The sequence below is a fragment of the Gopherus evgoodei genome, chromosome 1, assembly GCF_007399415.2.
Source record: "Gopherus evgoodei ecotype Sinaloan lineage chromosome 1, rGopEvg1_v1.p, whole genome shotgun sequence".
In the NCBI taxonomy this organism is placed as follows: domain Eukaryota; kingdom Metazoa; phylum Chordata; order Testudines; family Testudinidae; genus Gopherus; species Gopherus evgoodei.
Genome location: NC_044322.1, coordinates 247,751,869 through 247,896,047, shown reverse-complemented (window position 1 = coordinate 247,896,047; position 144,179 = coordinate 247,751,869). Strand labels below are relative to the sequence as shown.

At 42.6% G+C, this 144,179-nt stretch overlaps 1 protein-coding gene and 1 long non-coding RNA gene across 3 annotated transcripts; both read left to right on the top strand.

Annotated features, from left to right (window-relative positions):
- The first annotated feature begins 41,808 nt into the window (after positions 1 to 41,808).
- On the top strand, positions 41,809 to 58,122 carry MGST1 (microsomal glutathione S-transferase 1). Of its 2 annotated transcripts, none has more exons than XM_030542067.1 (4): positions 41,809 to 42,141; positions 52,431 to 52,578; positions 53,756 to 53,850; positions 57,474 to 58,122. In XM_030542067.1, exons 2-4 carry the CDS (start codon positions 52,453 to 52,455, stop codon positions 57,718 to 57,720), a joined length of 468 nt encoding a protein of 155 aa, XP_030397927.1. In that variant the 5' UTR covers positions 41,809 to 42,141; positions 52,431 to 52,452; the 3' UTR covers positions 57,721 to 58,122. The 2 variants fall into 2 exon arrangements, with proteins under 2 accessions (XP_030397927.1, XP_030397920.1); XM_030542060.1 differs by lacking the exon at positions 41,809 to 42,141 and adding an exon at positions 42,220 to 42,416.
- A 10,340-nt stretch (positions 58,123 to 68,462) lies between these two features.
- LOC115639365 lies at positions 68,463 to 75,541 on the top strand. Its single transcript, XR_003997650.1, has 3 exons — positions 68,463 to 68,639; positions 68,714 to 68,792; positions 73,804 to 75,541. It is a non-coding gene; the product is annotated as an uncharacterized LOC115639365 (long non-coding RNA).
- The last annotated feature ends 68,638 nt before the right edge of the window (positions 75,542 to 144,179 follow it).

Genomic DNA, 144,179 nt, shown 5'->3' with positions numbered 1-144,179 from the left:
TGACATTGGCAGACTTCAAGCCAAATTTTTAGTGAGCGTGGTTCATAAGAAACTATTCTTGAAAGGGACACTGGGCTGTATTCTCTGCAGCCATTCATTGGGTGCAGCAGGGAAGGGGCCACAAAGAAGCTGGTGGCTTCTCCTTGATCTAGAGGTAGGTTCTATGTCCAGTCTGGTTCCAGAGTTGGTTAGGGGAGCCTCTGCCAACAGACCATCTGTTGGGGATTGGTAAAGTATGATAGGCTCTGGTCATACTCCTATGTTGGAAGCTTCACAGGATCATGTAGGGGTCTTCTGAAAATCCAACCTTTTTGTGGAATTTGGCCATTCTCTGGATATTTTAATTATCCAACAGATCAGTTATTATTTAGGCTTAAGAAAATAGAGACAGGACTAAATTTTGCCCTCTGTGTGCACATGTGACTCCCACTTGAATCAGTGACAGACAGCATGTCCATCTAACAGCCAAATTTTCTCCATCACAGGTTTAGATTAAATATGGATATTGCATTATGTGATCATTCTCTTGTGAGGTAGGTAATGTCTGTTTCTCTTTAGCCTTTTCCGCGGAGGGGATTATGGTTGTGTTAGGGAACATTATTATTTCATTGTGTTTGTGTTGTGATTATTTCTAAAAACCTAAATCAGACTTGAACCCCACTGGGATGTATCTGTACAAAAAGATGGCCCCTGTCCTAAAGATTTTATAATCTAATTTCTGTATTGATCATCAGCATATATTATCCAACATCTTTTCATATTCATTCATGCTCATTTAAAAAATAACTTTTAGAAGGGTTAGAGTTGGTTCCCTCCCTTTCAATATATGCAAAAAATGTTACAGAAATAAATATAAAAATCTTTATACTGGTTTGTGTGAGATACCAGTAAAGACCTCTAACCTAAAGCAGTCAAAGTGCTGTGACACAAAATACAGCTTTGAAAGACCTCTCATAAAAATGTCTGTTTTACTCTCAAGCACAAGTTGAACAACCTAATAATAGTAAAGCAGAAACTCTAGTGACTTGGCATGTATTAAGGACCTAATTCAATATGATACTTAAACTCGTGCTTAACTTTAACAACCTGATTAACCCTATTGACTTCAGTGATTCAAATGCTTAAAATACACATACTTAGGTATCTTGTTGAATTGGGGGGGCAGGAGGAGGGACTTTGAGTAACTTTGTTGAATTATATGGAGCTACTTGGATTTGCACCAGGGTAACTGAGAGTAGAGTTTGGTCCAGGATGTTTTTAAAAGAACACAGTGGACCAAACTCTATTCTTGGCACACCAGGGCAAACTGCAGTGGTGCTTCACTGGCATAACAACAGAATTTGGCCTGATCGCTAGAATCTCCCTTTTTAAAACTCTGTCTCCGGCCCTCCTAAGATTTATTTTGGAGGAGGGGGCCAGCACTGAATACATGAGTTTCATGAAAGACCAGCGGAATGTTTCATAGATTCTTCCAAGCTTCCAGAGGAGGCCAATGAAATAGTTTTTACTAGCCTAGTGCTTTGACATAGGGTGCATCCTTAGAAAAATCAGACTAATAGCTATATATTATTTAGTACAAACTATTTTAAAACTGTTACGTTTATTTTCCACACACTAGATAGTTTCTAAGACAGCTGATGGTGAAGATTTAGTGCCACTCTTAGCCTTGGGACACAAAAAAAGTCAGACCAACAGTAAAAAGCTATCAACCTCAGCAAACCTGCAGATACCATGGTTCACTGAATACCTAAATTACATTCATACAGTTCAGCATAGCTCTGATCAGGAGAAATGTGTCATCTAAGTTCAGGGGCAGGTTAACCTGCTATTGATTTATAAACTTTACTAGTAATGTTCTTCCTGCCTGAAACTTTTCCTGGAAAAGATTTTTTAAATTATTACTATTTATTGAAAGCATTTCTGAAATGAGTTAACTGCTAGTGAAAGCAGCTGGATGGCTAGCAATAAAGTCCTTTGTTTTTTAACTGAACAAGAAGCAACAATACAAACTCTCTCTTGCAGCCCTGGCCAGTGCACCTCAACCCTAGGTAGGAGAGACTCTTCTCTAGGAGTATGTCTACACTGCAATTAAAAACCTGCGTCTGGCCTGTGCCAGCTGGCTCAGGCTTGCGGGGCTTGGGCTGTTTATTTGCAGTGTAGACATTCAGGCTTGGGATGCTGTGAGGTGGGAGATTCCCAGAACTCAGACTCCAGCCTAAGCCCAAACCTTTACACCACAATCACACACCTCTCAGCCTGAGTCTCGAGAGCTTGAGTCAACTGGCACAGGCCAGCTATGGTCTAATTGCAGCATAGTTATACTTTAAGATAGTGTTACTCAGGGCTTGTCTACACTACCGCTTAAATCCATGTAACTTATCTCACTCGGGGTGTGAAAAAGCCACCCCCTGAGTGATGGAAGTTACGTTGACCTAAGCACTGTCCACACCATCACTAAGGCCTGGTCCACACTACACAGTTAAATCGATTTAAACAGCGTTAAATCGATTTAACTCTGTACCCGTCCACACTACAAGGCACTTTAAATCGATTTTAAGGGCTCTTAAAATCGATTTCTGTACTCCTCCCCAATGAGAGGAGTAACCCTAAAATCGATATTACTATATCGATTTAGGGTTAGTGTGGACGGAAATCGAAGTTATTGGTCTCATTCCTTTAATGTAGCTACCCAGAGTGCACCGCTCCGGAAATCGATGGTAGCCTAGGACCATGGACGCACACCACCGAATTAATGTGCCCTAGTGTGGTTGCATAAAATCAATTTTATAATATGGGTTTTATAAAACCGGTTTTAGTAATTTCGATTTTATGCTGTAGTGTAGACGTAGCCTAAGTCAGCAGGAGATGCTCTCCCACCAACATAGCTTCTGCCTCGCGTTGAGGTGGAGTAATTATGCCAATGGGAGAGCGCTCTCCCATCAGCATAGCGTGACTTCACCAGAGGCGCTACAGCGGCGCAGCTGCACCAATGCTGCACCGATGTAGCACAGTAGTGTAGACTAGCCCTCAGCCATTCAGGAATGAAATTAGTGATCAACATTATCCAAAAGAGCCACCATAGTGTGAAGTCGTTGTTTCATTTACAATTCTGATATTATTCTCCCAGCAAAATGATTGACCAATTATTATTATTTTATTAGCTACAATTGGTTAATAACATAGTAAAACATCCTGATTGGTTAATAATTAAATCATAGTGTTTAAATTTTGTGCTGCAAAGAGCCACAGGTGATACATTAAAGGGCCACTTGCCTCAGTTTGAGTATTACTGCCTTAAGAGGTAAAGGGTAGTTTAATTTCCATAGCCCATTCAGTCTTTGGCCTCTTGGCTGAAACTGCCAACAAGGGGTCAATTAGCACCAATTGTGATAGTGTATTCCATAATGCTGAAGGACTTCAGGGCACAAAAAGTGGGCTAGGAAAAATGCCTACTTATCCCACTCAGGGTTGCACAAGGAATGCAGAAGCAAACTCTAATGTTGTGAAATATCTATCTGCTGAAAATTAAGAAATACTATACAACTCCTTGGGGAAAATTAAGTTTTTGTCTCTTTCTCTTGTTTTATATAGAGTCCAGACAATGAACACACACACTGTAGTAGTCCTATTTTAAGGGTTCTGTTTTTTTCAGTCTCTCTACCTCAGACTTGAACTTTAAACTTATGACAGCACTGTGTTCATTAGAATAAGAACTAGCTATTTCCATTACAAAGCATCTTTTTTCCCCCCAGAGGTTATCTTAGCTGTTTTATGAACCACATCAGGAGGAAAGCTGGCACAATAGTTGACAGCCCACCATAGTTATTCATTTCCCCCCTTAAGTGCCTTAAAAAAGGAGAAAGGAATTTGTAGTCTGGGGGGGGATAGGTGTCTCTGGTGGTTAGGTGTCCACATCCACAACATCAATTCAGCAATGAGTAATGAGGGCTTCATTCTACTCCCACTGAAGTTAATGGCTTGGCTCCCATTGACTTCAGCTGTGCCAGATCAAGCCCTAATTTAGCACTTTTTTGGCAGTGGCAAAGCCTCAATGAGCCATAAAGGTAAGTTAATCCATCTTCTCCCCCTTAGAGAAGAGTAGTCACTGCTGTACTTATTCTGTTGACAAAGAGAATGTGTTTAGTGTCTAGGATGTGGAGGCCCCAGTCAAGGACAATAATACAAACCGTAACAAATTGAAGAGTTGTTGCAGAGGCTATAGTGTGTGTGAGTGCTTTTAGTCTGTTTCTATTAGTGAATTTATTTGAAATATTTACTTGAGTCAGATTCAGTAGCTAATTTCCCCCAATTGTATATTCATGAAGATCAACATAGAGAACACGGTGGCTTTCCTGTTGATTTCCATGATGTGTGTGCTGGATCCAGACTTGTGAATCTCATTGCATGTCAGTGGAAGTACCTCACGTTTACAAGGGCATGGACTGTTGCAATTCCATTGACACTGTAGCAAATTCTACGGTCTTCCAGAGATACTTCCAGGAGGAAGGAGTCATTTACAGTACCAATGGGTGTCCTGTGATAGGCTCTGCTTTGCTTAATTGTGGCAAAAGATCCAGTTTGGAGACAAAATGGTGAAAGTGTTTTTTATTTAGATGCAGATAATGCTTCACTAGCAGTTGTCAGTTCACAACATTGAATATAAACAATGTATTAAAATTGTTCTTATTCACAAAATGCTGGGTATAAAAGGAGGGAGTGCCTCAGTCAAATCCTCTGTCCCAAGCGCAACCATTAACTACCTAGCCTCACATATCCCTTCCACAAGCATCTACCAATTGAGCTTCACAATGTCCCTGTGAGGTAGGGATTATCTTCATTTTAGAGACAGGGGTGGGTAAAAGCCAACATTTCAAAAAGCTTCACCTGATTTGAGTGCTTCTATTTTTACTGTGTGTGTGTGTGTGTGTGTGTGTGTGTGTGTGTGTGTGTGTGTGTGTGTGTGTGTGTGCGCGCGCGCGCGCACCCATACTGGGATGCTACTTGAGCATGATTATTTTTTCACCAGGTGCTGAGTGCTGGTAGCTGCCACGGAGTCCATCTGGGACCAATACAGCTACAGCACTGCAAACATCAGGTATGTACTGACAGTTAAATCACACTTCCTATGTCTCCCTAGTGTGGAAGTTGCTAAGGGGAACACAACTTATTCCTGACCCCTTAATGGTGCATGTCCACCAGGGCCTGATTCAAAGCTTAGTGGAGTCAATGGGAGTCTTTCCATTGACTTCCTGGGCTTTGGGGTGAGGTCTCAATAGAGATGAAGTGAGGCCATGCCAAGGTCATAGATGGCAATCATGTAGTGATGTCTTACTGCTACTTAGAGGGAGAAAAATAGGTGATATCAATACAAAATTGGGGGCAGCTGATCTAGTAACCACTTCATCCGGTGCAGAAATGGTCTTGGATAAGGATAATAAGACTGTCTTAAAGAAAATGGATAGTCTTGAAAGTGTGGATGTAGAGATTTCTTCTCCCTGATTCCTACCAGAACAAAAGGGAGATTCAATGAACTTAAGAGGTGGTAAATTCAAAATCGATGAAAGGAAATACTTTTTCACACAACACATAAATAGACTGTGTAGCTCATTGCCACAAGAAGACATTGAGGCCAACAACTTAGCAAGACTCAAAAAGGGATTGGATTTTTATATGGCTATATCCAGAGTTATCAGAGTGATTGTTAACAAAAATGTCTGCAAGGGATGTAGACCTCATGCTTTAGGCCTTAGGCCAATATCTGTTAGAGATTAGATGCAGTCTAGGTTGTAGAGGCAAATTGTCTCATTTCTGCTTATTGCATAGTGGGGATCTTATAACTTCCTCTGAAGCAACTTGTATGGGTCACTGCCAGATACTGGGTTAGACTGACTTGGAGTCTCATCTAGCATGGCAATTCTTATGTTCCTATGCACCCATTTACTGGGAGGCCAAGGATTAAATGAGCCTGTAGATTGAAGTGCCCAGCTTCCTCAAGAGGAGGCTCACTCAGATCAGGTTGAAGACACAGTAGCAAACTGGCAGGGTGACTGGGAAGCTTTTGCTGCCACTCCCTGTTCCATGGATAACAGAGGTCTCCAGTCCCTGGGTCTGCCAGGCTACCTCTCAGGAACACTAAATCCACATGAAAATATGCCTGAAATGAATTTTAAGACAATGATTCCTAGGCTGGTGAGACCCAAGGGAAAAAAAGACACTGAAGAGTGTCTGCCAATACTTTTCCTTTGCTAAATGACATGAGGAAGGTGTTATTCCCAGCTAGCACAATTGCCCTCTCACTGGGTTAAATGTTAAAAACAGATTACGGGGTAAATACAAAATCAATATTGAGTTTTCTGTAAAGTGACAAAACCAAAGAAATTCAGAGCTAAAGGTGCTACTATGTCTTCAAGAGAGCCCATTGTTCCTAGGTGGTGTAATACACATGGGGTAAAATCCTGGCCCCATTGAAGTTAGTGAGATTTTTGCCATTGACATCAATGAGGCCAGGATTTCACCCACAGTGTGTATCACACACTGTTCTGACAATCATGAGTTAGTTAAAGACCATGACCTTGCATTTATGTAGTTCCTTTTATTCCAAAGTTTTGCACTAACTGTTAAACTATATGTTCCAGGATCCACTAAATGCAGCCACATATGGAATAAAACATGGTGACTGCTAAACAGCAACCAAGTCTAGGACAGGAAGTGATTAATGTAATGGCCATGAAACTGAAGAAAGAATGTAAGTAGGTAGAATTGGCTGAGGACTTCAGAAGGGGGAGGGATAGCTCAGTGGTTTAAGCATTAGCCTGCTTAACCCAGGGTTGTGAGTTCAATCCTGGAGGGGGCCATTTGGGGCAAAAATCTGCCTGGGGATTGGTCCTCCTTTGAGCAGGGGGTTGGACTAGATGACCTCCTGAGGTCCCTTCTAACCCTGGTATTCTATAATTCACTTAGGCAGAGCTCCTGTGACTTCAGTGGGAATCTGCCTGAATGAGAGCTAAATAAATACTAATTGAAACAAAACCACAGGCTAGGGCCTAAGGTAGTTACCATGGATTGAACTGAACTGTGCTCTTAAGACATTGATATTGCTTCAGGGCAGCTTCTGGATGCACTGTCTTCCAGACAGTTATGATGGGACCAATTCACTATTTGCCTGTAATGTGTGTAGTCCATATACCTCCATGCAGAGGGCATGCAAAATGCTTCCTATCCAAATGGTAGCATTGTACATCCACTTTGCACTGAGGTAGATGACTGTGCAAGGGACAGAGTGACAATGAACCTGGCCCAGTGTCTCCAGGAGCACAAGTAAAGCAGAGCATCAGCATCACTCTTGGACAGATCGTAGTGTCCCCACTGGACTATATTTGTGCTAACCTTTGCTCAGAAGTCTGAGGGTTGGGGTATATTCCCACTCTCTTGTACACCTCGCTATGGATTGATTTAGCCTACTTAATTTCTGCCTGCAGCATCATTTGGAAAATATATTTGTCACTTCCTATCTTAAATTGTTGTTTGGGACAGAAAGTGTACAAGGGGATGAAAGGAGACAAGCTCTTGCCCATTTCTCTTATAGGCAAAATAGCAACAGATTGTTATGAGCAGGGTTAAACCTTGTTATGAGTCAAAAAGTTAAACCTCCTTAAAACTGACCCTTCACTTAAGAAGGCTGAGAGACAGTCAAGGGGCCACCACTAAAACAAAGCCTAATAAAGCCTACCCAGAAACTAGCACCATGAGGCGGATAGTTCCACTATAATCTTCTGACCACATGCGTGTCTGCAATCTAAGAAACTGTTGTTTCTGTTTCCTCCAGCATTCGGAGCAGCAAAACCTTGTACATTCTTTGTGAATAAGACTGCACCAAAGAAAATGCTAGATTCCATCATCCATTTCTACCCCCAACTGCAACATTCCAGATGCCAAACTTTGACTAGCCACTCGGGTTGAAAAAAGGCAATGATACCATGCTCAAGGCCAGATACACTTGAGGTCTTAGACTTGATCTACAACCACCGCACTACAGCCATTACTCTTACAAAGAGAACCACAGATTACACAGAACACACCATATGGCTGAGACCCTGATTGAACCTTTCAGCATTTCGAGCACAAGGGAATGAGGTGAAAATACTGCTTTGCTTCTCCAGGGTTACACTAAACTCTTAATGCTAGGTTCACCTCGTCTTTTTGCATTTCACTGCTAGACTTCTTGCAGCTATAAGTACCCTTTCCTCATTGTATTAGCCTGAATTTAATAAAATAAATGAAACTTTATTAGTTGATATTATATTGAATTTCATTGTTTCTCAAATATGGACAGTTCAGTAACATTTCCTACCTGCATATTCTCTGCCTGAGGGCTGTGAGTCATGTTTGTTTTGAAAGAGGCAGCACTTAAGGGCTGTCAGTCAACTCAGTTGTTAGACACACAGAGCACTTAAGAATTACTCTGCCTCCTCCTCATCCCTAAATATAGCTAACTGGTGCGTGGGTCTAAGTGAGTTAGTGAACCTGGGAAAAGGTCTCTTTCCAAATAATTAAAAATCCATCATATTTAAATTATATGGGCCTTGGGCCAAATCCATCCCTGATGTAACACCACTGACTGTTGGATATTACTATTAATTATTTGTATTACAACGGCACTGAAAGGCTACAGCTGAGATCAGGGCCCCAGGGTGCTAAGAGGTGTACAGTCACACAGTTACATGCCCTGCCCCAAAGAGTCTAAGTAGACAAGAGACTAAAAGCCTGGGAGAAAGGAAATAACATTATCTCCATTTTACAGATGGGCGCATTTTACAGTGAGGTACAGAGAGATTAAATGACTTGCCTAGGGTCACATAGGAAAAGTGTGGCAGAGCTGAGACTCAAACTCAGCTCATGAGTCCCAGTCCAATGCCTTCACCAGAAGATTGTCCATCATTTAACACATAATAAAATGCCCTAGAAGTCGTATGTTGTTGAAAGCTATGAATTGCTCCAAAGGACCATAGGCCTGAACCTGAGGTGCTTAGCACCCTCAACTTCCAATGTTACTGCTAATGTTCTTTGAAGGCAGTCAGCCCTGCCCGGAGACATTCCGCACTTTCCAGGATCTGGCGCCATATGACTGGCGGTTTTTTAATACTCTTTTAAATCACTAATCTAGAACTTAGGATGGTCCATTTAGTTCAAATAAAATAAAAACAAGTCCAGACATTTACCAAACCCGTTACCCACCCCCAAAGCAAAGTGATTTTGTTTCAGAAAAGAATGGTTATTTTAAAAAATCATGGACCAGGCCACAGGATCCTGAGATTGCTTATAAATCACGATTTTTTTTTTTTAAGCAAAAAATAAATTGGGATTCTTTTTTTGCCATCTAGCTCTGAGCCTTTAGGCTGCACTTGGGTCATGTTTTCAAATTTTTCTCCACAGTCTCGAGGATTAGAAATTTTACTTTTTAATGGAAGCTGAGATTTATGTAATCACCTGACTTTCAGGGTGGGGCTTTAAGATTAACACCAAATATCATGAGACTCATGACAACTGCAAGAACTGGCAACTCTTAATGTTTCTTTACCTTCTATAAATTATTAAAGCTACCTACTATGGAAAAAATGCCCCCTGCACTGTGGCCATAAGACCTCTTCAGAGAATGCTCCTTGCTTGTCTGGCAGGTACACAGCCAGTTTGGCTCCCCTAAACTAAGCCAAGGAAGGGAAGGGTGTAGCTGGGGAGTTCCTATGCCCCAGTTGTCACTGGGTGCCAGAACAGTCAGTAGTGGCTGTAGCAGTGGGGGTGAAGGTTAGGGTGAGCCCCTGAGCGGTCCTAACTTGTACCAGGGGTCACACTGGCCCCTGGCAAACCCAGGACCCTCTCAGCCCCTATAGTCCTGTAATTGTGTAAAAATAGATTAAAGATGAGTCTTGACTGAATCCTGATAACCGAATACCCCCAGAGTTTGTGAGAACTTCTGATCTTAACTGTTCAACTCAGGCCCATCTCTACTACAGGTAAAGTGTCAGCCTAGTGTTATTTATTGCAATAATTCTCAAAGGTTCCAGTCAGGATTGCGATTGCTTTGTGCTAGATGCTGTACAAACATATGTGAAGGTGTAGGGTGACATCTTCAAAAGGCCCTAAGTGACATAGGAGCCTAATTCCATTTTCAAATTGAAAGCCAGTGAACTTTAGCTCCTAAGTCACTTAGAGTGCTTTTGAAAATTTTACCTGTGGCACCTACTCTGAAAAGCTAGATGTCTGTCAAACGTCTCGTATCCAAAGGTCTAATACCTTGGAAATGTCTCACAAAAAAGTCTTTAAAAAGTCTATATGTACATATAAAACCCCGTCCTTTTAATGCAATCTGAAAGTGTGCTGTGTATTATATATCCTGTGCATCAGCATGTTCTTATCCCCATGACCCTTGTCCCATTCCCTCCTCTCCACTCATCTTTTTTTTTGTTAAATGCACTCATTGCCTCTTGCAGTTAATTTAGGCCCAAATCCTGCAAAGACTTATATGTGTGCCTAATTTCATGCACAGCAAGCAGGTCCATTGACATAAACGGTGCAAATATTAAGCATGTGTGTAAATCTTAGGAAGATCAGGGTCTTAGATTTTAAGCTGTGTGTGGCAAGTGATTGTCTTTTATTTTGTTTGTATAGAACCTAGCACAATCCTTAACTGGGGCCTCTGGGTGTTATGCCAATTAAAATAGCAAATAATAATATCCATGTGGTTCTTATTACAGCCTGCTATTTTTACAGCATTGATACAGAACCAAAGGTCCAGAAATGAAGCACCTTTTACTGAAAAATCCAGGCTTGATCTTGCAGTATCTTACAAAAGAGTAGTCCTTACTCACGTTCCTAATACGTAATCAGATAGATAAGAGAAACAAATATTATGAGATATTAGTTGGAAGGACTCTAATAAGCTTGTTTGTTCTTAATACATTTTATATCTTTCATGCCACTCGTTCTCCTGTAAAACAATAGGTTGCTTTTTATCTTTAGTGTTATAATGAACTTTAGTTGCCCAGGGCATTCACACATACAGCTGACCAGTCTTTCTTCACTACAGCAGAGGCTCTTACACACAGGTGCAAAAGCTGAACATAAGTTTGCTGTTTTGAATGACAGGCCGTGGTGAACTCAGTCTTTGACTGGCATGAGTTGACTAACTAGAACTTTGTCCCTCTAGTGTTTATTCTGATAACTTATCTCTGACTATTGCAGGGTAAAGTTATCTGAGCTAATGTACGTAACTGTTGTCATTGCTCTGCAGTTGTGTAAGTAATACCACAGAAAGGCCTGTAATGCACCTGAGTTGCAATCCCATGCGTGAATTCTCTTGAACCTGGGGAAAGTTCAGAGCTAAAGGCCACTCATTGGCTGTGGTCAGCCCTGTAGAGCATGTGTGTAACTTCCATTGAAATCAATGGGACTTACATTGGGTATGATCCAAAGCCCACTGAAGTCCGTGGAAAGACTTCCATTGACTTCAATGGGCTTTGGATTCAGTCCATTTGTAGGGGGGAGAATTGGGCCCAATGTGTGACTGAGATGCCTGTTGTCATCAAAGGAAGATGCTGACATGGATCACAGACAGTGTATAGCTTCATCTATACCTCTGGGAAGCTATGCATTGTTCTGCACTTCCTCTTGAAAGATTCACCTGACAGAACGTGCTGCATGCAGTGTGGTAGGGAAGCGAGGCTGATACCATTGGCACTAGGTTGGAGACTGTAGAGGTAAGATAAGACTATTTCTGGTAGCTGCCCACCACTTTAAAAACAGAATAGCTGTAGAAGGTGAAAACCAGGCATGGTGCTGATCCATGGGAGAATATTTTACCCCACCCCTTTCTCCCAAGATACCCTTGATAACAATAGCAATAATACTAACAGCAACTTTCTCTCCCACTGATCCAACACATTTTACAGAATGTTCAGGGTTCACTAACCCTTCACTGTAATTCAGCCTCCTTGGGAGTGGAGTGCAGTTCAAACCACACAATTCAGATTTGGACCCAGAGTTAGAATCCCACCACCTTAACATCTGACAACATTAGGATCCAGGGTTTTGTTCTGGCCCTTTGTAGAAACAGAAATCAGACACAAAATCCAGACACAACACTGGATTTGGATTCCAAATGTCCATAAAGTTCCAGGGGATTGGCAGGGCTGGGGGGCTGGTGGTGGTGGTGGTGGTGATAGAATTGGCTGTGTCTAGGGTTTCTAGTTGAACATAACACTAAACGGTGCAGAGAAGGAAGTTCTTTGGATGGGGACTGTTTTTTGGTCTTTGTTCAATACCCAACACAATAGAGTCCTTGTTCATGATGGGATCTTCTAGGTGCTACTACAATACAAACAATAATTAATAATAAAATGGTAACATTTCTGATTGAACCTATATGTGGAATTTAACCAAAGTAGCTACAGCAAAATATTTTCTACTAAAAAAGTTCTCCTATGCTGGAATATATGACTACATTGTCATCTTATTCACAGGAATAACTTCTTGTCAAAGAATTAAGAACAGTAAAATACAGGCTGCATTTCATCTTTTTCCATGATTTGAAGTGCTGGAAAAAAATGGATTCTCTGGGGAAATTTGCTTCAGTTTACATGATTCCACTATCACCAGTCAAAATATTTTTTGCTAACATTCTCAAGCTACTGTTGTTAATGGGCTGCTACAATCACCATTCAGAAAGCATTACTCATGCTAAACTTAGTGTACAAGGTTGTTTAACATTCAAGGATAGTTCAATGGTTTGACCATTGCCCTACTAAACCAAGGGTTGTGAGTTCAGTCCTTAAGGGGGCCGCTTAGGGATTTGGGGCAAAATCAGTACTTGGTCCTGCTAGTGAAGGCAGGGGGATGAACTCAATGACCAACTCTATGAGATAGGTATATCTCCATATATTACACCTTTTCTAGGAGGAGGAGATTTGGTTAATGCTCAAGAATGTTGGAGACTGGTAACATAGGTAAAATAAGAAGACACCTGAAATTCAAAACAAACCTTTTTTAAGGTTTAGAAAAGTTCTGTCAACTTACTTATTTTTGTTGTTGTGAGCATCTGTACTTCTCAGTTCAGATTTGAAAATGGAAGTGTTGAATTACCAAACAAGAAGATGATCCCAAGCTATAGAATTCACGTCCAGATCTGAACATCCCTGGGTGTTCAGATCTATGTTTTCAGTTCAAATTGTTCAAGAGTTGTCTACACAGGGAAGTAGTTCAGAATAGCTATTGTAGGCTATGTCTACACTACAGGATAATTTTGAATTAACATAAACCGGTTTTATAAAACAGATATTATAAAGTCGATTGCACGCGGCCACATTAGTCACATTAATTCGGCGGTGTGCATCAATGGTCTGAGGCTAGCATCGATTTCCGGAGCGTTGCACTGTGGGTAGCTATTCCGTAGCTATCCCATAGTTCCCGCAGTCTCCCCTGCCCCTTGGAATTCTGGGTTGAGATCCCAGTTCCTGATGGGGCAAAAATCATTGTCGCGGGTGGTTCTGGGTACAGCCTCACCCCTCCCTTCCTGAAAGCAGCAGACAACCATTTCGCGCCTTTTTTCCTGGATGAACTGAGCAAAAGCCATAGCACAGCAAGCATGGACCCTGCTCAGATCAATAGCACAATCGTGGATGTTGTAAACACCTCGAGCATTCTCGTGCTGTCTATGGTGAACCATGGACTGCAAAGGCAGGCAAGGATGAGGCAGCTATGGCAGCGCGGTGACAAGAGTGATTAGGACATGGACACTGAATTCTCCCTAACCACAGACCCCCGCGCTTTGGAGCTCCTGCTGGTAATGGGGGAGGTTCTACCCATTGAACGCCGATTTTGGGCCCGGAAAACAAGCACAGACTGATGGGACCACATAGTTTTGCAGGTATGGGATGATACGCAGTGGTTGCGAAACTTTCGCATGTGTAAGAACACTTTCTTTGAACTTTGTGACTTGCTTTCCCCTGCCCTGAAACGCCATAATACCAAGATGAGAGCAGCCCTCACAGTGGAGAAGCGAGTGGCAATAGGCCTCTGGAAACTTGCAACGCCAGACAGCTACCGGTCAGTCGGGAATCAATTTGGAGTGGGAAAATTTACTGTGGAGGCTGCTGTGATGCAAGTAGCCAAAGCAATCATTAAGCTGCTGCTATGAAAGGTTGTGACTCTGGGAAACGTGCAGGTCATAGTGGATGGCTTTGCTGCAATGGGATTCCCTAACTGTGGTGGGGCAATAGATAGAACCCATATTCCTATCTTGGCACCAGAGCACCAGGGCACCCAGTACATAAACCGCAAGGGGTACTTTTCAATGGTGCTGCAAGCACTGGTGGATCACAAGGGACGTTTCACCAACATCCACGTGGGATGGCCAGGAAGGGTTCATGACGCTTGCGTCTTCAGAAGCACTACTCTGTTTAAACGGCTGCAGCAAGGGACTTACTTCCCGGACCAGAAAATAACAGTTGGGGATGATGAAATGCCTGTCGTTATCCTGGGTGACCCAGCCTACCCCTTGATGCCATGGCTCATGAAGCCATACACAGGCAGCCTGGACAGTGGTCAGTAGCTGTTCAACTACAGGCTGAGCAAATGCAGGATGGTGGTAGAATGTTCATTTGGCCGTTTAAAGGCGCGCTGGTGCACATTACTCACTCGCTCAGACCTCAGCCAAATCAATGTCCCCTTTGTTATTGTTGCTTGCTGTGTGCTCCACAATCTCTGTGAAAGTAAGGGGGAGACCTTTATGGCTGGGTTGGAGGCTGAGGCAAATCACCTGGCTGCTGATTACGCGCAGACAGACACCAGGGCGATTAGAAGAGCTCACCAGGAAGCGGTGCGCATCAGAGAAGCCTTGAAAACGAGTTTCATCACGGGCCAGGGTACAGTGTGACTGCTGTGTTTGTTTCCCCTTCATGAACCTCCGCCCCCTTTATTGACTCCTTCCCTGTAAGCAACCCACCGTCCCTCTTCGATTACAACTTGCTTAAGGAAATAAAGTCACTATCGTTTAAAAAGCATGCATTCTTTATTAAAAGTCATTCCCTGTAAGCAACCCACCCTCTCCCTTCGATTACAGCTTGCTTAAGGAAATAAAGTCACTATCGTTTAAAAAGCATGTAATTATAAAAAGAGGAAGCGAATTAACAAGGTATTCCGGGTGTGGTTTGGGAGGAGGATAGGAGGGAAGGAAAAGGCCATTAAGCACATTTCAATGTAATAACAGCCTTTTGGTTGGACTGTCCATGGGGGTGGAGTGGGCGGGTGCACAAAGCCTTCCCCCACGCGTTCTTACACATCTGGGTGAGGAAGATATGGAACATAGTGAGTACTGAGGGTGGTTAAACATGGGCTGCAGCAGCACTCTGTGACCCCGCTGCTCCTCCTGAAGATCCACCAGACGTCGGAGGATATCAGTTTGATCACGCAGCAGCTCCAGCGTTGCATCCCGCCAGTGCTGATCTTCCTGCCTACACCTCTCATCTCGAGCGTCTCTCCTGTCCTCACGTTCACTGGCATCTTTCCTGTACTTTGCTGCCACATCCTTCCACTCCTTCAGATGAGCTCTTTCATTGCGGGTTACTTCTGTGATTTCAGAGAACATTTTATCTCGTGTCCTCTTCTTCCTCCGCCTTATCTGAGCTAGCCTTCGGGATGGAGTAGGGAGGCTTGAAAAATGTGCAGCTGCATGAAGGAGGGAAAATAGGGAGAGAAGTATTTAAAAAGATACATTTTACAGAACAATGGTTATACTCTTTCACAGTGAACAACACTATTCACCTTACATAGCACGTATGATTTCACTACAAGGTCGCATTTGGAAACTTTTAATATTGAGTGCCTGCGGCTCTGGTGTTACAGATCTCACAGACGCAGGTCCGGGCATCACAATTCAGCTTGCATGTGGTCATGGTAAGCCACAGCTTCTCCAGCCTTCATATACACAGTGCCCTCTGGTGCTTCTTTCCTGTTAACAAGCAGCAGCAGACGCCAACCCCTCCCCTCCCCACTCCAATTCTCAAGGATTGCTTTACCCCTCCCCCCACCGCATGGCTGGTATCATGGAAGATCACTGCTAATCACTCCCCTTTCCGCTCCCCCCCACCCCCGCCCCACAGCGTGGCTGGTAGCTGGGAAGATTCCTGCTGGCCAAACGCTAAAAAGCTCAGAGCTATCCTTCCTCCCCTCCCCTCACTTTGCTACGTGCAAGGAAGGCTTTCTTTTAAGCAACAGCCCAATAGGAAAATGGCCATCTCTGTCCCCTTAATTAAATTTCTTAATTTCAACCAGGTTACCATGAACGATATCACTCTGCTGAGGATAACAGAGCGAGATAAAGAACGGATGTTTCTTGAATGCCAGCAATCACCGGGACCATATGCAGCTATGCTTTGTCATGCAATGATACCCGATTACTTGCTACATGCATGGCGTGGTAAAGTGTCCTACCATGGTGGACAGAACAAGGCTGCCTTGCCCAGAAACCTTCTGCAAAGGCTTTTGGAGTACCTCCAGGAGCACTTCATGGAGATGTCCCTGGAGGATTTCCGCTCCATCCCTAGACATGTTAAACTTCTGCAGTAACTTTATTGGCTGTGAATGCATCCCAAGCCCTCATGGCAAATCAATCATTAAAAAACGCTTGCCTTTAAACCCTGTTTTATATTTACAAAGGTACACTCACCAGAGGTCGCTTCCATGGCTTCACTGTCTGGGCTAGTGGCTTGGGAGGGCTGGGAGGGCAATTCCTTCTGGGTCACAAAAAGCTCCTGGCTGTTGGGGCTAACAGAGTGCTGTGTGCTCGCTGCAAGGTTGTCCTCCTCTTCCTCATCCTCCTCCTCATCTTCCCCCTCCGCTGAATCCTTAGCCATGGTTGAGATTATAACCCCCACCTTGGAATCCACGGACAAGGGGGGGCTAGTGGTGGCGCAGCCCCCTAAAATTGCATGCAGCTCAGTGTAGAAGCGGCATGTTTTCGGCCCTGACCCGGATCTTCCGTTTGCTGCTTTGGTTTTCTGGTATGCTTGTCTGATCTCCTTAACTTTCACTCTGCACTGCATTGAGTCCCTGGTGTGGCCTTTTCCCATCATAGCCTTGGAAATTTTTTCAAATATTTTTTCATTTCGTCTTTTGGAACGGAGTTTTGTTAGCACTGAATCCTCTCCCCATATAGCAATAAGATCCTGTACCTCTCATGCGGTCCATGCTGGTGCTCTTTTTCTGTTCTCAGGAGACTGCATTGTTACCTGTGCTGATGAGCTCTGCGTGGTCACCTGTGCTGATGAGAGCTCCATGCTGACCAAACAGGAAATGCAATTCAAAAGTTCGCGGGGCTTTTCCTGTATACCTGGCCAGTGCATCCGAGTTCAGATACCTGTCCAGAGCGGTCAGTGGTGCACTGTGGGATACCGCCCGGAGGCCAATAACTTCGATTTGCGGCCACACTAACCCTAAACCAATATGTTAATATCGATTTTAGCGTTACTCCTCTCGGGGAGGAGTACAGAAATTGATTTAAAGAGCCCTTTAAATCTATATAAAGTGCATTGTAGTGTGGACGGGTACAGCGTTAAATCGATTTAACGCTGTTAAAATCGGTTTAACTGCGTCTTGTGGACCAGGCCGTAGACTAGTTCTTCCACACTAGCTCCCCATGTGGACACTCTTATTTCACACCCAGGACTTGTGTACACAGTGAGTTAGAGTGTGGCAAGCCAGGGTGTGAATCTACCTCACAGTAGCTTGCCACACACTAACTCGGTATGTGGGCCCTGTTACTGTGCACTAAAAGTTCTGTGCTGCACTTTGACCTACTGCTGTTTGAAATGAGACTACCTCAAAATACTCCATGGAATTTTTAGGACACTGGGAATGTCCACATGGGACTCTACTGCACAGCAAGCCCTATAGATTCACACCCTGGCTTTCTGTGCACTAACATCTGTGTAGATAAGCCCAAAGAATCTTTACATGTGGAGTTAGTGTGTAATAGCCATTGGTCTTTAAATTCACACCCTAACTTATTTTTTCATTAACTTCCCTGTGTAGACAAGCTCATAGAGTTTAGACAGCAGCAGTGAAATCCTGATTCCATGAGAGTGAGTGGAAGTTTTGCCCTTGATTTCACTGGGGTCACAATTTCACCCCAGTGCCAAATTCACATCTGAACCCAAATTCAGATTGCAAAGCCTTTGGGGTTATGTAGTTCAAGCCTATCTCTGATCACCCCATTTTAAGCAATGTTTGATTAGACTGGATTATTTGTCATTAGATATGGTATCTCTGACCAGGTTACCTACATGCTCTGAAGGTAGAAAGGTTTAATTCCAGAAGTTATATAGGACACCTTTATATAATTTACTGTATATAAATATGATTTAAAATATTAACCAACATGATAAATAAATAAAAGATTAAAAAAGCCAAGTGGTGCCCACAAGTGTGTGCATATACATTACATATTCATTATGAAAAACTTCCATTATGAATTTAGCACCAAAATTGGATAGCAATTTGTTCACACACATCAGACTGATCATTAATTTCATCAAAGTATTTATTATCTTATTATCTTATTTAACTGTCTTCATTCCATACAACCTGCCTCAGAAAAATCCTCTGTATCTTTTGGCCCAGAACAATCTCAAACCAAGATCTATTGACATAGTGCAGCCAAGAGGATCTGAGCACCATCATTGCCAGGAGATGTTGGAGTTGGATTGGCCATGTGATTTGGATGGAAACTGATTCTATCACTAGAGTAGCAATGAGATGGAAACCTGAAGGCAAGCGAAAACGAGGCCACCCAAAAACAACATGGCAAAGAGCTGTGGAAGCCAAACTGAAAAACCTGAGGCACAGCTGGGGAACCATTGAAAGACTTGCCAGAAACAGACAGGAGTGGAGGAGCTTTGTTACTGCTCTAAACACCAGAGGTGTAATAGGAACATGATGATGATTTATTATTGGTAAGTACTTACGTGAAGTTAAATTCATCCCTGCCGAGGGCTTGCCCAATGCTTTTTAAATCTGAGCTAAACGTTATAGTTTATGAATAATAGATAAATAATACCTAGCTTGTGCGTTGTTCATTGATAACTTACCTTATTCAGGTATAATTTCTGAAGAGAATCATCTGTGCTCAAATTTGAGAAACATCCAGGATCTGTGAATATTTTCATGACTTCCAAGCAGTGGCATGAAAATTCACAAATAAAATTTATAATTCCACAAAACATAACAAACTGAGGTTGATGCTTCTATACTGGGATTTTCAAAAGTACTTTATCACCTGGGGTAAACATTTCAAAAGTAACCAAGTGACTTAGGAGCCTAATTCCTATTTTCAAAAGTGACTTAGGCTCTTAGGAGTAGACCTGTACAGGAACCAGAATTTCTATTTCACAGGATATTACATGATTTTGAAATTTGTTTTTGTTTTGAGTCAGAAGGAAAACAAAGAATTTTGAATTTTCCCACTAAATAAAATTTTACAAAAAAATAGAGTCCATTGAAATGTTTTCTGTATAGGGCTGGTCTACACTACAAAGTTAGGTCATCTTAACTACATCGCTCAGAGCTGTGAAAAATATCATGCCCTGTGTGATGTAATTAGGCCACCCTAGGTCAACGCAAGAATTCTTCTGTTGACCTAGCTACCGGCTAATGACATGGTGGATTTACTACAGCAGTGGAAGATCTCCTTCCATTGCTGTAGAAAGTGTTTACTACAGTGGTGCCACCGTAGTGTTTCTGGTGTAGATATATCCTTAGATTAAGAGGCTGATTCTCATTTAAACAAAGGCCACTTTACACCACTCTAGCAGTGCAAGAAGGCTTTAAGGTGGGTGTAAATGTAATTTATTTTCACATGAAGACTGCTCTATGTTGTGAGAATGGTGTATAGTGGCCTTAGCATAATAATGCTCAGGCTCCAAAAATCCAAGTCACTACTGATTGAGGTTTTGTCTACATGGGAAAGTTTTACCAGTATAATTATACCTGTATAATAAAATCAATGTAATTATACAGTAACTTCTCACTTGATGTTGTAGTTATGTTCCTGAAAAATGCGACTTTAAGCGAAACAGTGTTAAGTGAATCCAATTTCCCCATAAGAATTAATTTAAGTAAGGAGGATTGGGTTCCAGGGATCCTTTTTCACCAAACAAAAGACTAATATATACTCACACACACTCACACAGTATAAGTTTTAAACAAACAATTTAATACTGTACGCAGCAATTTAATACTGTACTGTGAAGCTTGATTGAGGTGAAGTCAGAGGGTGGGATATTTCCCAGGGAATGCCTTACTTCTAAGTGATGAACTAGCAATTGGGTGAGCCCTCAAGGGTTAACTCGTTGTTAATGTAGCCTCACACTCTACGAGGTAGCACGAATGGAGGAAGGGGAGACAGCATGGCAGACAGAGACAGACACACCATGTGTGTGAGAGAGATGCACTTTGCCCCTTTAAGTATGCTGACCCCACTCTAAGTACATTGCCTTTCTAAGTATCTCAGCAAGTTGAGACGGCAGCTGCTGTCAGGAAGCTCCCTCCGTCCTGAGCCCTGTCGTGTTCCCCCTTCCCCTTCTGGCTCTATGGAAGATGGGGTAAGCAGGGTGCAGGAGCAGGGGGGAAGGGGACACTCTGATATTAGCCCCCCCCGTTACCAACCCCACCCTACGCAGCAAGCAGGAGGCTCTGGGGAGCAGCTCCAAGGCAGAGGGCAGTTGATAACCTTCCGACAACTGCCGCACAGGGAACTTAGGGGAGTGGGGAGCTGATAAGGGGGCTGCCGGTCCACCCTGGTTCCAAGCCCCCATCAGCTAGCTCCAACGGGCCGCTCTTTCTGCAAGCAGTGGACAAAGCAGGTGGCTGCCAAATGACGTTATAAGACAGCATTGCGCAACTTTAAACAAGCATGTTCTCTAATTGATCAGCAACGTAACAACAAAGCAAAGTTAACCAGGATGACTTTAAGTGAGGAGTTACTGTACTGGTAAAACTCACCATATGGACACACTTATTTCAATACATGGGCTTATCTACTGGTAAAATGATATCAATATAAGCTAAAGTGTGAATTCAATCCAATATAGTTATACTGGTATAATCCTCCATATGTGCGTGCTTATTCTGGTATAAACTAAACCAAAAAAGAGCCAGTTTATGTTGCTTGGGAAAGGGTTTAAGCTAAACTGAGAAGAGCCATTCTCACTCTAGAATGAGTGTGTCCATTTGGGAAATTACACAGATATCATTATAACAGTGTAACTATACTGGTATAATTGGTGAGTTTCCCATGCAGACAGGCCCTAAGTGGTTCCCCCACTCTCAGTTTAGCTTAGCCTTTTCCCTAAGTGACAGACTAAATTGAAGAAATCACTCTTATACTGAAATAAGAGTGTCAACGTTGTGAGTTATACCAATAGAACTATAACAGTTTAAATTCACAGCTTATGCACACAGCTATGACTTTTCTATGTAGACAAGCCCTGAAACTAGCTACAATCTGATAGCTGTTCTGTGGTCTTTGTGAAGTGACATGGTGGCCTGAATTCAGATCCTATTAGACATGTTTCCACGTAGAAAACTATAGGCAAAAAGATAAACTGTATCAGTCTATGTCAAGACTCCCATCCTCTGAATACTGCATCAGGACTGAAGCACCTTTTGGGGCCCATGTGGATTAAATTGAACTGTTGCTGTAGTCGCTGTAACTCCTCTGTAGATAAACAGAGGAATTCACTCTCCAGCACTCTCCTTCCAGGACCTTTGACAAACTGCAAGTTCATTTAAAATTGAAAATAAAGGCAAGGAGATCTCAGGAGACAACTAGTTTTTCAGACACATTTAGATCTTGTCATTTAAATGCACAAATGACTTCAGCATTTGTGTGAGTTGGAAAGATTTAGTATGCCCATCCTTAAAAGATTTGTCTACACATGGAGTTGTTCCTGATTAACTCCATGAATGGATACTCTTATTAGGGGACAAAAATGCCTTGCTTCTTGTTAGTTTAATGAACTTTGATTCATTCAGTTTTACTAAAATAAAGACTTAGGGCCTAATTCTCATTTACCCTAAGGGCCATTTTCACAGCTCCAGCAATGTGATGGGGCCTTGAAATGGGTTTAATTTGTAGCTGAAGTTACACTTAGGGTACGTAGATTCATAGATTCTAGGGTCAGAAGGGACCAATGTGATCATCTAGTCCGACCCCCTGCACAAAGCAGGCCACAGAACCCTACCCATCCACTTCTATAACAAACCCCTAACCTATATCTGAGTTATTGAAGTCTTCAAATTGTGGTTTGAAGACCTCAAGCTGCAGAGAATCTGCCAGCAAGTGACCCATGCCCCATGCTGCAGGGGAAGGTGAAAAACCTCTAGGGCCTTTGCCAATCTGCCCCAGAGGAAAATTCCTTCCCGACCCCAAATATGGCGATCAGCTAAACCCTGAGCATGTGGGCAAGACTCACCAGCCAGCACTCAGAAAAGAATTCTCTGCAGTAACTCAGATCCCATCCCATCCAACATCCCATCACCAACCACTGGGCATACTTATCTGGCGATAGTCAAAGATCAATTGCCAAAATTAGGCTCTCCTGTCATACCATCCCTTCCATAAACTTATCAAGCTTAATCTTAAAGCCAGATATGTCTTTTCCCCCCACTACTCCCCTTGAAAGGCTGTTCCAGAACTTCACTCCTCTAACAGTTAGAAACCTTCGTCTAATTTCAAGTCTAAACTTCCTAGTGTCCAGTTTGTACTCATTCGTTCTTGTATCTACATTGGTACTAAGCTTAAATAATTCCTCTCCCTCTCTAATATTAATCCCTCTGATATATTTATAAAGAGCAAGCATATCCCCCCTCAGCCTTCTTTTGGCTAGGCTAAACAAGCCAAGCTCTTGAGTCTCCTTTCATAAGGCAGGTTTTCCATTCCTCGGATCATCCTAGTAGCCCGTCTCTGAACCTGTTCCAGTTTGAATTCATCCTTCTTAAACATGGGAGACCAGAACTGCACACAGTATTCCAGGTGGGGTCTCACTAGCGCCTTATATAACGGTACTAACACCTCCTTATCTTTGCTGGAAATACCTCGCCTGATGCATCCTAAAACCGCATTAGCTTTTTTAACGGCCATATCACATTGGCGGCTCATAGTCATCCTGTGATCTACCAATACCCCAAGGTCCTTCTCCTCCTCTGTTGCTTCCAACTGATGCATCCCCAATCTATATCTAAAGTTCTTATTATTAATCCCTAAGTGCATGACCTTGCACTTTTCACTATTAAATTTCATCCTATTACTATTGCTGCAGTTTACAAGGTCGTCCAGATCTTCCTGTATGATATCCCGGTCCTTCTCCGTGTTAGCAATACGCCCCAGCTTCGTGTCATCTGCGAACTTTATTAGCACATTCCCGCTTTTTGTGCCAAGGTTGGTAATAAAAAAGTTAAATAAGATTGGTCCCAGAACCGATCCTTGAGGAACTCCACTAGTAACCTCCTTCCAGCCTGACAGTTCACCCTTCAGTACGACCCGTTGTAGTCTCCCCTTTAACCAGTTCCTTATCCACCTTTCAATTTTCATATTGATCCCCATCTTTTCCAATCTGACTAATAATTCCGTATGTGGAACCGTGTCAAATGCCTTACTGAAATAGAGGTAAATTAGGTCTACCACATTTCCTTTGTCTAAATAGTCTGTCACCTTCTCAAAGAAGGAGATCAGGTTGGTGTGGCACGATCTACCTTTAGTAAAGCCATGTTGTACTTTGTCCCAATTACCATTGACCTCAATGTCCTTAACTACTTTCTCCTTCAAAATTTTTTCCAAGACCTTACATACTACAGATGTCAAACTAACAGGCCTATAGTTACTTGGATCACTCTTTCTCCCTTTCTTAAAGATCAGAACTATGTTAGCAATTCTCCAGTCGTACGGTACAACCCCTGAGTTTACTGATTCATTAAAAATTTTCGCTAACGGGCTTGCAATTTCATGCGCCAGTTCCTTTAATATTCTCGGATGAAGATTGTCCAGGCCCTCCGATTTTGTCCCATTAAGCTGTTCAAGTATGGCTTCTACCTCAGATGTGGTAATGTCCACCTCCATATCCTCATTCCTGTTTGTCATCCTTCCATTACCCCTAAGCTCCCCATTAGCCTTATTAAAGACTGAGGCAAAGTACTTATTTAGATATTGGGCCATGCCTAGGTTGTCCTTAACCTCCTTTCCATCCTCAGTGTGTAGCAGTCCCACTTCTTCTTTCTTTGTTTTCTTCTTATTTATATGGCTATAGAACCTTTTACTATTGGTTTTAATTCCCTTTGCAAGGTTCAACTCTACTTGGCTTTTAGCCTTTTTCACTTTATACCTACATGTTCTGACCTCACTAAGATAGCTTTTTTTGCTAATTCCACCCTTCTTCCACTCCTTGTAGGCTTTCTGCTTTTTCTTAATCACCTCCCTGAGATGCTTGCTCATCCAGCTTGGTCGACAACTCCTGCCTATGGTTTTTTTCCCCTTTCTTGGGATGCAGGCTTCCGATAGTTTCTGCAGCTGCGACTTAAAGTAATTCCATGCCTCTTCCGCATTTAGATCCACAAGTTCTTCAGCCCAATCCACTTCCCTAACTAATTTCCTTAATTCTTTAAAGTTAGCCCTTTTGAAATCAAAAACCCTAGTCTCAGATCTATTTTTGTTTATCCTTCCATCTAGTTTGAACTGAATTAGCTCATGATCACTCGAGCCAAGGTTGTCCCCTACAACCATTTCTTCTATGAGGTCCTCACTGCTCACCAAAACCAAATCTAAAATGGCATCCCCTCTTGTGGGTTCTTCAACTACTTGATGAAGGAATCCATCAGCTATCACATCCAGAAAAATCTGAGCCCTACTATTCTTGCGAGCACTTGTCCTCCAGTATATCTGGGAAGTTAAAGTCTCCCATGATCACACATTTCCCATTAGTGTTTACTTCCTTAAAAACATTAAAGAGGTCTCTATCCATCTCCAAATCAGATCCCGGCGGTCTGTAGCACACCACAAGCATTATCTCAGGGGAGTCTCTAGTAGCTTTCTTTCCCAGTGTGATTTTTGCCCAGACAGACTCTGTCTTGTCCATTCCATCACTTCTTATTTCTTTACAGTTAACTTCCTCATTGACGTACAATGCTACTCCACCACCTTTGCCTTTATTTCTATCTTTCCTAAACAGCACAAAGCCTTCAATACCCATACTCCAGTCATGACTACTATTCCACCACGTTTCTGTTATCCCTATAATATCCGGTTTCACTTCCTGCACCAGTAGCTCTAGTTCCTCCATTTTGTTCCCTAGGCTCCTCGCATTAGTGTACAGACATCTTAATTTTTGCCGTTTGGCTTCACTCACATTCTGTACCCTGTTAGGCACAGACATTCTACCACCAACATCACCTGTTAGTCTGTTATCTACACTACCCTTCCTCCTTATGCCAATTCTTCTGTCCACGGCTGTATCCCCTCTTACGTTGTTTACTTCCCTCTCAAGGTTACATTCCAGCCTGGAGATCTCCCAAACATCTCCCAACCATCTCCCCCAAATTTCTAGTTTAAAGCTCTCTTAATCAGGTCAGCGAGCCTCCATCCTAGAAGTCTATTTCCCTCCTTACTCAGGTGAAGTCCATCCCGAGAAAACAGTCTTCTGTCCGTAAATGTTTCCCAATGGCCGTACATCCCAAAGCCCTCCTTATAGCACCACTGCCTGAGCCATCTGTTGATCGCCATAATATTGTCACACCTTTGTCACCCTTCTCTAGGAACTGGCAGAATCCCACTGAAGATCGCCTGAGCCTCGATTTCCTTAAGCGTCTTCCCCAGTCTGGCATAGTCTCCCTTGATACATTCCAGAGAGTATCTAGCCGTATCATTCGTTCCCACATGAAGGACAATCAACGGATTCTTCCCCGCTCCTGCTAGGATCCTTTTCAGCCTCACCTCCACATCCTGTATCTTAGCACCCGGCATATAACACACCCTTCTGTTCTCCTGATCAGCTCTAGTCACAGGCCTGTCTACTCTTCTCAGTAAGGAGTCTCCAATCACGTAGACCTGCCTTTTCCTGGTGACAGTGCGCTTCTCCGGGCTATCCCCCACACCCACTGGCTGCAAGTCCTCTCGATTCCTATTCCCCCTTGCAATCCTCCTGGGGCTCACATTTGGTGTTGCCTCCATTGACTCCTCCACTCCTTTTGTAGGACTATCAGCTCTTCTCTTTTTCCTTGCCCTCTCACCTTCAGTGGCCACCTGCTATGCCCTTTCTTCATTTTCCAACTCTGCAAACCTGTTCCTGAGTTCTATTTCTCCTTCACTGGCCCATCTTTTCCTCTGCCTGGTTCTCTTAGTCACATGCTTCCACCATCCACTTTCCTCCCCCAGCAGTCTCTCCTCAGAATTCTTTGGTCCTGCTTCAATCTGCACATCTGAGCTTATCCCTTCAGCCCCCTCGTGTCTGTGCTCCATTGTCTGCCCAAACCCCCTTCTGAACTCAACCAGAGTTTGCACCTGCATCTCCAGTCCTCGGATCTTCTCTTCCATCAGCTCTATCAGGCGGCACTTCATGCAGACAAAGCTCTTTTCAGGCGCCCCCTCCAGGATCATGTACATGCCGCAGCTTCCACATCCAGTCATCCTCAGTGTGTCTTTCACTGCTGCCTCTGTATCAGTCATGGCCTGCCCACCTGCCGCCTGGTAGTCAACACAACACAAGCCCCCAGCAGGCACCAGACCACCACCCTATCCCTTGACTTGCTTGTCGGTTCCTCTGTCTTAGTCTCCCCTGCAACCTCCCCCCTGGAAACTCCCACTGAAACTCCCCTGTTTACAGCTCTGTTTGCTGGCTCCTGTGCCGCTGCAGCTGTCTGAGTAGCGATCAATCTATCAGAGATCAATTTATGGCGTGTAGTGTAGATGTAATAAATCAATTCCTGATTGCTCTCCCATCCACTGCTGAACTCCAGCTCGGCAAGAGGCAGAAGCAAAGTCGACGGGCGAGTCCCGGCAATCGACCCCATGCCGTGAGGACACGAGGTAAGTCAAACTAACATACATCGACTTCAGCTAGGCTATTCTCCCCCAGTGTGGATGAGGCCTACCATTCACTAAAAGGCCCCTTTGCCCTCCCAGATTAGTATAAAAGGGCCTTGCCTATTTAGCATTAGCTATCTTAAATATTTCTGAATTTCTAGTTTCTTACAGGCTCCTGAAGATTTCTAAGTCAATAAAACTTTCATTGGTGTTTATGGTCAAATGGACTGTCCAGAGTGCTTTATAAGATATTTGATGGCAGATCAGTAGCAGAGGGATTGTATACAGGCAAATCAGGCAACCAAAATGTGCCCTTGACCTCCCTTATATAGCATTAATATCAATTTATCTGCAGTGTCATTGGAGAAGCAGAGGGAATACAGAATGGGACACAAGGGTGATATCATCCCTGAACTGCCTTAAAACCAGTGGGGGTATAATTTCAGGGAGGCTTTTTAGAGTCTATAAATCAAACACAGTGCAACTGAAAATTCAGTATTAAATGACTGAGGTAACTCCATGAAAGATTTTTTTTAAATAAACAGGCAAAGTAAAGGTAAATATATAAATATAGAGGGCTAGATTGTGCCCTTGATTTAAGGGGATTTGCAGGGGTATAAGGGTGCCCATTACACTGCTGAGCTGCCACATTAGCCTTGACCGAGAGAGAGCAGTGACCAAGTGCATCATACTCCCACTTTATGAGCAAGTGGGCAGGGAATGGTGGTAAACAAGGGGCAAGAAATTGGCTATTCTTGGGGAAATTCTGCACTACTGAACAATGCAGAATTTTGCAGAAATTAATGTTGTGTGCACAGAATTTCCTTTCCTACTGAGAAATTGGCTGCAGAGCTGTTTGCCATCACTAGGGGGCACTAGACCTGGCACTAGACCTGGCAGAGCCCAGCTCATAAATAGAAAACACTGCCTGGGGGAGCGAGAAGAGAGCTAGACAGTTCTCAGCAGCTTCAGTTTCCTGCATGCCCTGAGGGAAGGAGATGGCAGCAAGCAGGAAACTCCATGCAAGCCTGGGACTGAGCATTAGGCTCTGGGTGCCTGGGCTCTGGAGGCAGGTGTCTGGGTTGGGCGGGGGCATGGCTGGGCTCTAGAGTGGGAGCGAGGGTGTCCAGGCTGGGAGGACCCTGCAGCTTGGCTCTGGGCTGGGAAGGAGGTGCGGGTATGTAAGCAAGGGGCAGGCCTGTGGCTGGGCTGTGGCAGGGGAGGGGTTGTGTGTGTCTGGCCCCCAGATGGGCTCTGGAGAAGGGGGTAGAGAAACAGGAACTGGGTTGTCATAGGGGTTTCTTTAACTCTCTACTCCTGGTGGGGGGGGGAGAGAGAGAGAGAGAGAGTGTGTGTTATTACAGACATACTTGCTGAAAGGTGTTTTGAAATAAATTACCAAAATAATTGTAATTGGTGTAATTATGCTAGTGTTATTTTGACAAATAAAATTTGCAGAATTTTTAAATTGTGCACAGAATTTTTTATTTTTGGCACAGAATTCCCCCAGGAGTGAATGCTTTCATCCACAGGTTAATTCCTTCTAGATTCCTGTCAGAATAATTTAAGGAGACAGTAGGTGTGGGGGGACTAGGGTTACTCCACACCAACAAAAGGATGAGTTAACTTACTTCCTTTGTTAGTCAGAAAAGTGAGGGGCAAATCCTGAAGTCCTTTCTCAGTCAAAACAATCATCAGCTTCAATGAAAGTAGTGCCTGATCGAGGGCTGTGGGATTTGTCCCAATGCTTTTTGGCTCAAATCAAGTGTAGTATCATTATCTATGTCCTTTGCAAGAGACTGCACTTGCAGTGGAATGGGCTTGATGATCTAATAAGATTTTCCATCTTAAAGTCTTTGAACATATAGATCTCTGCAAGGTCTAGTGTGAAATAATATAATATGTTTCAAAAGAGTAGCACAACTGAAACAGTTGGGAGTTTTAACCTGATTTGTAAGTCACTGAACATCAGACTACACATTGTGTGTTGATGAGAAGAAACTGGATGAATAATGGATTTCAAATTTAGTTGGTCTATTGAGATGCTGAGCTTTTGGAGAAGAGGCAAATAGATGCTTAAGCTTTGTTATTGTGCAAGTGCTAACTTAACCAGTCTTTCTATTGACTCATTGGACTTTGGGATCAGAATCTTAAAGAATATGGATTATTCTGTGTAGCCGGACTAGGTGGTTTGTGGGATTGGAAATAAGTCTCTTTCACTTCTACGTCACAAGGTCAAACCTGGTCTACACTGTTAGTGACCAAAAGTCATTGTGTGGTGACTGTTTGTGGTCTTTGTGAAGTGAGTGGATGGTCTCAGTCCAGTTCATAGTGGAGAAGAATCTATCCCAAAACACTCTATCACAGTTGGCACAAATTGATACGTTTGTTACGCATCAGAGGAGAGGCCAAGAACTGAACAGTGCTGGGAGACTGACCAATCCATCCTTTGGAGTGGTTCCTCCAAATCAGGGCTGAGAGTAATTTATGAGGTGGGGAAAACATGTACTACAGGGGAGTCTCATCTTACGCTGGGATTACGTTCTGCTGTCAGCGCATAAAGCGAAAAACACGTATAGTCAAAATTACTTTGAGTGTAATGGCGGGCGGAATTGCCCACACTACAGGAACAGTATTTAAATTGTTATTTTTCTCTTTTTTTTGTTTTTGTTTTTGCCGACTGCGCAAAGCTCAATTCGCGCATGTTAAATGCACATAAGATGAGACTCGCCTCTACTGCTCATGCCATACTTGTTGTGTGTGTAAAAAGAAGAGGAAATAATTTAAATAACCTCTGCATTTTTAGAGAGAGTGCCCCCTCCCCCAACATCATCCCATTAATTTGAGCAGAATTTATGGCAAAAGACAATGGATTAGCTCCTTATCTGACGTAAATCAGTGTCACAGAACAATGGAGCAAGGTTATTTACATGAGCTGAGAATCTGGCCTTCTTCCTAAATCAAATATTTCTTAATTTGAGTCTTATGAGCTCATGTGCTTGCTATAAGTATGTGTATAGTGGCTTTGTGCTGGGCATAACTGAGCAAAATAATTATTATGCATGGTCTCTGACTAGATCTGAACAGTACTGTACAAAACATAAGACTGCACACTGCTACAAATGCAAAATCAAAACAGATAAAGGAGACTTTTTGAAAAGTTCTGTCAAGAAAGTTCTATTTGCCGGGTGACTTCTCTGAGCCCATAGCCAGCAATAAAGATTCAGGGAGAAAACGTGTAAAAGGAATTAACATAAGTGACACCAAAGAAGTGTTTGATAATTGTTCTCAGTAAGCTGATCTGAGGCAAAATGAACAAATGAGATTCTTTGACAAAGCATTAGCACATGCAGTTGCACACATGCCTACTTGCTTTTTGTTGCTAAAAGCACTATGTGTTTTCCATTATGCTTCCACCAATGTTAAGGGCACACACACACAGATTGTTTTACCTGGCCAGAAAATGGAAAATTAAACACACCCCAAATAAATAACCCCTTTAGAGGGAATATTAAGGGTGGGATTAAAAAAACCCTCACAAAACCAAAGGATTTAATTCTGAGTTCAGACTGCATAGATATCCTTGTCTCTGTCTACTTCCACACTCCATTGTGTTGTGTTTGTGCATTACAATATATATTGGTCCAAATATTGTTCAGTAGCAATTGTGTAATCCCATTGATGTCAATAGGCAACATTTATTTCTTCTCCTTCTTTCAGCCCCAGAGCCCAAAAGATATATTCTTGGTAATAATATTTGGAAGGTAGAATATTTTGTGTACAGACACCCCTCAGTAAATGTATATTCAGCAGCTTAAGCCTGGGGCCCTGAACAACTTAGCTTCACGATGACCCATGTGACATGGGCCCTAGGCAATTGCCCTGATTACTACCTCTTAAACCCAGTTCTGGCTTTTATATGTAGAAAACCAGTTGCAGAGGTGGGCTGTGGAGTTTTTATAGCATGTTTGGGGGGGCTCAGAAAGAAAAAGGTTGGGAACCCCTGCTGCAGAGTATCATCCCCCTTAGCAGAGAGCTGCTGCAAGCCAGCAGAAGGGTCTGAATTACAGGAAGAAAGGTGAGACCTTGCAGTTAAACTGTTTCTGTCTTTGTTACCTAAGCAACATCTGCTGATTGTAAAGCCAAGAGAGTTACTCCAGGGACAACTTCAGCCCATTATGTATGTCTGAAATGTTTCTTCTCCCTTTTTCTCTTTCTTCAAAGGTCCATATGTAACCCACGCACCTCCTGAGTGTGGTGTTCTGTCCCATCTAGAGGCACTGAGCATAGGCAGATTTAGTTAGTGGGGCCCTGTGCTCAGCTTCATTTTTTCCCCCATCCCTCTCCTCCCCCCGTTTTTTTTCCCTGCATTCTCCTCCTTGGGTTCAGGGCTCGGGATGCAGGGTTTGGGGAGTTAGGGTGCAGGAGGAGGGTCTGGGTGGGAGTTAGGGTGTGGGAGTGGGCTGGGGTTGGAGGTGCAGGTTCTGGGTGGGAGTTAGGGTGCAGGAACAGGCTGGTGATGGGGAGTCTGGCCAGGAATTAGGGTGTGGGAGAGGACTCAGGGCTGGGGCAGGTTGTGAGGTTCAGAACACTTACCTGGGGCAGTGCCCCTTTGGTGTGGTGGGTGCAGGTGGGCCGAGTTTAGGTGGCTCTGTGCAGCCCTGTGCTTGTCCCGCAGGCACAGCCCCCGCAGATCCTATTGGCTGGGATTCTTGGAGCCACTTCCCCCCCCCCCTCCAGGCAGGGCGAGAACACAAGGCTTTAGGGACTGCAGCCCAGGGCTAAGTGGGTCCCGAAGCCCTGCCCCCTTTCTGAATCCGGCCCTGCGAGCATGGGCTGGAGGTCTCAGGAGGAGCACAGGGCAGCCACGCAGCCAGAGAGAAGTGGTGGTTTCCTCTTCATAGGGCAGTTTCCCCTCCAGCCCACGTTCACAGCCCGCACCTCCTGCCTCCTCCTCTGAGGCTGCAGGTGAGCCTCCTTCCCTGCTCTCCACAGCTTCTATCCCTGTAGCCACCTCCCATGGAGCAGTTCCTCCACAGGGGGTGAGGTGGTGCTGAGCTACCCAAGTGCTTGGCCCTGGGTCCCCCTGTTGTTTGGAGGGTCCTATGCCAGGGCACTGTGAGTTTCATGGTAAATCTGCCCCTGACACAGAGACCACTTAGAGAGAGAGAGTTAAATGAGTCTACTCTACAGCCTTAGCTAACAGCCAGTTGGCTTTTAGCTCATGTGCTAGAGGCTCATGCACTGAGGTTCCTGGTTTGATCCTGATGACCAGGGTCTGTCAGTGTTACACATACACACTGTGTTAGAGGAGCTCCTTTAAAATGCTAATCATGGTTTGTTGGGCTGTTGAGGACAAGAGGTAATATTTCCAAGTCCTAATTCATTGCTGCACCCAAGCTCTGCTCAGCACAAAGAGTTTGGGGGCAGAGGTGGCTTTCTGCAAGCTGTGTGTTACCTGGGAAATTTCCCTATGCCAGGGTATTCCCTGATGGCTGGAGTCACCAGTGCCAAGGGGCTGTATGATTCTGATCAAGCAGGCCCTATATTTATAAATTATGTTCTAGAATAGAACAGGATTTCTAAACAGCTATGATTGGTCCATAATGGCCATACACATTCTGTTTTAACCTTTATAGTGGACACTGGATTTGTATTGTTTATTTGCCAGGGTAGATGGGACTTTTGGGATCTGTTGCTCCCAGAAGGGAACTTGCTGCACTTGTCTTGTGAAATTCCTTTTAGATGTGGTGTAGGAAGGGGCTGGATGGTTTAAGGGATTAATAATGAGAGACAAAGCCTTTCACCACTAGATCACTGATGTGAATCCAGGTCAGATCTGTAGTAACCAAAGATCATTGCTGCCAGGATGCTCTTTGGTTGCATATGTGAAATGAGCTCAAAAGTCTCAAACTAATTGACAGTTGACAAATCTTGCACTCCACTGTCTTGCATTATCACTTACACCTGTGCAAAATAGATGTCAAAAACTAACAGACTTACTTGAGAGCATTTTAAACTTCCTTTGCACAGGTGCTAATCACTACACAAGATATAAGGCAGTGGAGAATCAGCTCCATTGTCACAGCAGTCACTAATTAGCATCTTTGTTGCATCAGCTGAGAGGCCAAGGACTGAATGGGTCATGGAAATTGAAACCAGCCTTTCACCGCTGAAGTGCAAATTCAAGACAGAGATACATCAACTGCAACATTGCCACCCATCATGGTAATTCTGCTTTTGTCATGTATTAACCGTGTGCTTCTGAATCTTGGAAATGCTGGTTATAGAACATTCACGAGTCCTGAAATAATTTGTGTCTTTTGACACAACATAGTGGTGTTTTGACACAGCATTCATTTATACCATAACAACCTATTGAGACATAACATATTGTGACAGTTGAGTTTATCCTATTGGGCAATGAGAAAAAAGTGTCAATTTTAGCTGGTAGGAAGCAGTTTATAGGAAGTTGTACTTGTGCTGACCTATTCTGGGGATAAACTGAGGACTTCAATTTTCTAGAAGTATCTATTGCAAGCATTCAAAATTCACTTTAACCCCACCCAAGCATCCAAAAATACCCCAAGGTATTCATGTTTCAGTTTTCTACACAGTTGGTACTATGAAAAACAGCAGTCATATATTCAGAAATCTAATATCCCTGGCAAAATTCCAACTTTGGTAATTACATTCTGCCTACCTAAAATTCTACTTATTATTCATCTGGAGACATTAGAATATTCTTAATTTCTCCATCTAGAAACTATGTTATAATGTTAGAGGGGCAGAATGATGTTTTCTCAACCCTCCATTGACTTGATTTCAGTGATGCAATAGAGAAGTATCAGAGGGGTAGCCGTGTTAGTCTGGATCTGTAAAAGCAGCAAAGAATCCTGACGCATCTGAGAAAGTAGGTATTCACCTGCGAAAGCTCATGCTCCAAAACCTCTGTTAGTCTATAAGGTGCCACAGGATTCTTTGCTGCTCCAATAGAGAAGTGATATTTTTGATATAATGTAGAAAGTGTTTTGGGGTCTGTAGACATATGTTTGTAGAAGATTATAATTTAGAGACACTCCTTCATAAGTGACAGCATTATGAACATACAAATTTGGAGATGTGCCCTGTAGGTGGGGATTAGGAATACAGCATGGCTGTGTGCAGCAAATCATGACAGAAGCTCTCCAGTTTGTTTTATTAAAAGTTGTGTTCCTTTCTCATTCAAATGGTGGGTTATTTAATGAATCCCAAGATCGTTACATGGTGTCAGAAGTGCTGACTGAAAAGGAAAGTGCAGTCATTCTGAGGTTAACTCCTGTGTTTGCAACTGAACGGCAGACACTAAGGTAAACCCCTTAAAAGCACATGGAGCACCAAGCACAGAGGCTTTTGCATGTATTTGGTGAGCACAATAGTAGCTTGACTACCTTAAGGGGGATGGAGGTGGGGCAGGAACTGGTGTGTTGCAACCTCCTTCCAGTCTGCAATTGTCAGCCAATGTTGCAGAGAATTAAAAAAATTCAGACAGGGATTTGAATTGTATTTAGCAGCCATAGGGGCAGAAGAAAAAAAATTATAAAATGAAATCATCAATCTTTTTGCATGTTGTTGGAGAGGAAGCTCTGGATGCTTATAACAACCTAAAGTTTGAAGAAGGTGAAAGCATGAAGTTAAATAAAATACTGACTACATGTGAGGAACATTGCATGTCAAAAAGGAATTACGCCTTTGAGAGACACACTTTTTTTAAATGCATGCAAAAAACTGATGATCCCATAGAGTAATATGTCACAGAATTAAGGAAACTCAGTAAAACCTGTGACTTTGGTGAGTTGACAGAATCTCTGGTCAGAGATAGAATCAGTTGTGGTATTGAAGACAATGTGGTAAGAAAGAGATTGCTTCCTGAAGGAGACTTAACTTTAGAAAAAGTTCTCCAAATATGCAGGGCAGCAGAAACTGTGAAAACTCAAGCCAAAGAGCTGAATTCAGAAACCGGAAGCTGTTAGCCATGTAATAAGTATTAAAGAATATAGCCAGAATAGGTCAAATCAGAAAGTGGAACCACTCGGTATGAAAACCACTGCTAGGAGGAAAATTGGGTACAAATGGTTATGTGGAAGGTGTGGATCACAGCATGGACCCAAACATGGTGTTGACTTTGGAGACTCTGTCATAAATGTGGGGGAAATAATCATGTTGCAAAATGCTACAGATCTCAAATGCAGCAAGCAAAGTCAAGTGCATTCAGTTAAAGACAATCTGGTTTCATAGCTGTACTGGGGTCTACCAAGCCTGATGAGAGGGACTGGATACTGCCTCTGGCAGTGAATGGAACAATTGCTCCACTGAACTGGACACAGGAGCTCAGGTTAATATTCTGCTTGTACAAGATTATGAGAGACTGAAAATAGGACCAAAACTGGGACCAACAAAAATAAAGGTAACTGGTTATTCTGGAACAAATATATCAGTGAAGGGGAGGTGCATTTCTAGCATCAACCAGGAAAACACCCTGTACAGGCTCCAGTTCATTGTAGTGCCAAAGGAGGTGACCCCTTTTTTGGCCTGGACAGTAGTGGGCCAGCCTTAGTGGGCCATTGGGGGAAAAGACAATGAGAAGATGTGGATCCCGCATCTTCTGGGAGTTCCTTCCTGTAAACATTGCAAGTAAACCTGGTTTCATGGTTGGTTTGACACTGCAAGAGCAGGTGATAATGTCACCTGGTAAAAAGTACTGCCTTGGACACTGCTGGTACTTTTCCACTGGAAACAAAGGAGTCTAGTCTATAAAAAGAAATAACTGGAACTCTAAGCTACACACACTCTGCAACTTGCCTAAAACAACATTTAGGGTGAGAAATTACATTTTGTAATCTGTTTTTTGAGTGTATTAGGCCTAGTTTGCATGTTTTGTTTTATTTGCTCAGTAACCTGCTTTGTTCTGTTTGCTATCCCTTATAACAGGGTTTCTCAAACAGGGGTCGTTGCCCGGAGAAGTGATCCATGGCCAGTGTGAGCCGCAATCAGCTGGACCTGCTGGACGGGGCAGGTAAACACACCGGCCCGGCCCGCCGGGGGCTTTCCCTACACAAGCGGCAACCCCTATTTGAGAAACCCTGCCTTATAATCACTTAAAATCTACCTTTTATAGTTAACAAACTGTTGAGTTTAAAAAAGTAGGCTGGATGGATCCTTTGTTCTAGACACCGGACTGGAGCTGGCTGGGAAAGGTGCCTTAATGCCACTTTTTTTTGCATTCCTCTGATCAGCCTGTGAGGTAACTTACAGCAGCCACAAGGCCGTATTGCTTGTGTCCCCCAGGAATCCCCAAGGCGTGGGTTTTCTCTGATCATGCTTCCTTCTCCTAGTAATTCCCCAGCTGCTGGGCCTGCTCCAGGGCACCTGGGGAGTCCATGAAACTATTTGAAACAATCCTCACGAAATCAGTGAAATGGGCCTTGTGGCTTCTTTGCGCCACTGGAGTGGCACAACAGAACAGCGACAGGGCAACGATTTCTTACTGGGGTCAATCTTAGATGATTAAAATTGAAAGATTATTTTTTTAATCTCCTTTACTTTTTACCATTTTGTTTAGTTTTTGCAGTTCTTTCAGTCTGAACAATGAAAACAGACTAATCAGTTTCCCAGGAGGAGAGACTTGAACTGGGAATCTCCCTTGTTCTGCCGGCAGGCTATTTTGTTTTGGGCACCACTTGTGACTTACACAACCAAACACCTCTGTTGGCTTTGAACTAGGTGCCTCCCTGTAGCCTAGACTTAGATAGGGTAACCAGAGAGCAAGTGTGAAAAATTGGGTTGGGGGTGGGGGGTAATAGGAGCTTATAAAGGAAAAAGACCCAAAAATCGGGACTGTCTCTATAAAATCAGGACATCTGGTCACCCTAGACTTAGATGTCTATCTCAGGGGGGTTGATGGCTTAGCAGACATCAGTCCAGTGGGGCACCTTCCATTGGCTAGCTGAGGCAGCATCCCACCTGGTGTGTAGGCTTTATGGATTGCAGACTAAGGGACCTGTCTCTCCCCATTTATTATATAGGAAACCTAGACACCTAACTCAGGCTTTGTGGATTGCAGTGTGTTCCTGTGGTTTGTTAGGCACTGCAATGCCTAAGCGTCTGCTTTGTTTTGCTTTCTGCCTGGTATGCATTATCATGATGTGGCAGCATTTTGGCCTGCAAGCACTGTATACTTAAACTTTTTTTAAAAAAAAGGTCTTTTCATTGGATTTTTTTTTAAAGGAAACATGTTTTATAATCTCAGTGTGTGTAAAATCTGTTTTATTAACAATTTGGCCTAAACTGACTTTCCAATGGCCATCAATGTTCTGAAATATCTTCCCAGAACTCTCTCACTCCAACTAAAAGTGAGTGCTCAGTTGGAAGAATGTTGCAGACAGCTGTGGTTGATACCACCAAAGTAATTTGGGTCCTCTGGGGCCTGTAATATATCTTTCCATGAATGCTACTGTCAGCTGCAAAGATAACATTAGACCATATGCATTTTTTCTGAATTGAGACAATGACTGCCGAATGTGCACTCTGCAAGCCACTAAACAAGGCAAACAGCATCCTAAACATGCATACATACAGAGAAGGCTCATCCTCCCACCCGCCACAATCACACACAGCACCGCTGATGCCCCCCCCCCACATTTTGCAATGAAATTGGGCATTCCTGGAGACAATAGCAATTGAAAGGTAGGAATGTGAGTGCTGTGGCAAGGAGAAAGAAGATCCTTTGGTTCCTGTATCTGGAAATGTTCTGCAGTAACCAAGCTGAAGCTGCCTTCTGAGTTGTTGCTCAATCAAGACTACAAGGGTCAAGTACTATAGGGAAATGATTCACAGATGTTTTCATATGATGGACTGCTTCTTACGATAACCATGTTCTTCTGGATACCTGCCTGTCCAGGCTCTTGATCTCAATTCCAGACATTCCTTACAGCAACTATAGAGCTTGCTAGAAGTGAGCAAACTATTTGTAGTGAATATTTATTTCTCAGTTTAGCCCATTTTTAGTTTTCAAACGACTAGTAAACAGGCTTTGATTTTTATGAATGTATTCATTACTCATAATTGAACAGATAAACAGTTTGTGAACATATTTCAGCTTTTGTGTTTTTTTTGCAAACTATTTGCTATCATTCAGTCTTCTACAATTTGCTGTTCATTATTTGCAGTGTGAGACTGTTCACCTAAATCAGAGTATTGTTTCTGCTCCATGGGATGAGTGAAACTTTATAAACCAGCTGAGAAGTGCAAATAGAAAATATCCATATTCATCTGTAAATATCATAAGGGAAGAGGTTCTCTAAACAGCTGCATGAATGAATGTTTGCTGAAAAGCGAACAAGGGCACAAACGTGGTCAAACTGAATGCCTATTAGGGATCAGAAGAAACATTTGTGAATATTATTGTTGTTTTTTGCATTACTGTAGTGTCTAGAAGCTCTAGGCATGGACCAGGTCTCCATTGTACTAGGTGCTGTACAAACAGAACAAACAGCTGGTCCTTGCCACAAAGGGCTTACAATATACATAATACTGTTTTGCAGTATTCACTCGCCCTGCTGTGTGGTGACATGGAAAATGAATAGGACATACTGAAGGAGGTAAGATTGAATATGAATATGCTTCAATGTTTTTAGTGCAGCTTCTTGGTGATGTTCCCTCATTTTGTATTGGTGTGTTCTCTTCCTGAGTTTCCTGTCTGACAGGCTTTACATTTATTTGTACCGAACTTCACCTTCATTGTGGTCAAGTCTCACTGTTCTCATCTCTACTGGCCTCTTTGCAGTTTAGTTCTGTCCTCCAGTGCACTGGTGATTTCTTCAGTTTCGATGTTCTTCTCAAATTTTATCATGATTGAACTTACAAGAAAAGAAACCCTGAACAAATACATCAAGCATCCACATATGGAGTAGAGAGTCACTTGGCTGTTTTTGAGCTATAAACTGATCCCAAAAGCCTCTCGACTCAAGAATAGGCCTGGACCAGGCTATGACTAATAAGAAGCATCATTAATTGAAGACAGATACATCAGCAATGTTTCAGAAGCAACGCCATAGAGTACCTGGATGGCAGATTGAGATCCTCTGAAATAGGGGTGTGTGAACCACAGTGAAATTACATCGTTTTCAACATCTTATGTGATGGAAGTATTTTTTAACTAGAGGGAGTAGGACTGTGCACTCAAGTAAATGGAGTTGTGCCAGGGATGAATTTAGTCCATTATCAAATATTTTTGCAAAGTTTTATACTCATTTGGAATTACAGTTAGTAAATATTTTGACTTAAGATCTGAAATACTGAACCATACAGTTTTCGTGATTCATATTATTTTGTAAACTATTTGTCTATTTGTTTTAAAATGTAGGAAAGATTGGCTATGTCTACACTCCGAGACTTCTGACAGCACAGAAAATGTTCCGTTCACATTTAATTCTAAGAGTGCAAAAATAATTCTATGTATTTTTTGTTTCTCCATTCTTAGGGGGTGGGGCAGGAACTCTTAGATCTGTGGGCCCAGTTCTGCTACCCTTACTTATTGCTGAGTGACACTTACTGGCTTGAGTATTTCCATTGACTTCAAAAGGGAGTACTTGACAGAGTAAGTGTTACTCAATGTGAATGAAGATTGCAAAATTCAGCCTTGGGTATCAACTTTAACAACAGGACTGTGACTCTGCAGTCTTTTCTCAAGTGAATAGTTCCATGATTGGGTAGTCATATTAGGGCTGCAAGGGCAGGTATTTTATTGGTGTAATGAGGTATACATGTGTTGCAAGGTCAGTGAATCACTGAGAACATAGACCAGCTTTTAAAGGTCTTTAGGCACATAAACAGGTAGTTAGATACCTAAATCCACCATGTAGGCACCACTGGCATTTTCAAAGTTGTAGCTCAGGTGCTGCCTACCCTCCCAAGATTTCCCTCTGTCCGCATTTTCAAAGCGGCCTAAGCGCTGCTGCTACCCTGCAACTAATGAACTGCTCAGAAGCCAAAGCCCAGAGGCCCAGAAGCAGAATTCTTAAACTAGACAGGGTGGCTTATCTTGCCAGCAGGACTCTGTCCTGTAGGCATGCTCTGTTATCTGTCGGACCTTGCAGCACCAGGGCCAGATGCAGGCCACGGATAGGTGCTGGGGCAACATAGCATCTCCACAAAAGACAACCAGAGCTTGGGGAAATATAGGGTGAGTGTGAGAGGGGAGTTAAGTTTGAGCAGGAGTTGGAGATAAATATAGGAGTGGAGGAGTTGGCTGCTAGGGCATGAGATACCTACATGACTTACCTAGTTTAGGCTGGTTTGTGGCTGAGGATCACGAGAAGGGGGAGGTGCCGATTTCTGGTCCTTTACACAGGCGCACTAGGCCTAAGCCCCTTTCCTCTCCTCACCCCTTTCTATGGCATTTCACTCCTGGCTAGCTTACACAGCTCCTGGCTCATCTGGCTGACTTCTGAGGATCCCTTTGCTAGGCATTTAACTACCCCCATGAACTTTGTAAGGAGCCTTGGTGCATGGAGATGCCTAACTCAGGGCTGAAAATTCCACTAGGTGGCAAGCTTCCTAGGAGGTAAGCATTGGTCTTCTCAGTCCAACAACACCTAAAGCCCTTTAAAATCAGCCCCTATTTGCCTAGGACAAGTTTGACAGCAATGCTGGCATTTTACACAATGTGTCCATTTTGTACCTATTTCTGATCTGCCACATGGTGGTGAGGCTGCTTCTGAAATTTTTTTCTCCCAGAGTTAGTTCTTCTTTCTTTTTCACTTCTTGATAGATGGATAGACTGCAGTTTTGTTTCCTTGTTCTGACCTGGTTAGTCTGAATGCTTCGGCATAACAATGATCAGAATGACACAGTCACAGGATCATTGTCACTGATGCTGAGGGAGAAACGGAAAGGAAGTTTCAAAGTCCAGTTTCTCTCTTTCTTCAAGTCCTAGTGCGCTGGCTGATAAAATCCATGGCACATGCTGAATCTCTCTTCTCTTTTTTAGTACAAGACTTTCACTTCCTGCAAAAGCTAATTGTGAGTGACCTGCTCACTGTTTTGTAAAGGAAACTTTTGCTACTAGGCAAGCCCAAGTCACTTTTGAAAATGGCAGTTAGGCTCCTCACTCACTCAGGGTCTTTTGAAAACATTATCCATTGTGTATTTGTAATGGAGATGGGCCCAAATTGCACCTTTTGGATTTCAACACTCTCCCAAAATCCAGGATTGTTCAGATTGGTGTTCAGAGGGTATGATTCAGACATCTCTCTCAGGAAACAAACTGTGAACCTCTTTATTCACACTGCAAAGATATCATTAGCTGGTGTAGTTACACTGAAGTCAGTGAGACTGCTTGCGTAGGCACCTGCCCACCAGTGGGAGTGAGGGGTTCATTCACTATATAGCATGGACTTGTAACCCAAGCATAATGGAAACATTCCCAAGGCCTGTTAAAATGCAAGGAAAAACAAAACACCATTAACAAACTCCCAGAGAGGAATGGTGCATGCTATTGGCCAAGTGCTTTCCTCAAGTTTCCTTCCTAACCTTGAAACACTGGAGCTGTTACAAAAGATCCAAAGCCTGCCTCTTTCCCTACTTGCAACACACCCAGGGGAGTGTGATCCTCAGAGCTAAGGGGTAATCATGCTAGGAAGTGAGGGAGCGGGGTGGAGGGCAGCAGGAGAATGAAGGTGGGTGGAAGGGAAGGAGAGAAGGTGATAGCAGGAGAGTAGGGAAAGATCCCATCAGAGTGGCAGGGAAGAGGTAGGTAGGAGGGAGCCGGCCAAGGAAAGTATCTAAGGGGGAGGAAAAGTGGGCTGGAGTGAAGGGAACAAGCCAGGCAGGGGGTCCAGGCAGAAGAGGTGGGGAATTTAGCTAGGGGCGTGCCAGGAAAGAGGGCGAGCTGCTCCAGGGGGCGGGCCGGCAGCTGTGAGCGCAGATCCAGAGCTGCGTCTGTGCGTGTGAACCTGTCGCCTGCCCAGCCGATCGCAAACCAGGTGCGTTCAGTGCGCCCCCTGGGCCGGGGCGCGTCGGGGGGGGGGGCGGGCAGACGCTGTGGGGTGCGGGGTGTCTCCCGGTTGCCACTTGTGTGCTGCGGGGGCTACATGGCTCACGGAAGCCCAGCAACGCGCCTTCCCCGCATGGATCCGAACTCCAGCCCGAGAGTCAGAGCTGGGCCCCAGGCGCAAAGTTCAGCTCCAAACTTCCTTCGGTTCGGAGTCCCTCCGGCCCGGCGCGAGTGGATCCCCAAAGTGGATCCTTCTTGGCTGAGGTTTGTAAGAGAAAGGGCCAGGGAGCAGCGATGAGTGAATTGTGCCGTCGCGAGACACTGATTGGCTTTGTGTTCTGCAAACTAGGCTGCTGTTTTCTTAAGGGATGATCGTGTTATTCTTGTGACTGCCAGTAATGCTTTCTATCCCTGTGCACGCACTCCCATCCAGATGAAGGGGACTCCCCCTGTGTCCGATAATTTTAATGAGGCTGTTTTGCATGGGCAAAATTGCTTCCTTCCCTAGGTATTTGCAGGATTGGGACTCATGTTTGTATATTTCAAAACATAACAAACACCTAAGGTTGTGTGGACAAACTTGAAATATTTTAAGGCGATTGCAACCTACTTACAAAAATTCAGCTCTGAAATAAACAGGGTCCCAAATGATTTAAATTACTTAAAAAACAAAGCCCTCCACTGAGGATATATTACTCCTGTGGCCCGCCCCCAAATTAATTAAACTAACTTTGAGAGTTAGTGTAATTACATGTAAAACTTTGACCTGAGGAAGAACTCGGTGCTTGGGATGTTGTCAAGATGCAGGGTAAGGCAGTAATTCTTCTCGGTGCTTTTTGCCATGAATGAATTACTTGTGTATTTTTTTTTTAAAAAAATCAAGTCAGCATGATTGTGAGTACACTGACCTATCCTTGTGCCCACTGTGTACAGGGATGATGCAAGGAGAAGGCTGATAAGGTTTATTAGTATGAAATTGCAGAGTCATGGCTCTGAGCAAGTGAACTGGCCTCTGAAGATAAGAGGAGGATTAAACAAAGACTGTGAATGGCTTGCCAACTACAGAACCAGTTTCTCCTCCCTTGGTTTTCACACCTCAACTGCTAGAACAGGGTCTCATCCTCCCTGATTGAACTGACCTCATTATCTCTAGCTTGCTTGCATATATATACCTGCCCCTGGAAATTTCCACTACATGCATCTGACAAAGTGGGTATTCACCCACGAAAGCTCATGCTCCAAAACATCTGTTAGTCTATAAGGTGCCACAGGATTCTTTGCTGCTTTATCAGAGCAGGAGTACTGTGCTAGAGTTGTGAAATTCTTCAGACAGATGGCAACTGTAGTGAGATACGTGAAGTCGTTTTTGTGGATCCACAGAATGAAAAAAGATTATAAATCAAAATAGGTGGTATGAGGAACTGCGGGTTTGAGGGAGACCACAAGATCTTTATCCATGTTTGCAAGAGAGGAAAATGTTGAACCACTGCTCTTGAGATGCTGAGGCCATGTTGATATTACATGTTAAAATGTTCTTTAAATTGATTTAGATATAAAGCCTGCATGCAGATACTCTTAAATCAATAAATTTGTTTATCTCAATCTAGTTTTAACTGATTCTTTATTAATTCAAGATCAATTGATATAAGCCAATTTTAAACTAATTTAAATGTATCCACACTGTGGTTTTGCCCTAGTTTAACTAAATCAGGGGTTCTCAAACTGAGGGTTGGGACCCCTGAGGGGGTCATGAGGTTATTATGGGGGGTCACAAGCTGTCAGCCTGCACCCCAAACCCTGCTTTGCATCCAGCATTTATAATGGTGTTAAATATATAAAAGTGTATTTAATTTGAGGGGGGGATCACACTCAGAGGTTTGCTATGTGAAAGGGGTCACCAGTACAGAAGTTTGAGAACCACTGAACTAAATGATCTTTAAAAGAACACACATAGTTAAACTAGTGCGGTTTGGGTCTGATCTACATGACACAGCTTACATGGACCTAACTATGTTAGTATACACACTACAGCATTGTTCCTGCTGATATAAGTGCCTTATGACTCTGACATAGTAACTCCATCTCCACGAGAGGCGTAGGGTTCGTGTCAATTTAGTTACAGCGATGCTGTGTCTGTGTAGTCACAGTGTTGACACTGCATTAGTTACATTGGCTGTTGATTATCTTGTCAATTTCAGGGCTTCAGCCCCGGGCTCTCTGCTCAGGAAAGCGAGAAGCCCAGGTGGCTGCCCCCTGCTCCCCACGGGGAACAGAGAGGCGAGAGCCTGGGGAGGCAGCTGGGTTCCTGGCAGGGTGCTGCATGGAGCTGAGAGCCCTGGCTCTCAGCACACTGCCCCTCATCAGTTGGTGAAGCGCTCCTGGTGAGAACATGCACCACCAACAGAAGGAGGGTAGCATGGACATCAGCCACTGCAGTAATTACTGCAGTGGCAGTAAGTTGACCTAACAAAGGTCAACTCAAGTCTGTAGTATTTTTATGCCTGTAGAGTATACACAAGGCCATTCCACAAAGCACTTGAAACCATTTTCTACAGAGAGTGGCCTCCTTTTGTAGCTTCTCCCTGTACTGAACCCCACTGGACTTTAACAGGAGTACTATGCACAGGAGGCTTGAAGCGTCAGGCCTGCAGTTTGCATCTATGCAGAATTGCAGAGAGCAAGATTTAAACCAAACAAAAATGACGTGCTGGTGCTAAAGCTTCTGGCTGCAATAATGTGGGCAATGGGCTGTTAATCACAATTGTTGTGGAACTGTGACAGACTGGCATGAGTTAACATGGTTCTGCTACATGCGTGGACAAGATCTCTGAGATCTTCCCACTTGAGCTTTGTAGAGTCCAACCAATTCTTCGGGTATGTTTACACTGTGATAAAACACCTGCCACTGGCCCATGTCGGCTGACTAGGGTTGAGGCTGTGGGGCTGTAAAACTGCAAGGTAGATGCTCAGGCTGGAGCCTGGGCTCTGAGATCCTGTGAAGGGGAAAGGTCCAAGAACCCAGGCTCCAGTCCAAGCCTGAACATCTGTCCTGCAGTTTTATAGTCATGCATCCCAAATTAGCTGACATGAGCTGGCGATGGCTGTGCTGTGAGTCTTCTAACACAGTGCAGATGTACCCTAAGCTTATGTCCACAGTAAGGAAAAAAGGTGTTAAAATCCTTGTAAAGACAAGGCAGTTGGAGTTTCACCACAAGTTAGCAGGTCAACCCTAAACTCCTCCATAGTGTTTCCTTTGATCTGAAAATACATGTGAAAACTGCAAACTGCCTTGTCTTCACTAGGATTTTAACACATGAGAATTCACCTTTCCTTCCATCCCTCCCAACCCCCCCTCCCCCCATGAAGACAAGGCCTAAACTTAATAGAAGCTTGGAGCTTCTGAGATCAGTTTTCACAAATACGGAAAATAGGTAAATACAATGTTATAATGAGCATTGGTTGTGACTCCTATAGTTAGGACTATTATGACCCTTTCTCTGAGACACTGTCATACCACTGTTAGCAACAGGCCTTGGCTGTTCAGCAGGCAGACTCTCTCAGGCTGCAGAAGTGCCCTTTTTTGTTTTACTTTCTTTTTTTTTTTTTGATGGTCCCATGAAATTCTGTTAATCTTTGCTGAGAGAAATGGTTAAAGAATCACTGTTTCTTTTCTCTCACCAACGTTTCTCAAGCGACTATTGCAAGCATGCCACATTGCCTTGGGCACATCTGAGAGTTGCTGTAGTGGCGTGTTGGGGAAAGGAGCTGGAATGGGCTTGATTCCTTCACCTCCAGGTCTAGCACTTGGCCCTAGTGATCTGTACCCCAGTCTGGGAGCACTGCATAGAGTAGAGGCCCCACCACCACCTAGTGAATGTGTGGGACAATGGACAGACATTAGCTGATCTGGGTCCATCGACTATCCCGTGGACACAGCTGCTGATGTCCCACAAAACTAGGGATAACAATCGCCTTCTGCTTCTAGCTAATGCAGTCCTGTAGTTGAAGTAGAAGCAGTCTATGCTGCAGTGCTGAAGGGGTCAGGTCAAGATGGTTACGCATGATAGAACTTGTTTTTCTCTCTCTTTTGTAAAAAGAAAGTCTAACCCTCCGAAATCACCTACAAAAGAGCTGTATTGAAAAATAGTAATTGCGGAGTCAAACACTTGTAAGTTAGGAAATGCCAGATTTACGGTTGCCCAAGCAACCTGAATTCGACGCCCTTATGTGTGTGTCTTATGATAAAGTCTCTAATTACAGGATCACATACTATTTTTTCTACAGGATGCCTGCCTCCTTCAGTGCATAGGTTGGTTGCATGAGGGGTCAGAATTATGGCTGCATGGGCAACCACAAATTTAACCTTTACTAACTTTCAAGTGCATGACTTTGCAACCCAAATAACGGTGACCTTAATGTAGGTTTTTGTTGGTGGTGAGTTTTTTTGTTTTGTTTTTGGTTTGGTTTATGGGTCCATCAAGGGTCCCCCTGATATTATAAGCCACCTGACTTTGCTCTTGTGACTTCTGAACAGAAAACCTACAGCAAAATAACTCTTCAAATTATTCTTTGGGGCAGGGACAGTCTTTTACAGAATACTTGTACAGTGTCTAGCACAGTGGGGCTTTGATCTCATCTGAGGGGCCTAGGCACTACTGCAATACAAAGGTTTTATTTAATCTTGATTATTTTATGTAACATATAGCTCTGACATAAAGGTCCATCCTCTCCAGAACATTATGCTGTTGAGAACAGTCTCCATGGAACTCCTTTAAAAAGCCTTGGGAAAAGAATTTGCAGTTGCCTATTCTTTTCTCGTTAACCAACTTTTTTTTTTTTTAGTGTAATCTTTTCCTGCTAATGGGGGTAAAACCTGTTCTTAAAAATGCTTTCTAAAGGGGTGAAATACTTAAGCAAGTTTTGCTTTGATTACAAAGCAGGGTCGTGTCCCTGAGTAGATGGAAATGAAGTGGTTACCTTCAAATACTGATAATGCACTCAAATATGTGAATAGCTTTATTGCAAAAAATGAGGTACTCATATCTATTATTTAAATATCATACTAATACATATAGTATGTTGCTGATACTTTTAAGTAAAAATAAAATCATTCTTCAACCCAGAAGAGACCTATCGTATATACTAGTTCATAAGCCGAATTCTTTTTAGTAAAAAAGGGAAGCACCAGAGAAGGGAGTCAGCTTATGAACAGGTATAGAGGGGGAGAGGTGAGACACAGCCCCTCTCCCCAACAGAGGGAGCAAGGAGAGGCACCACAGCCAGAAGGGAAGAGGCGGGGCCAGAGTCTCTCCCCTTCTGGCCATGCTGCTCTCTCCCCAGCCTCCAAAGCAGCTGCAGTTCTGGGGCTGGTAGGCTGCAGCCGTGCCACTTGGCCCCACCCCCCAGAGCAGGCTGTGGCCACGCCGCTGGAGCACGCTGCAGCCATGCCACCTGACCCAGCCCGCTGGAACATGCTGTGGCCACACCGTCCACCAGAGCAGCTCCAGTCGGGCCAGAGACATCCTCCCCAGATAAGGTGGGAAGGTATGGGATGGGGAGAATATGGGGGTCCTGGGGTAGGGGTGGGGGGTGGTCACAGGGTTACTCCCCTGACTCCTAGCTTCTCCCCCCTAAAAAATTTCCCCACTAGTTGCTGTGCCGGCCCGTCAGGGTAAGCAGCTGGCGCACCGGGACACTTTGTTTACTTAGGTTTACCTCCGTGCCTGCGGGCACTTGAGGTAAACAAACCATCTCGGCCTGCCAGCGGCTTATCCTGATGGCCCGGGAGCCAAAGTTTGCTGACCCCTGAATTATAGGGTCGGCTTATGAACACGTATTAAAAATTTCCATTTTATTTATCCATCTTGGGAGGGGGGGTCGATTTTATAAATTAACCGGCTTATGATCGAGTATATACGGTATTTCTGGCTACCATCATGTACCCTGTAACCAGTTCTGATTCCTAAACAGTTTAAAATAAACAAACAAAAATGCCAAATCTGATGCTTCTGTTCTTTACAGGGTACGAGCAATTTATATGTGGGGAAAGGAACGGGGTGTGTGTCTGTGTGTGTGAGAGAGAGAGAGACACACACACACACAGACAGACAAACACACAAGACAGTGAATCACTAAAAGCACTAATACTTTGTTTTTAGTATAAATGTTCATTTGTATGTATAAGTGTTTTAAGAGTGTATTGGCAGCTACCCATGCCTTCCCTGCTCACACTTAAAGGTCACCAACAAAGCCAAGTGGGCGGAATGGATTAGCACCCTGCTTCTTTGCAATATAATACCGAAGACTGCAATTCTTTTTTTTGGGGGGTGGGTTTAGTGCCCTTTTAAAAAAAAACAGAAAACCCCAAACATAAATAGAATTACAGAAATGAAGGGCTGGAAGGAATCTCAAGAGGTCATCTAGTCCATCCGACCCATCTGAGGCAGGATTCAATATACTTAGACCATCCCTAACAAGTGTTTGTCTAACCTGTTCTTTAAAATCTTCGATTATGGGGATTCCACAACCTCCCTAGTCTAACCTGTTCTAGTTCTTCACTAATTTTTATAGTTTTTCCTGGTATTTAACCTACATTTTCTTACTGCAAACTAAGCTGATTACTTCTTATCCTGCCTTCAGTGGACATGGAGAACAATTGATCACCGTCCTCTTTGTAATGACCTTTCACATATTTGAAAACTGTTATGTCCCCTCTTCGCTTTCCTTTAGGCCTCGTCTTCCGGTGTTCACACTCTTTACCTTTGCTTTTTGTAATGTCATGACTGTACTCAGGGCCGGCTTTAGGCCGATTCCCCCGAATAGTGCCCCGTGCCTTAGGCGCCTTTTAAATTTTTTAATTCTTTTTACATACCCAGTGGCGGTGTAGGACTTCGGCAGGGGGTCCTTCACTCGCTCCAGGTCTTCAGCGGCATTTCGGTGTCGGGGGTGGTCCTTCAGTGCCGCAGAAGACCTGGAGCGAGTGAAGGACCCCCCACCACCGAAGTGCTGCCGAAGACCTGGACCGCCGGGTATTCAAATGGGGCCCCGCACTTCTTAAAGCTGGCCCTGACTGTACTAGCAAGCAAGTTTACTTAAAATATCTGCTCAATTTGCAGCACCAGTCAGCAAACTACAGAATGCTCAAACCTGCAGAAGAGCTCTGTGTAGCTTCAAAGCTTGTCTCTTTCACGAATAGAAATTGGTCCAATAAAAGATACTTACATGGCTGCAACAATGCTGTAAACAGAATGTTAAGAGCCATTCGGAAAGGGATAAATAATAAGACAGATAATATGATAATGCTGCTGTATATATAGCTATGATACACCCACATCTTGAATACTGCATGCAGTTCTGATTGCCTCATCTCAAAAAAGATATATTTGAGTTGGAAAAGGTACAGAGAAGGGCCACAAGAATGATTATGGGTATGGAACAGCTTCCATACAAGGAAGAGGGAAGGGATAGCTCAGTGGTTTGAGCATTGGCCTGCTAAACCCAGGGTTGTGAGTTCAATTCTTGAGGGGGCCACTTAGGGATCTGGGGCAAAAATCAGAACTTGGTCCTGCTAGTGAAGGCAGAGGTGTCATGGTATAATTCCCCAATCTGAACCTTAGAGTCCAAAAATGGGGGACCAGCATGAATTCCTCTAAGCTTAATTACCAGCTTAGATTTGATAAGATGCCACCACCCAAAAAATTATAGTGTTTTGGGGCACTCTGGTGCCCCCAAAAACCTTCCCTGGGGACCCCAAGACCCAAATTCCTTGAGTCTTACAGCAAAGGGGAATAAACCATTTCCCCCCCTTCTCCTTTCTTCCTCCCAGATCTTTCCCTCCCTGGGTACACTATGAGATCACTGTGATTCAAACTCCTTGAATCACAACACAGAGAAATCAGGTTTTTTTTCTCCCCCTTCTCTCCCCCTCCCAGGCATTCCCTCCCTGGGCTATCCTGGAGAGAGAGACAGATTCAAGCTCCGTGAATCTAAACAAAGGGATTCCACCTTTCCCCCCTCCCTTCTCTCTCCCTGTCTCTCACCAATTTCCTGGTAGGTACAGGCTCAATTCCCTTGAGCCTCAACAAGGGGAAAAAATCAAACAAGTCTTAAAAAGCAAAACTTTTAATAAAAAAGAAAGAAAAAAGTAAAAGTTGTCTCTGTAATTTAGATGGTAAAAGTTACAGGGCCTTTCAGCTTATGGACACTAGAGAGAAGCCCCCCCCCAGCAAAATACAATTTTAAATACTCCCAGCAAACTACACATTTGCAAATACAGAAAACAATCAAAAGACTAAACTCGCCTTTTCCTGATACTTACTAAAATTAGAACAGAAGAGATTTTTTCAGAAAGATTGGAGGAATCTGCTTACATGTCTGGTCCCTCTCAGAATCCAGAGAGAACAAAGCAAAACCCAAAAAAACACAAACAAAGGCTTCCCTCCACCGAGATTTTAAAGTATCTTGTTTCCTGATTGGTCCTCTGATCAGGTATTTTTGTTTTACCATTTGTTAACCCTTTACAGGTAAAAGAGACATTAACCCTTAACTATCTGTTTATGACAAGGGGGCTGGACTCGATGACCTTCTGAGGTGCCTTCCAGTTCTGGGAGATAGGTATATCTCCAATTATTATTTATTTATTTAGAGATTAAAAAGATTCAGACTGTTCAGCTTAGAAGAGAGATCGGCTATGACAGAGGTCTATATAGTCATGAGTGATGTGGAGAAAGTGAATGGGAAAGTGTTATTTACCCCTTCAGAGAACACAAGAACCAGAGGTTGCCCAATGAAGTTTGTAGACAGCAGATTTAAACCAACATAAGCAAGTACTGCTTCACACGGTGCATAGTGAGCCTGTGGAATTCAAAAAAAAATAATTGGGAATTTCATAGAGGATACGTCCATCAGTGGCTATTGGCCAAGATGGTCAGGGATGCAACCCTATGCTCTGGGTAGCCCTAAACATCTGACTGCCAAAGCCTGAGAGTGGACAACAGGGAGATGGGTCACTCGATAATTGCCCTGTTCTGTTCATTCCCTCTTAAGCATCTGGCATGCCTCGCTGGGTTAAATGGATCATGAGCCTGACCCTCTACAGCCATTCTTAAGATCTTGTGGATATTTATGGGAAAAACAAGTTGTAAATGAGTGTTTTTGGGAAGCATATTTTGAAGTTGTGGATGTAAGAACTTGTCCCAGAAATACCATGCAATAAGTTACACTCACTCAGTCAGGTAACAGACAGTACTATGTACCCAGCCATAGCAAACCAAAATATTTTGATTTATTTCCAGAAATTGTTTGGTGAATAATCTTGAATAACAAATAAATTCAATCATCCTATTTGTGAACGAAACAGAAGAAGTGGCTAAAGTGTCAAATATTCCACCAGAAAATATATAGCTTTGATATAGTTCTGATTTTTGCCTGGGATACTTGGTTTACCACTCCTACTCTTAAAAATCTAAACACACAAAATAGCATGGAATCTCTGACAGAAGTGGTTAGAATTTAATACTATATAACTTCTGTAAGAGAGTGGCTTAGTCCCAATCTGCCACTACAGGGCCCTGTAATGCCTTGTTGGGGTATCTGTTTTGTTCTGTCTCAAGTACCACCTACTGAATCCCCAACATATAGGAGTGTTCTTCGGTGCCTCCAGTTGAAGTAGACATAAGTCTCTATGGCATGTTCTTGATGAAAACAAGACTGATTAGATACATTTCTTCTCCTGTCTTTTTTTCTTCCAGTGATGGTCTGGTGGAGCCTTTTGATAACCCATATCTATATCCTGAGCAGGCTCAAATGCATGCAACTTTAATTATTCTGCTAGTAATAAAAGTTCATTATATAATATTAAGTGGAAAGATAAACTTAGGACTGTCTCATCGCACCCACCGAACTTGTGAGGGAAAAGACATTGAAGAAGTCAGTCTAACTTCATGCTAAGGGAAAGTCTTGACTACGTTTGTAGTGCTGATGACTGAAGGTGTATTATGTTCTGTAATTAAACTGTTTTTCTTTGTGTGGTTGTTTGTTAAATGTTTTGGCTGCATATTTTCATGACTCAATGAACAATTCCTTGAAAAGGAGAACTATAGAGCACCAAGAGGACTTTTTAGAGTTGCAGCTTAGTGAAGATAGAGAGTTTAGGCATAGAGTTATTAAGTCACAGCCTTAATTATGGCGTTGCTACAGCGCTGCTAAGGAAAGCTGTTCTAGTCAATGTATCATCATACTTCCATTTGTTACACTCTTGGTCTAAATTTTCTCTTGTAGGCCTTCAGTGAGATACGCAGAAATGGCTGAACTTGCCCAGCTAATTGACAGCGAGGTGTTCCTGGCTTATGCTACCTACACAACCATTGTCCTTTTAAAAATGATGCTAATGAGTGTTACAACAGCATTCTTCAGAATAACAAGAAAGGTAAAAAACCAGGGATGTAATGTGGCAGAACCGATTGAGATTCACATTAAAATACAAAAGTATCAAAAGTATCTCTTTCCTTTTCTACTTTAAATACTTATTATTATTATTATTATTATTCTAATAATATTCAGTTCCTTTCCTTAGTCTGGTGGTGCTTCATTTAATGTCACTAATAGAAAATGCCTACCAGCGTAATTACAAGGGAGTCTCTTTTACAGACACATTTGAGTTACTGTATCTTTCTGCTCCTGAAACTATTCCATTCTTCTATATAGAAATCCTTGTGGATTCTCTCTTGTTGCGCAGAACGCGCTGTCTCTTGAGCACATACCTTATAAAGCAGATATTGTGTGATTTTTTTTTTTTGTGCCAAACTAACCAAATAATAATTGGGGGTGGGAGGGTGGGGAGGAAATTCACAGATTGCCAAGCTGTGTGTATTGCAGTATTCAGTCTGGAAGTAACAAAGGACTGTATAGCTAGGTGAGAGGAGAGATAATGGCCTCCTAACTGGTTTAAAGGCAGATGAGAGGGGAGAAGCCCACCTGGCTACTGCTGCCACATGGGAATCTGAGGGAAGAAAGCAAGCAAGCTGGCAGCAATTATACCTACCATCTCTTCTAGATGGCTTCCCAGACCAATCATACCACTTCTGTCTTGGCAAGGTTGAGTTTCAGTCAGCTTCCACTTTCTTCCAGCCCTCACTATAACTGAGGCCTCATCCACACACACAGATTGTATTGCATTAAGCTATACTGTTATAGTTAGAGCAGTACAGCTCTACTAGTGTGGACACAGATCTACTGATGCAAAGCACCTTTATACCAATATGACTATTCCCAAATGGGAATAAGCTATACTGATATAAGGCACCTTTTTTACCAGTATATCTGCTTCCGCACTAGGGCATGTAGCATTATAACTACATAGGAAAAAAAATCCCACCCCTCACTCACGTAGTTCTAGTACAAAAGCTGTTATGTAGAGTAGGCTTGATTTTTTTTTCAGTTTACAAGGCTTTGGTGCACATATGTAACATCAGTTAGGATTACTAGGATGTTAGGGATGTTCTTTAAGAGAACACACACCAAGCTGCAGGAAGCTTTTATATCTTAGCAAGAAGAGCTGCATTTCTTCTAATGCATTTGGTGGGGTTGTGTGTTTGTTTGAACAGGCATTTAGTAACCCAGAAGATACAGTAACGTTTGGCAAAGGTGAGAATGCTAAGAAGTACCTGCGGACTGACCCAGACGTTGAACGTGTGCGCAGGTAATACCACAGAAGTCTATCAGAACGATTCTTGGGTAGCAGAATAAAGCTATTTTAGAGAATGAATTACAGCCCATTTTCTCTAGGTCCCATATATAATTTGTTTTGTTTATGTGGTAATCTAATGGAACAAGTGTCTAAAAAGAACACAATCTGATCAGCGTATGTATTGTTAATTTTATGTATGTATTTAAATATTATTTATCTGGGTGGGCAAGGGCTGATTGTGAATGAAAGCCTGATCCTGAGCAATATCCAATGTGTGTATGACGTGGGGGGCGGGGGGGGAGGAAGATTGTAAACTAAGCTTAAAAACTGGACTGACCTTCAGTGGGTGATAGTAAGTATAAATAAGCTTCTTATGCAACTTGCACACGAACAGCTGTGGTTACTGACCTTTCCTATTCAACTCTTGCTAATACAAAGGAAATGCTGAGGAAGAGGAATAGTGTATTACCTATTCAAATCATGGAATTCAAGATAATATCACAGGGCCCAGTCTGGCGAGGAGTTGTACTGAGTAGGAGTTGAGGCCTTTTCTCTCTTTGCATAATGGAATCCACAGGTTCCCTACTGTTGCACTAGTTATACAGGAAGATATAATCCTATATTGTGTTAAAAAAATGGTGATATGTCACTTAGCAGTGTATTAGAAGTTAAGTGTTTCCATTCTGCCAGGAGCCTTTCTCTAGGGGCTGAATATTGGTTTGAAACTTTTTTTGCTTTTATTTAGCTTGCGGTGACATTCATCTATACTCTCCCAAAAATATTACTTACAGATACTTTTTGACAAATCATTACTAATCCCCCTGCTGTCCCCCCGAAAAAGGAAATTTTTCATTTAATTCAACTTTAATGAAGACTAGTGACTTATGTGATATAGTATAAAAAAAAAGCAAAGCAAAAGGGATTTTATCAATATAAAAATGGCTAATAAACATGGCCCACAACTCTTTCTCCTAATGGCTTTAATGTGAAGTTATATCTTTATTCCCACTGCTGGGGAGCAAGCTATCAAATGTCAGTGATGGGGAAGACTCTTTTAACATAAGCAACAAGACTCTTTGGAACCATCACTAGGAATCAAATGCATCCTTGCAAAGGTAGATTTATGTAGAGAGGATTCCATGTATCCTGATTTCCAGTTAATGGAAACATATTGCTGGGAACCAATCCCATCCCATTAACATCACTGTGAAGGGGATTTGGATATTGGCACTGGTTTACTACCAACTCTTTTGGGAAGAAATCCCCCAGGTGAGGGAAAGTTTGTGAGGCAGCAGCCAAGGAAGGAATTGCTGGGACACCTTCCCTCACTGCAGCCCTGCAAACTTGTGGCTGGTGCTCTTTGTTCCAGCTCCTCCTTCTGCAAATCTGCCTGCACACAGGCAGTAACAGGCTGCAGGCTGGGAAGTGAGGCTGTGGGCAGATCAGTAGTGGGGAGAGGGGCTGCAGCCTGGATGGCAGAGATGCAGAGTGCCTGAATTTTTCGGGCTGCACCCTGCTTCAGGAAGCTGCATCCAGGGAAGGAAGTGCTGTGATATGCTGAGCCCTAAGAGAGAGCTCAGGGAGAAGTATGATGCAGCCCCAGTACCTCTGCTCCATGTAGAAAGCCCTGGCATCTGGGCTGCAGCCTTTCTCCTTACCACTGTCCGGCCTGCAGGGCTGCAGCCAGGAAAGGCATGTCCTTGCACTACCTTCTCTGGCTACAGCCTCGCAAACTCGCTGTCCACTTATTAGCAACTGCTGGATGGTAGCAATTTTTTGCTGGCCACGCAGGGATTTTTAATAAGTGGAATCTACTGTAGTTCCTTGAAGTCTGTTCTGAGTGACCACCAATGAGTCCAGGGCACTTCTTTATAAGCCTGAGGGGGTTCTCTGAGGATACTGGCCAAAAGTTCCCCATCTCCCCCTCTGTTGTGCAGTGAGTTGTTTGCTAGTGTCCACTTGGATGATGTGCACAAAAGTGGCTGCATTTCAGTGAGAAGTCATTCCTGTACGTGTATAGCTTCAAAAAGGTGGAAAGGCCATGTGAAGGTAGAGTAAATTGTCCATGTAGGATACACTGTTATTTAAAAAAAAAAACAAACACAAACAACCTACTAGAATTACACCCACAAATCAGTGTTAAGATTCTGTCCTAAGCCCTCCTCCCCCAAAGCCATAGACAGAGCCATAATTAGGCATGTTAGCACCCAGGGTGAGCAATCATATTTATAACCCCTGCTGTTTTTTTCCCCATTATTTTTCCACCCCGGCGGCTTTGCACCCTGGGTGACTGCCCCGCTCGTCCCACCCTGGTTATGGCCCTGGCCATTGATTCCTGTGTTGATGCTTCCACAGAACAGTTAACTCAGCCCAGTTCAACTTATTCAATTAACATTGCAACACACATTCTTTTTACAGCAGTGGTTAACTTTATATGGTGTTGGCAAATAGTTATTATGGGTTGTTGTTTTTTTTTTTTTGCAAACTTCATGACAACTGTGAAGAATGAAGCATACTGTAAGAGTGATTTAGTTTCAGTTGGGTTTATTAATGTAAGAAGAGGCCTAATAACATTTCTATGTTTAATATATATTTTTAGTGTGTTTCTGCTTTTATGATAAAAAGCAATGCAAACAGTTCCTAATCTGTTACTGGCTAGCAGGCAAACCTAAAATAATTAATGGTAGTGCCAGACAGCAAAGCACTTGCTTGAATTAAATTTTCCCAAAGTTGTGGAAGCAGAGGAAGAGTTCTATGGGAGGTGTGGAAGAGCATTTTCAGATCTGGGGTTTTGGTTTGGGCCCATTTCAGATAATTTGATTTATGGCATCAAAATAACAATACCTGAAAACTGTGTGGCCTACCAGTGGAGAAGAAACAACCAGAGGAACAAATGGGACACTCATTAGGCCAGAGTGCTCAAAAAAGAATGTTCTGCAAGATGGCTGACTGTCAGGCACTTTGATTGGGAGGAATAAACTATTTGTGCATTGAAGTTTGTCATGAAAATTAATTCATAAAGGCAATGCTGCAGACTATCAAGGATAGCTGAAATAATGCATATTAAAGTACTTTCTAAAGAATTCATTAGACTGACTATCCAATACAGCTTTAATATTTTGGAGTGCTTTTCAGTTAAATTGTACCTCCAATGCACTCCAGGAATTACAGCTATAAAATTTAAAACACAAAATTAAAGCCAGGGGAAAGGGAAGGGAGTTGAGGGACATGCCCCTAAAAAATATGTTTTTCATATTAACTCTTTATTGAGTCTATGATTGTACATCACAGGTTCTCAAACTGGGGGTTGGGACCCCTCAGGGGGTCGTGAAGTTATTATATGGGGGAGGTCATGAACTGTCAGCCTCTACCTCAAACTCTGCTTTGCATCCAGTATTTATAGTGGTGTTAAATTTATAAAAAAGTGTTTTTAATTTATAAGAGGGGTCATACTCAGAGGTTTGCTATGTGAAAGGGATCACCAGTACAAAAGTTTGAGAACCACTGATGTGCATAAAGATAAATGTGTGTTAATCTGGTCCTTAGTTGTTAGCACTGCTTTGAAGATAAAGTAGAACTTTCTAAGTCTTTTTGAAACCAATGCTTTATTCTGTACAACAACTTTCTTTCCCCAGAGGCCACCTGAACGACCTTGAAAACATTGTCCCGTTTATTGGCATTGGTCTGCTCTATGCCCTGAGTGGCCCTGCTCTGTCCACAGCCTTGCTGCACTTCAGGATCTTCGTTGGGGCTAGAATCTTTCACACTATTGCGTATTTGACGCCTCTCCCCCAGCCCAGCAGAGGCTTGTCTTGGGCAGCTGGGTATGCAGTTACCATCTCAATGGCATACAGGGTGCTGACAACTGGATTGTACCTGTAATTAGAACACAGCCTCATCACCCCCTAGACATTCCACACGAAGTTTCCAATAGTACACTAGATTAAACATGGCTATCTTAAATGAACTGTCAAATCTTCGTAACAATTTTTACATGGTGACTAGGGCTGCATTTTTAACAAAGAGGCTCTTCATTCCTGTTTGAAATGTTTCTCTTCAAAGCAAAAAAGTTCCCTCCCCATGTCCTCTCTATTCACAGTCTGCTCTGCCAAAAAACATTAGTTTGAATGTTCTCCCTGTGATTTGTTGAAGGCTTAAGATTCTGAACATATGACAGTGCTATATCTATAGCGTGTATGGTGATTTTCTACAGATGCACTCTTTTGGGCTGTATCTCCGAAGCCTAAATCAATAAAGACAAGAAAAAAAAATGTGTGTTTTGAATTTTTGTTTTTGTTTTGACTCCTCTAACTGCAGCCAGCAAATAGGATGTCACAATGAATCAGAGAGAGATTCAAATCGTACAGTTCTTTTGAGGAATGTTTACCTTAATAATAAGATATAGCAAGTAATGCCAGGCCTTGCAAAGAATTTTTGATGAAATTGTTGTTGGTGTAATCCACTATGGGATTACAAAATGAAACTCCAGCAGATCAATTTTCTCAGGCTAATAGCATATTTAATATATATATATATATTGTGTGTGTATATATATATATTTTTTTTTTCTGGACTAGATTCTGTTTTGTTACACAGATGAAAATTTTAATTAACTTTTTGGAGTTACTGCAGATTTATGGCTGTGTAGCAGCCCTTTTGAGGAGGGGCTTCTTCATGATGGGAAAGAACCACATAAGAGAAAGAGCTAGAGTTTGCTTATGTATATTCCTGGAAGATACATAGGTGACTATCTACTGAATGCATATGTTGTGGTGTGTTTCAAAAATAGATCAATAATGGAAGATCTTGCTCAGAAAGTGCAGGATAAAGCTTAAACTTGCTGCTGATGTTAATTTGAATGTGTGAATGTCACAAATGTTTCATAAAATACCAAAGCAGTGCTTGAATCTTTCATGTCTATTCTCTGTCAGTCTTACTCAGTTAAGATCACTGGGTTCACGTGCAGATGTGTTTGAAGAAGTGGCTACTTTTTTTAACCTACGGTGTGTGGTGCATAGGTCGTTACCAAGAATGAGCATAAGTTCCAGCATCAGAAGCCAATGCCTACTATGTAACTACTCTTTAATAATTACATTAGTTAATCTTGCTGCTGCTTTACCCCAAAATGCGGTCGGTGGGTCTCTCCCTCTCTCTCCCTCCCCCCCCCCCCCCGGAGCTGAGCCATGCTGAATGGGATAGCTCAGTGGTTTGAGCATTGGCCTGCTAAACCCAGGGTTGTGAGTTCAGTCCTGGAGGGGGCCATTTAGGGATCTGGGGGCAAAAATCTGTCTAGGGATTGGTCCTGCTTTGAGCAGGGGGTTGGACTAGATGACCTCCTGAGGTCCCTTCCAACCCTGATATTCTTTGGGTACATCTACACTACCCGCCAGATCAGTGGGTGGTGATTGATCTGACGGGGCTTGATTTATCGCATGTAGTGTAGACACGATAAATCAATCCCCGATCGCTCTCCCATCAGCTGCTGAACTCCAGCTGGGCGAGAGGCGGAAGCAAAGTCAACTGGGGAGCCGTGACAATCTAAGATACGTCGACTTCTGCTACGCTGTTCTCGTAGATGAAGTTGCATATCTTAGATCGATTTCTCCCCACCCAGTGTAGACCAGGCCTATGATTCTATGAAAGGCAGTCCAGGCAGTGTCCTGAGAACACTCTCTCTGCTTCCCCTTTCCAGAGACATTTATTTCCCCTCCCCTCTGCATGTGAGGCATGCTAATTATGGATGCTCAAGAAAATCAATAGCTTGGCAGGCAGGAGTGACTCTTGCAGCCAATTGACATTTTCCCATGTCCCCGCCCTATCTTGTGTTCTTTTAGTTGCAAAGTGACAGAGTTGCAGCATTGCTTCTGAATTGGAGTGTTCCTTGCTGCGGTGTATCCTACAGCTTCCAGGCTATTGAGCTAGTCTCATTTTGTTCCACTTTGGCAAGGAGAAAAAAACCAACAATATCGTATTCAGGAGTATGATCTTTAACTCCATCCGCATCAAATTCCTGTACAGAGGTGAAACATTCCAAAGATAAATACTTAGGGCCTAGCTTTATTTCTGTGATCCTACATTTGAAACAAAAAAACTAGTTTTGAGTCCTTTCCATTTTGCTAATCAGCATCAAAGCTCTAAACATATGCTTCTTAGCTAAGAAATAAGAGAAACTAGATACTTGTGGTTGTACAATATTCTTTTTCTCTTACAGTTGATTACTAAAAAAGTATATTTTGTCTTCCTCTCCCCCTTTCTCCCCATAAAAAGCAAAACAAAAATCTGTGTACACATAGTTAGGAGCAATGATTAACCTACAAAACCTACTTACTGCTATATCAGTTTCAAAGAAACTCCTATTTCCAACTCAATGGGAGGACCTTGAGTAGATTTTCTGGGTAGGTCTCTGCTTTAGGATATGTGATGTGCCCATGTCACTTTCACTGGGAAGATATTAAAACAATATGGATCCTTTTAAAGATAATAAGGGATCACAAGCTATGGTAGACAAATGTAGTAATTAGGTGAGCTAATTTTAACCCTTTTGGGATACAATCTATTTTACTGACTTACTGGGGACTGAGGAGTTCATAAAACCATACATCTTTAAATCACAGTAGATAAGGTGCATAAGTTGCCATATGGTGTATTGCATTGTTTTTATGTCCTTAAAACCACATTGCAGTGACTTCTAGTGCACTGAAGGCACTGGGATGTTGAGTTCTTCATTGATGTAACTCCTCCTACTCCCACAATTGCAGCGAAAAATGGTTTGTATAACTGATCACTTGTAAGATAGGTCAGATCTTAGCTGATTCTGTTATTTAAATTTCTAACTATTAATGTATTCAAATATCAGACAATAAGTGTCTTTCTTTCAGTGCAAGATGCAAGACATCTGGGAAGGACTCCATTTGAGTTATCCATTACTTTTAAGCAACATGACTAGCTCCTGTACCAATTTATTAGAGAATAAAGCAAGAAGGATAAAACTAATTCAGGCTTGCTTCTGGCTTAGATCATTTGCCTCTCTTTGGTCAGCCAAATGTGCAAAAAGTTGCAACATCTGAAAATATGGAAGGAGTGGGGCTTGTGGGTCTGGGGATCTAGCAGAGATGGCATTTAAGGTTGGTGCTGCTAGGGTTTGCACTATACTAGGATCGAGGTAGACAATGCAACTTCCTGTATTGGAAGCGAGACAGGGCACTGTGGTTGTCACTCTTGTCTTCTCATGAAATAACTGCATCTCTGATTGCAAGGCTAGCCATTTTGTGCAGCCAGATAAGCAGAGAGCTCATGGGAGTGGCTAGGGCTGGCTGGCCTAAACATACTCTCATTCTAGGAATGCAGTTCTTGGGTTTGCACGGAAAAAGGTGCAGCTAACTGCTCACCCATTTGGCTGGCTTAAAAGAGCCAATTCTCATTGAAAGTTTCTTGCTGCCTCAAGCCCCTGCCAGTCTCTAAGGGCCATGATGGACCCCAGAATCTCTTCTGTGCAAGTTTCTCATGGTATCTGAGGCACTTGCCTTTGCTCAGAGCTTGGGCGAATCCTTGAGGTGTAGTCCTGCTTCATGCTCAGGTATGGAATAAAAGTAAAAATCTTATTTACTTGAGCTGTGCAACTCCCACTGAAGCTGATATGCTGCACAGATTTAAAAAATGTGGACTAGTGGCCTGAGCTCAAGACCAGAGAGCTGGAAACTCCTGCACTCTGATCTCAGCTTTAGTGATAACCCCCTTTGTGACCTCAAACAAGGTTGCTTAAACCTCTGTGTCTTGGTTTCCATAGCTGTAAAATGAGATGATACACGTCTACCTTGTTTGTAAAATGCAATCAAGAAAGTTGCTATAAAGGTGTGACAGGATGTCCAGTCACAATGGGTGAGATTTTTTAAAGGTATTTAGGCACCTGCAGATACGGATGGGTGGCTGGTGGGATTTTGAAAGAGCTTAAGTGCCTAACTTCCATGGAAATCATTTCTTTTCTGCCTTCATCACTGCCTTGTTGCTTTTGAAAATCACACCAGCACCTGTCTTCATCTTCAGGTGCCTAAATACCAAAATCTGGTCCAATCCTCCTTTTGGACAGGGGCTGTTTTCTCAAGCACTTGGGGTAAACATTTCAGAAATACCTAAGTAGTTGAGCCCTGGTCTACATTACAAAGTTAGGTCAACATGAGCCATCTTGTGTCAACATAGTTGTTCCTGTGTCTACACTTAATTTTGTTTCCCACCGATGTAAGCATCTCATTACAGTGGTGCAGTCAGTCCACCTCCCTGAATGGCATTGAACCATGGCTGATGTGTTAAAGTTGGCTCAGCATGAATGTGAACACTGCATTACCTGTGTTGGACCCTAACAGTGCTCCAGCAGCTGTCCCACAATGCCCAACAACACTGACCGCTCTGGTCACAATTGTAAACTCCACCGCCCAGGAGTCATGGATACTAGAAGGCACCCCCACCTTTAAAGCACTGAATTTTTTAAATCCCGTTTCCTGGTTGTCCAGTTTGGCAAGCACATCTTGCTGTTCTCCATTGTTTGCACAACTGCTCAGCTGGTCATGCTGGCTACATGCATGGGATCTTGTGAAGGGGCTGGGGCACACCCTCACACTGACAGAGAAGAGACTAATGAGCACCTCTGGGCAGTTCAACGCCAACCAGGCACACTTTCAAAGCTTGTTCTGCCTGGACGGGGGAACCTAAAAGGGAAAACTTGTCATAGGAAGGGGTGATGAACAGGGAGGAGGCTGCCCTGCCTCAGACTGCTGATAGGGCCTCTCTAAGGGCTTGTCTGCACTGGCACTTTACAGTGCTGCAACTTTCTTGCTCAGGGGTGTGAAAAAACACCCCCCTGAGCGCAGCAAGTTTCAGCAGTGTAAAATACCAGTGTAGACAGTGCACTAGCACTGGGAGCTAGGCCCCTCATGGAGGTGTTTGGGTTTTTTTAGAGCATTGGGAGAGCTCTCTCCTATCTCTCTGCTGTGACTACACAAGCCAAGCCAGTGCTTTAACACTGCCAGTGTAGACTAGACCTGAGAGAGAGAGACCAACAAGCCTCACTGTTTCCGAAGCTGTACTACCGAGCCTCAGGGCAGCATGCCCCATGAGGAGGGGCTGAAGGTGGGCCTTGTGCAGACTAAGCCCTAAGGGCTGACCCAGGAAGACTGCCTGAGTTCAGGTCAATCTTGTTTCTTTTCCATTTCCCATGGACTCCCCTCTCCTAACAGGGACGAATGAGGGGAGAGGACTTTTCTTTGGTTTGTTTGCTCCCAAGAACCCTTTAGGTGTTTGCTGGGGGGAGAGAAAGACATTGAAGGATCTGAAGCTGGGCCCGGAGGGGACTTGATGGGACCCCTGTCCCCCACAGGTATCCTGTGCCTGTAGGGAGAAGAGGCTTTTCCAGCACATCTACAGACCAGCCATAGAAATGTGAACATCTATGAGCAGATTGCACTGGGGGATGCAGGAGAAGGGGTTGACAGAGCTGAACAGCAGTACGGCATGAAACTGCAGCAGGCATACCAGAAGGTCAGGGAGGCCAGCAGTTGATCTGGTGCCAAGCTACAGACTTGACACTTTACGAAGATCTGTATGCCATACTTGGCAGAGATCCCACCACCACCTTGCAGACCACAGTGGATACCTCAGAGGAGCCTGAGATACAGGCACCTGGCATAAACAGCCAGGGAGAGGAGGAAGAGAAGAGGAGGATAGAAAACTTGCAGTGTGTGTGTGTGGGGGGGAACAGTTATTCCATGAGGCAGGACCTGTTTGAGACTCCAGTTGGCCCCATCATTCAAGCACCAGCAAGACCAGTGCAGGGGAAGAAACCTCTAACAAGTGCACAAATGTATTTCCTATTACAGTGAAGGTGCCCCCAACATAGCAGGACACAGCTATTGCCTTTTCATTAATTTACTTGTACTAGAAGAGGTATCAATACAACAAAGTCGTAGAATTGTTACCTGCTTTCCTTTCCCCTGTAGAACTGTGGGGGAGGGGCACATGGAGAAGATTGTTTATGTACACAGGCAGCTATAACCATTGGGATACATTTCTCCCTGAAATACAATCTTGTGAGTAAACAACTCCTCTTCAATCTACCAAAAGCATTATTCAACTGTAATTCTGCGCCAGCTTTCTTTGGTGCTGTCCAGGTGCCTAATGTATGGCTTCATGGGGAATAAGAGGTAGACTGGGTCCCCCAGCATCATTACTAGTACTTCAACATCACTAATTTTAATTCACCTGTCAGAAAAGAAAGTCCCTTGTAGCTTTCTGAACAGTCCTGTTTTCTTAAAGATGTGTGTCACTCACCTTCCCTGAGAGCCAACACTGATGTCATTGAAGGGTCCTCAGTGATCCACCAGTGCTTGCATAACCCTGGAAAATAGCCCTTTTTGTTGTACAATGTGGCAAGGTGCTCTGGTGCCAACACACGGATATGCCTGCCATCTAATGCTCCATCACAATTCAGGAACCCCATTGCTAGAATTCCATCCATTATATCTTGCACATTGATGAGAGCCGCAGTCCTGAGTACCAGGAGCCGATTAATGGCCCTGCACACTTGCATGAAAATGACCAACTATTTACAGCTGCTCCATGAATGCCATTGATGATCTTGAATTGGTTCTCACTATGTCCCACAGCAATCTGACCTCCTGGAAATCATGATGTTCCCCACACCTCTTCTTGCAGTTTTGCAAATATGGGAGGATCGTGTGACCTGTGCTTTCCGTGCTCATGACAATAGTGCAGAGCTTTGCAGGCTCTGGGCTTCTGTCAGAGATGGTGGACACTGACAAGTCCATTGTGGGTTCATAGGATTTTCAAAATAGACATGAAAATTATGGGATAGAGGTGGCATTATGGGGTGGAGAACATTGCATGATTGGAACTTGATCCCACAGTCCCAGTCACCCCCATGTAATTCATTTCTGCCCCACCATGTACAGCCAAAACTTCCCAAAAGACAGTGTGCTGGTCGGTGGCAATTTACATACTGGGACACGTCCCCGTGGTGCTCTGCACTGTGCATTGACAAGCATTCCTGGTGAGTAAGCACAGCATCGATGCAAGGAGTCAAATATGCACTCGCACAAGCAATATACTAATTGTGTCAGCTTTATGCTGATGTAACATGCATCGGCAAAAGTTTGTAGTGTAGATGTGCCCTTAGGCACCCAAGACTATATCTACAGTGTACTGGCAGCAGCATGTAGTGTACACATAGCTACATGCTGCAGTGAAAAGCAGGCTGCTCCCGCACTGTAGTGTGTAGCTATATGATGCAATGAAAGGCTTTGGCAGGGAGAAACTCTGGCAGGTCCCAGAGGTGGAGAAAGGCTTCTGCAACAGGGAGCTGCCAGAGCCTTTCACTGTGATAGAGATAGCCGGATACTATATTGCTAGTGTAGATGGGTGAAGGGGGCACCACTTCAGTGGTAGCTCACTTAAGGGTTCAAGAGTGCATTTGCTCACCTAAGAGTGTCTTATTGTCTACACTGCTATTTGTACCTGTGCAAGGTGGCAGTGCAGTGTATGTACTCTATATGATACTGTAAGGAGTGTTACATATCAATCTCAACAGAGGGCAGATTTAAGCTCCAATTAACTTAGGTATTTTTGAAAACTTTACCCATAGTAACTTGGAAGCAGAGCTGAGTGAAATTTTTCAGACAAATTTTATTTGCTGAAAAAGGCAGTTTCAGGTCCACCAATGCTATTTGTGAATTTGCATCAAATTTAGTGACTAGTTTTAGCTTGAAAAAAAAGTTACTTATGTGAAAAACTCAAATCATTTTGACTTTTTCTAACAAAATATTTTGGTTTTTCATTTCAAAATCACATTTCATTTTGAAATTTGACTAAAACTCATTTTAAAAGGGTTAAACCTGAAAGCTAAACACAGCATTTCATTTGGGGATGAACAAAACATTTTGGTTGATCTGACTTTTGTGTGTGTGTGTGTGTGTGTGTGTTTGTGTGTGTGTGTGTGTGTGTGTGGAGGGGAATATTGTTTTGCTGAAGAAAACTGAAAAACATTTGTTTTGGCTTGACCCAAAATGATTTTTTAATTATTTTTGGTACGACAAGTGAACTGAAAAAAAATCAATTATTCTCACAGCTTTCTTTCCTGGAAAGATCTGCTCTTGAATAATTCAGCATTTACCATATTTTTGCCCAGTTACTCACAGTAGCAACTTACACCTGCATCATTAACAATTTCTAGAAAATTTTGATTTCACAGTAGAAATTTCAAAGCCTTTCCCAAACTGAAAATGGAAAAGTATAACTTGAAGAAGAGATTCCACAAAAATACCCCCTTCAACCGTAGCACTTCTTAAAACTAGAGAAAATTCCAACAAGAATTGCTGAAATAAAAAGAATGTGTCAATGCTTCTTGTTTAGAAGATGTTTTCTATTATCTGTTGCAGTGCAAATATTGTGCAGTCTGAGGAGGTGGTTTTCCATGTGCTGCAGGCTGTCAGTGCAACCTTTTACTGATTGCACATTAAAATAACCATATGATCAAACAACTTCAGGCATGAACACTTTGAAAAACTCCCCTTCATACTTCCATTTAAATTAGGGAGAACAATGTCCCTGAATATCTCTGAATAATTGTTTCAAATGTCCAAAACTTTGTTAGTTACTTCCAAACTTAATAGATTTTTAAGGCCAGAAGATCATCTGGTTTGACCTGTTGTGTGTGTAACATAGGCCATAGAATTTCACATGCTTACCCCTGTAATAAGCCAATAATTTGTGTTTGAGTAAAGCATATCTTCCAGAAAGGCTGCTGGTTTTGGTTTGAAGACAGCTGAGATGGAGAATCCACCACTTCTTTCAAGGAGACAAAGGCACTAGTTCTCTTTCAGGTGTATGTATGTGTCAGGTTTGACATTTAAAAAACAAGTCTGAGTGCAAGAAAAACTCGGTAACGTTTTAAATGGACACATTTCTCTTACCGTGCATCCCTTCCTCCCCACACTCTGTTGGAAAAATGAAAACCAGCCGAACAGATTTTTGAGGAATCTTCCACACTTGCAGAAATAATACACTTCTGCTTTAAGAGCAGACAGGGGAAATGTCAGGTGTGCCATATCAATTTTAAACCTTTAACATTGCTAATGCACTACAGCATTTGGAAGTGCATATGTGGGTATTTATGCACTCATACAGGCCCATGTTATGTATTTCTTTGCACATGAGGCAACCAGCATCCCATATCGTGTGTTCCCCGAGTAATAGTATAGCGAGTGGTGCAGGACATGCCTAATGTGCTAGAGGCTGTACATGCTGGATCCTTTTAAAGGATTAACAACTCGCAGAATGCTTTCAAAAATTGCTGTTGAGGTGTTGCCATAGCCCCTTACATGGCAGTTGCTTCTACAGCCACAATCTACCTTTCTGAAAGTTGTCAGATTTGGGATCCATTTATTTTTATTGCATTAAAGGTGAAACGATTCTAACAATGGGCAGGATAGGATCACAAGTTAATGCTTTAGCTTGTTAGCCCAGCTATACTGGCGTATTCCAATTTGCATCACCACTCGTGTCAATTAGTAGCCGCTTTATTTTGTGTCTTGGACATGCTGATGTGCTTTTGGGAAAATGTAAGTAGAAAAGGTTTCATAAAGTTAGCATTGCTTTGAAAAAAAGCATCCAATGAGCTCTAGTTTTGCTTGGTACTGTAGGTACTGTGGCTCCGCTCAGAAGGAATTAATTCATAGGGTAGTGGCAGGTCTTCAGAAAACATAACTACTAAGAAAAGAAGGGAAAAAACATATTAATGATAACTCAGCCCAAAAGCAAATGGCCAATTTGATAAAGGGCTAGATGGCAATTATAGACTAGTAGAGTTACTTACCTGAGAAAGAAAAAAAGAAACCAAATTTTTAGAAGCAGAGTTCCGATAAATGATTGTATTCCTTTTAATTAAAAGAGATATTTTTACCAAGCCAGTCTGATCACTGACATATTATTGTATAGCGTAACCATTAATACAGGACATTTAGAATATTGTTCTAACGGGAGACTTTATTGCAAATTCATGGAAAAACTGCTTTTCAAGTGACACATGACAGGCCTTCAGAGAAGAAGGATGGCCCAGGCATTAGGGTGCTATCTGGGGATTTGGGAGATCAACGTTCATATTCCTGTTTGACCACACTCCCTGAAGGATGGTGGACAAAGTCTCTCTGTGCCTCAGTTGTCCATCTGTAAAATGAAGATAATCCTTTCCTAGCTCACAGGGGCTTTGTAAAGATGAATATATTGTGCAGAGCTCAAGTACTATGGTTATAGGGGCCATATAAGTATCTAAGACGAGGCAGATCTCATTATAGTCTAGGTGCATGCCATGACTCCCATATATATATATATATATATAATTGTTAAGCATGCAGCAGGATAAAAGGGGCATAAAAATGTGCACATTTTCCGGCAACTGAAGCATGTTGTGGAGCTCTTTTTAATATGTACCTTTACTGTCTATAATTATATTGACTCCTTATGATGTTCAAAGTACTGAGCAGTCATTTACTAGTTTACATTCACAACAGGGTTATGCACAGGTATGGTTAATAGTATTGTCTGCATTTTTACAGATGGGGAAACCGAGGCAGGCATTGATGTGACTTGCCCAAGACCACACACAGCAAGTCAGTGTGGCAGGGCTGGGATAAGAGCACACTTCCTATCTCCCAGCCTGAGGGTCATTCCAGTGCACCACAATGACTTTCATAGTAAAATGATGGACTCCGTGGGGGCTATGCATAGTCAGAATTCTGGTAAGACACAATTGTTTAATACACATTGATCCAAGTTTTCCTTTAGTTTATTCACACATCTGCTTGGCCCACAGGAAAGCCAGCTGTAAACAATGAAACCTAACGGTGCAGTCCTCAACCCAGCTGCTGTACTCATAGGTCCTGATCCTGCAGGTTAGTGATTCTGTATGGGTGGATCCCTGCACTTGCATGTGGTTCTATTGATTTCAATAGCAGGTGTTTGTCATGTGGAGATCCATGGAGGGCCAGGACCGTATTTGAGAAAAAGCATCACTGTGATGGGGTGTTCAGCCCACACTACCCTAGAAGGGATTAATGAGGCTGAGAAGGGGCCAATTAACTGGATAGGTCACAGCTGAGGGGAAATGGGTGGCCTAAATAGTCCCCTGAATGATGATGGAACCCAACTGAGAAGGAACAGTGGGGCTAGTACAGGGGTAGGCAACCTATGGCACGGGTGCTGAAGGTGGCACGTGAGCTGATTTTCAGCGGCACTCACACTGCCCGGGTCCTGGCCACCCGTCCGGGGGCTCTGCATTTTAATTTAATTTTAAATGAAGCTTCTTAACATTTTTAAAACCTTATTTACTTTAGGTAGAACAATAGTTTAGTTATATATTATAGACTTATAGAAAGAGACCTTCTAAAAACAGTAAAATTATTACTGGCACACAAAACCTTAAATCAGAGTGAATAAATGAAGACTCGGCACAGCACTTCTGAAAGGTAGCCAACCCCTGGGCTAGTATAAAGCCAGGAAGCTGGCAGCAGAAAGGGGCTACAGTGAGGGAGTCTGTAGCCACTCTCTGGACATTAGAGAGGGAGAAGGAGGGAAACATGGGTGTCAGGAGGATGTAGGAAGAGGCTCAGAGAAATGGCAGCAAGGTGTAAGGCGGTATAGACTTTGGCTGCTGATTAGAGGGACTCTGAGCTGGAACTCGGAGTACAGGGCAAGCCAGGGTTCCCCTACCAGCTGCTGGGGAAGTGGCATCATCTGGGCAGTGAATGAGAAGACTGTCGCAGACAGTTTCTACAGAATCACTTTGATACCCTGGAAGAGGGAAGACACATAGGGCTGGTCCACAGTAGGAGGGGGAAATCGATCTTAGATACGCAACTTCAGCTACGTGAATAACGTAGCTGAAGTCGAATATCTAAGATCGGATTACTCACCCGTCCAGATGGCGCGGGATCGATGTTCGCGGCTCTCCGTGTCGATTCCGGAACTCCGTTGGGGTTGATGGAGTTCCGGAATCGATATAAGCGCACTCGGGGATCGATATATCATGTCTAGATTAGACGCGATATATCGATCCCCGAGCAATCGATTTTAACCCGCCGATACGGCGGGTAGTCTGGACGTACCCATAGTGACCTGACCAGAGGTGGCAGGGTGCACAACAAGTGGTGGAAGATGGTGTCAGACCTGGAAAGAGCTAATCCCCAGAGCAGCCAGGAGGAGGCACCCTAGTGGTGAGTGAACTTCATTACACTTACCTTTTCTTAAGACTTTAATCTGGTCAGTATCATCCTGCTCTAGCTACAACTTCAGACCAATCCAGGTAGCATGATCAAGAACTAACCCTCATCGAATGCTTGTCTGCGGGATCATAGGTCATAGATCAGCAGGTCAGCAATGTGGATTACTTTGTGTCAAGTCTTAATTGTTAATTATTATTTGCTAAGTGCAAACAGTGTGCTTGACCCTGCCCTAAAATCTTACAGGCAATTCTGTAGAATTTATAATATTTAATATTTGTAGAATACCTTCATCACATAGTACTTCTCTATGGAATCTAAGTAAGATCTCTAACTGTACAACGGGGGAGGTGAGATAGAGAGAGGTTGATTGACTTGACCAAGGTTACATAGTGGGTCAGGAGCAGAGTCTGGAAGAGAGCCCAACTCTCCTTACTCCCAGTCCCCTTATTCAAGGTGTTCCATGAACAGCCAAGCAGTGGGAGTGTCTGGCTAGTGGTTACAGCAGGGGACTAAGAGTCAGGATCCTGGATTTTGTTCTGCTCCCATGTGGACGTGTCATTTAGGGGCACAATTTTCCTTATGTGATGCAAATGCAATAGAGGCTGAAGAGCGGATAGGCTCCCCTTTCCTCTCACGCCCAGCCCCCAGAAGCATACATATGTGGCAGCAGGGCCACCTAGTGCTGGGAGGCAAACCAGCTAGTAAAGCTCCTGGCCCAGCAGAATCCCACAAGGTTTACTTTCTGTTGCAAAGGGGTAAAGTTGGGACCTAGTGGTTTAGCATAGATGCTGTGGCACATCATATGTTAGCTTGGAGGTGCCTGCTGTTGCTCTTTAAAACATCCATACCCCATTATGCATTTCCCCTGTTATCCTGGAGCTAGCCCTGCTCAATATGTCTTCAGCAAGAAAAGATAGGAATTAACCTCTCCATGTCCCCATCTATGAAATGGATCTAATACTACTTACCAGTATCACAGTGCGTCGTGAGGCTTTTCACTCATATGTGTCAAGCAGTTTGTGATCCTCTGATGCAGGGTTCATAGTGCATATTTTAAGGTATGCTTTGGATTTTCTCTCTCTGTGGCTTTAGAAAGTCCTGTCAATCTGGTATGTAATCGAAGATCCTGCTGTGTTCCAGAAAGCTGTTAATTAGGTTTGAGATACCTGAGCGGCTGTGTCTCACCTATGTTGTTCCAAAGCAGATGAAATAAGTTGTGCTGGCCTTCCCTCCACCGGATTAGTCTGAGGACAGGCACCTCAAGTACCGTGGAATCCCTTCCTCACCGTCTGCTGCAGTTCCCCCGTCCAGTAGTTGTGTTTAGGCTTTTCTATCTGGGATCAGTTCATCTTTGTCCATTTTGTCTGCCTTTATCCAGATTTAATCTTTTTTCACAGCCCTCCTCTTTGTCTTGTATGATTGTTTTTAAATGCATTAGACTGGCTCACTTTTTAGGGGCCATCACCTTTGGCAGTAGACATGTTGTTCTAATTTCGAACCACTTCCCCTGGGCTCCTGAGGTGTCCATTAGAAAATAATAAAATAAACAGTTTAAAAAAAACACAACTTACAGCAATTCCATGCCTTATTATGGTTATTATTATTATTATTAGGGACAAATGAAGTTCTTCTTGCTCACCGTTCCGTAGGTACAACATTTTTTTCTCTCCTTGGCTACCTACATGGCTATTTTTGTGTCAATTGCTGATGTTATGTAGCCACTAGATGTCCCTCTTTGGCTTTTCTTTTGGAAACCAGTATTGCAACCAAAGTCAATCTGTAAAGAGCAAAACAGTGCTGTTCTGCTGTCCTGGCAGATTGGGTTGTAGGAAACAAATATTTCGCTTGCTGCAAAGAACAAATTCGTAACAGACGTCAAGGCAAATTGGTGCCTGGCTACAGTAGCGTTATACCAAAAAATATTAAGAGAAGTCTTTTGTGTAGGGAAAAAATGGAAAAATATTTTTAATTTACAGCTGACACTCTGGACCAATTTTAAATTTGCCATTAAATGAGTAAAATAATAAGTAACTGAAAAGTATAACCTCTTTTATCTGCACATATTCAGCAGTGGGGTAAAGCAAAGGACACAGAGGAAAAAAGGACTTATCTAAAATCCAACAGCAAGTTAGAGTCAGAAATAGAACCCAGGAGTTCTGCCTCCCTCTCCCTGGCTTTTAGTGCCAGATTATGAGGAGAAACTCTTTTCTATAATGGTTTCATTAGAAGAATCTGGCCATACACAGAGTTCAAGCTGGAGAATTTAAAGATAATATAAAAAAAATGTCTTGAGTCTTTGTAAAACGAAACTGCCCTTTAATATAGTGTATGTGTAGCAGATTTACCTGTCACACCAAATGCCAAATAAAGTGGCTGGGGGCATCTTTGAGTGAGCTACTTGGCAGAGGGATGCAGCACAGTGTCAAGATAATGAATAGGACCTGGCTGGATTGAGGGAAAAGATCTAAAATTGAGTTCTTTATTTAATGGATTTGAACTTTTCGTGGCCAATTACCTGTTCACTGTAAGAGAACAAAATTATAATAAAAAAGTGCAAAGGTTCATTTTTAGTTCTTTTAGAAAGGGAAGAAGGATCATGGAGGGCTTTTTCCCCCCCGCCCCCTGCTCTGAACCAGTTCATCCAACCCTAGTATGGATCTACCTCACAGAGAAGTCCCATAGAATGTACAGAATGAAACAGATAGGGGTCTATGGATATTATTCTAAAAACACACACATTTACTAAAGAATGACATCCATTCAATAGGAGTAATAGAATTCTTTAGAGGAGATTTTAAAAAAAGCAACCTACAGACTAGTTATAATTTTCTATTAAATTCTACAGAGCTTTCCCATTTGAAATAGCATCCTAAGTTCATGCAGCTCTGGTTTTGAGCCCCATGCATATGTGCTTTCAAGAAGAGAAGTGTGGCCCAGAAAAGTGTCACTCTATGCAAGAGACAAGTTTGGTGAGGTAATACTTTTTATAACCTCACCCACCTTGTCTCGCTCATTATCTGTGACCAACACAGCTACAACACTGCAAATAACTACATGCAAAAAAATTACACATTTTACCACGATAAATATGTTATATTCTGAAAAAATACAAAACTGAGCTAAGTTCCCATCACCATGGACGTTTTCACCATGGACCTGATTCAAAGACCAGCTAATTCATTGAAAAAACTCCCATTGATTTCAATGAGATTTGGATCTAGCCCAGCATTCTAGACTGTATTCCCTTTATTTACGTAATGCTAAAATACCTTTACCACATACAGCAATGCATGGACAAGATATTAGATTGTGAAATCTTAGCTGAAACCTGTAATGGAGTCTCCATCCCCTCTGAGCTTTACCTGTGTTTTAATTGCTGTTACTAGAAATGTCCAGTCCATTTTCATATTTTTGATCTCAGCAAGTGGCCTTTGGCTTCATGTTACTGATGGGGCATATCTCAGCAGGGGTCAGGAGAGACTGCTACTTGAAAACGTACCCTTCTGGTTATGTGGAGCTGTTTTGTTCTGTACAATGTTACAGGGACACTCTCAACTTGATATTAACAACAAGCCAAATGTAGTTTCAGGTACTACCCCTGAATCCTTGTGCCAATTTTTATGGGATTGCAATTAGATATTTCAATTTTTTTAAAATGCTTCTTTCTCTCCTCTATTTTTAGGTGCAAGAACAAACCGTGCTAAAAGGGAGACTAACTCGTTCATGGAATTGTTGAATTTAAGACCAGATCATCTAGTTTGACCTCTTCTGTCACAGGCCACCACACCATCCAGCCACCCACACACTAAACCCGCCAACTGAAATTAGACCAAAGTATTTACAATGCTTGGAAGACTAAGGTGTTGTGTGAATTAACTTACCTGAGAGGGGAAACTGAATCTGACTAACACAGGTTATGTCTATGCTTCAAGCTGAGGATGTGATTCCTGGCTCAAGTAGACACACCCATGCTAGCTCTGATCAAGCTAGCACACTAAAAATAGAACGTAGCTGCAGTGGTTCAAGCTACAGGAGGAGTGAGCTGATTGAGTATAGCTAAGACAGGGACATACTCTGGTGGCTAGCCCCTCCCATTGAGAGACTGCCATCATGAGAAATCAGGAAGACAGGGCAGGGGAAAAGGTGAACAAAGAGTGGATGGGTGGAACAAAGGCAGGGACCAGTGTCACTGAGGACTGGGGAAGGATCTGAGAAACAGCTTGGCTTGAGGCTTGGTGAGAGAAGGGAATGTCTGCAGGGAGACAGGGACTAACGTGAGGCAGTTGGGGAACCTGGAGTTAGAGAAGAAACTGAGGAGTGAACTGGAGGTAGACAGTGGAGCAGGGGAAGGAGTAAGATGGGGTAGAGTGGGGAAGAAATAAGAGTCTGGGATCAGGAGAGACGAGCTGAGGGATGGAGAAGTAGGATGAGGCAGGGAATTGGGAAGCTTGCATGGGTAGTAAATTGTCTGGAATGGTGTGTGGAGAGAATGATTTGTAGGGAGAGAATGGACTGTGGGAGAACTGAATTTGTGTGCTGGTGAAGTGATGGAGTGTAGGGTTGGCATGGGTTTGTTTTCTGGATACTGTGGTGTTGCAAGCTGGATTGTGATTGCAGTTGGGAGAGTAGCTGGTCCTGCAAGGTGGTTCAGTGATGAGCAAGAAAATAGAGTCATGTAAAAACATGCACTTGGAGAGATATTGAAAAGACTGGAACTAAATGGTGGTCAACACAATGGAAAAGTTTGGAGCCCCTGCTCTAACGAGTCTTTCATATTACCTCTCCTACCTATATGTGTTTACTGTTACCCGATGTTTCCTGGTAGGAGCAATATAAACAGGAATCCATTTGCACTGTACAACCAAGACTTTATTGGTCCTACTAACTTATGAACATAACAGTTGATTGTGCTATACTTACCTCGCTACTGTCTACATACAGTCACATATCTCTACATCTCTCTCTGTCTCTCGGGTATACAACTCTTGTAAAGGCTCCCAAACTGTGATCCGTAGATAACTGTGCATTCTAATGTGCAGTGGAGCTCAGGGTGCAGCCAGAAGCATTCAAGATTACTCAAAACTGGTCTTTGGTGTAGCTCTACAAGCTCCATTGTGAGTCAGACTGTAGCTCTGTACTGGGGCTCATCATGGAAGCTGGTCTCTGAGTTCTTCATTAAGGGATCGGTTCTGCAAATTGCTGAGTGCCATTAGTTCCCATGGACTTCAGTGCGAGTTGATGACACTCAGCACTCTGCAGGAGCAAGACCAAAGGGCCTAGCCCTGCCAGGTGCTAAATGCCTCTTGTAGGTTGCCTAGTGCCCTCAATTTCCTTGGGAACAGAAGACATATAGACTCATAGACTTTAAGGCCTGAAGGAACCATCATGATTATCTAGTCTGACCTCCTGCACATTGTAAATCACAGAACTTCACCCACCCACTCCTGTGGTAGGTCTGTAATCTCTGGCTGAGTTACTGAAGTCCTCAAATCTTGACTGAAAGACTTCAAGTTACAGAGAATCTACTATTTACTCTAGTTCAAACCATCAAGTGATCCATGCCCTATACTGCAGAGGAAAGTAAAAACAAACAAACAAAAAATTCCCAGGGTCTCTGCTAATCTGACCTGAGGGGAAATTTCTTCCCGACCCCAATATAGTGATCAGTTAGTCCCTGTGCGTGCGGCCAAGACCCCTCAGCCAGGTCCCATCTCTGGCCACTGGAAATATTTGCTAATATATGTCACAGATGGGCCATGTGCCATTGTAGGCAGTATCATCAGAACTTCCTTGCACAAACTTAGCAAGTTCAGTCTTGAATCAGGTTTTGCCCCCACTGCTCCCCTTGGAAGGCTGTTCCAGAACTTCACTCCTTTAATTAGAAACCTTTCTCTAATTTCAAGCCTAAACTTATTGGTGATCAGTTCATAGGTTCCGACTCCATGGGTGCTCCAAGACTGGAGCACTCGTGGAAAAAATTAGCATGTGCTTAGTACCCACTGGCAGCCACCTCCCCACTCCCCACTCCCAGCACCTCCCGCCTGCTGTGGAACAGCTGTTTCACAGCATGCAGGAGGCACTGGGAGGGAGGGGGGGGAGCAGGGATGGGGTGCACTTGGGAGAGAAGGCAGGACTGTGTGGGAAGAGGCAGGGTGGGGAGAGCAGGGGCAGGAAGAAGCAGTTTGAGGGAAGGTATGGAATGAGGCAGAGTCTGGGCTGAGCAGGGGTTGAACACCCCTGGGGAAAGTTGGAAGCTGAAGCCTGCGATCCAGTTTCTATCTATTTGTTCTTGTGACAATTTTGGCCCTTAACTTAAATAACTCCTCTCTATCCTTGGTATTTATCCCTCTGATATGTTTATAGAGAGCAATCATATCTCCCCTCAGCCTTCATTTTGTTAGGCTAAACAAGCCAAGCTCCTTAAATCTCCCCTTATAAGGTAGGTTCCTACTCCTCTGTATCATCTTAGTAGCCCTCTGCACCTGTCCCAGTTTGAAGTCATCTTTCTTAAATATGGGAGACCAGAACTGCACACAGTATTCCAGATGAAGTCTCACCAGTGTCTTGTATAAAGGTAATAATACTTCCTTATCTCTACTGGAAATACCTCTCCTACTGCACCCTAGGATTGCAGTAGCCTTTTTTCATGGCTGCATCACAATGGCAACTCATGGTCATCCTGTGATCAACAATTATAACCAGGCCTTTCTTTTCCTCTGTCATTTCCAAATGGTACTCCCCAGCGTATAGCAAAAAATAATGTAGTATGTCCCTAAGTGAATGACCTTACACTATTAAATTTTATCCCATATCTATTAGTCTAGTTTTCAAGGTCAAAGAAATTTTCTTAAATGATATTCTAGTCCACCTCTGTATTGGCAGTGCCTCCCAACTTTGTGTCATCTGAAAATTTTATTAGCACACACCACTTTTTGTGCTAAGTTCATTAATGAAAAGTGACTGATCCTTGAGGAACTTCACTAGCCTCACTCCAGCCAGATAGTTCACCTTTCAGCGTGATCTGTTGCAATCTCCCCATTAACCAGTTCCTTACATATCTTTAGATTCTTGTATTAATCCCCATCTTCTCAAAGGTAACTAATACTTTCCCATGTGGAACTGTATCAAATGCTTTACTGAAATCCAGATAGATTAAATCAGCTGATTTTCTAGACTAAGGAAATGCAGAAATCTTCTAAAAAAAGAGATCAAGTTGGTCTGGCACAACCTACGTTTTGTAAAACCATGTTGTATTTTATCCCAATTACCATTTACCTCTATATCCTTAACTACTCTCTTTTCAAAATTTTGTTCAAGATGTTGCATACAATTGAGGTCAAGCTAACAGGCCTCTAGTTTCCCAGATCACTTTTTTACTTTCTTAAATATAGGTGGTTGTGATGGGGTGTACCTATGCTGCTGTGGCCCAGAAAGCGTTAACTGCACATTGCAGGCTGAGGAGGCCACACCCCTCTGCCCCTCCAGGGCATGTTCAGCCTGGAGATAGGATATAAAGGGAAGCAGCCCAACTCAGTCTGGACAGGCTGCTGAAGGGGAAGGATGCAGATTGCAAGCTCTCTCCTGAAAGCTGCTACAGGCCCTGACTGCAGCGCCAAGGCATGCCGAGCCCAAGATGGATCCCAGGCTGCCTGTGGAACTCACAGAGGGAACCGAGCCATCAGGAGTTGCACAAGCCAAGGACCCCAGAGACCCAGGGGAAACATGGATCACTGCAGCAGAAGACAGGGTAGGAAGCAACCCTGGGGACTTAGAGATTGTCCAGTTGTAGAACCTGGGAACAAGTGAGCGTATTTCGGAGGGACCCCTGCTGACTCAGTGGTGAACACCATTGCCACTGCCAGGGCCCTGGGCTGGGACTCAGAGGAGCAGGGAGGGCCTGAGTCCTCCTATCCTGGATGTCACACACTCCTAGGTGGTGTCGCACTTCCCTGATGGGCCAATAGGCCACACAGCCCCATGCAGGTGGGCAACTTTATGGACTGAAGCCAATAGACCACACAGCCCCATAGAGGGAGTGGGGCAACTTCAGTGACTCTGGCCAATAGGCCAACGCAGCCCTGTAAGGAAGGGCTGTCTAGTGACTTGGGCCGTCACACCACGCTGCCCTGAGAGTGAGGGCAGTCCAAGGGACTCTGACCACTAGACTATAATAACCCTCTTTATAGTCAGGGTCACCAGTATAGAATCTAGTCGCCACCAGCACATTTCTTGTTTTTGACCGTCCATGACTTGACACCCGTGATGGGGTGTATCTACCCTGCGACAGTGTGCTTGGAAAGCGCAAACCCTAAGCTAGCGAGGTAGCATGCAGAAGGAATAATAAAGGTAGGAAAGAATGGCCAGACAAGTACTAATGACAAAAGCTGCACAATCAGTGCACAAATTGTTGCTGGTTCTTCATAGAATTTAACACCCCCAGCCTCTTCTGTTCTGGAGCAATATCTGACTTCCTTTAGGGTTTCCTTTAATGGGACTTGTACAACAAGGGGCCCACCCCCAAATGTTTGATATAAAGTAGTTTCTTAACTGCTAATGTAGAAGTTTTTTTTCTTTTAAAGTAAGGACTATAAACTTTTTCTCTCAAGTGTTTTAAAGTATTAAAGTGAGAAATAGCAAGCATGCTGCACAGTAGCACTAAGATCCTCACATTCTCCAAGGACTCTCTGCTGCCAGTGAACTTGGTATTGGCAATGGAAAGTCCATTGCAGCCCTAGCAGACCTGGTTGATGGAGTGGTTAATGATGCAACCTTTTTTTAAGTAATGTGTCTCATTTGGACACCACAGCACATCCTGTTTGTATTTCATCTCCTTTCCCTGGCACTTTATCTATGTCCACTCCTGTTGCGTTTCAACCCTAGGGACTTTGTTTTAATCATTTGCTGTTCCTAGCTGAACTTTCTTATACATATATAATATTGCTTTACTTGGAGACTGGAACATATGGAAGAGATATTTTTAATTCTCACAGTTAGGCTTGATTGCTTAGGAGACATTTTTTTTCTTTTGAGAGGAGAAAGCATTTAAAATCCCCTATATTTTCACTTGCTACCCAGGAGAGGGACACTTAGTATCAAGCAGGAATGCATATAAAATAAAGCTATTTGATTGCTTTGGTTTTGCTTCCTCTTTTTGAACTGTGTGGGGTTTTTGTTGTTGTATAGTTGTGGTGGCTTGTGTGTGTGTGTTTTAAACAACAAGCACCAGCAAGGTCATTTGTGACCTTGGACAAATGACTGCGGGCCAGATCCAGAGCCCTTCAAAGAGAATGGAAAGACTTCCATTCATTTAGGGGCTAATCTGTATGTGCCTCGCTTCCCCTTATGTAAAACAGGGATAATGCTACTTCTTTCCCTTCATCTTTGTTTGTTTTGTCTATTTAGATAATAAGATCTGTGAGGCAGGTACAGTTACTTTTTCAGTATATGTAGCACAATGGTACTCTTAGGTACTACCATAATACTACTAATAAAATAGCAATAATAACACTTTGTCAATACACAATGTATGCATTTCACTATGGTTTAAATGCCACACAGTATACATTTCACAATGTAATATATTTACTGCTTAATATACAGAAGGTCTTTCTTTGTGTGGTACGTACAGATTCAGGGTATAATTATGTTTACTCAGTATTGCACATGAAATGTGTTTTAACAACCTCCCTTAAAATATATTTCTCTGTATCACAATAACATATTTGGGAAACAAACATTTTGATTTTTGCCCCACCCAAAATTGCTTTAATACAATGCTTTATACAAATGGGGAGCATAGTTAAAAAGTATTGTGTAAAATGGCAGGGATTATTATGTTTATTTCTTAAATTGTACAGTACTCTTACATTAAGATCAATTTTAAAATACAGGGTTAGCTACAGTAACTACTGACAGTTTTGGTGCCTTGTTATCTCCTATTACATTCCAAAATAATTTTCTTTTATTTAATTTGGTTTTGTTTTTCTTTCTTTTTTTTTTTTTTTCCAATCAGTCTTGTCTCAGTTTGGAAGAATCTGGTTGGCACTTGCTGTGTCCTGTGTTGAGGAAGAACGGTTATTAAGTGATTCAATGGCTTGTTTAGTCTCTAGACTATTCCAAGACTCTCACTGCTTAATTTAACAACAGTACTCCTTTTTTTTTAATTGTTTTCAGAGTGCTCAACTTCCTTTGGGGAATCAGTCAGCATGCTAGACTTCAAAGAACTGTTACAGTAGGCCAATTTAGCAATATGCTAATTTAGACCTATTTTTATATCTTTCTACGTTGTTTCTACATATACACAGACCATTTTGGATATTAGCTAAAGAGTAGGGTCTTTTGAGACTCTTTAGTTCCCTAGTTATTGTTGGAGAAATGAAAGTGACTGAATCACTGAAGTTAGAGATGGAAAAGACCTATTAGGTGCTATTTAATGCAGCCCTGTGCCAATATAGGATTGTTTGCTACAATATATTTACTAATGCTTTGTCCAACCTAATTTTAGGCCCCATTTCACTAACTGGATCCACCTCCAATGGAGCTCAGCATTGGTGAGGAGATCTGACTTCAGGATCAGGTTCTTAAGGATCTGGGGCAGGTACTCAGCTGAGGACAGCGTAATCTGTCATAGCTCCACTGAAAGGCAGTACGACAATTTACACCAGCGGAGGATGTGCCCCAACGGGAGGTTCCATAGGGCAAAACTCCCATTGACTTCAGTAGGGCCTGGATTTCACTCCATGTGCAATATCATATGCTTGTCCCCCACGTGTAGGCTTGGAAAAGGAAGTTCTCTATTGATTTTCCATTGCAGGGAGATTGCAAACCCTCTCTACTCCCAGTGGAATATGTAGCGGTGAATGGTTCTCAAGATCCATGTGGATTTTGGAGGAGCTGCTGTGATTAGGTGCCTGCAGGATCCATGCTATCCTGTTACCTATATCCCCTTTCCCCAATTCCCTTGGAGTGCAGGCTATGTGTCCTCAAGGTCAATAGTTTGGGAAGGTTATGTTTACAAGAGGACTTTCTGTCTTTGAGGTGGTTAAGAAATCTGAGTTCCATTGTGCTAAACATTTCTGTGGCATGTAATAAAGTAGGTATCTATGCTAGTTAAATGAGGATAGGCCACAAATCCCATGCTGGCTACCCTATAACCTTCAGAGTTTCTCTTGCATCTCAGGCAAAACTTTTTCCATAACAGGAACAGCAAAGAAAATGTTTTTCCTCTTTTGGACCCACTAATTTCAAGGAGCTCTTTTCTGTGCAGTGAATCCACAGGAGTCACATGAGGCTGTTTCAGTAGTGTTTATGAGAAGCTCAGATTGAGAGTATTTCCTTTCACTAGGATGCCAAATCAAGCCATGCAGGTGTTGGAAACTGGATTTAGAGGAGCCAGATCCTTTAGCCTATTAAGTCTATATTGTGCGCTCCAGTAGAGCAAAACAGACTGAAAGCTGGCTTAAGCATCCAGCTGAGGATTCTCCTTCTCTAATTCTCTGGTATGATAGAGCTAGACCTCCACCAATCATGGTGTAGAGGACATGGTGAAGGGGCATGCACGCTTGCACTCCAGTGATCCTTAGTTGCCATCGCAGCTGATCTGACTTCAGACAGCCCTGAGATGGCTCTAAGTTTCTTCCTGCAACTGGTCCAGTGTCTGTTGGCCTGAGGATGAAAAGTCTGCAAAGGTCACCTACAAACTGACCCCAGGCTCTGCTAAATGGCCACACCTGAGGTTCTGGACAAGACAAGATGTCTCTGGAGACGTGGGTTCAAATTGTATAAAGGTCATGAGGTAGAAATGAATATGACATCTCATGGTATTGAACATCTTCTTATTAGGCAAAGCCATATAACTTTGGTTGTCTGGGATATGAGTGTTCTAGACTGAGGGCTGGTCTACACTGGGAACTTATATCAGCATAGCTACATCTCTCATGGCAGGAGCAATGGAAACTCCCTAAAAGTGGGGAGGCCACTGGCACCTGAACCATGGCCCTATACCCCTTTGCTGCCTCTTCTCCCCAAGCCCCCACCCTTGCACTGCCACTTCCCCAGAGGTTCCACCCTGCACCACCTCTTCCCCCCAAGACCCTGCCTCCGACTCGCTCCTGTCGGCCCCTGTCCGCCCTCTCCATCCATCACTCACGCTTACAGACAGTAAAAAGTGATAGGACCATGGCCTTCTTGTCCCCCTGTACCAGAGCCCCTGTCTCAGGGATGTGATCCTTGAGAGATGCAGCTATGCTGACTTATCCCCCACCATAGAGAGCACTATGTGCATGGAAGAATTCTTCTGCTACCTAGCTACTGCTTTTCAGAGAGGTGGATTACCTATGCCAGTGGGAGAACCCCTCCAGTCAGCATACATAGTGTTGCCATTCTAGCAGTTTAGGCTTGTCTACACTACCTGCTAGTATAGATGCGATACAGTGACTGCTGAGTGCTCTCCTGTCAACTCCAGTACTCCACCAGAATGAGGAGTGCAAGCAGAGTCAGTGGGAGAGCATCAGCTGTTGACTTACCACAGTGAAGACACTGCAGTAAGTATATCTAAGTACATCGACTTCAGCTATGCTAATCACATAGCTGATGTTGTGTATCTTAGATTGACCTCGCGCGGTAGCGTAGACAAGCCCTTAATGTACACATACACTTAGATACTTTGTCAGAGCCATGTGAAGGAAGTTGCAGTTTCTCACTGCACTAACCTCTGTGCTAATCCTTCATTTCATGAGCATCAAAACTCCATCAGTATCTTATATAGCTGAAAAAAAATCTACAATAGCTTTATTCAGGAACTTAACTAAACTCTTTGGGCCTACAAAAATTCTAGGGACAGGAAAATAGGTCTAAGGCGAATGTATATCAAAAGTTTAGGTTTTAAATGTTAGCCAGAGAATTGCTTGACCAATCTGACATACAGTTATTGACACTATCTATGCCTATGTATTGTCATAATTACCAATTTACACAACCAATGACCTGCATGTGCAAATTATGTGTACATTTTTCACATGCAATTGTATGCTTAACTGTTTAAAGGGGCATGGCTTAAAAACATAGTCTGTCTGAATATGTTTTACTAATACAATTACAAATTACTTGGACTATTTAACTGAAAATGATTAGAGAGAAAATATTTTATTTTTCGTTTATTTATCTTCTGTGTTTGACACTACGTTGTGAATGATCAGTTCAACTGTTTCCACTTACGGGGCTTAGCCCTGCAAAGTGCCAAGTGGTCTGGCCTTACTCCATCAAAGCAGTTAAGCCCCTGCTTAACTTTAAGCATGTGAATAGTCCTAACTGAGTAAATGGGACTACTCATATGCTTAAAGTTAAGCACAAGTTTAGTTGCTTTGGTACATTAAGGCCACAGAGCTTGGTAATCAAGCCCAGAATCTTTTAGCTAGTCAGTTTCTCCTAATATTTCTGTGGGTTTTTAATATAACAGAGAATAAGAAAAAACACCTTTAAAATAGGAGAATGGCATTGTATAAAACAAATCTGGTAGGGAAACTTGGGGGGTGGGGGAGAATAGATCCTGAAATGACTTTTTGTTCATATTTTGAAGTAGATGACATTTCATGTTGATAGTGTCCCTTTCAAAAATCAGGTTCAAATAGTAATATTAATATTACTAAAACTGTAGAGGGGAGATAAATATATCTGTCTATTTTATATCTCTTTCTAATAATAATTTTAAGAACAGAATATATTTTACCATTGATGCTGTTTACTTTTTGTTGCCTTTCACTCAGCTTTGACAGTCTCACTAATCTTGCACACTGACACATTTTCTGTGGCTCCCTTATACTAGCATAAGCTGCACTGTTTGATAATTCAGCACTGACAGGAGGGTGTAGGGGAATGTTTATATGCACCCCACCTCCCCCGCAAAAAAAAAGGTACATATGATTTTACACAACATTTTAAATAGAGTACATGGATTTTCATCAAAACTACTTGATTACAAGAAGAGCAATAGTAAAATATTTAACTGGTTTGGTTTTTCAGCTGAAAAAAATGGTGGTGGGGTGAAATTCCCATTGGCATCAATGAATCCTTATGGTATTAGCAATCTACTCCTTTCCAGTCCACCTTTGTGGTAATTTAATTAATGACACTAGCCCAAAATGGCACCGATTGTTATTCACAAGGAGACTCTTGTACACAAGAAAACGACCCAACCTCTCTTATTCAGATATTCATTTTTCATAATCAAACTGAAGAATTAGTTTTCAAAATTAAGTCTCCATTTGAAGAAGGCACTTCTGTGCTAGAGAACTTCAGAAATGAATGGAGAGGCTTTAATGTAGTCAGCAGAAGCACTGCTTATAAGGGGCCGAGAATGATCACATTATGAAGTGTTATCAGGAATCTTATACATACTATATAATTTTATTTGAGCAGACCGAGTGAACTTCACCTCCATCTGGAGTGCCAGTACAAGTACCCTTGTGTGGGGTATTGCAGGGTCTGAACTATAGGCTAAGCAAATATACAGCGGGGCTTCTGCATAATCTACACGTTGTGGAGGGAGCATCATGAAGGTTCTGAATAGATGCCCAACACAGAGAGTAGGTTTGGAGGATGTCCAGTCACAAGCTGAACTACTATATTGATCTTGTGGCCCAAATCCCCTGGCCAAGCTTGGAGGTGCTTATGTAAACCGAATCTGAATTCTCTACCATTGGAGAGTCACCTAAGTTTAGAAAAAGCTAATTTCTAGCGATCTGACTTCTGCGAAGTATCTGTTGCTGTAGAATCTAATCCTGCCTGTTAGTATGGGTGTGACTAGCTGTGTTTCTTAAACAGGCAGCTTCTGTTTGTGAATGTTAATATGTAGTAGCACATTTTACAAGGTGGACCAATGCCCAGATCTACAGGAAGGATCAAGCCTTAAGAGTGTTTTTGGAAAGGACGGTAGCACTACCATCAATCCCATTGTCTTCCTAGTAGCCCTCATCAGCTGAAGTGTGTAATTATATGTAAGGGTATGGTTACACTGTAGTCTTAGCCTGTGGTCCTAATTCCCCTACCATTTGCACAGATAACTCTCAATCATATGCTTATTTGAGCTTTGAACCCATGCTTGCTTGGACGGCGAGGAACGTGGGCTACAGACCAAGCTATGATTAGCTAGAACCTGGAACCTGCCCACTTTGCAGTCAGGATGCAAGCAAGATAACTCAAGTGTGGATAGTCCTCCAATGCCTTTCCTAGAGTTTCAGCACAAAGAACCATGAGCTGTTCTCCCAGAAATACTTGGGAGAGTATAGAAACACTCATACCCATTAATGCAGGTACGTCTTTTCAGCGGGCATGCTCATACTGTGGCTAGGCTAACCAGAATGCTCCATCTCAGGTGCCAATCATCCAGATAAACTATGCAGTGTAAGCATAGCCTAAGAGGCTGGATTTCTGAATACTACAGAAGATGTGGATTTCTACAGCTGGGATGAAGGAGAAAAATGCAGAAGAAAAAAATGCATTCCACAAAATCATGAACACTAGTCACTGAGGCAAAACTAAATGGGACTTGAAGAATTGTTTTGCATTTCAAGTTGAGATGGGTGTGAACGAAAATCCTAGATCCAAACATCCCCGAAGTCTGAGGATGCTTTGATTTAAATCTGAACTTTGTAGCTTGGGCCCATATTTCTAAGTAGCCTTGATGTTTGAACTGAAATATGTGGCAATAAAGCTTGCAGCTTAACAGGCAAATCATTTTGGATCCTGGTTCTAATTCCAAGGAAAGGCTTTTGGAAATTGCTGAGCAGAGAAGCTTTTTCAAGATTTGGGGACAGGGGGGAGAAATTGTCTGTATCACTTTTTGTCTGTCAATCTCCCATAAATCAGAAGGAGAAAAATAACACACTTTTTGAGCACAAACATAAAGAAAATATTTGTTATAAAAAAATAAAACTTTTTTTCTTATAGTAAAAGTTTGGATCTTATCCAGTATGCATACTTGTTTGTTAAATCTTGCTATATTGATTTCTGAATCTATCTTTCTAGTGCATCACACATTTCAGTAGAAACTCTTTTGGGTTAAGAGGTCAAAATGAATTCTTTGCATGGCTTATCTCTGCACTAGGAAGTCGGAGACTCAGAATTGAGTTAGTTGTGCCTACATGAAGCAGCAGTGACTCTTTGATGCCTCTCTTAATGTGCTGGGTTTAGATTCCTTTGCGAGTACAAAAGGAAGATACTATCCCTGGTGAGAAGGATTTGTCCCTGGTATAGATTTTTAATGGGGCAGACACAACATGAAGATTTGTCAAACATAACATACAACCATCTTGATGCTGAAATTCACCATTCTGCGCAAAGCCTGAGTGATCCGAACACCCTCCACAGACAGCTTGTGGGGCTACGACACAGCCTTCCTGGCTTGTATTCTCATCTCTGGACTGAAATAGCACCTCTACCCTTCTGCATGTCCTCTGTGGTTATTTTGAATCATTGGACTCACAGAGATGCACAACGTGTGGTTCCTTAAGGGTATATCTACACTGCAGTTAGACACCTGTGGCTGGCCTGTGCCAGCTGATTTGGTTTAATGGGCTGTGTAAGAGCAGTGTAGACATTCAGACTCAGACTGGAGTCTGGGCTCTAGGACCCTAAGAAGTGGAAGAGTCCCAGAGCTTAGACTGCAGCCTGAACCCAAATGTCTACACTGCAAATAGACAGCCCTGTAGCCCATGTCAGCTGGTGGCACAGGCCAGCTGTGGGCATCTAATTGCAGTGTAGACATACCCTAACTTAGCAAACATCCAACTCCCTGCATGCCAGCCTACTCCTAATGTAATAGTTCTACTTCAGTCCCCTGTTCCACTATTTTTGGAAGCAGGCTTGTTAAGCAAAATTTCTTCTTTATAAACCCTGGCTGCTTATACCTCCTGGTTCTACTATCCTCTAGGGCCAACATCTTCATGTGCAGGTTCCTAAAGCTAAGCACCTAGATCCATATTTAGCCTTCTGAAGAAGCAGTGAGATTGCAGGGTCAGGCTTTTAGCTACGATGACACAATGACATTACAGGCTGTGCTTAGCCCTGCCCTAGTGTGCAATGTGAGAAGGACTTAAGCAACCGTCCCCTCCACCCTCCTTAGGGGGCTCGGCACAACCTTAGAATCATGGAAGTGTGGGACTGGAAGTGATCTCATGAGGTCAGCTAGTCCAGTCCTCTGGGCTCAAGGCAGGACTATGTAATAACTAGACCATTCCTGACAGGTGTTTGTCTAACTTGTTCTTAAAATCCTCCAATGAGGGAAATTCCACAATCTCCTTGGGCAATTTGTTCCAGCGCTTAAAGCTCTGTCCTTGTCTCTGTGGGTCCCATGTTTCCTGATGGATTTTGCTAGCCTCAGAGGCTCACTGTGACCCTCCACAAAGCCTTTCTCTTTCTAGAAGCAAGGGTCACAGCCTACTGAGCCATTTTCATCATAACCCAGCAAGGGAGGTGAGGAGAAGCTACCCTCCCTCCCAGTCTCTGTTGTCTCCCAACCTCTGTGGGATAGTGTTACACTGTTGACTCATATTTAGCTTGTGATCCACTATGACCCCCAGATCCCTTTCTGCAGTACTCCTTCCTGGGCAGTCATTTCCCATTTTGTATGTGTGCAACTGTTGCAATGCCTAAATGAGTTGGGAGCCTAAATTTCATTTTCAGAAGGGAATTAGGCACTTAGGAGCCTAAAATTCCATTGACTGTGAATGGGCTCTTGGTTCCTGCATGCCTAAATCCCTTTTGAAACTGAGATTTAGCCTCTGAAATCAGTTAGCGGTCAAAATGCTGAGGGTAGCAATGCCTAAATAAATACCTTTTTAAAAATCTGGGTCCTAGGATTTTAATCGCAGTTACATTAGAGTAAATCTGAAGTAGTTAATGCAGAAATCAGTGGAGCTACTCCAGATTTATACTAGTGTAGCTAAGATCAGAACGGAGATCAGCTTGTTTCCCTATTCTACAAACAGTGGGAGATTAATAACTTACAGATTGTTGGGCTTTTTAAGTAGCAATGTAACATTGCACCATATGGATTAAGGATTTGTTGGGCTAATTTTGCAGCTTTCTTTCAAGAAATCTACAAATCTTTAAAATAACATATTGCTTTTAAACTTGAAAGAGCCTTAAAATCTACCCAGTAGAGAGGATACATGTTATCTGTGACTTTCCTCAATGTCTTAAGAACTTCAAATATTGAAAAGCACTAATGACTGAAAAATGACAGCTGTGATTTTTGGAGGACTCGAAAACCGCAGTAAATTTACAGATATGAATTTTTTGATACCATGACAATGGGTCCTCAGTAATGACTGGCCAGATTCTGAGGTTATTATGCAGGCCCAAATTGTTCCTTTTGGCTCCACTTATACCCTATGCATCTAGAGTTCCCCTTCTCTACTGCAGATTTCTTTTGCCTGGAGCTAACACCAGCCCTATGATAGAAAGGGTGGACGGAGGGGGGAATCAGAGCCATCCCCCTTTCCGGGGTGCCATGGAGGGCTCTGCATGGATCTAAGGAACTATGAGTAAGGAAGAAGTGGGCAGGCCAAAGGAGGAGTGGGTGAGCTGGTGTGGAATTGTGGGGGACATGTATCATCCCTCCTGTGAGCCCAGCAGACAATGCAGAGGAAAGTTAATGCAACCAAAGCTGAAGATTTAATGCAGGTCAGAAGCCCCCCTACTTTTTAATGGGACCCCATGCCAGTCACCAGCTGGGGAGACTGGCAGTATGACCACACTGCCGAAAAACAGGGGCAGTGCTATTCAGGGCACAGAACCCATTCAGTGGTCCTGTGCCCTCCACACCTCCCAGGGAATGCATGACCTTTGTGGCCCAGATTGCTACCACAAGAGGGCAAATGCTATTCTCTTTGCAGAAGAAACTACATGAAGAGACCTTAGTGGAGTTTCCTGGCCTTGTGGAAGTTATATCTGCATAGGGGTACCATTTAGCCCTCAGTCCTTCTGCAAGCACACTGCAAGGTCAATGCAAGTTTGCTTAAGTGAAAATTGAGGACAAATGGCACGAAGATGTCAGAATTAATATTCTGTTGTTCATGCGAGGTGCTAGCCTACTTGACATCCTGCATACGGAAAGGGCCCACCCACAGAAAACAAGTAGCTGACCCCTCGGAGAGGGAAGGAGCCAAAAAGAAGCTGAGATCAACTCATTTCTTGGGACCAATCTAAAGGGCAGGGGCAGGTGCAATAATAGGAGAGAACAAGTAAGGGATACTGGCCAGTGCCTACTGCTCAAGAGATCAAGGAAGTCAGTGGGTGCTTCCCAGTGGAACTCTGCCCAGATGCACATATGAAAGAGTGCTAGGAAAATGGCTCCACAGTCACAGAGAGCCTGAAAAGTGCTAGATTGACAACCATGGAGTCTGAACTCGTCACTATGGCAATAAAACAAACAACCACTGCATAGCCAGCAATGGAAGCAGGCTTCTCCATGCTGTCCTACAAATGTGTTTCATCCCTGACTTGCAGGGACCTCTTCTAGGAGTAAGAGGATAGCTTACTCCATGTGTGGTCATTCAGTTTTTGGCCTCTGTACTGAGACTGACAATAAGTTAGCACTGTTGGTGGTGGGTTTTGTGATGTGGACACTTGCTCATTGGAATCTGGAGTGAGACCACCAAATTCATGTCATGTATGTGTCTTAAAAGCCAGCGTAAGTATTAATAGCTTGCACTTCAATCATCTTTTTCTCTGAAGGCTCTAAAAGTGCATAACAATGTTTACAAACAGTCCACAAAGAGATGAATGTCTACAACCGAAATTCAGCTGCTTCTGGGGTGAAATGTGATAGTGTAGAATAACATTCCACAACAGTTTAAGATATACAGTGATTAACAACTTATTCAACAATTGAAACTGCAGGGTGGAATTTAGGTAGACAGACAGTAATTAGTCAAAGCCTCAGCCTGCTGTTGCTCCAAGTACAAACTCCCCATTGCCATGATATTTCCCAAATTTCCATACAGTGCCCACCAAACTCAAAAGACATTTTTGGAGTATGGGTTGTCTCATGATTGAAACATAGCCAATTTTTCTTCCGTTGTTGTGTAATGAGTTGGCTAATTCAGTGGCTCTCAATCTTTCCAGACTACTGTACCCCTTTCAGGAGTCTGATTTGTCTTTTGTATCCCCAAGTTTCACCTCACTTAAAAACTACTTGTTTACAAAAGCAGACAAAAATACAAGTATCACAGCACACCATTACTGAAAATTTGCTTACTTTCTCATTTTTTCCAAATAATTATAAAATAAATCAGTTGGAATATAAATATTGTACTTACATTTCAGTATGTCGTTTATAAAGCAGTATAAAGAAGTCGTTGTCTACCTGAAATTTTAGTTTGTATTGACTTTGCTAGTGCTTTTTATGTAGCCTGCTGTAAAACTAGGCAAATATCTAGATGAGTTGCTGTACCTCCTGGAAGACCTCTGCATACCCCTGGTGGAGAACCACTGTGGTCATTTATATGTACCACTAATCTCTGAAGAATGGAATCAGAAGTGCCGCACCATTTGTCATATGCCCCACAGGGATAACAGCTAATGAAGAGTCTGCTTTCAGTTAAGTAGTAAGGACCTGTGCTTTGGGACTAGGAGGACCTAGTTTCTATCTTAGCTGCTGTTGGTAGCTTCTGAATGGCCACAGTCTTCTGCTCCAGGCCAGGCTGTAAACAACTTACTCAGACTGGCGAGCAGTTACTCACAGGAGTCATTGTTGACCTGCATGTGAATTACTGCTCGCCATTGTGAGTAAAGAGTTCACAATCTGGCCTAGCGTGATGAACGTGACGCCTTAGGTGGCAGGAGTTGGTCTGAATATATTTGAATGGGTCATTTCAAAGCTGTTATGAACTTCTAGGTTATTTTTGTGACTAAGACTCTTTTTAGTAAGTTTTTATTTGTTATTTATAAAGTGACCCATTCATCTTACAGTGATACACAGACTATTATCATCCATCTGACTTCAGCAGTTACTGATTACACTATGTTAAAATATTTCAATAAATAATCAGTTCAGCTTCCAATATGCTGCTTTAGTTCAGATTTCATTCCTTGCTTTGTATTTATTTCTGTGGGGAATGTTGTCCATCTTACTCTCAAACTGCCCTTTTTGCATTAGCCATTTTAGGATAAAATACATTTAAGATTTGCATTTAAAAATGTACTAAAAGCACTGGACCCCCTCCAGCCAGAAACACGTAATTATGCCATTTGTATTGCAAGCAGAAATGGCTGTAAAATATCAGCATACTTTTTTTAAAGATTGATACTTTTAAGCAGTGGTATATTACATATAAACTGACATGTTTGGGAGAGAGAATAAACCAGGACAGTGTATGAATTCATCAGAACCTTAGATAAAGGCACACGTTTACATGGGGCTGTGGTTTAAACAGGATCTCAATTACAATTTGCTCCTTCAAATTCTTGCCTCTTATTTTCATAATATCATAAGTATTCAAGGTAGGAAAAAACACTGGCCCTTTTCTACAGTAGAAAGGTTTTTCTGGTGTAGCACTACTAGTATAGCACTACATCAAATCATTCTAGTAGAGATGCATTTTATACAAGAGTTCTTTTGCAGATATAGCTTATACCATTTCCCCAAATGAAATAATCCATACCGGCAAAAGGGCTTTTATGCCAGTATAACTATATGTACACAGAGGCTTTTGCCAGCATAGCTATGTCGGTCAAGGGTGTGATTTTTCTAACCTATACCACTATGCTGGCTAGGGTGACCATATTTCCCTATGCTGAATATGGGACACCTGGTAAAATTATTTGTATTCAAGTGAGTTTAATGGCAATCAAAACTATGCAGTAAAACATTCAAATTAACATCAAGTTGACTGTGCCCTCCATGCCTGGCTGGGCCCCCAGGACAGACCAGCATCTCCTGGTACCTGGCGCCTGAAGCATTTTTCTGAGACAACATGCGGGGGGGAGGGGGGTCATGCAGACTCACATGCCCCCACCCTCCAGATTTCTGCCAGGGTTCACAGCAGAATGTGGCCAGCATCAGCCTTTGGCACTGTGCAGGAAGGAAGGGATGGGAGCTGCTTCCAGCCATGGGGGAGGAGGAGAAGAGATGACCTGGTCTGTGTCTTTGCAGAGTTCATCTTTCTCCACCCCCACCCCCATCACCTGGAGCTGAAAGCAGCTTGACCCTCCATGCCCGCACAGTGCTGAAAGGCAGCTAACACCTCCGGGCTGCTGCTGGCCATCGACATAACCCAGCCGCCTAATATCTCCCGGCTACAGCACAGGTAGGAAGAGGTTAAGCCCAAAGGATACATTGTGCACTAGGGCCCAGGGAACCTGATTGCAGGGGCTTCAGTGAAACTGGCCAGAGAGGTGGCTCAGCAGGGGTCAGTGCTTAGGGGATGGAGCTCCCTGGGGGCAGAATTCAGGGCAGTGGGAAGGGAGATGGGTGAAGAGGTGCTAAGCCCCCTTCCCAGAGAGTTTCTGTGGAGTCTGCAGGGTCGAGGCATGAACAGGCTGAAAATCGCTTCCCTGCCCCCGCCACTCCAGAGCTTAGCTGAGCGGTGGAGAGGCTTCCCTGTGCCAGCCCTATGCATGGCCTTAGCACATACAGGGCTTGGCTCCTCTTGGCCAGCACCCCAGGCTGGAAGGTCTTGGGCTTTCCCAGGGCACCGGCCCAGCCAGAGGCAGTGAGGAAAGGAAGGAGCCTGCTGGCCAAGCTGCTGGTGAGCTGAGCTCTCCGACCAGGGGCTGGTTCTCTGCACAGAGCTGGGAGTGGGCCGCAGCAGGGCTGGGGGTGTGTGAAGGAGCAAAGTAGAGAGTGGACAGCAAGAGGGGGATCACGTAAATAACAGATGGGTGGGCAGCAGAGGCGACACTTAACCTGCTGTCTCCTGGCACCAGTCCTCACTCACCAGCCACCACAGCATGCAGCCACTGCCAGCTGAAAATGGGACGGGGTGGGGCCCTGCTGGCCAAGAATCAGCCCACAGCCGGGGCTGCGCTGATGGACCAGCAGGGGAAGCAGCTGGCCCCACATGCTGCAGCTTCGCCCCACCACCATCCTTGCACACCCTCCCCCACCATCGGCCACTGGATCTCCCCTACTCACCGCTGATGGGTGGGCATCTTGTGAGCAGGGAGCCAGCCAGCAGCAGAACTCACCAGCTCTAATAGGGTGGGAGACAGAAAATACAGGAAAATTTGCCCATTTTTAAGAAAAAGTTGGGACACGTAGGAGGGCTTAAATATGGGACTGTCCTTTTGAAAACAAGACATTTGGTCACCCTAATGCTAGCAAAATTTTAAGTTTAGCCCAGGTCTGAGGTCCATCCCACAGTGGGAGCAGTGTATTCAAGTGATGAACATAGGCAGTTAGGGAGCCTGGTCTTTTGGATTCTGGGCCTGACTGTGCCACTGACTTTGTATGAACTTGAGAAAGACATGTATGCCAGTATCTACAAATGTGCTTCTAATGTGGTTGCTTCATTTTCTGGGTGCCCAGCCTGAGACAACCGAGCCTGATTTTCAGAACTCCTGAGTACCCTCAGCGCCCATTGTGCTATGAGTGCTCAGCACCTCGGATAACCACGTCTTAAATATATCAAGTTGGACACCCAAAACTTTGTGAATGCTTTTGAATTTTCCTCCTTCATCTCCCAAGCTCCAATCAGCACAACATTTAAGTACCTGCTCAAAACCATCCCTATTCAACAAAGCACAAAAGTGTGTGCTTAACTTTAAGTGTGCGTAGAAGTCCCATTGAAGCTAGTGTTTAAATGCTTTGCTGAATAGTGATGTATTGTTGAATCAGGACCTTGGTGTCTCAGTTTCCCCATCCATAAAATGGGGACAGAATGCTTTCCAACTTCAAAAAAGATGCTGTGAGTTTTGGTTAACATTTTTACAATGCTTTGAAATTCTTGGATGAAAAGGGCTGCGTAAGTGGAAAAGTATTATTTCTTCTTGCAGTAATCATACCATTGGCTGGTGTTGCATGGTATGGTGACTAAAAATAAGGTGCATGTTTTTAATGGTGAAGGTAACTAACCATTGGAACACCTTATCTAGGGATGTGGTAGATTCTCCATCATTTTAAGTCTTTAAATCAAAACTGGATGGCTTTTTAAAAGGTATACCCCAGTTCAAACAGAAGTTATGAGCGTGATTCAGAAAATGACTGGGAGAGGTTCTTTGGCCTGTGTTATTCAGGAGATCATACTAGATGCTCCTAGTGGTACCTTCTGGCCTTAAAAATCTATGAATCCATGAAAGAATCTATGAATTGTTCCTCCTCCCTGATTGTATGACTGAAATGTTTTAAACAGGAGAATAATGAATAGCAAAGATACAAAGGTTCAGACAAGGCATCTTTCATGCTAAAATTCACACAGGTTTTTATGAATCTCAACTGTGAAATGTTTTTCATTTTTCTTGGTTACTCCTGAAAAACAAATTCTATGACCTCATGAACTAGTGAACTGAACTTGGCATTTTTAACAGTGAAAATATTCTCAAATGAGTTTTTAAAAAACTGTTCTTCTAACTCTAGTCCTAAGTAAGGTCCATAGGATTTGGACCAGAGTTTTAAATTATACAAAACTTACTGAGGTGTAACATGAATAATAGTAAATGGGAGTGTTAATTAAATCCCATATCTGTCCGCTGACTCTGTGGCAATTGTTCTTACATCTTCCTAAAATAAAGTTTGTGGGGCTTTTATTTTTGTGTGTAACAAACTTTAGATTAGAGTTGGTCAATCTATTATATTGGCAGAAGGGGATTGTCATTGATCGCTTTCCCTGTATTTGCCTTTTTTTCCCGCCTTCTCTAAACCCTTGTGCCATAATGCAGAAGATTTATTGTCAATGATTTATTAAAATGTAATTCTAAGTTGACTCCTTATTGTGAAAGTAATCTGCAGGCTATCTTTGTTTAAACTTGTAACCTACTTTGTTAAAGAAAACAGCCTACAAAATGTTCATTGTAATAGACAGGTTTTTAAAATGAACTGGGAAATGCTATAATGACCAAAAAACAAATTGTTAAGAAACTTATGCATAGAAACAATGTGTTGGTTAATTGTATTTTTTTTTTCAGAGGGGAGGCAATTCTATTTAATGGTTGCATTTTTCAGTACTATTAATTAATTTGAATTACCCAATATCACTTAATTTTTTCCTAGGAAAGCTTCTGCTTGCCTGAGCAATATTATAACTGCTAATTCAATTACACTGAAATTGTTTAATAGAAAATATAATTGCTTATTCATACAGAATATCCATTAAAGAAGTTCAAAGGCCTATACCTCAGCATTACTGAATATTAGTACTTTGGGAATTCAGATGGGAATGTTGGATAGGGAATGTTGGATAGGGATGATCTTTAATTGTTCATCACCTGCCTCCAAAATAATATGAATGGACCCAGACTAAATGACCACTCATTACAAGTTTCAATTTAGGAGCCTGGCTGGGGTCAGCAGATTGCTTATGCTGATCGCAATGATTTGAAGTTGTGATTACCATAAGCAATTTAAATTTTATTGATCTACCCTTCTGAAAGTTGTAATTGAGCATAGATGTTGGACCCGTAGCTCTCCAGACTAAATTGTACTCTGAAGCCCTTGCTGGATTATTGAAAGAATCAATAAGCAGTCAGTCACATTAGCAATGAAATAGCTCCATTAACGTACAGTGCTATTGGTGAAACTTTATTTAGAAAAGGAGTTAGTTCACTTCATTGTTTTATCAATGAAACTTGGTTGTACAAGGAAAAGTATTGCTTTTGTATATCTTGTGAGCTTGCATAATAATAACGATCATATATGCTCTCTATATGAGCGCTCGCATAGCAAAGAAAGATTTTTTTTTACCAATTTGCTTTAATATAAACAGAGGTCCCATGTAACTGGCATGGCAGTTTGTTAATTGCAATGCGCTGAACCAATTTAGGAGTTTCAGTATAAACTATAGTATTATCTCAGTTCACTATGAGAAGGTTCCAAACATGGGGTCAAATTTCCTCATGTGAGTAGTCCAGTGGATATATATATATATATTTGGAAGTTTCATACTTCCAGCATTGATGTTAGTGGTCAGCTTATTAAACAAACAGTTACCGCACTTCCATGACTTCCTTGAAGACACTGTGCCAGCTATGAGAGAACAGCAAGGTGCTTCAGTACACACTAGAAGAGTAGAAACAGAGGGCAGGAGAGTGTGGATGAGCTGTAGGTAAGTGGGTGAAGGGGCTTCTCTAGTTCTGGACTTGTAGGGTTGTTTGTTCTTCCCATCTGACAGCTGGTTGATTTGCTTGTTTGTTCGTTTCTACTGAAAAGCGGGACTGACCCAGGACATGTGTGGGAGCTTGGAAGAGGACAATCCCCAAAGATAAATTCAGTGGTTTAAAACAGGAGTGAGTTAGCCTCAACCTTTGAAACACAGGAGTGGAACTCAAATTCTAGTACATCTGCTCCTTCCCTACTGCCTGTGGCTGTCTCTGTTTTTACAATATCCACTATGTTACTAGATCTATTCATGACGCCCATTCAGAGTACCTTTATTATTAATATTTATTTGTATTACTGTGGAGCCTAGAAGCCCTAGTCATGCACCAGAACCCTTTTGTGCTAGGCATTGTATCAACACAGGACAAAAAGACAGGCCTAGCCAGGAGTTTACAATCTAAGTATAAGACACAACAGATGGATACAGACAGACAGATGGGGAAGTGCAAGGAAACAGTGAGACAATATTGGTAAGCATGTTCGACAGTGGTATCAGCCTGACCCCCACAAGCTATAGTGGAGTAATCCTGAGCCTGGGAAAGTACCACCATTTCCCTCCAATCTAGCCCACCAAAAAAGTGACAGTAGTGGAACTATCATGTTTAGTAGTTAATGTGCACCAACTAAATAAGCGTCTGCTTGTGTACTACATACAGAACTGCTCATTTCAAAAGATTCAAAACACTGTAAAACCATTCGGTGAGATCCTGGCCCATTGACTTCAGTGGTTCAAGACTTCAACTATTAAGGCTAGATTGTAAAAAGGTGGTTGAAATCCTGGCTCCATTGGGAAGTCAATGGGAAAGTTTCTGTTTACTTCAATAGGGGGCATGATTTCAGCCATAACAAGCATGTGCTTGCATTCATACTTTTTGTGTGCTTCTAACTTGTGTGTGCAAATATGTGAAGAATGGGAACAAACCAGGCATTTCCACCTGGCTAGTAACTGTCTAAGTAGCCAAGTGAATACACAGACATCTGACTTTGTGTGTACTCATAAGATATTTTGGATGCTTATGTTTGGCATGCATAAATATGTACAACTGAACAAAACTAACTTTCAAAACCAATGTATAAGTTACTTTGCTCATAGCAATATGGCCATCCCTTATGAAAAAATGGTATACAAATTGACATGGATAAAACCAATAGGATTCTACAGTAACTGAATAGGGATTAGTAGAAATTACTTTAATATCCTATAAAACTGAATAGAAAATTATAACCCTTCCATAGGCTTTTTAAACTATCCTATATATTCCTACAGAGGGAAAATATATTTCTATATTAAAATGTATAGATGGTTAATTACAGACAGGGCTAGTAGTGTATGGAACCACACATTGAACAATGAGGATACAACAAAATATTGAGTAAGCACTGTTCATCCTGTGCATGAATGAGGTAAGAGTCATGTGGAAAAAAATAGTATGTGATCATATAATTAAAGTCTGTATCATAATGCATTTGCATAGGGGGGGCTGACTGAAGGTTAAACCAGCAACCTTAATTCTGGCATTTCCTAACTTTGGAATGTTTGATTTTGCAACCTTGATAATGATCATGGTCTCTCTTTGTGTATATATACACATGCACACATCTGTGCACGCACACACACAGAGACTATGTTAAAAGAACATTATATAGAGATGATCACCATCTTCTATTAAGTTCTGTAGGAGTTTTCCACAATGGATCTTGGGAGTGGAACATGGCAACATTACACACTCAGAACAGGAAAAATACTACATTTAACTGAAGCTGCAGGGGCAATTACCCAACTGAAATTTCACAAGACATGGGGAGCTAACATCCCTATGCCTGTTATCTATCAGGGGGTACATTTACATTGACTGGCTATGGACACCATTACCATGACTTTAGGAAAGTTCTTGATATTGTACAGCAAAAGAATCTGATTCATGAATCGTTAAATTGGAGCCACTTGAATGAATAAAAACTTGGCTAGGAGCAGAGGATACTTGTTGATAGTGAAGTTTCAGCATGGTGGGAGGTGCCTAGTAGAAGAATCAGCATTAACTTTGATTCTTTATGTAACCCACACACCTCCTGGGTGTAGTGTTCTGTTCCCACTAGTGGCAACAAAACCACCTAGAGATTAATGAGTCTGCTACAGCCTCAGCTAAGAGCCAGGTGGCTTTTAGCTCATGTAGTAAAGACTTATGCATTTAGTTCCAAAGATCCCAAGTTCAATCCTGCCCACTGCTGCTGAGGGTCTGTTGGTGTTACCTTTGCACTTCATATTGTAACACTCCCAAATGGGTAGTTGACAGCAGTGATCAAACCTGGGTGTTCTGCATCTGAATGCATGAGCCTCTATTGCCTGCGCTAAAAGGACCTGCTCACTGTAGCAGGATCATCTACTTCCATATGTGGTCAAGCCACAACTAGAGGGGAACAGAGCACATACTGAATAGGTGAGGGTTATAATACCAGTGACCTGGAAAAGAGTAAGAGGCAGGAAGTAGATAAAATTATTATGATGATATAAAATGGAGTGGAGGGGCATCAGGTGTTTAAAGTTTATGATTTCAGTTTGCTCATGAAAAAGTGAATGGTAGAAACTTAGTACAGTGGCCCTGGTATAAGCACTAGTAAAATCCGCAGCTGGACAGATGCCCCCCCTTTTTTAAGATAGTTTTCAGTAGAGATGGGTGAACCTCCTGGAGATTTGGAGGTTCCATTCACATAGGCACCCAACATCCAAAAGTGCTTAAAGTACAGTTATGCAAACCCTTCAGGGTAAGTTTGTGAAGAAGTTTGTTCTCTAGAGATTGGCAGTGATCCATTTTCTGCAGGTTTGGACATAGATTCAAATTGAGCTTGAGCTGAGCTCCCTGGAAGCTGACCCATAATGGAGGGGAATACACTCTTCTAGAAGTGTGTTTCCCCAGAATATTGGCAAGGACTGGTTTTCAGTGTACAATGCTTCACACGGCCTCTCCTGTTGCTCCCCATTGCCCCCCAACACAAACGAATGCTTTAATAGCACAATCTGGCCTTTCGTGAGATCAGATGATCCTATGAGATTTCTGCCTTGAGTAGTAGCAGTTTAACAGGTTCAGTTGTTTTCTCATGATTTCTGCCAGTATGGAACACATCTGAACAGATCTGGAAAACAGGCCACTTCCTGGTTTTGATCTACCATGAGACAAATCCCCAGGAGCAGGGTCATCTCCATTAGTCTGAAGAATTCAATATTCCTCTCAAAAATTCAAGTAAAATACTGTGTTAGAGGTTCCGATTCAGACCTACCTCTGTTGATACAGGCTAGCAATAATCTGTTCTGCTTAATTCTGATGAGCTGCTACCCTCAGCGTGTGGAAACCACTGCATGAAGACGACTTGGCCATTTAAAAAGAAATCCGGTCTTTTGCAAAACTCAAAAGCAGAGCCAAGTTCAAGTTTCAACCAAGTTTTTTAGCTCTTGGGTTCAAATTCAGATCCATTTCTAACAGTAAATGGGAGAAAATGCACCTGATCAATCGATACCCATTATAAAATCTCATGCCTTGGTACCAGGGAAATTCCCCCTGTACATTTGAAGTGTTATATTAAAGGTGAAGAATTCTCTGATATGATAGCATGATTAAGAGAGACTATACATTGGGATAAGACTGTACATTGGGGTAAGAGAATTCTCTTTTAATTCTGGAGATTCTGATCTGCTTATCCTTTCTATAATGTCAAGGAGCATTACGGTTTTCAGATAGTTTCCAGTTTTCAATATTTTTGAAAACCTTTTAATTGTGAGCCCTTTACACTAAAACAATTAAGTTTTGAGATCCATTTAAATTTTACTTGTTTTAAGCACCATCATAAACATCTGCCATCTGGCATGGAAATTGCTTCATATGGCAGGTGGAAAGATGAGATTGATTTAAAAGTTCTATGTCTTCGTTACTTTTCCCTGCTGTATTTTTCAGTGGAGTAATTTGTACCTGATGGTATTTAAATAACCATTTATTGCCATAATGGAAGAGTATAGTAAAAAATACATACAGTAATTGCTGTCATTCCAGTACAGGAAAATAGCATTTGCCATAATGGAGCATTGCTTTGTCTAGCCTGACTTTCTGCCCCTAACAGTGGCCAATACCTAGATCATTCAGAAGAAGGCGAAATAACTTTTACCTCTACTCCTCCATGCATACCTAATACATAGGACTATTTGTGCTACTCCTAGGCTGAAAATAAAATTTCTTCTTTCCCCTGTAGATAACTATTTTAAACCCAAAAGCAGAGTTGGATTACTCTGAGGGAATATTTTCACTGCACAGTTAACCCAGGTTCTTACCTGGGTTTTAGCCCAACCTGCCATCCCCCTACCATCCACACAGAAAAACTTCTGATCCAGGTTTGGAAGTGCTTTAAGCCCAGGCTAGCTGACCTAACTGGAGTGTAGAGTAGAGCTGTGGTTTAAGTCATTTTGGAACACTCATGCTGCAGAGAGGATGCAGGTAAAATCATACAAGTGATTCCAACAATGACCCCTACAGGACAGACAGTTGACACAACTGACTGGGAAAGAATTCTAGAGTGACTCAGCACATAGAACATGTCCCCAGACACACAAGGGCAAGTGCAGAAGAGTGAGGACATATTAACATGGGTAAGGTTTTGCTGTGGGGAAGCTCACAGTGGGCTAGGCTAACCCAGGTGCTCAGACCTGGTTGTCAGTCACCTGGGTTAGCTGTGCAGTGAAAATATGCTTTAGGTATATTAGTTTGCATACAAAGTCAGAACTAGTTTTTGAAGAGTCCTCTGTGACACAGCATCTGCAAATCCTACTCTGAGCCTCCTCCCTCCCTATGACTGTCTTCCTGCCTATATACTTATTAGATATTTTTTTTTAGTCCCATAAGGTTGCAGAACACTTTGCTGAAGGCTAGATCCTCAGAGGTATGTAGGTGCCCAACGCCTATTGAAATCAATGGGAGTTAGGCACCTAAATACCTTTGAGGAGCTGGGCTGTAGTCCCTATCGTGAAGAGAGAATTATTAGCATAAGGCAATAAATAACAAGGGTGGTGAGAAACACCAGGGGTGGGGGTGGAAAGGGAAGGAAGGACAAGGTTAACAAAAATAAGACCATGTGATTGTGATGACACTTCCTCCCTGCCTTGGCTACCTCCTCTATGTCTGCAATTACCATCAGGCTATGAACTACCACCCCCATTTGATTTGTGTATGAGACTCAGGGTACACCTACACTACCCATCGGATTGGCGGGTAGTGATTGATCTATCAGGGATTTATTGCATCTAGTGTAGATGCAATAAAATCGATCCCTGATCACTCTGCCGTCGACTCCGGAGCTCCACCGCGGCAAGAGGCGGAAGCGAGGTTGATGGAGGAGTGGCAGCAGTCAACTCACGGCCAGGTAAATCGACCTAAGATACGTCGACTTCAGCTATGCTATTCAAGTCGACCACCCCCCACCATCCCGTAGTGCAGACCAGGCCTAGGAGAGGGCAGTTTGGGAATTCAATTTACCATGGTTTAGAACTATAAATGAAGAAATGAGGCTAGCAATCTAACTGGCAGGTGCATGGTGCAGGATACCTGGAAAAGCAGAACCCCCTGAAACTACATAGTTTGCATTAAGTCTAAGGTTGCCAGTGCTACACATTTTGTTACTAGAGATAAGCAGAGGAAGCTCTTTATGGTTCCGAATTAGGTTTAGGCTAAATTTTGATCTAGGGTAGAATTTGGGTTTGACGACAGTTCTATCATTTTGTGAGTCATTCTCATGAGACTTCTTCAACAGCGGAATTCTCACAACATCACCTGTCCTTGCAAAATGTCTAGCATCTTGAGCAGAATATCTCATCAGAACAACTTTACCAATGTCTGTATCACTGTTGGTGACCAGAAATCTGTTGGTTTGGATCCAATGTAGAATAAAAACCAGAGCAAAAGAATCAGACTCAGGAATTTGCAAGAAGTTTTTGGCCCATCTATTGTAACTATAAAATCACCTTGCTTTTCTTCAAATCCAGCCATATTATCTGACTCTGCCACCTCTTGTGTTAGTGAATTCCAGTCATTGAGTATACACCGCATGAAGCAGTATTTTCTTTTATTTATTCTGTTGTTACTGCCTTTTCATTTTAAATAACCCTGTCTATATTAAGAGCATCCGGGGGGAAAAAGAGGTTGATTAGTTTCCACTATACCCTTCATAAATGTGGATACCTTAATCAACACCTTTCTAACGTTTATTCCTAAATTTTGCTGTCTCTCACCAAACTTTATTTGACTAGAATTAAATGAAAATTGCAGAACAATTTCTACAAATATTCATTTGACCTTGTCAGTGGATTCTCTTTCTCTGCGCTTGCATTCCTTCTGAGTTTGCTTTCCACAAATATTCCAGTGACAGTGTTTACTGGCAGGACTGTTCATGGAAATGGAAAATTGTAGTCAAATATTGGAGAATATTCTCAAAAGCAAATTTTGAATTTGTGAATATGATTCTTTGCACTGGAAAGCTGATTCTTAGCGTTCCCTCAGCTCATTTAACTAGGAAAGAAAAACATACCTGTGACCTCTGTATCCAATTAAAACTAGTGAACACAACTTGACTTCTGTATGCTGAATGTTCCTGAAGTGTTCTTTGTGAGTAATCTGCAGTTTAGGATTTATTTATCAATTATTTGGCAGATTATTTTGAATAATGAATAAATCTGAGAACATCGTAGTCTTGGGGAACAAAAGGGAGGTGAAATTGATTTAATAAATTATTTCCTGCAATGTATTAACCCAACTGCATATTCACCCTTATTAGTTACCCTTCTCTGGACCTTTAGCAATCTCCATTCTTTGACACAACCAAAATTGACCACAATACTTCAGATAGGGATGTATCATTGTTTAATACAATATCATTATGAAATGGTAATGACTGTATTGTTCCATCTTCACCATAGAATATCAGGGTTGGAAGGGATCTCAGGAGGTCATCTAGTCCAACCCCCTGCTTAGAACAGGACTAATCCTCAGACAGATTTTTGCCCCAGATCCCTAAATGGCCCCCTCAAGGATTGAATTGAATTCACAACCCTGGATTTAGCAGGCCAATGCTCAAACCACTGAGCTATCCCTCCCCCCCTAAAAATGCACTAAACCTCCAGTTTTCTTTTTTTAACTGATGCTGGAGATGGTAGATATCTTCGCTGGGCTATCCAAATGAACTTCTACATCTTTCTTCCTCAGAGATACTGTAATAGTCATTGTCCATCAGAGGATGAGCTAACACTAGTTATGGTCAACAGGCATTGTCTTACATTTGTCCATGTTAAATTTTATCTGCTGTAGTGTTGCCCAATCTCCTAGTGTGTTCCCCCCACTCTGCTCTCATGTGAGGTTTCTTAGAACCCCTTATCATTTCATTTGGTTTCATAAGCGAACAGGTCACTGGCTCATTATTCATTTTCTCTTCTAAAACATTAATAAAAGTCAGAGATAGACCAAAACAAAAAGTCAAGATTCAGACCCCAGGCTGAGTGGAAGGACAGTCTTTAAGGTGCTAACTTAGGATCTGGGAAAGTCAGGTTAAATGTCACAGATTTCTTTTGTGGCTTTGGATAAATCAGCTAGGGTCAGATATTTTTCAAGTGCCTAGCACACATTGGAATCAATGGGAATTAGGTGCATTGGCACTTTTGAAAATCCCACTAAGCGCCTATCTGTATCCATAGGTCCCTAAATACCTTTCCAAATCTGACCCTTAGTGTTTGTGCCTCAGTTTCCTTTTTGTAAATTGGGAAGAATAATACTTCCCTACCTCACAGTGAGGATAAATACATCACAGATGGCGAGGTGATCTGATAATATGGTAATGAGGATTATATAAGTGCCTTTATAAAGAGGTTCCTCACATTTTGGGGGGGCAGGGCCGGCTTGCCCAATTCCTGGGAATCGGGCCCCGCACCTAAGAGGGCCCCGTGCTTGAGGCGCCTTTTAAATTTTTTTACTTACCCTGGCTGCGGTCTGCTCCGAGGTCTTCCATGGCCCCGCTCCCCTGACCAAAGCGCCGGCGGGAGCGCAGCTGCCCCACAGCCCCACTCTCCCAGCTGGAGCTCTGACCAGAGCGCCGCAAGCCCCGCGGCCTCATTCTCCTGGCTGGAGCTCTGGCGGGAGCGCAACAAGCCCTGCGGCCCCGGCTGGAGCTCCGGCCGGAGTGCCGCAAGCCCTGCGGCCCCACTCTCCTGGCTGGAGCTCCGGCTGGAGCGTGGCAAGCCCCGTGCCCCGACTGGAGCTCCAGGCCCTTTAAATAGCCCCCAGAGCCCTGGGGTAGCAGGGGGCTCTGGGGGCTATTTAAAGGGCCAGGGCTCCAGCTGCCTCTGCCACCCTGGTCCTTTAAATAGCCACCTTAGCCCTGCTGCCCCCATGCATTCCCCAGGGCTCCCACAGCTATTTAAAAGGTCCAGGGCGGGGTAGAAGTAGGGGAGTCCCAGGCCCTTTAAATAGCCCCCAGAGCCCTGGGATAGCAGGGGGCTTGGGGGCTTTTTAAAGGGCCAGGGCTCCAGCTGCCTCTGCTGCACCCCCTGCCCTGCCCGCACCAGCCCCGCCCCCTGCTGCCTGCACCCAGCTCTACACCCCCTGCCCACTGCCAACCCCCCTGCCCTGTCTCCAGCCAACCCCTGCCACACACCCCTGCCCGCACCAGCCCTGTACTGCCTGCCCTGCCCTGTCTCCAGCCAACCGCTGCTGCACCTTCCTGCATGAAGCCAGCCAGTCCCATACTCCTGTCTCCAGCCCTGCCAACCCCTGCTGCACCCCCCTGTGGCTCTGCCTGAAGCCAGCCCGCCCCACACTCCCCTGTCTCCAGCCAGCCCCGCACTCCTTGCTCTGCCTGCAGCCAGACCCTACCTCCAGTCAGCCCCTGCCCTGCCTCCAGCCAGCCCCATGTCCACTGCTGCCCTGCAGTTCCCAGGCCAGTAACCTGCACACCTGCTTCAATGAGGGGGGCAGGAAGCAGTGGGAACCCACACATGTGCACGCCCCCAGGGAGTGGCGGGGACCCACACATGTGAAACGGCAGTCATTAATAACCAATCAACAGCATATATGATGCAATGTACATAATATACAATTTTATTATTTATATAGTTATGGAAAATAAATAACACATGGAAGATATGGAAGGCTTTTTTTACACTTTTTTCTTTTTAAGTCATCCCTGCCAGGGCCCCGCCGAAAGTGTTCGAAATGGGCCCCGCACTTCCTAAAGCCAGCCCTGTGGGGGGGGGTTCATTATCTGAAGCCAGATATGAATCAAAAATGTGCAGCTGGTCCCTCTCTTTATAATGAGAAGAACCAAAACCTTGTCTATGTTACATTCAGGTCAGAATAGCTGTAATGGGGATGTGGTCTGAAATGCAGATCCAGACAATTTTGCATCTCAGGCCCATTTCATAGAAATGCATTATAACACTCATCCCAGTATCGACCCCTGCTTCTTGTCTTTATTTCTCCTACAAACCATTATCATGTAAACACTTGTGCTATACTTGATGGCTCAGAAATTGCCAGATTATTTAATCTGGCATCAGGAGTAGTTTCATTCACAGTATTACAAAATATCAAAAAGTTTCTTATACAACTTCAGCAAAGCATTTTTGCTGTTGTGATCTGAACGTTATTAAGATAAATGTTTTTGAGAGCTGGAATGTGCATCAGGTAAAAGATTTCCAAGCATCTTTGTGCCTTTGTTGCATTACCTTCAGATACATTGCCTAGAAAATTCTTGTTTGTATATGGAAAGGTTAAGACACATTCCTGCTAAAATGGTGCGCTGTTCTTGACTGATAACAACCTGCAAATAACCTTACGTGAATATGAAGGCAGCTGACAATGACCATTCATCACAAATTCTGAGACTGAAAGGTTGAGGTTATTTAAATGCTGAGGGTCAGGATCCTGCCAGTTGGTGTAAATTGGCATAGCTGCTTTGACTTCCATGGAGCTACATTGAGGATCTGGCCTTGAGTCTTGTGTGCTTAGTAGCAGGTCAAGATATAAAGAAACGAAGTGAATGTAATACTTTTGAAAGGTGCCAGATGGATGGTGCAGGAGATGGAGGTCCCTTCTCCCCTCCCAGATTATGTACCATCATATAGTACAGGCAGCAGCCACGCATGGCTCCCCACACATCCCTTGATCCTGACCCCTAGGAATGGGAACCTAGCTGAGTCTCCACACAAAATCAATCTGTACCTTCTCTGTTGAGGCTGCCAGTTTCAATTTTTTTTTCAAGGTGTGCCCACTTTTTCCTCTAGGCACTCATTGGCCACATAACGCCCTTCAGAGGCTTATCTTTCAAGCTGCCAACACAGCTTCTGGGTACAAGTGTGGACAGCTCATTGTAGGAACTGACTCAGCTTATGGAACTTAAGGAGGAGAGAGAGAGAGAGAGAGAGAGAGAGAGAGAGAGAGTGTGTGTGTGTGTTTGTAAGCATTTCAGAATATTTCTTTGAATCCCAAAGTAAATATTAATTTGACCATGTTCACAACCCTTTCATGCTCATTTTCCATCAGCATTCTGATTTTTCAGGTTTACTAGCACAATTATTCATAAAAGATGAATATTAAGATCAACTATCTGAATATTTTTAAAATAAATTTCACATGTATGTTTTAAGGGTCTTAATTTTTTCCCCATACTGGGGAACACCATTTAATAGTGATATTGGGCCCAATTCTCCACTGGCATAAATTGGTGTCAGTTCCATTGACTTCAGTGGAATATCTCAATTTACACCAAATGAGAATCTGCCTCTACCCTTACAGACCAACTCCTCACCCATTCATTCTCCTCTTATCTACCAGCAGTCCCTAGAGGAGGCAGCCAAGTTGGCCCTTGTCTTTATTTCCAGCTGCTTTTACAGTCTTCTGGCTCTTCTTTTCAATAAAGAGGCTGCACATCTGAGGGAGCAGCTGGAAACAAGGCCAGGAGCCAGATCCATTTAAGTAACTGCAAACCACAATATGAGATACTGCTGGTTGTAACATAGTGGTGGTACCATAACAACAAAATGGTCAGTTAGTGGTCCCTTCTATCTTTGCTGAGCACAGAATTGGTCTCTTGTAGGAAATGTGTTCCCGTCATCCTTTGCTTAGTCTGGCCCTTTAAATCTGGCAGAGCCAAAAAGCTGCAACCCTAAAGTGGCCATACTGTAACTGTTTGCTGCTGTTGCTACTGCCTGTATTCCTCCTGCCACCTGGTAAGGGCTTGTTACTTTTTTCTTTTCTTATAAATAAAATGGTACCATCTCATACTAGTGCATTTGGCAGCAAAATACACCCTTTGTGCAGGGGTTAGTTTGTTATAAGTCAGGGACCAAAAACAGTACCAGGCAGGAGATTTATGCAACTAACCAGCATGGTGTGAATTGAGAAGATTCACAATGATCTGCATGTGAGCAATCTACTGGCCAAGAAGTGCTCCCTGGAAAAAAAATCATACATTTGAAATAACACTTCTGTTTGAGAATTTCACAAGCTGCAGACAGTTCCCAAATGAGAAGGGGCGGGAAGTGAAACACCACATTTTGTTCCAAATAATTTTTTCAGTTCTAGTTGCTCATTTCTTGCTGTTAGGTTCTGAAGAGTTATGTCTCTGCAACCAGGCCACCAGTACTCCCTAGGAAACTCAGTGGGGTAGAGCTGTGTGAATGGAGAACAAACTCTTCCTCCACACTACAAAAGTAATGTCAAGGTATTACTGCTGCCTCTGGTCTGCAGCAGTTTTCACATCTGTTAGTCTTCTAGTTAGTTATTCTAGGCAAAGTTGCTTGGCAGAGCAGTGTATCTAGCTCTTCCCCAGCCTGCTCTGAAATCTCCATCTGCATGAAGGGGTGCAGGGAGTCTCCCTAGAATTGTGCTCCTTGATGCCCAATCATCTTTCTGAATCCTGTATCCTCATATTATAGAACCAATATGGTCCTTCTGCATTCCCCTCTGCACCCTTGGGGGAGACCAGTCTGACCCATGGGAGGCCAAGAAAAGCAGTTTTGCATAAAGGCAGCCTGACATTACTGTGCCCCAAAATTACAATATATCTCGCCAGTGGGTCTTTCCAGTGGGTGCCTTTGATGTGGAACGTTGCTTCACACCAGATGGTTGGCCTGAATTTCCATTGTTCCTCTCTGTTCTCTGGTGAATATGCTGATTTCTACATTGCTTTCTATTTTCCCACAGCTCTGTCTAGTATTCACAGTCAGATAATTCTGATGAGGAAACCAAAAAGGCCAAACATAAAAAGGATACAGGGCACGTGTTTGCCTCTGAAGTGCGTGTGTGGCATTAAAGGTGTACTAAATAGGAATTAATCTTGTTTTCACCGTCCCCCCCCCTTGTTTTACATGAAAGCTGCCACAATTGGGATAAAAGTAAAATGAACATAAGTATAATAAATGATAAAGTGCTCATGGGAGTAAATATACCACACAGAAAGAGCATTGCTAATCAAGCCATGCGGCAGGCTAATGCACTGTGAGAGCAACCTCCTCCAAAAGATTCTAAATTTGAAACACTGTAAAGGCTGGCATTTAGCTTGAGTAGTTTCTGGTTTAAGGTGAAACAAAGGATACGATAATGTTACACTGATGGCTCAGAGTAGCAAAAGGAACTTGCAGAGGGTGTCTTTGCCTTCTGCCTGAAAGTAAGGGTATGTGATGGATTTCACAAATGAACAGCTAAAAAGAGATATGATGCTAATTATGGGCCAGATTCTGCCACCTTGTGCTAAGAAGTAGCTTCCTCAGTTGGAAAGGTGCATGAGGGCAAAATCTGGCCCTTATGGATTTATCATATAGCTATACCAGCCACGGTGGTCATTGAGGCGGTGAATTGAGGAGCTGCTTTCTAGCAGCTAAAGGCATTCTGATTGTCTTGGTGTTCAGGTAGTCAAAGTGCCTCTGATGATGGTGATCTGATGATGGTGATCCAGCACTGGTAATCAAGTGTAGACACTTACCAGCGCTTTTCTTGACTTCCGTGGAATAAGCAGGTATCCCAGCATACCTGAGGAAGCCTCTGGTAATCAAGCAGGTCTCCTTCCCCGGTTTGCTCTTGCGTTCCCCGAACCCCCGAGCAAGCAGGTCTCCTTCCCTGCGGTTTGCAGGGGGGTTCGGGGAACGCGAGAGCAAACCGCGGCGAAGCTGGTCTCCTTCCCTGGTTTGCTCTCGCGTTCCCCGAACCCCCCTTGAAGCCGCCCAACAGCGCTGCAGTGTGGCCACATCTAACACCACTTGCAGCGCTGGTTGCTGTAAGTGTGGCCACTCTGCAGCGCTGGACCTATACAGCTGTACTAATACAGCTGTAACAACCAGCGCTGCAAAATTGTAGATGTAGACATACCCTCAGTGAATAACATAGCTGGAGTCAATGTAGCTTAAGTCGACTTACCCCAGTGTCATCACTGCTCTGCATCGATTTACCTTATTCCTCTCATTCCAATGGAGTACCGGCATCAACCGAAAAGCACTCTGCTGTCATTTAGTGGGCCTTCACTAGAGCTGCTAAATCGACACCCACTGCATCGATTGCAGCAGTGTCGATCTCTCTGGTAGTGAAGACATGCTCTTAGAATTCCATTCCACCATCTCTTGAGGAGTCTAACACTATCTGGTATATCCATAAATAGATGAGGATTTCCTCAAGTGAGTATTCATCATTTAAGTTGATCTGACAAATGAATTTTTCTTGACTTTTTCTACCTATTACAAACAATTCACAGAGAATATTTGAGACTGAAGATTTGAAATTAGATCTGTGTTTAGTTCTGATTGGTCAGAAGTCACTTGGTATAGCTTCTCGTCAACGATTGGATGATCCTGCAAGCCCTCCTGGCATGAATAACTCAGGCATGAATTCAAAATACATTTTGCATGACTATTCAGGGAAGTCCTGTTTGAAATTCTCTATCTGCAAACTTTGGTAAGAGCAGTACTCATTTCTCGAGGGTTTGCAGAAATTGAACATAGAAAGGTGCAAGCATGGCTGGTGTGAATTCATCTAACAAGTCTAGCAAATGTCTGTGGAAAGATTTTCACCCAGCTATTTACGCTTTTTTTTGTTTTTAAATGCTTGGGACTGAAGTTTCACTCGCTTGTTCTCAGGGCAAAGGTGAATCAGGGGATTCAGAGGGCCTGGGGTTTTCGGTGACAGGGGGCCCCTGCTGCCAAATTGCCACCAAAGACCCAGCACTTTGGCGGCGGGTCCCGGGGCGGAAGGACCCCCCGCCACGGGTCTTCGGTGCACTTTGGCGGCGGGTCCCAGAGCGGAAGGATGCCCCCTCCACCGAATTGCTGCCGAAGACTCGGAGTGGAATAAGCTCCGGGGGCATGGGCCCTGTGAGTTTTCTGGGCACCCTGGAGCGAGTGAAGGACCCCGCTCCAGAGCCCCCAAAAAACTCTCGTGGGGGCCCCTGTGGGGCCTGGGGCAAATTGCTCCACTTGCCCCCCCCCCCCGAGCGGCCCTGATGTGAATTTTTTTGGAGAATCTGAAAGTGATATAGGCCAGTGCCAAAAGGGGATGAGGCCAAGCTGTAAAGATTGGCCCTGAATCCAATCTTCAGCAGTGTCTGATAGTGTTCAGAGTTAGGTCTTACATAGATTTTAAGGCCAGAAGCGTCTGGTATGATCTAGTCTGAGTTCCTGCATAACAGAGGGCACAAAGCTTCACCCAGGTTATGATTCTGCTCATTGCAGTGATAGGAAAATTGTCACCTTTCAAACAGGAGCTTCAACCAAGTATGCGGGTATTTGCCTCTAGGTCAGTACTGCCAAGTCCAGCTGTTCAAAAGCATGAATCAGGCCCCAGGAAATCATGAGATTAGTTTAAAAAGAATCCAGAACTGATTATTTTTATTATCTTCTGGATTTATTTTTGATCATTTTCAAGCTTTTCTCTGCAACCATGAGAACTAGACACTTTTTAAAAAAATGTAAGCTATGATTCTTGTATGATTGCTTGAACCTGATGTAAGGCTCCCTCAATCTCTCCTGTTGAAGCTGTTCCATTTAGGATAATAAATAAATAGTCTTGGAGCAGGGGGAATGGAACCTAAGTATCCCCCCTAGTCACTGGGCTACAGAGACATTCTCTCTCTCTCTCACCCAATAACTGTTTAGATATTTGCACAAAATGGAACAGCTTCAACAGGCCCTCACTAGAATACTCAATAGCACATTGGTTAGGGCACTGGCATGGGAGACCCTGGTTCAAATCCTTTCTCCCACTAGGCTGAAAGGGGGAGAATTGAACCTACATCTTCAACATCCCTGGCAAGTGGTCTAACAGTAAAACGTAATTGTCATGCTGTCTGGTATGGCTGTAAGTGCCTACCTTGGGGCAGACTTTCCAAAAACAGGGCAGACAGCCCAAGCTGGTGGTGTGTTCTATAATTAGATTTCACCAAACCAAAACAAATGTGCACTATACCAGTCTTACCATGGAGTCATAGACAGACCCTCAGACTCTCCAGTCTATCTTGCTATCCAGACAAGCCGGACTTTGTGATAAAAGGTCATTTAAACCTAAAATCACACCAAATCAGGTTATTCCCAATCCCAAGAGACCAATCACTTACCCCAGATCAATTGGTACTCCAGATCTTACGTGAAAGACAACACTGATAGTCAATTCTATAGTAAAATAATTAAAGGTTTATTAGCTAAAAAAAGGAAATGAGAGTTATTGAGAGGTTAAAGCAGATATAATATATTAATAGGTGAGCCAGTTTGTAATTCCAAAAGGTGGCAGTGATCTAATAAACTGCCAGTTATTGAAAAGTCTTTTCAGGGTACCCAGATTGTCTCTGGGGATCTCTTCTTTGCATCTAGTACAATTCCCTATAAGAGTCCAAAGAATCCAGAGATGCAGGATCCTTCCTTGAATCCATACTTATAGCTTCTTCTCACAGAAAACAAGCTGATTGTCACTATCTACATGGGTTTTTCCTTTGATGGCAGTGAGCGACTTAGATGACTTAGAGTCTTTGACCTTGGATCATCACACACAATGGTCACTTCCTTTGCAATTAGCACTTTTCTGTTAAAGTTCTTCATTTGCATTCCACAAGGCTGTTTTCATGTTTGCTGGGTTATTTGGTTACAGGGGTATATGCCTGTACACTCTTATGCTTTCAACAATTGCTTTGATCTAGACTAATAAACAAGTGAATTGGCCTGAGGCTCTGGCATGAGCTGGCCCCAGACTGCCAGCATCACAAGGGAGGCATCATTTCCTAAGACATCAGTAGCAGAGAGAAATAGACCTATCTGCAGCCCAGACTTAAACACCTAACTCCATGAGAGGGGTGGGGCTTAGGACACATCCCTCTCATCTACATTAGCCACTGGTTAGCTTAGGAGGCTCCCTGCCTAGCATGGACCCATTCATAGATGTATATCTCTCACCATGTATTGTACAAGGAGTCTAGGGATTAAACCTAAGCTTTGTGGATCCTGGTGATTTTCAAGGGGTGTTGCAATCCCTAAGTCCCTGTGTGGATCCAAGTCATAGTGGCCCCCTAAAGCCCTTTATATTGACTTCAGATCAATGGAGTGCAGTATGGTCTGCCCCTTCTGCCCTCTGCATGTACCCTACTGGCTGCACCAGCCCTACTCCATCTGAGTATTGCCTTTTGGTGGAGGAATGTTCAGCTGCACGTTTAAGACAGGGTTAAGACTCATTTACTTTACCAGAATGAAACAAGGGGGCCAGTGTGTCTATCAAGGTCTTATCTTTATATAGATGGATTAATAAATTGGTTTATGTATTCATTTAACATAAAACTTTTATAGTGAAAGACTGTTACATCCACTCAATTTAAAATGAAATGTAAAGGGATGCAGCCTAGCTAAATATCTAAAATTGTTATAAGCACATTTTCTTCTTGATTTTACTAATAACACCTCTGATATTCAAAAGTGGATGAAATGTACTCACCTAATTTACTTTTATCTGCATTAACTGAATTATTAATTTTCTGTCTTCCTTTTGGCTTGGAAAATGGAAGTAGACTGGATTCATTTTTGACTCCACACAGTTCTCTTTCACTAGTCCTAATGCACTAACAAAATGCTCTGGTATATGATTAGCAAACAGAAGTTATTTATGTTTAAATCTGGACAAATTCCCCCCCCCCTCCATTTTCTCAAACTCTTTTTTAATAAAATTGTTAAACCTTTTCTAATAAATATAGTTTTGTTAAACAAAACTGAAACATTGAGCCTAAATGTCACAGTGGTGTCTCTTTAACATGCTTAACTACAGCTTGAAAAAGTGGCTGCATGCTTGATTACATCACATACTATAGACTGCTAGGAAGAGGGACCCCGATCTGGCAGCTTGTAACTCCATATTAGTGTAGTTTGTGTTATAGCCAATTGCTATCTGACCTCTCCACACAGCAGAGGCAATGTTGTGCCATCTGTACATCTCTTAGTCACATTAAATTATGTCATTTATATCGCAGAGTTTACTTTGTGCTTTGGAGCCAAATTAGTGGAAGCAATGAGATATAAACAGAAGCACATAAGTGGAAACTTGTGGACCCAATCTTTCGCCTATAGGCTTTGAATCTGCCATATGTTGAGTTCTCCTATGAGTTCAGTAGGGCTTCTCACATGGGTAAAGTTACTTGTATGTGTAAATGTTTCTAGGTATGAGACATTTGGGCTGGATCCTGCTCCCACAAAAGTCAATGGCAAAGCCTCCATTGACTTCAATGGAGTGAGATTGACCCCTCTTTTATTCAAACCACCTTTACATATATTTACAGGGTTGGAGAAAAACCCTTGCTATTTTTAAAAATGGAGTTTTTTTAAAAAAAAAGATAAAGGGAATTTTAACAGAAACTGGAATTTTTAAAAAGGAGTTCATTTAAAAGCATTCACATTGATATTGTCTCATTAATACCTGAAATCTGGTAAATAATTATTTTAATTAAAACAAAAAAGAGGTCAATGTACATTTCACAAAGGCTCTGGAGCAGATCTTCATTTGGTTTAACTTGTCATACTATGATGATTTATAGCAGACTCTCCCCCTATATATTCAACAGCTTCAGACTGGCAGTTAAGATGCTTTGGTTGTCAAATCCTACCTGTCAGCCACAAGCAGGTTATTCTCAATAACCTCTAATTCATTTCTTCTAATTGTTCTGCAGCATCTAAGTCTTGGGTTGTTGAGTGTACATTGGAAGGTACATTTGTGTTATTTGGGGGGAGGAATAGCTCAGTGGCTTGAGCATTGGCTTGCTAAACCCAGAGTTGTGAGTTCAATTCTTGAGGGGACCACTTGGGGATTGGTCCTGCTTTGAGCAGGGGGTTGGACTACATAATCTCTTCAGGGTCCCTTCCAACCCTAACAATCTATGATTTAGTGTTCTCCTGGTCTGGAAATGCACCTAAACATAATTTTTTTGTGGGGACTTCAAGAAGTAGGCTGAATCTGGCATGTTACCAGTTGGTGCTAACTTTTCTTTGCCTGTTAAATGTGTAATGTGGACTGAGAGCAAGTTGACCCACACAAAAATAAACTTTTTAAATACATAAGCTATCAGGAAAACCTGTCTGTGATTGAGATCTATTAGATTGTGGAAGGCCACTTACTCGAGGAGTTTCAAACAGAATAGGACAAAACACAAGAAATATACTTTATTGTGAGCAATCTTGCATTGGCACATGGAGATGGACTAGATGTATGATACCTAGGGGAGATCTTCAGCTGGTGACTTCAGTGGAGCTATGACAATACCATCTGGGAATCTGCCCCCTAGTGCCTTATACCTAACTAATAACTGAATGAGCAAATATATTTGTATGCCAAATATTAAACTTGTCTTGATACTAGATATTATTATGTCCTAAATACCCTAAAATACTAGCTATGCCCTAGTTCTCTCAGTGTGAAAACCTGATTCCTGGCCCAAGTTAAATTAATGGGAGTTTTGCCATTGACTTCAGTGGGGTCATGCTTTCATCATACATGTCCAAACAACTGCTGTTGAAGTAGATGGGAAAACTGTCACTGACTGTAGTGGGATGTGCTTTTCTGTCTCTAATTTCTGAGAGTCCCTATATATGAATCAGTTTCAGTTGTGTACCGTTAAAATAAAATGTCATTCTTTCTGCTACAGATGAGTCACATTCAGCATGCAATAGTTTCCAGAGGATGCCTCACTTTTACTATAGCTTTGTGCGAAATGAAGAGGCATTAAGACTCTGTCAGTTATGTTCCACACTCATGCCTTCTGAACAGGATCCAGCTGTTTTTTGGACATTTATTGCTTTGGTCCTTTCCTGTTAAATGTCCATTGTCATTTTGGTTTTATGTGGACCTCTTCATTAAAAAATATGATCACAGACTAAAAATGGTCTTAAAATGCAAAGCCTTCCATGTGTTATCTGATGCAGAATTAGACCACGGTGGGTTTTTATCATTTTAAAGATATTTTAAAGGTTAATTTCAGTTTAACATGTTTGTAAATGACAAATTTCTGTGCATCATTAACATGACTTATCCTATATTTTGTTTTATGAGCACTTTGAAAGTAATCACAAGATAACAGGATGTGCATGGTCTGAAGAACTTCATACTCTTTCCATAAAAGGAACTACAGCTTGCATATTGCATGGTGCTGTGTGCATCACTTCATAATTAAAAAAAAAAAGACCTCTTCTTGCCTCATTGAACTCAAAAAGCAAAATTCCTAGTAACTTAAGGGGAACAAGGGTTTCACCCCAAAACCTCCTCTAGTGAAAACTAGCACAGTTTCACTGGAGACAATAGAACACCACTGAAGAACTACATTATAACTGAAGATCTGGTCCTCAGAGTGGTAGTTTCTTAGTAGTCAAATGGAAATATCTCAAAGACAAGGGAACGATCCTAACTTGGGAGAAAATCTCCCCCTGTCCTGAGGGATGAAACAAGGTCTATACACCACTTAAGTGGTGCATTGGACTGAACTGGCCATCATTTCTGGGGCAAATATCATCTTAAGGGTACAAAATTGTGCCAGCTTGTGTTTGTGCCAGGTTTATATCCTAACTGCAATACACTAACAAGCAAAGTGACGATGTATTTGCACACATTCTGTAAGGTGATCTGAAATCTTGGTTTACGCACATACACAGTGTTGTACTTATTCAGAAATGATACTTGTAAATCACTAGTTCACAGAGTGTCCCATCATACATTCATAGAAATTAGTTACAGAAAAGACTGATTCATTTACCTAGTCCATCTGCCTGCTAGCGCAGAATTATTCTTGTTCATTCTAATATTTTCTAATGCTCTGTCCAGTCAAAACTTAACTGCCTTCAAAGACAGGGATTTTTTCATTTCTCTATCATATTTAAATGTCATTTTTCATGCAATGATCATTTAAATTCTGAGGCAAGTAGCAGTAGTTAGGGTCTGATGCTGAGAGCTGCTGAGCACCCTCTATTTCCCAAACATGCAGCCAATTGAAGGGGTGAGAAAGATGTGAGTTATTAACATGTCTAAATAATTCAGAATGAATGTATGGCAGGAGTTATCCTTCACATATAGGGCCATCTATTTCCTCCATCCATGCAAAGGGCCCCCAGTTGGGTAACTGCAAACAACTGGGTTATTTAAATTCTGCGTTTTAAGGGCAGTTGTACACGAGAGGCTTAGTAACCAGGTGCTGAGGTCAAAAAACTAGTTATGAAGCTGCTTGAGATATAATTGTCTTGCAACATTTGGTTCACACCCTATCTTAATGTTAAGGATATACTTGATTATGTTTTATCTTGTTTCCATTTGCACAGATTCTATTTCCCAGCTCCGGAGGTATTGGAGATTCTGTGTAGAGATCTAACACTCAGCTCTAGCTGGCTGTGGAATATTGGCAATTGAGGACATTAAAACAACAGCACCGCATACTTTTGCAGCCTACAAGAGACTTATACAGGTTTTCCCTAGTGCAGGTAGTATAGTTTACAAGTAAACCAGCCAAGTGTAAGACAGACATTTTCCACAGTTGTTAGTGACACTGACCGAATACAGGCTTTGTCCGAACACTCTTTCCTGCACAGTTTGAAGTATTGCCTGTTACACAGAGAGACTAATGTATATAGATATGGTGAACTTATCCATAATATGAAAGATAGTGGAGGCCACAGCTGGTATGGACATTCGTAACTAATTTATCATTTGCTGATCACCCCATCCTTATTAAGACAGTTTGTGCCATCCTGCGTAATAATTGTCGATCAAATTATAAAATGGCCCTATTTCAATCAGTGTACTGTAACAAGAAGGATATATGGCTTTGTGGTTAAGGCTTAGGACTGAGAGTCAGAAGATCTGGGTGTGACATTGCCCCCACAATGCTTTATGGGAATATGCTTATGAATGACATAACTGGAATATGTTTTATGCTACATATGCCATGTAACATATCTATGTACAGGTTATGAACTACTGAATATATCATCCTATTTGTAGGCATGTGCCATTTTTGTACTCAAAGTTATGCATATTGGCTGTGTACTGGTTTGATTTTAAATAGCCTTAGTAAGGCATTTGGGCAGCTTCTTTAGAAAGGAATTTGCAAGTTAAGTGTCCAGTCAAGAAACACTTAACGGACAATGGATCTTGGAAGGCTCCAATCCACATAAGAAGTCTACTTGAGAACAGTCAAGGTAGCATGTGAACCATGGCTGCTACCTGTAAGTTCTGAGTCATGCATGGACATGTGACCTGCCTATGTGACTCCAAAACTCCAACTTGTAGTTGGGATTCTACATGGGGAGGGAGGAGTGTCCACCCACAAGAGAGAGTCTATTTAAATCCCTGGGAAATCCCTCCATTTTGTCTTCAGCTGGCTCAGAAAATAGCCTCTCCACCCCCAAAGAATACCTGAAAAAAACTGAAAGGACAGTAACCACAGGGGGTGTGAGTGATTGCTGGATCCAGACTAGAAGGAGACTAGTCTGTAAAAGGAAGTTTACTGGAACACCTCTGAGGGTGAAGTTTTATCTGTATTCAGTTTTCTTACTGTATTGGGCGTAGACTTGTGTGTTTTAATTTATTTTGCTTTGTAATTCAGTTTGTTCTGTCTGCTACTACTTAGAATCATTTAAATCGTACTTACTGTATTTAATAAAATCACTTTACTTATTATTTAACCCAGAATATGCATTAATACCAGGGAGGGGAGAGGGGACAAACAGCTATGCATCTCTTTCATAAATTGTTCACCCTCTATAACACTGATAGAGTTTACACTGTATAAGCTTTATACAGGGTAAAACGGATTTATTGGGGGTTTGGACCCCATTGGGAGTTGGGCATCTGAGTGTTAAAGACAAGAACACTTCTTAAGCTGCTTTCAGTTAAGCCTGCTGTTTGTGGGAAGTAGTTTAGACCTGGGTCTGTGTTTGTGGCAAGCAAGCTATAACTGCGCAGGGTTCTGGAGTCCCAAGCTGACAGGGAAAGCAGGGGCAGAAGTAGTCTTGGCACATCAGTTGGCAGCCCCAAATGGGTTTCTGTGATCCAACCCATCACACTGGGTTCTTTCCCTGGCCGTAATACAGTTTCTATGTAACATCTGGCAGCTTACTTAGGTGAACATTTCAGAAGTTTGGGTGCCTCTATTTTTGGGGTCTCCAATCTGTTATACCTATAGCCAGGTTTTCAGAAGCACCCAACACTCATTGACTAATTGGAATTTTAAATGCTCAGCACTTCTGAAAATCAGGCTCCTTCCTTGGGTATGGTGACACAGCAGTTGAAGGTGGGATTGCAGCACATATACACATACCCAACCTAGGTTTAAACTGGCTAGGGCAAGTAGGGCAATCACATTGAGGTCTTTGAGTGGAAATTGCTAAGAAGTAGTAGCTGCATTCTCTATTTCTCCACTTTTCCTCTATATATGCTCATGGTTTGAGTGCTTTAAAAATGCCTGAACTAGTTTAATTTCTCCAGATTTGGAAAGTTCCTTCTTAGAGAAACAAGACAGAACATGGATGGTCACGTGACACAATAAAATAAATTCTGCAAATTGTTCCTTAGTGGACAGGTACGCTGAGTTGATCACAAATGCACCATAACCCATTATCCATACCAGATCTGATTCTCCTGTCACTTACACTGGTGTAAATCAGGAGATTCCACTGAGGTCATTGGAGTTAAACTGGTGTAAGTAAGAGGAGCATCAGGCCCTCCCTTTATTCAAGTATGCTTCACTATGACATGGAAATTGACTATCTGGTTATAATAGAAACCATTTAGGGTTAAATTCTCAATGCACTGCGTGATCATTAGACTGGTATGTAATTCATGTGCACCGCCTTGAAAATGTCTGTGCCCTTTTGAAAGACAATGAGGTAAACTGGTTACTTTTATAATGCTATTTAAAACAAGTCTGTTTACCAAGAACTCATTGTGTCATGAAGACAGTGTTAGGCTACATCTTCACTACCCTCCATATCGGCGGGTAGCAATCGATTTCTTGGGGATTGATATATTGCGTCTCATCTAGATGCGATATATCGATCCCCGAACACGCTCCTGTCAACTCCGGAACTCCACCGGAGTGAGCGGCAGTAGCGGAGTTGACAGGGGGAGCCACGGACGTCGATCCCGCGCCGTGAGGATGGTAGGTAATTCGATCTAAGATACTTCGACTTCAGCTACTTTATTCACATAGCTGAAGTTGCATATCTTAGATCGATCCCCTCCCCTAGTGTAGACCAGCCCTTAGTGCTTAATGCAGAAAAAGCATACCTGTCATTTTGTGACTGATTTACCTATGAATGAGCCTTGTATAGCAAAAACTTATTCTGTATGTAGGGGAGTACACACTTTGCCCCATCCCTAACCAAACTGTGTAAGCTCCATTTTTGCTATTTCTGAATCTAATCTTAATCTATAAAGCATTAGAACTCTCCAGTGACCATATTGTACTCTTGTATATTGCCTGTTTAAAAAAAAAAATCTCTCCCATGGTTTAAAATGTACACTTTCCTTCTCTAAACTTTTGTGTGGCATTTAAACTGTATGTTCATTGGAGAAAAATTTTTGTCTTCCTCTCTTTGGAAAGCACCCATCTCATTTTGGGCGCAACTGAAATCTAAGTAATAAATTATAATTACTGTGCACTGTTTTTAAAAAATGATCATATTCCATCCCCCAAAGTGACTGCATTTCAGCACTAACTGTGATACCTGTATTACTTCATTGTTTTAAATGTGTAAAGAATTTTGAGATTTTGGGGGAATAAAATGTGTTATGCAGTTTAAAGAACAAAAACAAATGTTGCGATTATCAGTTGAATTCTCCATTACACAATTATGGTGTTACAAATTTGAAGGCGCTGATAATGCATTGGGATCTCAGAGCACAAACCTTTTTTGCCCATACGGTGTCCCACTGAAGGAGATGCTAACTGATCCCAAGAAAAGACTGGTGCTTACAACTCCCAATAATCATTCCTTCTGTATTAGTGGCTCTGATAACCTGGCACATCACAATAGAAGTGTAATAAAATTACAATTTTACATTTCTTAGCATCTAATACTCAACGGCGCCTAGGCATCTTAACTATCTATATCTATTTAAAGAAAGAGAAAAATTATAAACTGAAGCAACTGGCCTGAGCAAGATATGAGAAAAACACCCCAAAACTTTACAATCTGATGCCTCCTACCTACATCTAACCCCCTTCCCACCCTCTGAGCAGGTGGTCTGTCAAGGTTCCTCCTCCACTCTGAATTTTAGGGTACAGATGTGGGGACCTGCATAAACACCTCTAAGCTTAACTACCAGCTTAGATCTGGTTTTGCTGCCACCATCCAGTTTTCTCAGTGTCTGGAACACTCTCTTTCCCCCCAAAACCTTCCCCTCCCTGGGTAGCCTTGAGAGACCTCTTCACCAAGTTCCTGGTGAACACCGATCTAACCCCTTGGATCTTAACACAAGGAAAATTTAACCATCCCCCCTCTTTTCCCCCACCAATTTCTGGTGAGTCCAGATCCAATCCCGTGGATCTTATAACAAGGAAAAATCAATCAGGTTGTTAAAAAAGAAGGCTTTTAATTAAAGAAAGGTAAAAATCATCTCTGTAAAATCAGGTTGGAAAATACTTTACAGGGTAATCAGATTCATATAGCCCAGAGGAACCCCCTCTAGACTGAGGTTCAAAGTTACAGCAAACAGAGGTAAAATCCTCTCAGCAAAAAAGGAACATTTACAAGTTGAGTAAACAAAAATAAAACTAACATGCCTTGCCTGGTTTTTACTTACAAATTTGAAACATGAGAGATTGGTTCAGAATGATTTGGAGAGCCTGGATTGATGTCTGGTCTCTCTTAGTCCCAAGAGCGAACAACCCCCAAAACAAAGAGCACAAACAAAAGCCTTCCCCCCACCAAGATTTGAAAGTATCTTGTCCCCTTATTGGTCCTTTGGGTCAGGTGTCAACCAGGTTTCCTGAGTTTTTTAACCCTTTACAAGTAAAAGGATTTTGGTGTCATTGGCCATGAGGGATTTTATAGTACTGTACATAGGAGGGCTGTTCCCTTCCCTTTATAGATATGACATGGTCTGTTTGAGGTGTTCGGAGAGGGTACTGGATGCAGCTTCTTATTCCTTTGGGTTTTCAGGATACATGACAAAGTGAAGTCCTAGTCCTGTATACACAGATGCATCTGCAGAGGGGTCCAATGGGAGGTAATGCTGTTTGAAACTGCATTAACTAAATGGCATGAAGTCCTGATTTGATTTCCAATTGGAAATCTGATGGCACAGTAGAGGGTAATGCTGCAAAAAGTGCCTGGTCCATTGCTCCATCCCTTCCTGCCTTAGTCTCATTGACAAAATCCTGCAGCGCATGTAGCAGAGGAGCTTATATGGAATAAAGAGGAATGGGGGCACTATGTCAAACATCCAATATTCCCCCACATTGTGCTCTCCCAAAGCACAAATGCTGGATCTAGAGTCCCTTCATTTTGTTGATACAAAAGAGGGTGAATCTTTCCTGTTAATTATTATTAAATAATAAAAATAATATAATAACTAATTGTAAAACACATATTTCACAATGAGGTCAGAAATGATTCCCTATTTGCCGAATGTTTGATTATTAATTTGATTCTTTTCATAAATCAAATGAGGAATAAAACATTGGGTCATATTTTAAAAAGAAATGAGTTAAATAAGATTTGCTCCCTGTGGAAGGAGGAAAAGAATGGGGGGGAGGAGTGTGTACAAATCAAATTCAAACTCCTAAAATCCACATTCTGCAGCTTGTTTTACATGGATGTGGGAAACTGATTTCAGTTTGTAAAATTGACCTGAAATGTAGGGGCTGTTTATGGCTCCTTTTGATATTTTGTTGAAGGTTTGCTTCTTAGCTTTTATGACTAGTAGCAAAAAGAGTCCTTGTATGAGAAAATAAATTTGATCTTCTATCCTTTTAGATACTTTTCTGCTTTGTCAGTTTTTTTTTCAGGTACTGTAACTGAACCTAGAAAACCTCACAAACTGCAAGTCCTTTCATTTCAGTGTTTGAAAAGATCTATCCAAGTCATTGGTAAGAGGCAAGATTATACAGAGAATTCTTTCTTGCTTTTCATTTAACTTTATTTAATAGATACCTTTCCACTATGGTGTGTCTCAGGTCACTTTAAGAATGGCTTTAATTTTTGTAGCAAAGAGGAGATAACATCAGTTTTGCCCTGATAAAAGGAATTAATATATGAACTCTATTGTATGGAAAATGAAGTGAAAAGTAAAGTAGTTTAATGTAGCTTTTATTTCTGCAAGCAAAGCATTTTCCTTCCCTACAACCCCAAATATAATTTAAACACATTTATTGATAAATCATTGGGAACCAGTGAATTAAGTCGCTTTTGCTAGGTGTTCAGTTTTTAATACAGATTTGAAAATAGAAGGATATTTGGTGGTTGCAAAATAATATAGAACATTAGCCCTTGAGAAGAAAATAGGTTACATAATTTGTGGCTGAAATTAGGTGTCAAAATGCTGATTTTCTTCTTCTTCTTCTTCTTTATTATTTATTTGTACTATGGCGGTGTGCAGAGATGCTAGTCAAGGAGCAGGGCACCATTGTGCTAGGCACTGCCCACACTAGGGCTGGTTGAAAAATTTCCATAGAAACTTTTCTGATGGAAAATGGGGTTTCCAACTAAACAACATTTTCACAAAAAGTGTGTTTTCCATGGAAAAACCATTAATCTTTTGTTGAAAAACAGGCCATTCAAAAGCTGAGAAGCCTAGGGTTCTCAACCACACATTGAAATATTTAAGCTGAAAATAAAGATATTTCAGTTCAGAAGGGCACCTCTGTGCCTCATAGGAGCTCTAGTTTGGGTGCCATCCACTCCCATTCTTCCCTATGGAACAGGTTCTCTACCCAAATTACAGCTCCCTTGATGTAGCCAGGAACTACTACAATGAACTCCCTCCTCTCACCAAGAGGAGAGAAAACGGTGCATCAAGGGAGATGTAGTGTCACCACAGAGTCCTGCTGAGCAAAGAGAATGAGCACATGTGGCACTGAACTACAACTCCATGAGGCACAATGGTACCATTTTGAATCAAACAATTTCAGTTTTCGATATATTTTGCTTAAAAGCCAATTTTCCATTGCAAATTTCAACAAAACTGAAAACTAAATAAATTCATTTGGGTCATAATTTTCCATGGAGGATAAACCCCCTATTTTCTGACTAGCTCTAGTTTATGCCTATATTGAAATGATGGTTTCTGCCCCACAGAAATTTTGTGGCCAAAAGAAAATCACTGTGTACAAAGAGAATATAGAAATCAGGAAGCACTACATCAGTGCATATCACAATTTACATCAGTGTCAAGCACTGTTGTCACTGGTGCAGCTATATCGATGGTTAAAATCATCAATGTAGTCAAGCCCTTATACTAGTGCTAGGTTCAAGGTGCAAAATTCAGATCCAGATTTCACACCTGATAAAGTTTGTAGTGTTGATAGGTAAGATCTCTGGTTGATTAGCTTTGTCAGAGAAAGGGGACACCTACAACATGCGGATCAGGCTTTGGGTTCGGATCTCAAGCTACATTGGTGGAGTTCCACCAGTGTCTAAAAACCCTAGTGTAGACAAAGACCTAAATTCTCCTTCTTGTTTTTAATAGGATGTTTTCATTAACACCTTAATAGGCATTGCTCATAAATCACCACTTCCACTGCTAGGTTTAATTACCATCTTGAGGCATCAGCTTAATACTGCAAGGTCATTCTACATTTTATTTTTGTTCCATATTCTCCCTTAGAGAAAGCAAGCAATGTCGCCAGAAAACACCTACCTCCTGCCTGCCATATGAATATCCACAGTCCTGCTGCTAGCATAGATGTAATGCCTCTTGGTAAAACTGTGTGTGGCACAAAAACAATGAGTTTACAGTAAAGACAAGATAATAAGCTCAAGTCCTCAAAATCATATGCAGGATTGTGAAAGGTGTTTATAGGATTAATGATAAAAAAACAATGTTGGTATTTGTATCATCTTTATACAAATGTTGGTATTTGTATCATCTTTCTTTATATGAATTAGTGCTTTTGAGGTACCTGACAATCCTGGAGACAAATGTACATAGTTACAAGGACTTCAATCTATCTTAGGTACTTATGTGGCACCCACTACTGTCGTATCTGAGTGCCTCAATCTTTTCTGTATTTTTACTCACAGCATCCCTGTGAGGTAGGGCAGCGCTATTATACCTATTTCACTGATAAAGAACTGGGACACAGAAGGTATGTCTATACTGCAGCTCAAATATGTGATTCCCACCCTGTGAAGACAGATTTATGCTAGTTCAGCTTGAGCTAATGTGCTAAAATTAGAAGCATGGATGTTGTGGCACTGGTTAGCCATCTGGGTCCAAGCTTGCCCAGTCCCCTGGGTCCGAACTCAGGAGGCTAACTCATGCCATGACCTGTAGTGTAATATCCACACTGTTATTTTTAGCATGCCAGTCTACCGAGGCTGGCAATCACACCTTCTAACTGCGATGTAGACATACCCAGAGAAGCTAAGTGACTTACCCAATTCACGCAGGAAGTCTGTAGTAAAGTATGGAATTGCACATGGGTCTCCTAAGTACTAAGGTAGTTCCATAACCACTGGACCATACTTCCTCTCCTGCAGAAGAGATATAGGGAAGGCAGTAACAGCACAAGCTTTCCCAACGTACTCGAGCCGTAATGTCTCACCCCTGACCAGAAGAGACCATCTCAAGAAGGTGGAAAGTAATTGAGTCTCCAGGTCCATTCAGTCCTTGGCCTCTCAGCTGAGACAGCCGACAAGAGTATCCACTGAGATATAGGCCTGCCTGTGTGGTTTCTTGCTTGCTCATCTGTCTGCTTTCCTGGGCTTCTTGGCTCTGACTTGTTCTGGGGGACAGAAATTCCACTCCTAGATAGTTCTTCTTTGCTGCTGGAAGTGGCAGCAGCATCAGTGGTGTTCTGTTCATTTAAACCAGAAAGGAATTTGGTGCATTTTTTCCTGATCCGCACCCACTTCCCCTGCCCCCCAAAGTCACAAATAATGGATTAAAAATGTAACCAGTTTTAATATATCAAATTTACAGCCATATACAACAACAAATCTTAAGACATTAGCTAACCACATAATTAAACCCTCAAAATAAAAGTGTTATAAACAAAGGCAGCCAACCATACTGTATCTTATGAAACATGTCTTCTGTCCCTTTCATCTGCCATCCTTTCTCGATCTCTTTTCCTCTCTCTCAAAATAAAAATAAGAGAATGTTACACTTGTAAAATCTCTAGCACACAGTAGTTAGGAAATGCCAGAGTTAAGGTTGTTCATGAAACCTCAATTCACTCCACTTGTGCACATATGATCAGATACTTTTTCGATCAGCTCTGCTTAGTAGTATTACCATAGGGCCTGATCCAAAGCTCACTGAAATCAATGGAAAGACTTTCTTTGACTTGAGGAGGCTTTGGATCAGAAAGGTAATGAGCTTTTGATATAATTTAAAGTAGATTTTACTGAATGTTTTACCTGGCTGCTTCTCTAGCAGGTTCATTCAGAGAGACTTTGAGTGGGCAAAGAGAACTGCAAGTCCTTGTGGCTCAGTTGAGTTGTCTTTTGCACTGGTGTCCTTATTTATTGGTGGAAGTCAGCCTCATACATTGCACATCATCACAAGTTACTGTTTGTTGACACAAGTTCCTGACATTGCTATACTGTAACACAGTGGCTGTCAACCAGGGGTAGGCATACCCCTGGGGGTATGCAGGAGTCTGCCAGGGAGTACATCAATTCATCTAGATATTTGCCTAGTTTTACAGCAGGCTACATAAAAAGCACTAGCAAAGTCAGTACAGACTAAAATTTCATACAGACAATGACTTGTTTATACTGCTATATATACTATACACTGAAACATACCTACAATATTTATATTCTAATTGATTTATTTTATAATTATATGGTAAAAATGAGAAAGTAAGCCATTTTTCAGTAATAGTGTGCTCTGACACTTTTCTATGTTTGTCTGATTTTGTACGCAAGTCGATTTTAGGTAAGGTGAAACTTGGGGGTACATAAGACAAATTAGACCCCTGAAAGGGGTACAGTAATCTGGAAAAACTGAGAGCTACAACAGACCTGCCATGTGATGGGTGGGTGGAGGGAGCAGATAGTATTTGAGATTTAGAAAGAAAAAAGAAAAGAGAGAAAGAAAGAAAAGCAAGTGAGAGTTGTCACATCTGCCCTGGTCTGTGTGTGAACTGGTGACTTAGATTTGAAAAGTTCTATATATCCACAGTAATCCCCAGAGGGTTCCAATCTGCCTTGTAAACATCCCATTTTGTTATATTGGTTCACACTTTTATCAAAATGGATCTTTGTTTGAATTTTAGACTTGCAGTATCTCATCCTTCAATTAGCATTTGAACCCATAACTTTATAGCTAAGCACAGGATATAGCTTGGGCTTGAATGTATATATTTGTTTGAGTTAAAAAAAAATCTTAATCACTTTTTTTATCATTATGACTACTACCCAATACTGGTTTACTGCTGGGGGATTTCTGAGGCTGGTTTTATGATCACTTGGCTTATCCTGAAAATATAGTTTTTCTATAACCTACACTCTAAAATCCATTTACGTCTTTTTAGAAAGGGAGAAAACAATTAAGATTATGTCAGTGCTGAAGATATTAAAGAGTCTTAGGTCCTACTTTCAGTTTCCACCTGTCTTTCGAAGATGAGCAGGTCAAAGTAGTTAATGGCCAATATCTGACTTTGAGCTAATTTTGAGGAGAGAATGTAGAGTAATGCTACTATTATTTCCTGATTTTTTTATCACTTTAAGCAGCATTTCAAAGTACTTTACAGGGCAGACTCCCTGGAAGATAGATGATTTAAGAGGCAAAAAATGACAGATCAGATCTGACAATTATGCCTGCTATAAATATATATGAATTGGCAACTTATCGCAAAGAAGCTATAAGCCCATGTGTACTAGCCCATATTCTAAGAATACATTTTTTTAAGCAGCAATTGTTTCTCATTTCTCCCTCTGAAAGTAAGTGGCATAACCAATACAGGTAGTGCTCCTAATGATGATGATTCCAGGAGTATAGTGAACTAACTAAGCAATACAGAGCATTCAAGGCAGATTGTGCTAGGCCTGTGTGTGTGCATGCAAAGAGAGGCAGAGAACCCTATAAGCTGTTCTCTTCCTTGTGCATTCTGAGCAAGGGTTGGTCATAATGGGAGTCATAGTCAGGGATCCAAGTTCTGGGCTTTGTTCAGACTCCTTCTGTGTTGCTTCAGCTGATGTGAAGGAGCCACAAAGTTAGGTCAAGTGGCCACTGTGGAATACATCTGATATGGGGGAGGAGGGTGTTCCCTGAGTGGCATATGTTAGGCAAAATGACCCAGTGCTATTTCCCTGCATAGCCCTTGATAAAAGGGGCATGGTCAGAGCACTCTGCTATTCTGGGTCAGCAGAGCAGTCCATAGGAGGCCATTCAAAACCCCTGCAAGTTAGAGAAACCCCTTGAGCTGTGCTAATTTATACTGGGTTTGGGGGACACACACCCAGAATTCAGGAGGCATAAAGGTAGCTTAGAACTGACTTTGCCCTCCACTTCAGCTGTGAGCTGTGATTCCTGAGAGGTGCAGCTCAAAATTGAGGCCAGAAAGTATAAGAGGACTGTTGGTGCCACAAGCCTCTGTAAAGAGGGTGAAGCCATGACTAGCCGGCCATATGCAAAGGAGAGTGGACTCCATACCCACTACAATAGCATAATGACTTCCAAGACCTGCTAAGCAGTAGACCTCTCCCCCTGCCCCAACTGTATCCCACGAGACTGCTGCAAGGATGAGCACAGAACATATTTTCCTTGACAATTAATATTATCAGAATGGGACTGGGATGCAAGCTTTTATGCTACCACCACAGCCTCCGTCATGCTCTGCAGCAAAAGAACAGTAACCAGAAGCTTCTGTTACATCTGGTTGTAGTGACTAAGCTGTAATTTAATACATGGGCATTTGAGCCTCATTTCTCTTTTAACTTTAAAATACAGTTTTTGGGGCCAGAGTGGGATGTGAGGGGTGAGAGGGGAATCTCCCCAACCCATCATACAACCAGCAATGGAAGTGTGGAGCAAGGGGTCAGGCTGTCCACTTTTGGGAAAAACTGCAGGTGCTGTTATGTTAGCACTAAGAACTGGTAGCATAGTTCTTAATGAGGCAGGTTGGAGTTGCAGCTTGTGAGTTGTAAGCTATAACATTCTGAGGCCTCAATCGTGCAATCTGCTCGGCATGGGCACGGTGATCCAGGAAATCATACAGGACTGTGGCATGGAGCTACTTGCAGAACTGGGATCTTATTGACAGTACACAGTTCCAGGTTCTGGATTTAGAGACAGCTTTACCTCTGAACATTAAATTTATTTCTCTCTACTTTGGCACCTCACTCGGTTCAACGGAGGGAATAGGCTGGTCAGTTTTACATTCTCCGTTCTGGATCACTTTTCTTTTCTGTTTCTCATGCACTAGACACAATGCAGTCAGTGGTTCTTATATGTGGGTTTCCATCACTGCAGGCAGAACTATCCTTTGGGTGGGCGAATCGGAGCAGCCACTCCGGGCCCCACTCTTTGGGGGACCACAAGGGCTGGTGTGTGGTCAATCCCAGAAGAGACAAATCCGTCACTTCTGCCCTGGCTTCCCATGCTCCAGGCCTTGCACCTGTGGGCTGGTGCATCTGGCTGGCACGGTCGATCTCAGAAGAGACAAATCCATTACTTCCGCCCTGGGCCTGCACTTCCCTAGGGATGGCCTTGACTGCAAAGGAATATTGAAATTAGAAAGATTTCTTCATTCAAGTGAATTCATAGGTTCAAGTTCATTCATAATCCTGCTTGATGATATCTTATCCTCTTATCCTAGCTTTCTTAAGCAGAATATATCAGCTATGGTCTGTGGAAATTACCATGGGATTGAGAAGCAGGAGGTGTGGGTCCAATTCTCAGTTTTGTGGCTACCTTGACCCCAGTCAATTAATTCAACCTGTTTATGGCTCAGTTACTCCATCTGTAAAATTGGTCAAATACTTACTTCTGAAAAGTACTTTGAGATCTGTGAATGAAAAGTGCTATTTAAACTGCAAAGTGTTATTCTTATTACCATTCATTTTAAATGCTGCCACAGGCTGCACTAGCTCTACAAAACCAGACCTCTGTGTAACAAGAAAGTTTTGTTGTGAAGGGGTTTGCATGAAAGTCTTATTTTTCAATCACAATCCTTCAACCCCTTCCCAAGGTTCACTGTGAGTTTGGAGTTGAGACAAACCCCTGAATCCAAAGAAGAACTTTGTTGAGCGAAAGGATGTTATGGCACTGGTTTGGGATTCAGAACGTCTAGGTTCAATTCCTGGCTATGCAACAGATTCCCTGAGTGAACTCACAAAAGTCACTTAATCGCTTTCTGCCTTGGTTCTCATCTGCAAAATGGGGATAATAATATTCCCTTTCTTCCACCCTTTGGCTGCCATGCCTATTTGAATTATAAGCTTTTTGGGGCAGAGACTGTCTCTTGTATACATAGTGCCTAGCACAACAGGGGGTCTGCCCTCATTTGGAGCCTCTATGTGCTGCTATAATAGAAATAATTCATAAAAATATAATGGCAGGTGCCACCAACTGGTGCAGTATCCCATAGTGTCCCAAGATCTTTGTATGTGTAAGTGTGATGGTTGCCTCCTTGGCTGACACTAGGGCTATACCCCTAAAAGTATAAGCTGCTCCAGCTTGAGCTAAAGAGCCAACTTTTGTAGATAGGGGCTATAACAATTCATATCCTCTGCAGATTGGCACACATATGTAACTGTAACGCACACTCATAAGTGCATTACACAAGCAAATCTTCAGTCTCAGGAAGATATACTATGTTGTCAGTTTCTGTTGTTCAAGGTTCCATGTAGATGCAGCGCTCCTTGGCGAGGGAGTTGTGTGAGTGGCCTTTGCTTTTCATTTTGGTCTCCAATTAGAGTCAATATCTGAGGCAGATTCTTGTGCTCTGGGAACTGAGCACTGGTGTTGGGCTGAAGTTCCTGAAAGAAAGCATTGCCTTGCTTGCTACTTGACCATATGTCTTCCAGAATTGAAGTAAGTGTGTAAATAAGACAAATTACACTTAGAATGTACCCAGGCTCCACCTCATGGCTTTTTCCTCCATTGGGAAGCCAACCTACTAGGGCTTGGATGTATGCTGCTGCTTGGCTGAAGAGTGATGCTGGTATCAGAATGAAATGCTGATGTTAGAAAATGGAGCAGCACACCTAGTTTGATGTTAGCATCAAACAAAACCTCAACTTCCACATGATTTTTCTATGAACACCATATAATTTTTTCCTTGTAAGGAAGACAAGCCCTGCTGCTCTTCTGGGAACAACCCCTCAAGCTATTTATTTTCTTGTCCAAACATGGACACGCCCAACTTCCTGATAAATATTTTAGGTAGCCTGATACTAAACAGTGTTATGATTGGGACCACTACCAGAGAGCATTCAAAGCATATGTGTATCTATTACTTTATTACAGGGACTTACTTAAAAAAACATATATCAGCACAGTTCTATTTAGAACTGAGTCCAAGTTCTCTCAGAAGGTTTGCAAACTTTCTGCTAAACTTGAATTCAGTTTATAACATGACCAGAAAGCAGGCATGTTTGCTTGGGTTTGCATTTCATCTGGAATATTTTGCGCAGCTCTAATGTTGACTAGTGTCCACAAGGGATTACTTTGAGACCACCAAACTTCACTTCAGTTGTGATTTATGACACGTAAACCTTAATCTTTCAGAGATGAAAGGCTAGTGTACTAATTTAATGCAGGAAATTGACCAGCACTCTGATAGAAGTTGAGGGTACTTGGCATCTCTCATGAAGTGCTCAACATCTTCTAGGATCAGGCCTGTAGTGTTTATGTCACTTACATTTTGTTTTAGCAACAATGAAAGCTCACTGGGTTTAGGAAACATTTTGATTGCCAACTCAAAGATCAAAAAGAGGCAGATTAATTTGTGTGGGGGGCAGTGTTTGGCTGAAATAGCTGCTCAGCATTCAGAACTGCCAGTTTTGTTTCTTCTCCTCCTTTAGCAAGAAATATCCCCTCCTTCACAATAAAGATTTTTTTTCATGTGATTGCAATAAGACAACTCCAATGAAAGTGGTTGTCATGAGATAATCACACCTTAGGGGGATTATAGGCATCTGGCTATGATTCATAAAATCCCCGAGGATTGTTCCCTCACCCCCTTAAAGATAATCACATGACCTGCTGTGTTTCATAACTTGGAAAATATAATACATGTGATTACTATGTACAAATATTATTTACTTTGAGTTATTTTGTTTCACTGTATGGTACATTTTAACTAACAAACAGATTTAACTCCAGTGTTTAAAGGCGTTCCACTGCCAAGAATACACAAGCAGCTGATGATTATTTCACAATATTTTCCGAGCACCTCAAACTGCTCTCCCCTTGCCAACATGAATTAATGAGGTATGCTGACCTCTTTTTTTAAAGGATGTTTGATATCTCGCTTTGATATGTATTTTGTTGTACAGTAACATTACTGAGACATATTATGGGCACTCTCTTTTATGATACTTCCTTTACCATATCTTAACACCAAAATTGCTTGGCTTATCCTAAATACACTCATAAACATTGCTAATAAACTCCAGAATATATGCTGCCAACTGTGCATAAATATAAAATCCTAAAACAATCTGGATAAGATCATGCTCTCCCCCAGTCCTTCCCCTCTTTATCTCTCTTTCTCCATTAATTGAGAAATTGTGAAAATGAAAAATGAAAAATTGCTGCTTTCCTCCAATTTTGTGTGTGTGCAGTCTAAGAAGCTCTTTGACCAGAGATGAGAGCTACTTTAAGCCAGGAAAAGTAGGAGAGTCTGTACAGCAAGAGTTGCTGAAGGCATGAAAAGGTTTAATTTAAACATATTTTACTCTAACTTTGATTACAGATCTCAACTTTTAGGTCTATGAAAATTTTAAATATATCATCTCTGGCAAGGTTTAATTAACAATCCACAAGGCACATTGTTTTCTATTGTGCCTCTGCCACCCCACCTTGTGTGCAGATTGAAAATCTTTGATGTTCTCAGTAACAAAAAAAATAGGAAGCAATTAGCAGCAAGAATTACACAACCACCAAAAAAGGTAAAAACAAGTTATAAATCTAGATTGGAACTCTAAAAAAGGAAAAAAGCATGTGTCTGTGTGAAATTCAGAATTGGGCATTAGTACAATGCACTTTGCACACTGTAAGTGCTTTACTGCTTCTGAAATTCCCTAACAAGGTGAGTGAAACTATTCTGAGAGTACTATTATCAGGAGATGCCTTTGTACTGATCTATCCTGAAGAATAACCCCCAGAAAGGTAAGGGGGGAGTGGGGGAACAAGTTTCATATGTTTGTTCAGCCACACAGTGCAGCTCTGACTTTTGAACATTTTTCCCCAATTATTTTTGTAACGTATTGATCGCAATTTAATTTTGCAGTCCCAACATGAGAGGCGCTTCATGCTGAAATGGCTCACAGGAGATTGTAATCAGGGTCTAGCCTGAAGGTGAAGCACTGGTACATAGGTTTTACTCTATTCCTCCACTCTTCATCAGCTCTGGGATTGGAGCAGAGGGCATTCTCGGGCAGATTAATTTTTGACGATGGGATCGATGGAAGATGTTTTTTTCTCCTGACATTGAGTCATCTAATTTGCTGTTTATCTTTGGCTTATTGAGTTTTGAGCATTGTTAAATCATACCTTTCAGCTGTTTAATTTCATATGTGAATTTTGCATTCCCCTCTTGTACTTTGGCATAACTCTTATATCTAAAATGAGCAGGGTGATGGGCCTTTTTTTGAAACCAGGTTACTGCTTTTGAGTCTGTTAAGTGCTCGAAGGTAATGTTATAGTACTTTCTAGCCTTTTTTTCTTTGCTAGTGGCTATAGATCAGACCATCTCTAGGGAAATCATTACTTGCCATCATTATTATCCCTAGCACCTTCATCTATTCTCCCTTGTTTCCTAACTCCATTGCTTGATGAAGTGCCTAGATGTGAGGACACCTTTAACTCAGGTCTAATAATTAACCCCTTCATTACTCAGGCTGGATCATTTTTCCCTCACTCTCCTTGATAACTTGTAATCTATGAGGGTAGCTTTCGAAGCAGTTGACAGTAACAACATACTGGACCTAGCCATACAGTTATTTTTTACAGTAAAGTGCACATTTTGCCACCTATATTGATAGTAGTAAACAAAATGCTCTCAGCCTAAAGAAAATTGGCTTTATTTAATCTTCACTAAAGGATAATATATTATTGCATTACATTTTTATAGATAATCAGATTGGCTTCCTAGCTTGGTCAAACTCTATATTGCCTATGAACATTGCATGCAGTTGTAATATTACACTATACCTACTCAACATATATGCCTGTGTGTATAAGTATTCCCGGACCATAGTGACCGTTAAAATGAGTACAGATGTGATTTTTTTTAAAAAAGCCATTTCATGGAAAGATTGTAAAAGAAAAAAAATCCTTTCACTCTGATTTTGTGCTCTGTATCTGTAATGGTGAAAAGGAAAATGTATTCATTTTAAATAGTCATTATCCTGCACACAGGGTCAGACTGTGTCCTATACTGCGTGGTATACGAGGACTCAAGGAGGGAGTGCAAGGAGACGTCTCCTTCCTCCCACCTGGCATCCCTGTTCGGGGGCCCAACACAGTCTATCTTTCTGTTCCTAGCTCATAAGAACAGAGTGACTCTCCCAGGGCACGTCCACACTACAGAGTAAAATCGAAATTAATAAAATCGATTTTATAAAACAGATTTTATAAAATCGATTTTACACATCCACACTAGGGCACATTACTTCAGTGGTGTGCGTCCATGGTCCCAGGCTACCATCGATTTCCGGAGCGGTGCACTCTGGGTAGCTCAGTAAAAGAATGGGACCAATAACTTCGATTTCCGTCCACACTAACCCTAAATCGATTTAGTAATATCGATTTTAGGGTTACTCCTTTCGTTTAGCTGGAGTACAGAAATCGATTTTAAGTGCCTTGTAGTGTGGATGGGTACAGCGTTAAATCGATTTAATGCTGTTTATATAATATAAACACAAATATAAACTTGTGTGTATGTGCGCTTATGTATGTTAGAGGAAATCATGCAGGTCAAGAACTTCAAGATTCAAAAAGGCATTGGACATGTATATGGATAACATAATATACAGATTTATAACAGCGAATGCTAACAACATTTTTTGAAGGGATGTTAAACCTCATGATTCATGGCATTAAGTCAATCTCTAACTAGTGGAGTTCAGGATGAGATTTAAGAAGGGGGGGCAGATTATCCTACATTTACATACTACAGTGTTCTTACACCTTCCTCTGAAACATCTGATGCTGGCCATTGTCAGGACAGGATACTGGACTAGATGGACTTGGGATCTGATCCAGTATGGTAATTCCATGTTCTGATGTACCAGTCTGTATGTCAAGCCAACAGATCCCTGGAAATGAAGTCAGAGAGACACCTGCTTAAATGTAGGCATGAGCTCAAGTATGTTGCTGGACAATGAAATGAACAAATGAATAACCTTTACAGCATCAGCAACAGAAGTCATTGTTTAAATATAAAGCAAATTGGAATGTTCATATCATTAGACTATGCATATTCAGACACATCTTCTGAAAGGAGATGCTATGGTGATGTAAGCCAAACAAATGCTTATTAATTAATTACATTGAAAAAATCCCATTTGATGATATCTGGCAGGAGCACAGTAGTTGCTGAAGGAGGATCTTTCATTTCCAGATAGAGTGACCAGAGGTCCTGATTTTATAGGGACAGTCCTGATTTTGGGATCTTTTTCTTATATAGGCTCCTATTGCTCCCCACCCCCATCCCAATTTTTCAAGTTTGCAGTCTGGTCACCCTGTTTCCGGACCTGGAAGGTGCACTCTCACTCACTCATGCCCGTCACCCCAATCGGGTATGGGCCGCCAACAACAGATCTCCAGAGTCCTCTATCCTGGGCCATTCGTTCTAACTGATTCCAGGTATAGCTCATTTTTTTGCTATCAGCCTGAAGGTCACGTCGCCAGGTGTTTCTTGGACAGCCCCTTTTCCGCTTGCCTTGGGGGTTCCACCACAGTGCCTGTCTAGTGATGTTAGCTGGCTGCTTGCGTAGTGTATGTCCTATCCAAACCCACCTTCTCCTTCTGATTTCTTCCTCTGCTGGGAGTTGACAGGTCCTCTCCAAGAGGTGGATGTTACTGATGGTGTCTGGCCAGGGGATCTGGAGAATCCTTCTGAGGCAGCTATTTATGAAGGTCTGGATCTTCCTGATGGTTGTTTTGGTTGTCCTCCAGGTTTCAGCTCCATACAGTAGAACTGATTTCACATTGGAGTTGAACAAAGACAGCTCTCTAGAGCTCCAGATGTTCTTGAGCTGTAAGAAGTCTGCTCTTGTCTTACCAATCCTTACTTTGATGTCTGCGTCTGTGCCACCCTGCTGGTCGATGATGCTACCTAAGTAGGTGAAGGACTGTACTTCTTCCAGGGGGCTTCCATTCAGTGTGATTGGGTCATTGCTAGTGGAGTTAATCCTAAGGATCTTGGTCTTGTCCTTGTGAATATTGAGGCCAACCTGTGATGACATGGCTGCCACTATGTTGATCTTCTCTTGCATCTGCTGTTTAGTGTGCGAAAGGAGTCCAAGGTCGTCAGCAAAGTCCAGGTCATCAAGCTGGGTCCACAATGTCCACTGGATTCCGTTCCTACGCTTGTAGGTGGATGTCTTCATAATCCAATCGATGACGAGAAGAAAGAGAAGTGGTGACAACAAGCATCCTTGCCTGACTCCAGTTTGCACCTGGAAGCTGTTAATAAGCTGCCCTCCATGGATCACTCTACAGTGTATACCATCATATGAGTTCTTGATCAGGTTGACCACCTTTACTGGGATGCCATAGTGCCGAAGGAGCTTCCAAAGGGTCTCTCGATCCACACTATCGAACGCTTTCTCATAGTCAACAAAATTGATGTACAACGAGGAGTTCCACTCTATAGACTGCTCGACTATGATGCGAAGCGTTGCTATCTGGTCCGTGCATGATCTGTTCTGCCAGAAACCTGCCTGTTCATCTCGTAGGTGTGGATCGACGGCATCCTTCATTCTCTCTAAGAGGACTCGGTTGAAGACCTTCCCTGGCACCGACAGGGGTGTGATTCCTCTATAATTGGCACAGTTGCTAAGGTCTCCTTTCTTGGGGAGTTTGATGAGATATCCCTCTTTCCAGTCTACCGGAATCACTTCTTCTTCCCATATCTTCTCAAAGAGGGGGTACAGCATTTCCACTGAAGCATCCAGGTCTGCTTTCAGGGCCTCTGCTGGGATGTCATCAGGTCCAGCCGCCTTCCTGTTCTTCATCATGGTGATGGCTTTTCTGATCTCGTCTCTGGTTGGTTTATCGCAATTAATTGGGAGGTCCTCGTTAGCTGAGTTGATATCTGGTGGATTTGGTGGTGCTGGTCTGTTCAGGAGTTCCTCAAAGTGCTCCACCCATCTGTTCATCTGTTGTTCTATTCCTGTTATAGACTTTCTCTGCTTGTCTTTAACGGGACGTTCTGGCTTGCTGAACTTTCCAGGCAGTCGCTTGGTAGTATCATACAGCTGTTTCATATTACCGCTGTATGCTGCCTGCTCCGCTTCTGCTGCCAGTTCATCCACATACTCTCTCTTGTCCTTCCTGATATTCCTCTTCACTGCTCTGTGGGCTTCAGCATACTCTTTTTGAGCTTTGGCCTTTGCTGCTCTAGTCCTGCTGTTGTTGACTGCTGCCTTCTTCTTCTTTCTGTCTTCTATCTTGATCAAGGTCTCTGCTGTGATCCATTCTTTCCGCTAGTGTTTCTTAATTCCAAGCACTTCCTGGCATACTGACCTAAGTGTCTCTCTCTCTTTCTGCCATCTGTTTAGTACACTGTCTTCCTCTTCCTCAGACCGATCCTGTAATACTGAAAACTTATTCTTCAGCCTCAGTCCAAAATCTTCCTTGGTCTTATGGGCCTTCAGAAGGCTGACGTTGTACTTCACTCTTCTGTCTGACGTGTCTATCCAGTTCTTTTTCAGCTTCAGCTTCAATCTGGCCACCACTAAGTGATGGTCGGATGCCGCATCTGCTCCTCTTCTAACTCTAACGTCCTGCAAGGATCTTCTAAACTTCTTACTAATGCAGACGTGATCGATCTGATTTTCTGTCGTGCCTGCTGGTGATACCCAGGTACTCTTGTGGATCCACTTGTGAGGAAAGATGCTACCTCCTATGACCAGGTTGTTAAGTGCACACAAATCCACAAATCTCTCTCCATTCTCACTCATCTCTCCCAGAGCGTGGGTCCCCATGACTTGTTCATATACTGTGTTGTCAGGTCCAATTTTGGCATTAAAGTCTCCCATAAGGATAATGATGTCTTTGTCTGGGAGAATCTCTAATATTTTCTGGAGTCTGTTGTAAAAATAATCTTTGTCCTCCTCTTCGCTGTCATTAGTTGGAGCATAGCACTGAACAACATTCATCTTAATCCTCTTCATTTTAGTTCTGAAGGATGCTGTGATGATCCTGGGACAATGTGCCTCCCAACCAATCAGTGCTCTCTGTGCCTGCTTGGACAACATGAAGCCTACTCCCTGTGTGTGGGGTGCGTCGCTCTCTTCATGTCCTGAATACAGCAACAGCTCTCCTGTCAACAGTCGTCTCTGTCCCGCTTGCGTCCATCTTGTCTCGCTAATGCCTAATAGGGTCAGGTTGTTGCTCCTCATCTCTGCTGCAGCCTGCGCCGTCTTTCCAGACTCGTACATGGTCCTCACGTTCCATGTGCCTATGGTAATCCTCCTGGTTGCAAGAAGGGTAATTGGCTTAGTGGCTTCCTCACGGCTTTTACCACCCAGCGTCATGCATCTTCGAATTGAAGACCCTTCTTTTTCCAGGGTAAAAGTCTCTGTTGTCTCTATTGTTGGCATTTCTGTAGCATGTTGATTTTTTTTACGGGGTGGAGTTGCTAGCCCCACGCCCAACCCTCCTCCTTTATCCTGACTTGGGACAGGCAGATGGCCCCAAAGGACCTCTCTGGTGGAGTTCTGGAAGGTGCAACTACATATTTAGCTGCTGTGCCTATGTTTAAATATGCTTCCTACTCATCTCTCTCCTCCGCTCCCCTGCACAAAAAAATTCTTCCCAAAGAACACATCTGATCCAAGGAGCTGCTACCCCTTTTGATATATTTGAGTGTACATATATGAGCACTTGAACATAAGCAAAAGAGAGAGATTCATGGTTGAGCTAATGAGCCACACCTGCCCACAATGAGTCAACAAGAATTAGCGCCTTCCTGCAAGCTTCCATCACCTGCTGACTGGGAGGGTCAATGGAAGAACCTTGCTCCCTGACACATTTATTTACTGCCTTGATTTCTTTCCCCAGTGCTTGAGTAATTTCAGTCTATGGCTACATTGTGCTAGCCACCAAACGATTTGTTAAAAAACCTAAATCTATCCACATGCACACTGGAAAATACAGCAGGGTTTTGTTTCCAGGTTAAAATGTTCACATGCAAATTAATATTAGAATTATATTTTAACAAAGCATGTAAAATATTCTCTGAAGCCTTCTTTCAATTTCATTGTTGCAATTTGGAGACCTACTGAATCATGCAGTTCATCCGCTTCTCAATGCAGTATCGTTTTTAGTTCTTTCCCCAATCTAGTTTTAAATGACTTAAAGTGATAAGGCTTCCACAATTCCCTATTCTAACTTCTTCCTACAGCCAGCACATGTAGTTCTGCTTGGCTACAAGCATCTGTGATCAGTGTTTCACTTTGTGCTCTACAGCTGTCTAAGGGGGAGACTTTTCAGAGGCCCAATGGGAAAGGTAGGTGCTCAACTCCCATTGACTTTCAACTCATTGCCTAATTCTCTTAGAAAATCCTGCCATAAAGACCTCCATAGTGGGCCTGGATTTGTGCGGGCAGACTTTTACGTCTGCGTAAAGTACCACAGAAATCTGTGGGACTTCAGTAGGACCTCACATGAACACAGGGGCCAACACACATGGATCTGATAGCTGGATCAGGGTCTGAATCTGGATGCATCTGCAGAACTGCAGTGACAAAGGTATAAGTTTGAGGGCTGCCCATCTCACCTCTTCCTCGATATAACGTTGTCCTTGGGAGCCAAAAAATCTTACCGTGTTATAGGTGAAACTGTGTTATACTGAACTTGCTTTGATTCACTGGAGTGTGCAGCCTCTCCCCCCACTCCCCCGGAGCACTGCTTTACCGCGTTATATCCAAATTTGTGTGATATTGGGTGGCGTTATGTGGAGGTAGCGGTGTATTGCTATCCCTGAAACTCCCTGCAATTCTCTCTTTCTGAGTTAAATAAAAGCTTGAGCCTCATTAAGGAAATACAAGTAGTAGTTCTACAATACCCACATAACAGATCCCAATGTAAGGAAGTCAGGAACTGAATGTGTAATTAGTCCTTCTGGCTAAAGAAACAACAATAACAACATCATGATCTTCTTGACCTTCAAAAATGCCCCCGTTACATTACAAAGTATAAAAGTGACTATAGTGCAGAGCATTTCTAAAAATATGTGCAGTAAGATACTCCAGATAGAATATCTCTAAACAGACTCCAAAGGGATAGTTATCCCTCATCCTCTTCAGCTGAAAGGATGCTGGGTCTTTCAGATGGCAAGGAAGCAAACCAGGAAAAAATAGAGGTAATGGGAGTCTCAGGGTTAGAACTATATGGAGGACTCCTTCCAGGCAGATTTTTAAAATCTGTTAAAAATTTTTGCATTATTTGTATTTTAGATAAGATAGGACCAATTTCAAGACTGGGTTTAAGATTTGCAATAAAGATGAGACCTTCTGATGGCGCAGTTTAGTTCTTTAATAATAACAATGGAACCAAAGTACATGGAATGATCCTGTACAAATTCTGAACAGTAGTGCCCATCCAGACCCCAGGAAAGGTGGACTGGGTCTCAGAAGACCTGGGTTCTGTTTGCAGCCACTGCCCTTTAAATCTAAATAGTTATACAGCAAAAATATTAAACCCTGCAAAGAAAACAACCTTTGGTTAGTTTAGCTTCAGTTGGAGGTTAAGTGGTCTGTACAAGAAGAGACTGTTGTTCTGTAAAAATAAAGACTAGACTATGAAGTCCATTTTTTAAATATAAAAATCATGGCCATTAATTCTGTGATTTGAAAGTGTGCCAGCACAAAAGCGGAGAACTATTTGGATGCTTTCTGAGCATTTATTGCCTTAGGGTCATTTGAAGCAAGCAGATCCATAGGGCACAGCAGTGGAAAGAGCAAGCAATCACAGGTGCAAGTATGCCGCGGGCTTGTCTAACTTCCATTAAAAAAAAAAGGTTGATAGAGGTAATCATTTCTGCCCCCTTACATTTAAAGCAGCCGCTGGCATTGCCTACGTTTTTAACTGCATAGTGGCAGAGTTGTGGGCCTCTGGTTTCCTAGGAACAGACATCAAAGAGATTAATAATGTCCTGAAGAAAGTAGAGGTGCGGATACTGGACCTTCAGGTGCAAAAGCTCTGAATGGAAATCAAAAGTGTAGGTATGTGGAGTAGGCACTGAACAATCACAAGTCTCCGCTGCCCAGTGCATTGAAGAGGATACCTATCTACTAGCATTTTTTTCTTCTTCCAAATGAAATCCTCATGTTATTTTGTTAGTGGAAACCCATGTTGGGCAACAGAGAACCAGAAACCACTCTCCCATCTCTGACCCTATCTGAGACACTACAGATTTGTTTCACTAGCTCACTTGCTTACACAGAGCATAAGATGCTCTAAGGCTCGTAAGTGTTGAATCCCTATCTTTGTGTCAGTCTGGCTTTGCTCAATATTTCTACATGAGCCCTCGCTGCATGACTCTCCAACTTGTAAAAATGGAGTATTCTGCAGGCTGTAGAAGGGTATTGGTTAGCAATATCTACTGGACTGAAATCCAATTGTAGGCAGAACTGTGAACATACAGGAGAGGAGCCCGAAGGAAGAACATTTTTCAGTGTCTTCAAGGGAGATGAGGACAATGGAAGGTGGGATAAGTTATCATACTAACTAATTAACTCTGAAGACCCAAGTTCAAATTTTGACTTAGGTGATGAGTGAAAGCGAGCTTGCTCCATTTTACTTTGGTTCCCAGTTGTACACATCAGAGAACATATACTATGCACTCTGACTAGCAGCCTCTTCTTAAGAGAGTAAAAAGTTTGAGCATTTCATTCCAAACTGGAATGCAATATAAAAAGAGGTGTGCTTTTACCATCGGGGGCACAGGCCTGGACAAAACGCAAAAGTCTTTCATAAGGCCCAGGCTGAATAAGCTGAACATTGATATCAGTAAGGACGAACATATAAGAGACCATCCAGTAGCTGGGATTTTAGACAAGAAGCTTTCAGGAAAATTACGGTTAATGTCTGAACTAAGTCTGGAACAGGTGCTGTTGCTGGCATGGCAGATCCAATGCATACATGAAAATGCAGGTCACCTAGCAATGAAACAGTGGAAGCATGATACAAGGAATAGCGGAGGGAAAAAATTCCCATGAGGGGATAAAAGGAATCACTATAAAAAGTGCATCTTGAGATTCCTAAATTCCCTGGGCAGAAATGAAGCAGGCGTGCCAAGGGAGAACATAAGACAAGCCTCTGGCCCTTCTGGAAATGGAAGAAAAAAGTATACTGGGGTCATGTCTATTGAAGCAAAGGAATAAGGGAGATGCCTATTTCCTGGGATCTGTGTCCAAAGACAACATTCATGAACAGGCTTGGACTATTAATCTCATTCATGAACAGGCTTGGACTGGTTTAATTTAAAACTGATTCAGGGGCAGAGGTGATTTTTTTAACTTGGAAAGGGACTCTAAAGGAGATGAGGCCTGGCCATAGTGGCATTCAGTAACATGTGGGGACAGATGTGTTACCTGGAACACACAGGCTGTACTAGATACGTGGCACAGTGTGTGTGTTTGGCACTTAGTCATAATGAGGCCTCTGCAATAACCTGCTAGAATGAACAACTAGCATTCAAGTGGGCCTCATAAAGAGCTTAGGAAGTTGGGATGGTGACTGGCAAAAGTGGTCTGCTTAAGAAAGCCAGTGCAGACTGTGTTGAGAAAGGAGGCCTTGCCTTATGTATTTAGTGCAGCCCAGAGACTGCCAATCCCCCTTATTCCCAAAGAATAGGAGGAACTGGCCAGGATACAGAACAGTGATGTGGGTGATAGAACATGTTGCTGTACCAAGAAGGTGGTGTGCCACATGTGGGGCTAGTAATGTGGGGGAGAAACAGGCACCTCCATATAAGCATAGACTGACAGACAGACTCAGTGAAACAGTAAGGAGAGAAAGGTATATTGGAATATTATATACATTATGGAATTAATTGATCAATCACCTAAATCTGATCATTTAAATCACCAAGTCACTTATATCTGGCCCCACAACACACCCTTTATTTTGATCCCGCTTCACACAGAGTATTGAGTTGTTTCTGATCCCTGCACAGACCCCCCCAAATGATTGCATCCCCCCCAACACACCCAGATCCACGCATAATTTGATCCCCCACAAGACCCCAGTGCCTTCCCCCAGTAGAGTCTGTCCTCCAGACTCACTTCCAAACTGACCCTTCTGTAGCTTCTTGCTGTTTCTGCTGCATTCATATGCTTGGGACCCTGCAGCTCTATCCCTGAAGTTAGGGTGACCAGGTGTCTGGTTTTCGACTGGAATACCCAGTCTAAAAGGGACTCTGGCAGCTCCAGTCAGCCATTGACTATCTGATTGGGCAGTGCCGCATAGAGGGGCTGGCAGGCTCCCTGCCTGCCGTGGCTCCACGTGGCTCCTGGAAGCAGCGGCATGTCCCCCCTCCGGCTCCTATGTGTAGCGGCAGCCAGGGGGCTCAGTGTGCTGTCACCCGCCCCAGGCACCACCCCTGCAGCTCCCATTGGCTGGGAACAGTGGCCAATGGGAGCTGTGGGGGTGGCA

Coding starts and splice junctions, on each gene's coding strand:
- MGST1 (XM_030542060.1), top strand. CDS start 42,250: ATGGCTCACGGAAGCCCAGCAACGCGCCTTCCCCGCATGGATCCGAAC. Junction 42,417..52,430: donor GTGGATCCTTCTTGGCTGAG/GTTTGTAAGAGA, acceptor TTTCTCTTGTAG/GCCTTCAGTGAGATACGCAG. Junction 53,851..57,473: donor GACGTTGAACGTGTGCGCAG/GTAATACCACAG, acceptor TTCTTTCCCCAG/AGGCCACCTGAACGACCTTG.